Source organism: Barbatula barbatula (genome assembly GCF_947034865.1).
Source record: "Barbatula barbatula genome assembly, chromosome: 20".
Lineage (NCBI taxonomy): Eukaryota > Metazoa > Chordata > Actinopteri > Cypriniformes > Nemacheilidae > Barbatula > Barbatula barbatula.
The window spans coordinates 2,286,109-2,430,287 of record NC_136783.1 but is presented as its reverse complement, the minus strand read 5'-3'; the positions used below and the strand labels follow the sequence as shown (position 1 = coordinate 2,430,287).

General features: G+C 41.3%; 5 protein-coding genes across 8 annotated transcripts; 2 read left to right on the top strand and 3 right to left on the bottom strand.

Moving 5' to 3' along the window:
* Positions 1–27,402: 27,402 nt before the first annotated feature.
* Positions 27,403–32,129, top strand: igfbp6a (insulin-like growth factor binding protein 6a; the record flags this gene model as incomplete). Its single annotated transcript, XM_079483743.1, has 5 exons — positions 27,403–27,439; positions 30,040–30,339; positions 31,134–31,168; positions 31,452–31,571; positions 31,687–32,129. The coding sequence occupies 5 exons, from the start codon at positions 27,403–27,405 to the stop codon at positions 31,798–31,800; spliced, it is 606 nt and encodes a 201-aa protein (XP_079339869.1). The 3' UTR covers positions 31,801–32,129.
* Positions 32,130–36,791: 4,662 nt separating this feature from the next.
* LOC306909857 (uncharacterized protein) lies at positions 36,792–44,682 on the bottom strand. The gene is made up of 3 exons (XM_079483947.1): positions 44,267–44,682; positions 38,874–40,473; positions 36,792–37,010 (listed from the first exon to the last, which is right to left on the bottom strand). The coding sequence occupies exons 2-3, from the start codon at positions 39,526–39,528 to the stop codon at positions 36,997–36,999; spliced, it is 669 nt and encodes a 222-aa protein (XP_079340073.1). The 5' UTR covers positions 39,529–40,473; positions 44,267–44,682; the 3' UTR covers positions 36,792–36,996.
* Positions 44,683–47,668: 2,986 nt separating this feature from the next.
* Positions 47,669–102,605, top strand: serinc3 (serine incorporator 3). 3 transcript variants are annotated; one of them, XM_079482680.1, is made up of 11 exons: positions 47,874–48,207; positions 51,336–51,870; positions 61,322–61,482; positions 66,026–66,219; positions 66,814–66,893; positions 71,662–71,799; positions 71,875–72,044; positions 72,148–72,238; positions 86,856–87,060; positions 87,726–87,953; positions 101,718–102,605. In XM_079482680.1, the coding sequence occupies exons 3-11, from the start codon at positions 61,351–61,353 to the stop codon at positions 101,854–101,856; spliced, it is 1,377 nt and encodes a 458-aa protein (XP_079338806.1). In that variant the 5' UTR covers positions 47,874–48,207; positions 51,336–51,870; positions 61,322–61,350; the 3' UTR covers positions 101,857–102,605. The 3 variants fall into 3 exon arrangements, with proteins under 3 accessions (XP_079338807.1, XP_079338806.1, XP_079338805.1); XM_079482681.1 differs by lacking the exon at positions 61,322–61,482 and having other exon boundaries at positions 47,669–48,207; positions 101,718–102,121; XM_079482679.1 differs by lacking the exon at positions 61,322–61,482 and having other exon boundaries at positions 51,336–51,497; positions 101,718–102,230.
* A 2,863-nt stretch (positions 102,606–105,468) lies between these two features.
* On the bottom strand, positions 105,469–109,905 carry tp53rk (TP53 regulating kinase). Its single transcript, XM_079482816.1, has 2 exons — positions 109,526–109,905; positions 105,469–106,148 (listed from the first exon to the last, which is right to left on the bottom strand). The coding sequence occupies exons 1-2, from the start codon at positions 109,752–109,754 to the stop codon at positions 105,664–105,666; spliced, it is 714 nt and encodes a 237-aa protein (XP_079338942.1). The 5' UTR covers positions 109,755–109,905; the 3' UTR covers positions 105,469–105,663.
* A 4,252-nt stretch (positions 109,906–114,157) lies between these two features.
* On the bottom strand, positions 114,158–139,140 carry ube2v1 (ubiquitin-conjugating enzyme E2 variant 1). 2 transcript variants are annotated; one of them, XM_079482492.1, is made up of 5 exons: positions 139,096–139,140; positions 138,833–138,929; positions 127,647–127,795; positions 119,133–119,258; positions 114,158–115,599 (listed from the first exon to the last, which is right to left on the bottom strand). In XM_079482492.1, exons 2-5 carry the CDS (start codon positions 138,852–138,854, stop codon positions 115,453–115,455), a joined length of 444 nt encoding a protein of 147 aa, XP_079338618.1. In that variant the 5' UTR covers positions 138,855–138,929; positions 139,096–139,140; the 3' UTR covers positions 114,158–115,452. The 2 variants fall into 2 exon arrangements, with proteins under 2 accessions (XP_079338618.1, XP_079338617.1); XM_079482491.1 differs by having other exon boundaries at positions 138,833–139,140.
* Positions 139,141–144,179: the final 5,039 nt, after the last annotated feature.

Genomic DNA, 144,179 nt, shown 5'->3' with positions numbered 1-144,179 from the left:
GGATGTCATCAAGGTAACACCAACTGTAGAGACACATTCTTGTGTAAAAATAGAGACTGCAGAAGAGAAAACCCCCAAGATCATCATTATTTCCTCTGCCCAAGAAGTGTCTACACTTCTGGCTCACGAAGCTCATCAAGTAAACCATGAAGGAGTGGCTGAAACTTTGTTGAGAATGAGAAGAAAAGCTTGGGTTATAAAAGGCCGCAGACTAGCTAAGAAATCTGTAGACTACTGTGTGACCTGCAGAAAGGCAAGGTCAAAGCAGTGCCAACAGATCATGGGAGACCTTCCACCAGAGCGGTCTGAGCCAGCTGCTCCATTTGAGTTCACAACCCTGGATTTGTTTGGACCATATCTGGTAAAAGATGAGGTAAGAAGAGGGTGGGACTCAAAGTTTGGGGAGTTGTCTTCTGTTGTATGGCATCAAGAGCTATTCATACTGATATTGTCAGTGACCAGTCAACAGAAGGATTTCTGCTGGCGTACCAAAGATTTACAGCTTTAAGGGGACATCCCAGGAAACTGTGGTCAGAATCAGGATCAAATTTCATAGGGGCCAAGCCTGTTCTTGAAGATCTTCATAAGTTCCTAGAGCGACAAAACGAGGTAAAGTTAGAGATTGAAGCAGCCAAGAACGGCACAGAGTGGTCTTGGAAAATTCATCCTGCAGATTCCCCTCACAGAAATGGAGCAGCAGAGGCAGCTGTCCGTCTGGTGAAGTGAGCCCTCCAGAATCTAGACTGTAATGGAGTTATGCGATGGTCAGAATTTCAAACTTTTCTTTACACGGCAACTAATTTGGTCAATGAAAGACCTATCGATGCCAGGACACAAAGTCGAGAAGACTGCGTGGAATACGTAAGTCCAAACTCGCTTCTCCTGGGACGTACTGGAAACAGAGGGGATCAAGGAAGTTTTGAGTTTGAAGGGTATCCATACAAAAGTTCTGGAGAAGTTGGTGTCAGCTGGCAGGACCTAACCTGTTTGTAAGAAACAAGTGGCATACTAAAGAACGGAATGTTGCAGTGGGAGATGTGGTATGGGTGGCTGACCAGAATGCTCTAAGAGGTCAGTACAAGATGGCAAGAGTCGTTGATGTAAATGCAGACACGAAAGGAACCGTAAGAGATGTAATGGTCAGAGTATTCCCCAGCTATCCTGTCTCGATTGTTAGACCAAATCAAGCAGAAACAGCCAAAAATGTCAAACCAGACAAGATCCCTGTTACGATTCTTCATAGGGATGTGAGACGCTTGGTTGTTCTGATTCCAATTAAAGAACAGTAAACAGATTTCAGTCAAGAGGTGTGTGACCTCCTTGGGTCAGCTGACCACGAGCTCAAGTAGGAGGTGTTAAGTTAAAGTTAAAATGGAGGAAAATATATATACTCATCATTGTTAAATTAAAAAGATTTGAGATCAAAATGAGTGAAGCCTATTGGGTGTGAGCACAGTGCTACCTGGAACAACCAAGGAAGCTGATTGGGCATTGGAACTGCACATGGCACAAAGTACAAGGTGTGTGTTATTGCCAGCATGCTGAAAGATCGTTGTGAGGAGTGAATGTGCTTCTCCTACCCAAGGAGAAAGATTGGAAATCAGCATTGGGTCAATTGAGTTTGTCCAAAGACTGCTGGGAAAAGCCACAATGTGTTCATCAACTTAGTGATGCTACTGGTGGGACAAATACTTGTTGTGAACTGTATGTTTGAGAGGTGTTTTATGCTAGTAGTTTTAGCACCTAGCATGCTAACTGGACATGTGCTATGAAGTGTACTTGATTTTACATTGCTGTTAAGTCACTACATAAACAGCAAATATTTTAACAATGTTGTTTGTACTTTAAATATCTTTGAATACTGTGTGCAGTGAATCATATATTTATGTTTTCTGTATAGTTTTTTTAAGCTGTAAATTATGCAATTATTTTCAATATGTAGCAATAAACAATGAGGTATCACGCAAATCGTTGATTTTCTGAGTTCTAGGCCAGAACTGACAATTATAACATCTACAGAGACACCATCCATGCATCCATCATTGAAAAAGTTGTCTTCAACCAGCTGAACAAATTCTTTAACTCAAACGGATACTTTGACAATTTTCAATCTGGGTTCCACCCGCTTTAAAGCACAGAGACAGCACTCATTAAGATAATACGTAAACGATATTTGCTTAAATACTGATTCAGGCAAATTATCAGTGCTGGTTCTACTCGACCTCAGTGCTGCATATGACACTGTCGATCACAACATACTTCAAGACAGGCTGGAAAACTGTGTGGGGCTTTCTGGGATAGTCCTAAAATGGTTCAGGTCATACATAGAAGCGAGAGGTTATTTCCAACCTCTTACACCTCTTCTATTCAACCTGTACATGCTCCCAATGAGCCAAATAATGAGAAATAACCAAATTACTTACCGTAGCTATGCAGACGAGACACAGATATACTTAGACCTATCGCCTAATGATTACAGCCCCATTGAGTACCTGCTCAAATGCATTGATGAAATAAATAGTTGGATGTGCCAAAACTTTCTTTAGTTAAACAAAGACAAAACTGAAGTCATTGCGTTTGGAAATAAAGATGAAGTTCTCAAGGTGAACGCTTACCTTCACTCTAAAGGTCAAACAACTAAAAATCAAGTCAGGAATCTCAGAGTGTCTCTAGAGTCGAACTTAGCTTCAGTAGTCATATCAAAGCAATAACTAAATCATAATACTATCATCTGAAAAATGTTGCAAGAATTAGATTTGCTTTGTTTCCAGGCAAGACTTAGAGAAACTTGTGCATGCTTTCATCACCAGCAGGTTGGATTATTGTAATGGACTCCTAACTGGCCTCCCAAAAAAAAGACCATAAGACAGTTGCAGCTCATACAGAATGCTGCGGCAATGATTCTGAGCAGAACCAGAAAATATGAACATTTCACACCAGTCCTCAGGTCTTTAAACTGGCTACCTAGGAACATATAGGAACTGCCAGGAACTGGATTACTTCCCCTGTTGCAAGTCTTGTCTATGGTATATTGTGTACATGTTTTTCTCCTCACCTTCCCCGTGTTATGCTGTATTGTTCTTCTTACTACATTTCGTTACACTGTACTTGTATGTGTGTACTGACAATAAACTGAATCCAATCCAATAAAGGATAGATTTTAAAGTATTATTACTGGTATATAAGTCGTTCAATGGCCTAGGACCTCAATAAATTGCAGATATGCTCATTGAATATAAACCCAAAAGAACACTCAGGTCATTAGGATCGCATCAGTTGGAAATACCAAGGGTTCACTCTAAGCAAGGAGAGTCTGCATTTAGCTATTTTGCCAGCCGCAGCTGGAACCAGCTTCCGGAAGAGATCAGATGTGCTCCCACAGTAGTCACGTTCAAATCCAGACTCAAAACACATCTGTTAAACTTTTCATTTAATGAATGTGCACTGTGCCTCTGACCGTCCGACAGTTTGCACTGTACTTTATTTGATTTATTTTCTATTCTAAAACTGTGATTTATTTTTTTATTCTTAACTGTTTTTATATTTATTTTAATTTCAAATGGATATTTTAACTTCTATGTAAAGCACTTTGAATTACCATTGTGTATGAAATGGCGCTATATAAATGGCCTTGCCTTGTTTTTTTTAACAAGTTGACCATGTTAAACATGGGGAAAGGCAACCCGTTTAACAGTGTAAAGAAGTCAGAATGCATGACATAATGTAGCATGATACCCAATCTTTCATCATGTGGACTCATATTTATTTCAAACAACTCAAAAAGTATACAATAAGGTACATATTCAGGTGTATCACATCACATAAAATACTAGGCTATATATTTGAGTATTTACTATAGTAAATTGTGGTATATTACAGGCGTAGAATATTATTGTCATGATTCTCGAGTGGTGAGACAAGGACAGAGGACCCAGGTGCAGACAGCGGGTAAGGGGTTAACATATATTTAATAAATAATAAAACAAAGACCCACGTGGGGGTAACATAACAAAACAGGGATGGGTACAATCAGAAGACAGGACTAAGACTACCTACACTTAAACAAGACTAAAATAAACTTTATACATGAACATCAAAACTGGACTAGACTAGACTAGACTAACAAGACACGTGAACTCACCAAACAACCACAAAGAACCAGCACAAGACTATTAATAATTAACCATAGTGAATATTAAAGTATACCACAGTATTTATAAAGTGCATAAATTACTATATCTAAATAATACAGAATACTGTTACTTCAGTACATGTTTATAGAGTGTAAATATTACCATAATTGTCATGATTCTGCCACATCATGTCATGTTTCTCTTGGGCATTAAAGGGCATTAAATAACGGAGCAAATCAAGAGGGGAACAGGTGTAGGGCATTAATCAATTACGAGGTTACGAGAGGATGGGAACAGAGACGACTGGAGAGAGTGTATGGAAGGCCATAAGAACAATAATTGCCTCTCTCCACAAACATGAGGCCACTAAACCAAGAGAAACATGACATGATGTGGCAGTCTCATGACAATTATAGCAATATTCACACTCTATAAACATGTACTGAAGTAACAGTATTTTGTATTATTTAGCTATAGTAATTTATGCACTTTATAAACACTGTGGTATACTTTAATATTCACTATGGTTAATTAGAGAACCGGTACTGTATCTAGGAATTTTACTATACAGTTTAATATATTATTTAATATATAAAAATATAATAAATAATATTGGCTACTGTTTGTATGTGATATTTTAAAAATAAAATATAGTTTCAAAGAAGCTATAAACTTTTTATAGTAACTTGTAGTGTAGCTAACCACTTTTTCAGATGGGTAGCTAAGCTGTAACTACTTGTTCTTTATGAGTAGCTTGTAGCTTATCTAACAACAATTTCAAAGTAGCTTCCCCAACACTGGTTGTTCAAAGCATTGTAAAGGTGTGGCAAAAAAATGGTGACATCCTTGGAGATGGTCTGGTTTTGAACCTGAGGATTCAGACGTAATTATAGTTTAATTTTCACATTAGCATTAGGCATTTTGTTTGTTGTAAACTGTAAATGAACTGTCCATGTATAGTGCCTTTCTAGTCAGTCGCAATCTAAATTGTATCAAATGTGTACTGCTGCCATATTTAAGATAATCGATTGTGCACAGATTGTGACTCTTTGGTACAATATAGGTACATATGATTAAGGTGGATTTTCACACTTGTGCTTTAGTTCGGAACTGGACACGGTTCGCATGAAAAACCAGTAATGTGAACGCTGTCAAGAGAACTCGGTGCACACCGAGGCACCAAACCCAGGACTACCTGAAGGAGGTTGTCCGAGTTCGGTTCCACACGAACTGTGGCACGGACCTGGGAGCGCACTTGTTCGGGAAGTAAAGTGACTTGCCAGTGCCGGCCCGAGCCTCTTGGGGGCCCTAAGCAGAATTTGACCACGCGGAGTCACCATTTGATTGAAGATTATTGACACAAATGTCATGCTATACTGTTACATTATAAATTAATACAGTGAGGTTATGTATTAATACAAAATAAATAATCCAAAATCGATACTTAAATAAAACACTTTACTCTTAAACTTCTGAATACAAACTGTTATAAAACATGAAAAAAATTATTTGCAAATGCAAATGTGCATTAAATGTGCAATCTTTAAAATAAAACAAAAATAGACGAACATTAATATAATCGAAAATAGAATGTTACAAAAAAATAGATACTTATAATGAAATAATGAAAGCAGACATAAGAACAGCAAGCGGTTCAACAATGACAATTGTACAACAATGACCTAAAAATCGCATAACTGCAGCCTATAAATATGAGGATAGCCCTGCTACAACACTAGCCACCATATTAATAAAATTGAAGTCTATTTTCATCACAGAAGTATCCCCACCCAACATGGTATTGGTATATTTTCTAACGTTCACTTCAACACACACAGCAATGCTAGCTGGCATCACTTTCACTTAGAAGGTTAAGTTCCCCTTCGGCTGTTTTCTCCAACTTAAACTGATATATATAATCAATACGTGAACTACACCTAGATAAATGTATATTAATAATGCGAGACATTTCACTTTTGATGGTGGGGACGTTTACGTTAGCTCTGATGATGGCTTATATAAGATCATGAGTGCTACCTGAAGTGACGTGAGCAAAATTTGTGCTGCCGCTTATCTTGCTCATTTTTCTCCTTCTCTGTCCTTTTCTTCTTTCTCTTTTCGGCACCAGAGGATACATCCTTTTTTTTACATGGTTTATCATTTATTAAAGTGACGCGCACTTGCACACCGGGGCTAATTGTCAACGCACGCGAGATGCATGACTCAAACGCTAGCAGACACAGCAGCAGTTGTCGGCAAATCTGAATTTTCTTGTCTTGAATTATTCATTTATTTATTCATTCATATTCATTAATTCCTTCATTTGTATCACTTGTTTAAGTTATTTAATTGTAAAAATAAATAAATAAAGTAAACGATTGGGGCCCCCCTGGTGGTCAGGGGGCCCCAAGCAGCCGCTTAGTTCGCTTATGCCTCGGGCCGGCCCTGTGACTTGCGCATGTGTTTTAGCAGAGTACGTCATCATTACTTTCCAAAATAACCATGAGTGGCAGGGGAACTTTGTGGGACACTGAATAGGTGAAGTGCCTAATTCAGAAATGGGAAGAAGAAAACAAACAGGAACAGTTAAACAACACACACAAAAATGCTGAAGTTTTTGCATTGTTAAGTGCAAAATTAACGGAGTCTGGCTTTACCAGAACTATTGAGCAATGTCGCTTCAAAGTGAAAAAGCTTTGTTTTTGTCTCTTACCTTCAGGTATTGCTGACAGGCAGCTCGGTTAATGTCAAGTCAAGTCAGCTTTATTTATATAGCCCTTTCTACAATTTTCATTGTTACAAAGCAGCTGTACAAGAAAACATTGACTATAAGCAAAACATAAAAGGTCATGGAAGTCAAAACACAGGTCAAACATCAGACACACAACAAATTCCTATATGCAGTGCTAATTAAACAAGACCATGAATGTGAAAAATAAGTTAATGTGGTTTGACGAACTTGATGCAATTCTGGGCACAAAACCCACAAGCAACCCAACAACCCCTAAGTTGTTGAGTCCAATCGGACAAGCACACCAGTCTCCCAATACTATTCCGAGGAAGGCATCGATTACGATGATGATAGCAGCAGCAGGAACATCTCCTGTACATCGTCTGAACTGGAGCGATCAGATAAAGGTAGGAGTTGCTTGTAATATCGTTGTATTCCTTTTCTTAACATCAATGTTGTTTAATTTCATTTTATACATTACTATACTGTTTAGCAGCACTTAAAGATTAGCATGTATATGAAGCAATAGTACATTCTCATGTTCTAATGTACAAATATCCATAAATAGCTAAATAATGTAATATTATAAGATAATGTTAAGGCAATAAGTGCGTATGTGAAATATTAGTAGATTATTATATAATATTCCATATAATCTTCAATTATTAAGATATTTATATACATAAAAATTATAATATCTAATTAAATAAGATAATATTAATTGACAATGTACTTATGCTTCACATACACGTTTTTTTCTGTTGAGTGCTGCAAAAAGATGTAGTTACACAGTTTTGAAGCTTAACATGAGTTATGTTTTTGTTTTGCAGATGAGGTGAGTCAACAAAACAGAATTGACACAAAACAGCTTGCCAGTGTGAAACTGAAGCGGGACAGCACCTGGAGACTTCAATTCCCAGAGGATACAAAAGAAAGGGAAAGGCAGAGCCCATGCTGCAAGCTCAAGATGCCTTCATGGATCTTCAAAAAGTCAGTTTTCACGAATTCAGTCGGGCAGAACAGGCACGTGCCCAGCAAGAATGTGTAACAATGGCACAATTTAAAATGCACAACAGGGGGCAGATGACCGTCACTTATTGGCTCTGCAGGAACAATAGTCAGCTACCACCCAGATGTTTGTGACACTCGTGAACAACATTTTTAGGGAGCTGCGTCCAGGCCAACCCACTCCAGCCATGGGTGAGCTGCGGTCTCATCCAGAAACATCTGCAGCATGCTCCTACCAACCATATCCTCCAACACCATCTACCATGGGGCCTACAACAGGAGAGATGATGAACACTACCCCTCATCAACTAGGGCCCCTACATGTTTGAGCTTCACCATCCAGCCATAAGCCCCTAAATGCAAGAACTTTCTTCTGCTCCAGCTGCAGAAGAGTGTGCTGTGAACAAGTGAATGGAAATAACTTTCTCATAAGGTCAAAACAAAGCTGATTAAGTGTAAACTGTTCAGGAATTTCTGGAATTGTAGGAAAGTCTTTATATCAACACCTTCCATTCTTTTTGTGAACGTGGAAAAGAGTGTGCCACTCTGACCTCTCTGATAAAGAGAGGAATTTGCTAAGACACAAGCACCATGCACCCTCCCTGGCCAGCCAACATTTATGTCCCAGAACTTGAAGAATAATGGAATATGACCCCTTTCAGTTATAGTACTCTGCAGGGTTATCTAGCGGGCACACTGTGGAAATCCCCAGTTTTTCCTAAAGCCTTGTACAATGTCCCAAAACTTTCTCTCATTTGGTGTTTTATCCATTGTGGAAGCATATGGGTGGAAATAAAACTTGTGATCTCATATGTGATTTCACGAACAGTAGACAAGCCAATTCCAAACAAATGTGATATGGAACGATATTCAAGGTTTGTAGCAAGCCGCCACAGGCAAATCGCTACATGATGTTTTACAGTGATTGGTACTCTGAGTCTTGTGACCTGTCGACTGAAAGTCCCTAAGTATGTCACATAAATGATGTAATGTGTTGCTTCTCATCCTGAAGTCTGTAGCCATTCTGTGTCTGTCCAATGGGTGCTAATTTCCTCCGAACACAGAAGACCTTCTTTGAATCCACTCATTCCTAAAAGTAAAAACATACACCTTTATGACACATATTTATATATATATATATATATATATATACACTCACCTAAAGGATTATTAGGAACACCTGTTCAATTTCTCAATGCAATTATTTAATCAACCAATCACATGGCAGTTGCTTCAATGCATTTAGGGGTGTGGTCCTGGTCAAGGTCTCCTGAACGCCAAACTGAATGTCAGAATGGGAAAGAAAGGTGATTTAAGCAATTTTGAGTGTGGCATGGTTGTTGGTGCCAGACGGGCCGGTCTGAGTGTTTCCCAATCTGCTCAGTTACTGGGAGTTTCACACACAACCATTTCTAGGGTTTGCAAAGAATGGTGTGAAAAGGGAAAAACATCCAGTATAGGCAGTCCTGTGGGCGAAAATGCCTTTTTGATCGTTTAAATGCCACAGACTACCTGAGCATTGTTTCTGACCATGTCCATCCCTTTATGACCACCATGTACCCATCCTCTGATGGCTACTTCCAGCAGGATAATGCACCATGTCACAAAGCTCGAATAATTTCAAATTGGTTTCTTGAACATGACAATGAGTTCACTGTACAAAAATGGTCTCCACAGTCACCAGATCTCAACCCAATAGAGCATATTTGGGATGTGGTGGAAGATTCACTCAATAGGACTAGGTGTTATAAGCTCACTATTTCAGCACAGTTGAATGCCCAAACAAGCAGTAAAGAATATGAATAGAGGACAGGTGGTCCGAGGTTTCACTGGGTTCGTAGGGTAGGCTACCTGGCCTCTGTGTTTAGGGGATAAATGATTATAGAAATACATAGCATATTCATACTTACCTCTTCTTGCTATAATCAGAGCAAGGAATCCAATCCCACTTTCATCAAATCCATTATCTTGGGTGAAAGATGCCTTAAGCTGAATGGTTCCAATCAATGCGACAGATCATCAGTTGTGCAACTCAGCCTCATTAGGTGTTTCGGCCCTTTATCACAAGACCCTAAGTCCACTGCATGTTGATCAGACCTGGGTGTGTGTCGCATTGTTACAAGGTCATCTGGCAGCCCATGCTGTGTCCACAGACATTGGCTTCTTCCCGCAACACTGGCTAGTTCTTGATTATCCTCCACTGCATTTGGTGAACCCAGAGCAGTTGGCAGCTATCACTGCAATGCCCGGGGAGAAAGTGAGGGTAAGCTCAAGGGCACCTCAGTCGTTGCCTGCCGGCCCTGAGAATCGCACCGGCAACCTTCTGGTCACGAGTCCGACTCTCTAACCATTATAGAGTGTTCACACCAAATGTGGTAAATCACGTAATTCGCGTGTAGTTGGATGCTTGAACATTTTGAGTTTACTCGCATCATTCGCGCTTGAAATTCGCTTCATTACAGACACAAATTTGTGTCATGGGAGGGGCTTCTGCCGCTCACTCACGGCCTTACTAGAGCAAGCTCCTGATTGGTTAACGCGGCGCAAATTTTAGTTAATGGCCTCTTCCCAAGGTACAGTCAACTCAACCATGATGACTGTCCTACTGGTGCTGGATCACAGAACCATGTCCGGCCGCAGGTTGGTCCCTGCGATTACCAAGGGGAAAGTAAGTCTGTGGTTTAAATCAACTCACATTTACCAACCCCTGGCTATACTCAGCAGACCTGAATCTGGGGATAAATGCTTGGCCCGAGTTTTCTGCCCCTCCCTAATATAGGGTTGCCTTTTTTGCGAGTTAGCCTGGGCGGATGCCTTAGTTGGGGGATGGCATTTGCTGCCAATCTCTTGGTTTCTACTTCTGCAGCCAAGGACTTTAGTACTTGATTGTGGTGACATGTGTATCTCCCCTGTGTCAAGCTCTTCTTACAACCCACAATAATATGTTTAAGGTTTGCTGGAGCTGCACATTGGTGGCAGGCGGGATCCTGTCCACACCAAACATACAGATTTGTTGGGGAGGGCAGAACATCATATGTCTTATGATAAAACTGAGCCTGTTTGTTTCCATACACCACATGTACTGCCCTCGCAGCGCATATTCTTGTGCAAAGCTAGACAGCCAGTTAAAATTCAAAAGTCCTCCAATAAACATACAAGGGTTGACTTTTCTTGTATTTTACCGAAGTGTTGTTTCCAGATTTTTCCCTTTTTATTTGGTTATTGTAAAACTGAAACATTACAAAAAGAACAATCATACACAATGTTGTAAATTCAAATGCTCACGAAGCTTACAGCAGCACAGTACTGAGTAGAAAATACAGCTTACTATAACAGCTAAATAACAAAGTCAATCAGTAAATGGAGCTAGCTACAGTTGTATGCTAACTAGCGGAGCACATGAACTACTGATACAATTCCAAGTTGCGAACATTACATTTCTTAATAAAAGGCAAATCATATTACTCACAGACAAATAATTTTCAAGGCATCTCTCTTGCCTGTCTGAGCTCAACTGTAGAATTAGCTCTGACCAGTAGAGGGCAACGCAACACAAGAACTAATGCAAACAAATGAAATGCTTTGCCGAATCTCCTCCTATACCTGGTGACGGTGTTCCTTTCCTTGTAATTTTTCCTTTTCAGCATGTGGTTGGTTGATGCCAAACTAAGTCACCCTTTGCCATGTTAAACTTGTCCAACAATGTCCTTATCTCTGAGGGCTGCCTTTGCATCTCCTGTTGTCGGGTTCTATTTCCTCCCTGTCATGACTGTTGGAGCAGCATCTCTAACCCAGGGATCACAGGATTCTTTGAGTGTAGTCTACAAGCTTGTTTTTGTGCATTTATATTCCTCCACAAGGCTTGAAATGGGAAGCGAGAGAGTTCCATTCCCATACAGCCCTTTGTTTCTAAGGCATCTGGATAGACCAAGCCATTTCCTCACATGTGTGATCACCTATTTCCCCTTCAACCCTTCATGTCTATTCGACGCTGTTTACACAAGACCGTTTTCAACTAAAAACAGAGAACTATGCGTTTTGGCTGTTCATTTACATGAAAACAGCTTTTTGGGGGACTTAAACGGGTGTCAAAGCACCGGATTTTGTAAATAATGCCGTTATCGTCTCTGTGTAAACTCTGAGGTGGCGTTTTCCAAATACGATGACATACGCATGCGTAAAAAAACACATTCAGTCTGAAGGCATACGCGAGCATTCCCAAAACAATGATGGCGGCCTGCATGCTACTGTGTATGTTTGTAACATACTTAAACGCACCCTTAGAGCTTAGAGAACAATGTAGACAGATACTTAAATGTCATTCTTTAATCTTAAGCGCATATGTAAGGTGTGTTGTGGACAGACCATTGTTTTGTTGAGCGGCTGCTGCAGCAACAAGCTCACTACAGCAGCCAGGCATTTAGCGATCACCTTTCATCTTTACATTTTTCTAGTTGATGTTTGTCATTTTTCAGTGAGCATTTTAAGACAATCCTTCCATTATTTGAAATCACATGCTTCTCACCAATCTGACCTCTGACACTAATGGATTTTAAATGACTCAAAACTAAGACATTATTTAAATACTGGTTAAATTATAAAAAATCGCATTTTGGCATTCTAAAAGTGCAATTTGTGGTATAGAAGAAATTGTATTGAAGTATATTTACATACTCCCTTTTGGTCTCTAAGGAATTTCCCAAAACTGTTCATGCTTGAAAAACATCTGATCATTAAAAACTGCATGGTGATTATACAGGCCAGTAATGCAACATGACACGTAGAGCTCCAAAGAAAAACACCTTACTCTTAAGGTTTCCTTTCACTGACTTTGTTTGTTGACACGCTGCACATGAAATTCAAAATTCAATGCTGAGGTCACTCGCTCCATTGTTTAAAACAATAATTTTGTATGAACACTATGGAACACAAGATCGAAGGAAAATATTTGTAAGCCCACTAAAGGGTATAGCCTACTGGCAGATTCCTGCATCCTGAAGAATGGAGCATATGACCAGTGGAAGGACCAGTGTGCCGTGTATTGATTTCATTCAGTCAGAAAGTTGTTCTGCTTCCCCAAATAATTATTATGATTATTATTTGGTGTCAAAAACAATTAATTCTAGACACAATGAAGCAAATAGTTACCTTCCCTGAAAATATTGATGACTATATTTACTTTAATGAGCAAACTCCTTCTCTTAAAGGGTTGGTATTTTTTATTTTTGTTTTAAGATGCTCAACAATTAGGTGTTCATATTTAAAAAAATATATCTTTATATTTAACAAATTTTGATTTGATTTGATTTGATTCAATTTATTGTCATTACACACATACAAGTACAGTGCAACGAAATGTATTTTTAGAAGAAGATAAAGCATAACATGGGGAAGGTGGGGAGAAAAACATGTACACAATACACCAAAGACAAGACTTGCAACAGGGATAGGTAATCCAGTTCCGACAAGCAGCATCTGATTCTGCTGCCATGGTGGCGCCGCATGCAGACCCACTTGTCAGGCTGGCGGGTCAAAGCGACGAAGGCAATGGATCTGGGTGTGAGTGGTCGCCCTCGAGTGCGGCCTATGTTTGTGTGTGTGTGTAAGAGTCTGTGTGATAGTCTGTGGAGGTGTTTCAGTAGAATGGGGGAGGGACGCAAGAGCGTCTCTCCGTAGTGCTCCACTCAGGGTTGAATTCCAGCAGCAGCCTTGGCCAAGGCTGATACGGGGGAGTCGAAAGAGATAAGATTGATTGTTTGGTCTTGGGGCGAGCAACCGCATTCCATTTCCACGGCTACTCTCATTGTCCATTTGGTCTCCAAAAATATCAATTTTCCTTTGCAGAGTCGTGAGCTTCTCCGTGATAGAATCCATATTGCGGTTAATAGTCTAATTTCCAGAGCCGACCGCTCTTCCCACGACTTCCATCATAACGGGCAGCCTTGTGAGACTTTTCCTATATTCCACACAATACCTCCATTCTCAGAAAATCAGTTCGGAGTAATGGGCATCCTTAAGGTGCAGGCATGCCAAAAGGTGGGGGGCGTGCCGAAATGTCTTTCCAATTGGTCACAAAAGCTGCCTTTACCACATAAGCTTAGTGATGAAGTCCGCAAGTTTAGCCACTTTGTTGCAATCTCAGTTTGAAGCATAACATTGCAGTTATATGGAGAGTTTATTACCTTACGTGGGTTTTGCACTGCTGCACGGCGTAGATGAATCCAACTCTGTGATTACTGACTCTCCGGAGTGGAGTTATTAACAAAAAATTATTCCCCAGATCAGTGTCAGAACTTAATAAATAGAGATGTTTACATGAGATTCCCCAGATGATCCCTTTTAAACACAGCCTATGCTCTAGATCAGGGGTGTCAAATCCAAATTTATTAAGGGCCATGCTGAGGGTTAGTGATAAATTCAGGAGCCAGACATGCATTTTTAAATTTTTTCTTTTGTTTTATTAATCAATGAAGTGTACTAGTAACTGTACGAAACCTCATATTAATTCAAATAACGAAGTTTTAATTAATATTTTCAAGATGTCAATAGAATATGAAAACAGTCAACAAGTTCTCGGATATTGTATTATATTGCTTTCAACTGAAACAAACACATTCATGGGTTTATAATGATAATAAGCTTAAGAAATTATACATGACACTTTTTAATAGCACAAGGCTTGCATGCTCTTGCTATTTCCTCCGCAATTATGAAGCTTGCCTTCACAGCTCCCTCGCTCTGACTGTTCATGCGAGGGAACGTGTGTTGTTGCTGAAGTTTGTGTTTTAGTTCTTTTACTTTTCGCTGCAGCATATGCTTGTCCATGCTTCTATATTGGTCATGCTTCGTTTCGAAATGCCTCCTTAGATTATACTTTTTAAAAACTGCTAGTGACTCTTGACATGACACATTGGCTTGTTCTTGTACTCACAGTGTCATGATCCTGCCTCTCCTTGTCTTGGTTTTCGAGTCTTGTGGCAGGATCATGTCAGTCCCATGTGTTTTGTGTGGAGAAAGAGCATTGTTTTGGTTTGAGAAGCCATGCTCTCTCTCCGGTGTCACGTCCTTTAGCCCCGCCCCCTTGTTTCCCTGTTAGCAGTCCATTAGTGTTAGTCTTGTCTCCAGCCCTGATCCATCCTTCCCTTAGTGTTTCAGTCCCCTCACCTGCCTCGTGCAATCCTCCTGTTAGCTTTCCCTTAGTGTTTCATCCTTGTCACCTGTGGCCACTCTCCCTGTGTCATCAGTCCTTGTTAGTGTTTTCCCTTTATCAAGCCCCAGTTTTCCCTCTGTCCCTTGTCGGTTCATTGTCATTTTGTCATTATCGTACCTCCTCACGTCACCTTGTTGGATTATTCCTGTCTATGGATTATCGTGTTTGTTCCTGTTCTAAATTTGTGGATTTTGTTGATTTATTATTCAAAGGACTTTGTTTGTTTTGTTCCCCTTGTGGAATGTTTTAGTTTACATTTTTGTCTTGTTTTAGATCGTGTTCTCCCCATCGAGGGTCTTTTGTTTAAATAAAGTTTTTGTTATTTAACTCTGCTGCCTGCGTTTGGGTTCTGTCCACACACCGTGACACACAGAATAAATACTCTGTTTCCCATCTTTGTTGGAATTGTCGATATTCACTGTCAACTTTTGCCATTGTGCAAGCCACTTTTTTAGCTTATTTTGCATTGTATACAGTTATCATCACCTAGTAGTCATAGAATTAGTGTTGAGTAGAGCACGACAGCGCCCCCTGGCGTTTCAATGTTGTTCAGATTAAAAGAATAACCAGAATTTGTTGGAGGGCCTGATTAAAAGTCATGGCGGGCCGTATATGGCCTTGTAATTGACACATGTGCTCTAGATGATGATGATACTTTTATAAAAATGAACAACATTCTGTCACCCGCAGCAGCGCACACACACACACTTATCACTGAGAATCACACACTTAAGACAAAAGAAAGAGAAACAAAAGGTAAAATATTAAACAGACTATACATTTCTATAGTCAAGTCAGCTTTATTTATATAGCGCTTTTTACAATTTTCATTGTTACAAAGCAGCTGTACAAGAAAACATTGACTATAAGTAAAACAGAAAAGGTTATGGAAGTCAAAACACAGTTCAAATATCAGACACACAATAAATTACTATATGCAGAGTTAATTAAATAAGACTATCAAATTCTAGCAGCCCCCCCGGCCAGGCAAACAGTGCAAAACAGTATGCAAACTGTGGCGAGGAACCCAAAACTCCATTGGAGGAGAAAAAAAACCTCAGAGGGAGACCAGGCCTAACCAGGGGATTCCAGTTTCCCTCTGGCAAAAACTGCTGCCTCTGCACAAGCTCGACAGTGCTTGCACAACAAGGCAAATTAAAAACAAATTTAGATTTAAAATTATCATTAATAATCTAATAGCGACTGACTGTTTTGTAGAGTCGCCACGTCCTTCGTCCAGCATTTGTCAGGTCTGGGAATGGATTGCGCCCTGCCCGCTCCGGTAGCCTTGGACTTCGTCCTGCCCGCTCTGGTAACCTTTGAACAATGAGACAAGACTGGCTGAGAGTAGAGTACTGTTCTGCATTCTTTGATGCAACAAATGCATCAGTTGTTATTGGAAGTGTCCCTGGTTCCGGTTGATCTAACTAGTGCAGCCTAGATCTTTGAAATATATATATTAGGATAGTGTAGTGTATGCAAGATTAAAAAGATGCGTCTTTAGTATAGATTTAAACTGACAGAGTGTGTCTGCCTCCCGGACAGTGCAGGGAAGACTGTTCCAAAGTTTAGGCGCTAGATAGGAAAAGGATCTGCCGCCTGCACTTGATTTTGAAATTCTAGGTATTACCAACTGACCTGACACCTGAGAGCGTTGTGCACGTGATGGACTATAATACGTTAGAAGTTCTCTCAAGTAGTGAGGAGCTAAACCATGCAAGGCTTTATAGGTAATAAGCAAGATTTTAAAGTTTATGCGATGCTTTACAGGTAACCAGTGCAAGGTTGACAGAACCGGGCTAATATGCTCATACTTTTTTGTTCGCGTAAGAACTCGAGCTGCAGCATTTTGGACCAGTTGGAGTTTTTGTAATAGGCCTGCAGGGCAACCACCTAATAGTGCATTACAGTTATCTAGTCTTGATGTGATAAAGGCATGTATAAGCTTCTCTGCATCCGATGGTGACAGCATATGACGTAATTTAGATATATTTTTAAGATGGAAAAACGCAATTTTACAGGTGTTGGCGACCTGGTTCTTAAATGACAGAGTACTATCGAATATGAAGCCAAGATTCTTAGCTAAAGATGAGGGTTTTATGGAACATCCATCAATAGTTAAGCAGTATTCTTGGTTGTTACGTAGGGCGGTTTTCGGTCCGATAAGTAACACTTCAGTTTTGTCCGAGTTCAGTAATAAAAAATTGCTACTCATCCATTTTTTTATATCGACTATGCATTCCACTATTCCATGGAATTGCTGTGTTTCATGAGGCTTCGAGGAAATATAAAGTTGCGTATCATCAGCATAACAGTGAAAGCTTACTCCGTGTAGCTTTATTATATCTCCTAGAGGTAGCATGTATAATGCGAAGAGCATAGGCCCTAAGACTGAGCCCTGTGGTACACCGTACTGGACTTTCGATTTGCGTGATACCTCATTGTTTATTGCTACATATTGAAAACGGTCGCATAAATAAGATCCAAGCCATTCCAAAGCTATTTCCTTAATACCGAAATCATTTTCGAGTCTATGTAGGAGCATGCTGTGGTCAATGGTGTCGAATGCATCACTAAGATCTAGCAGCACCAATAAGGAGATACAACCTCGGTCGGACGCCATAAGCAGATCATTTGTAACTCTAATCAGAGCAGTCTCTGTACTGTGATGTGCTCTAAATCCAGACTGGAAATCTTCATTAATCTCATTCCTTTGGAGGAAGGAGCATATTTGAATTGAGACTACTTTTTCCAGAACTTTAGATAAGAAAGGTAGATTCGAAATAGGTCTGTAGTTAACTAGTTCTCCAGGGTCCAGATGGGTTTTTTTGACAAGGGGCCTTATAACAGCCACCTTATATGCTTTAGGCATATGTCCTAATGTCAGAGATGAGTTAATAATGCTAAGTAGAGGATCTATAATTTCTGGGAGCATCTCTTTCAGTAGATTTGTAGGTATAGGGTCTAACATGCATGAAGTTGATTTAGATGATCTAATGATTTTAGAGAGCTCATCGTGATCTATAGTAGAAAATAAAAGTAATTTCTCCTTAGAGGCGCTGTAGTTAGTCGTTTGTTCAGCGGGATTCACTTCTGGTTGCATAGTTATAATTTTTTCTCTAATATCTTGGATTTTATTTGTGAAATAGTTCATAAAATCATCACTGCTATGCTGGTATACAAAATCAGTCGCTGACGATTTATTTTTGGTTAATATAGCCACTGTATCAAATAAAAACCTAGGGTTATGCTGGTTTTCTTCTATAAGTGATGAAAGGTAGGCTGATCTAGACGTTTTTAGGGCTTTCGTTTTTAGGGCAGTACGAAATACCTCTAATTTAGTTTTCTTAAAGTTGCGCTCTATTTTTCGTGCCGCTTTCTTTAGAGCCTGAGTGAGTTCATTATTCCACGGTGTCGGTCTGTCATTTTTAATCTTCTTTAAGCGCAGAGGAGCAACTATGTCTAGCGTTTCCGAGAAGGTGGCATTAATATTTTCAATGGTAAAGTCAAGATCGTCAACGTTATTACTAATGCTAGAGATTTGAGACAATTCAGGCAAATTATCAAGAAACGCATCTTTTGTAGTTGAAGTTATTGTTCTACAATATTTGTAACTTGGAGTTTGATTTGCCACCATTGGGTAGTGAAGCAAGCATGATACCAGATAATGATCCGAAATGTCTTCGCTCTGCTGAAGGATATTTACGTCGCCCACGTTTATACCGTCAGACAATATTAAATCTAAAGTATGATTACGAAGATGAGTAGGTCCCGACACATGTTGACTAACGCCCATGGAGTTAAGAGTGTCTTTAAAAGCCATTCCTAAAGCATCTGTATCATTATCTACATGAATGTTAAGGTCACCAACAACAAGGACTCTGTCTGCAGACAGTACTAGTTCTGATAAGAACCCACCAAATTCTTTAATAAAATCTGTGTGGTGCCCTGGAGGCCTATATACAATAGCCAGAATAAATTTTAAAGATGTTTTGTCCTTAGTATTAGGTATTGATGCATCAAGTACCATGACTTCAAAAGAATTATATTTAGGATTAGACTTCTGAGAAATGCTAAAAGAGTTACGGTAAAGTGCAGCAACACCTCCCCCTCTGCCTTTTAGGCGAGGCTCGTGTTTATAATAATAATCTTGGGGGACAGACTCATTTAAAGCAATATAATCATCTGGCTTCAGCCATGTTTCTGTCAGACAGAGCATGTCTATTTTATGATCTGTTATCATATCGTTAATAAAAAGTGCTTTATTAGAGAGAGATCTAATATTTAGCAATCCAAGTCGAAACAGTTGATTATCTGTATTATGTTCATGTTTAGTTAGTTTAACGTTAATTAAATTACCTTTGACTGGTTTACACATTATTTTATGTTTGCTAATGATGTTTGGGAGAAAGTATTATCGCATGTTGTGTATTTAGTGTGTTCTGCAACGTGAGACGGCAAGCAGACCGTTGGTTAAGCCATTCTGTCTGCTCCCTGACCTGGGCCCCAGTGAGTCAAGTTTTAGCATTAAGACTATGTGCCATATTTCTAGACAGAAGAAAAACTCCAGCCCAGGAGGGGTGGAGACCATCACTTTTCAACAGGTCAGGTCTGCCCTCAAAACTCTTCCAGTTATTTATAAAAACAATATCATTTTGCAGGCACCACTTAGACAACCAGCCATTTAGATATGATAATCTGCTATGTATCTCATCACCACGATAAGCGGGGAGGGGGCCAGAGAATATTACAGTGTCTGACATCGTGCTTGCGAGCTCACACACCTCTTTAATATTATCTTTTGTGATCTCCGATTGACGGAGTCGAACATCATTTGTGCCGACGTGAATAACAATCTTACTGAATTTACGATTAGCCTTAGCCAGCACATTTAAATTTGACTTGATGTCAGGCGCTCTGGCTCCCGGTAAACATTTGACTATGGTGGCTGGTGCCTCTATGTTAACATTCCGAACAATAGAATCACCAATAACTAGGGCACTTTCAGCAGGTTTCTCAGTCGGTGCGTCACTGAGCGGGGCAAACCTGTTCGAGACTGTAGTCGGAACGGTTGAGTGATGTTTTGACCTGCGACTACACCGTCTCACAGTCACAAAGCTTCCCAGCTGCGGGGGTTGTTCAACCGGAACCGAACTGTGCACGGTAATATTGCTCGCATCCAAAGTGTTTTCTAAGCTCCTTACATTCTTACTATCCTCAGATAAAGATTGGATGCGAGACTCTAATTCTGAGATCCTCTCTGTCAGCCTAGCTATTTCTCTGCATTTATCGCATGTAAAGCCCTCGCCGCTGACAGAGAAGGCTAAGCTAAACATTTGACATGAGGTGCAAGTGACAATAATAAGAGAAGAAGCCATAACTCACCGGGTTTGAAGAGTAATTCCAACTTACCAAGGCTGGTCGGTGATTCTTAGTATATACGCTTAAGAGAGAAACCGTTAGCACACAAGAAAACTAGAAGGCGAGATGATATTTAGCAGTGTAAACAGAAAGCCCGCTAGCACGCTTGTGCTATGCTAACGGCGCTGAGTGTTTTGGTTTAAGATCTTCAAGTAAATAACCAGGAGATGGTCATTGAGATATCAGGATAAGTTTAGCAACAGCAGTGATAAGTAACAATGTATGCTATGAATAAAATACACTAATATGAAAGAAAGTACAAGTGCAGTGATACAACAAACCGATTCCGCTGCAGTGAGGTGAAACTCCGTGAGTTTAAACCAGGGGGCAGCACTGAGCACTATATGCAATATTAATTAAGTAAAACTTTAACATTTTAATTCTAAAGCAGCCCCCTGGCCAGGCAAACAGTGCAAAACTGTATGCAAACGGGGGCAAAGAACCCAAAACTCCAATGGAGAAAAATAAGACCTCAGGAGAACCCAAGGCCCAACCAGGGGATTCCAGTTCCCCTCTGGAAAAAGCTGCAGCCTCTGCACAAGCTCGACAGTACTTGCACAACAAGGCTAAATAAAAATACATAAAGGTAAATTATAGATTTAAGATTATCCTTCATAATTTAATAGCAGTTTAAATTTAGCAGTGAAGACGTGTCAAGTCGTTCATTTCAGCTCTTGTCAGGTCCCCGCTTCCCATTCTCTGCTCTACCATCAGGTCTGGGCATGACCCTGCCCACTGTGGTAACCTGTGGTACATCAGTTGTTATTGGAAGTGTTCCTGATTCCGGTTGATCTAACTAATGACCGGACTCCTGAGAGCGTAGTGCACGGGAAGGACTGTAATACAAGAAGAGAAGTACACTCAAGTAGTGAGGAGCTAAACCATAGTGTATTACAGTAATCTAGTGTTGATGACATGAATGCATGTATTACTTCTCTGCATCTGATAGTGACAGCATATGACGTAGTCTAGATATATTCCTAAAATGGAAAAACGCAAGGTGTTGGCAACATTTGTCAAATGACGGATTACTATAGAATAAAATGACAAGATTCTTTGCTGACGATGAGGGTTTTAGGGAACATCCGTCAATAGTTTAGCGGTATTCTTTGTTGTTAAGTATGGCGGTTTTCGGCTCATTAAGTAACACTTCTGTTTTGTCCGAGTTCAGTAATAAAAAGTTGTTACTCATCTGCTTTTTTATATAGACAATGCCTTCTATTATTCAATGGAACTGCTGTGTTTCATGAGGCTTCGAGGAAATATAAAGTTGCGTATCATCAGCATCACATTGAAAACTAACTCTGTGTCACTTTATTATATCTTCTAGAGGTAGCATGTATAATGCGAAGAGCAGAGGCCCTAAGACTGAGCCCTGTGGTACAACGTACTTCCGTGACACCTCATTGGTTATTGCTACAAATTTAAAACGGTATAAATATATATTTATATATATATATTTATATATAAATATAAATAAGACTTAAACCTTTTCAAAGCTATTCCCTTAATGCCTACATAATTTTCGAGTCTATGTAGGAGTGTGCTATGGTCAATGGTGTTAAATGCATCACTAAGGTCTAGCAGCACCAATTATGAGATAAAACCTTGGTCAGACGCCAAAAGCTGATCAAAGCAGTCTCTGTTTTGTGATGTGCTCTAAATCCAGACTGGAAATCTTCATTGATGTCAGTGCTTTGAAGGAAGGAACATAATTGAGTTAAGACCACTTTTTCCAGAACTTTATAAGGTGATGATTAGATATGAAAGGTAGATTTGATATAGGTCTGTAGTTAACTAGTTCTCCAGGGTCAAGATGGTTTTTTTTGACAAGGGGCCTTATAACAGCCACCTTATCTCTGACACCAGGACATGTGCCTAAAGCATATGAGTTAATAATGCTAAGGAGAGGATCTATAATTTCTGGGAGCATATCTTTCAGTAGATTTGTAGGAATATGGTCTAGCATGCATGTTGATGATTTAATGATTTAATTTGTCTTTATCGTCCTTTTCCCTTCTATTTCTTTCTTTTTTTTTTTTTTTTACATAACATAGTCCTTAGAGTATCTAGCAGGCATTTTGATGTTTGACCTGGTTCTTGTGTGTCTTAGAACTGGGACTGTGGGTGGTACAGTAGCTTCTTTGTTTGTTATTTGTTGTGCGGTGCTCTCTGAAAAGTCTTCTGTTGTCCTCCAGTAGTCATCATTTACAGTGGGGTGGTCTGCTGGTAAGGTGACTTTGAGCTGTTCAGGCACGGGACGAATGTCTTTTCTGTTGCGACGGTATTTCTTGCCTTTCACTAGCAGAATGTAGGAACGGTCACTGCATGAGCAGATCAATGAAGATGCCAAGCACCCATGTACAGGTTGGGTTATTGGGGTGAAGAAGGACCCGCACTGTCTGGACTTGAATTATGCTAGGCATGTCACATGCTGTAGTGTCATAGCGTTGCTTCACTGCTGCTCGCTTGGCTATTTTTCTTGTGACAACTTCCCGTACCACTGTAGGATGCAGAAGGGCCTCTCCAGTAGGCAATGTGGTGCGAGTTCTCCTTGACATGAGCCTTTGGATTAGAGAGCTATCGAGTCCTTCTGTTGGGGTGTTTCTCCATGCCAGAACTACTGCCCCAAGGTGGACTTTTTTATCAGTGTCTTCGCTATTTTTACAGCTGACTCAGCTTTACCATTGCTTTGGCTGTGATAAGGTGATGATGTGACATGGGTAAAGTCCCATTCCTCTGCAAATTCTTGAAAGTCCATGCCACTTAATGGCGGTGCATTGTCTGTGAAAACCTCAAGGGGAATGCCATGTCTGCTGAACTGTTTTTTGCAGCACTCAATGACTGTGGATGAGGTGTAATCTGGCATTCTGTCTATCTCCCAGTAGTCAGAATAGTAATCCACCATGATTAGGAACACAGAGTCGTTTGCATTGAATAGATCCATTCCTACTTTAGACCATGGAAGGTGAGGTATTTTGTGTGGAATCAATGTTTCTTTTTGCTGTTTCACATGGATAGTGTTGCATGTGGCACAATTACTGACAAAGTTTTTGACTTCATCTGTAATGCCCGGCCAGAAAACTGCCTCACGAGCCTTTCTCAGGCTAGCCTCAATTCCAGAGTGTCCTGTGTGGATTTTTTCTAAAAAAACAGGTCGCAGAGCTTCAGGAATGAGAATCCTCTGTCCTTTGAATATTAGGCCACTGTCACTGGCTAGTTCCTCCTTGAAAGTCCAGAATGGTCGCAATAAACTGTTAACAGCACTTTTGTGGTTGGGCCACCCTGTTTTAATGCAGGCATGTAGTTTTTGTAGTTTTTGTCTTTGGCTGAGTGTGTTTTGATGGTTTCCAGTGTCTTTGTGGAGATATTAGTGTCGCTGGAATGGCTAACTTGTTCAAAGTCATGCGAGGTAAGACCCATTGCATATACTGAGGCTGGTGTCTGCATTTGTGAGTGTGTCATGCTCATTTGAGGCGCTCTAGAGAGGAAGTCTGCGACGTGCAAATCCTTTCCTGGTTTGTACTGCAGGTGTATCTGATATCTCTGTAGCCTCAGTAGCATCCTCTGTAACCGCTTGGGTGCTGTCAGCAAGGTTTTTTTGAAGATTGCTTCAAGTGGCCTGTGATCACTATGTACAGTAATGTGCTCCCTTCCATGCAGATACTGGTCGAATTTATCACACGCAAAGACAATGGCAAGGCATTCTTTCACAATCTGAGCATATTGTTGTTCTGTTGGGGTCAGTGTCCTGGACGCAAATGCTACAGGTTGTCCATTCTGTAGGAGGGCTGCCCCTAAGCCTTTCTCGCTGGCATCACATTGTAGTGTGACCTCCTCTTTAATGTCATAGTATTTCAGTACAGGGTAGTGAGTGACTAAATCTTTGATGTTCTCCAGAGCAGTATCATGCTTTTGTAGCCACGTCCAGACAACGTCCTTGTCTGTCAGCTGTCTGAGAGGTTCACATATGTCTGATAGACGGGGCAGGAACTTTGACAAGTAGTTTACAAACCCCAAAAGCCTTTGGAGGGATTTTAGGTCGGTCGGTGTTTGCATGTTCTGGATTGCGGTTATTTTCTGCGGGTCTGGGCGTAAACCTTCATTTGTGAGGAGGTGACCCATGTACGTCACACTAGGGAGTTTCAGCCGCAGTTTCTCTCTGTTCAGTTTCAAATTGACTTCCCTAGCTCTCTGTAGTAGGGCTGAGATGTTCTTGTCATGATCTGCCATTGCGTCTTTTGTAGTGTTGCCACACCCATAGACAAGAATGTCATCTGCAATCACACTGACTCCTCTGAGGCCCTGCAATGCTTCATGCTGTCTCCTTTGGTATTCTTCCGCTGCCGGTTTTATTCCAAACGGCATCCGAAGCCACCTGTATCTTCCTTCAGGCGTCCAAAACGTGGTGAGGTAGCTGCTGGCCTCATCTAGCTTTACTTGCCAATAGCCATCCTTAGCGTCAAGAACTGTGAATATTTTTGCATTGGTTATTTCTGGAAGGATTTCTTCAATTGTGGGAATATGGAAGTGTGATCTGAGCAAAGCTTTGTTCAATGGGGTAGGATCGATGCATATGCGCAGCTTGTCATTCTTTTCAATAACCACCATGTTTCTTATCCACGGAGTCGGTTCCGTAACTTTAGCGATGACGCCTTTTTGTTCCATTTCCTGAATGGCTTTGATAATTTTTTATTTGATAGGAATGGGAATCCGTCTCGGTAGCTGCTGCACGGGCTGGACAGTGGGGTCAATCTCAAGGTGTAGCTCCCCTGGGAGGCATCCTAATCCATCAAAGACATCATCATATATGGAGATGATTTTATCCGTTGTGTTGGATGCGCCTGGAACCTCTTTTGTGTCAATATTGTGTATTACGTGGTTGGTGTTTATTTGAAGTAAATTGAGCTTCTGGCAGGTTTCCGCTGAAAGCAGTGGCATATGTGATGTCTCCATTACCTGAAATGTGAGGATGAACTTGTGCCCTTCATGGTCTGTTTTGAGGTCACATTCACCCTTAGGCTTGATTAGCGTGCCATCATACAGCTTGAGTGTGGCTTTGCTGGGCATTAAAACTGGATTGCCATCTTGCAGTAAGCGTTGGAGGTCACGAAAGCCGATTACATTGACTGTGGAGCCTGTGTCAAGCTGGCACTTCAGGGTATACTGGGAATCGTCATTGAATGATTTTACATTATGTGGGTCAGCTTCAGATGTATAAACCATTTACTTTGGTTGGCTTGCAAACAGTTTACATGTGAGATGTACCACATGGCATCTGCTTGTTCGTCAGATTGGGTGTCCTCCTCTACTAAGTTCAGCTGTGGTTTGTGTTGTCGCTGTTTGCAAACGCGTGCAAAATGATTTCGCTTGCCACATGTTTTACAGGTTACACCATAAGCGGGGCATTTGGCTTTAGCATGCAGTGTTCCACAGTAATGGCATGAGTTGTTATGTTGCCTTTTTTTGTGATCCTCAGATGCGTTTGTCTGTTTGTACCCCTGCCTGCCGCGTTCAGAGTAGTTTTCTCGGGAAGTGAAGTTGATGACATCATCCCGCTCCGCTCCGCTTATTTTCTGTATTTGCATTTGCGCCTGTTCACTCGCGCGACACATGTCTATAGCCGTGTTTAATGTGAGCTTTGGTTCGCGTAACATCCGTGCTTGTGCACTTGAATCCTTTGTGCCCATGACCAGCCGGTCACGGATCAGCTCTTCTCTTAATTCACCAAATTCACATGTATCTGCTAACTTCCTTAGCTTTGCAATGAACTGTTCTGCTGTCTCACACTGAGTTTGTTTACAGTCATTAAACAAACCTTTCGTAGATCACGTTCTTGCATGGCTCAAAATGTGACTGTAATGCATCTAGTATTTTCGTCGGATCCTCCCTGTCCGCCGACGGCATGTGTAGATGCCGTTGAAGTTGATGGCACTCTTTTCCCATCACTGTCAGTAGCGTAGCAACTAGCATTTTTTTGTCTTTTGTGTCCAGGCCCGTGGCAATCTCGTAATTGTCCCATTGTGCACGGAAAAATGCCCAGTTGCTGTAGGTATCACCTTTCATGTCCATGGATTCTGGAACCGGGATGCTGTATGCCATGGCTGCTGCTGATCTGACTTGACTGACCGAGCAACTTAGTTAACAAATACGTTGTCCGTCAGTATGTCTAAGTTACTATTTACTTGCTTATTTAGCTGTCTTTGTTGGTTCTGACTTCTGACACCATGTTTCATGTTCCTTAATGAGTCTCATGATGGGTCAAACACTAGCTTTTATTTAGATTGCTTCACATATCCAGCCTTATACAATTCTGTCTATTTTCTCGTTCTCTCGCCTTGTCCATCCCCCCATCCTATGATAGCTCACTGTTGCCCTCTATTGGCTGACCTATATTGTAACAAATTCATCACTGCTATGTTGATATCCAGATTCAGTCAATCAGTCGCTGACGGTACATTTTTTTTGTTGATTTAGCCACTGTGTTAAAAAGCCATCTTTTAGATGGCTATTTAATAAGAATCTCCTTTCTAGTGCATATCTATTTATTGAGACAACATGGGAACACATAACTTATATTCAGCCTTCAAGTAATTAGCTGTTTATCAACTGATTAGTTTACTAAAGCACTGGTTTATAGAGAACACGCCATGTTTATAGTGTATCTAGAGGACTACATTTACATTTAGTAATTAAGCAGACACTTTTGTCCAAAGCGACTTACAGATGAGGTAAACAATGGAAGCAATTAGAACAACATAAAGACAACAAAAAGCATAAATGCAATAAAAAACTGGTCTCATATAGCCTAAAACAGTATACAGAGCTAAGTATTATTATTATTATTTTTTGAAAGAGTAGAAAAGAGATAGAAGTTAGAACAGACCAGTCAGGTGTCGATGGAAGAGATGTGTTTTCAGACGATTCTTAAAGATGGTGTGACGATTCTCCCCTAGTGCAATCAGCATCGCCATGGGGACGGAGGAGATTAGTGCGGCACACCTGCCGCTCATTATCAGCTGCGGCTCATCAGAGCCGCTATAAAACGGGGAAATGCAGAAGCCACGGTGAGCAAGCGCCACTCAGACGCTAACCCCTAATGTCTGCTGGTTTTTGTCTTTTAAATATTCTCAAGGAACGGACTTATTCTTAATATTCAGATATTGAGTTTACAAAACGTTTTGTTATTGAGTATACTTTTTTAATAACTACGTAAAATAAATGTATTTACATTCAATTAATTTAGATTTAATTTACATTCAATTGACACCCTCTTAGGGTGGAGGGCAGAGAAGGGAGAGAGTTCATCCTGACAGCCTGGTGGCAGAAGCTGTTCTTCAGTCTTGTGGTTCGGGCCCGAAAGCTACAAAATCTCCTACCTGATGGCAGAAGACTTGCACCCTTCAAATATCTTTAGAGTCTTTAGTTTCATCACATTTATAAAAGACAGATACAGCTATACGATTATTTCCGATTATTAAACAAACGACGTGTGTGGGGGGAGGGGAAGGCGGAACTAAAGCCTGTGCGCAACCATTGCCAAGAAAAAACAGACATCAGTTTCACTTACCGCGTGTGGTTCATGTTCTGCATCTTTTAGTGCTATGACTGCCACTCCATCAGTTTCAAAGGATCTTCAAATCCAGCGTTATATCCACCATTTATATAACATTCCTCACCCAAATGCAGCGAACAAACAACACAGCTGAACATCGGTAACATAGTGCTCTCTCTCTCCCCTCCCTGCACACAAGTGAAAGTGAATTGTGCGCATGCTCCTGCTCCCGCTCTCCATGGTTGATGCGTGGGCGTGGCGCGTGTCTTTCCGGGAGAATTGTTCAATAAGGGACTAAGAAAAATTGTTACGAAACAGATTTTCATGTATGAAAAAAACATTCCGAAACCTGTACGAACACTGGGGGAGTGTATCGAGCACAGAAATACTACGCCATATGTCCAACTGGGTTTTTTAAAAGTTGACCATGTCAAGCATGAGAAGACAACACGTTTAACATTGTAAATCCAACAATCCACCAAATCCATCGCTTATCCTATCTTCATTTAATCAGTTACTAGCATGCACTCTAGCAGTAGAAATAATAAAGACAGTACTGTTCTCCAAATAGACAACCTTTTGACAAGCAACATATACTCACATAAATGCAAGAAAATAAAAAGAAATACGTATGCAAACATCGTATTAATACCATAAACGAAAAAGATGATTGTATTAATCTTTAAAAAAGATTATTAATAGTAAAAAGCTGTCTATTATCTAAAATGAATTAACGTATTTAATAGTGTGGCATTGGCGATTTCAATTCCGAAAGAATATTCTGTGTATACAGTATGCCATGTAGTTTTTATTTCATGATTTTAACAATCCTAACCACTTATATTAATTTTAATTAATTTTAATAATGTATTACATGTTAATGTATTTACTCTACTAAAATTATACTGATTAGTAATGTTGTGATGTGTGGAGGAAGAATTATTTTTTAAGAAGAAGGTAGAAGTAATAGGGATTAACACTGATTGATCCTAGGTCACTCCACTATGTGTAGTTGACCCACCGGGGGCCACATGCCTGAAGCTGGTTGCCAACAACAACAAAAAATCTTCCTTGTGTGGAGATAATGACTGACAAAGCACATTCATTGCATGTTTCTCTGGATGTCAGTTAAATATTTAGCAATGTTTTGAGTGAAGGGGAAAGAACTAAATTTTTCCTAATTTCACTTATAAACACCTGTGACTAGCGTTCATTTTTCCAACTTGAGGCGATTAATTATGAAATCACTGTGAAAGGGAAATCATTGCAAATGACAGACAGCCTAAAGTCATTAAGCCATCAGCCATTACCTAATGAAAAAGGATTGTGTGCTTTTGTGTAAGGAGGCAAAGATTTTAACACAACTGGACTTTTTTTCTTTCGTTTTTGAGCTGCACTGTGCAAAAGTTGTAGGGGAGATTGTAGGAAATTGAGAAAGACAGCAAGAACTTCAAAGTTTACAGTAAGCATACTTAAATAGGTATAGTCCCTTAGCTTGAACAATGACAGCTGACTGAATTAACCGAAAGTGTGATGAGTGCTGTAAAATGTCACATTAAAAAACTGAATAACTATTGTTTGCTTTCACATTGGGGGTTCAAACTTTGGTCAACTATAAAATTGTACGGTTCTAAAACCCACCAATATACTTAAAAAAAGTTGTCATGACCAAATATACAGATAATGATACAGTCAAACATAAAGAAACTCCGCCTCTTTTCCAACCCCAAGCATCTGTTGCTCTCTTAGCCACCCAACCCTACTCTTTAAAAGCAGCCTATGCTGCATGTTCAGGCAATTTGAACCGAATTATGATCCTTAGATAAGTCACATTGGCTGATACTCCCTTCATAATTTTGTTTTCAATGTTAGAGAGAAGCATCAAATAAATAAAAACTACAAACTAAAAGTAAAAGAACCTATGAGATTCAGTGGACAAAGATGTTTTTTCTGCATGATTTACTAATGATTTTTTTTCCAGTTCAGCTTTGCTTATTCAGCACCAACTACTTTGTGTTGGGCTTAGGGAATGGGTGCAAGGAATCGTGTAATGGGTCCTCAGGCAGCCTCAAAAGTCATACAGCTGAACGTTTAACAGGGGAGGTGAGCACATCCATTCTGGCATTAGATGAACCCTGTGGGGTTTATACTCTGCCTTGTGCCCAGGGTCTTCGCTGTATCCCTGCCTTTGGAGAGCAAGGCCCTCTTCAGGCGCTGCTTCGGGGAAGAGGGCTTTGCAAGAACATCAAAAGTACTATTACAGACGTACCTTCACCTACAGGTAAGATGCTGGTGTTAGTGAAGACTTTTAAAATATTTGATCTTGAGTAAATGCTGTGAACGCTGTATGGTAGAAAAACATGTTATGAGTTTTCATTTGAGGGAATAGCTGGCAACTTTAGTATGTCAGGAACTGTTTATGTGAAGAATGTGGAAAAATAAGTTGAAACTCAGATAATTGAATTATACAAATGGTGAAACACAAACAAAGTTTGGGATCACTCACTCACTCATTCTTTATTTATATTTTCTCTGCATTTTAGAATAAACGTGAACTCATCAAAACCATGGAAATACGCAGTTGTAAGGGTGGAAATTATGTTGTGACTAAAAGCATTAAAAATAAATAAACTCTACGTTATATTTTAGCACCTTCAAGGTAGAATTTGCAAAATCGTTCTCTTGGCATTTTGTAAGCCAGTTTATTGATGTCTCAACCTAGGTCACATTTTAAACAGCATTAAACTAACTTCCATCTATGCTGGACCCTTATTGGCTGCTATTTATTCATTATTTTGTCCAAGTCATCAATTTAAAAAATATTTATTTAATAAAGATGTAGTTTTCTAGAAAGAATAGGCACAGTTAAATTTTTGTCCACACACATTTCAAACATTGAAAAACCTTCAGATTAAAATATTTTAAGAGTATGAGAAACAATTTTGTCAAGTGATCCCAAACTTTTGAGTGTTTCTGTATTTTCACTTCTTTCTTGTTTAAATATAGACATACAGTATTGCTTAACAGCTATAGATCAATAACATTACATACTAAGAATATTTAATTATGTTTTAGATTACAGACCATCGACTGCTGATAACACTGAAAAGGTAATGTTTATGACTAATGTACTGCATCTCTTTACTTTTTGATATTATACACACTGTTAAAAAAACTCAGATTTTTATGTATTTTCTTTATGAAAAAGTCTGCAAATTTAAACAAAAAACTGTTTTTTACTGGATTTTTTACAGTGCTACATAAAATGTTGAAGATTTGTTGCTGTCTAAATTTAAGTTTAATCAAAGTGACTGTAATTTTTTACAGTGTACATAAATAAAAATGTGCAATCACCATGGCATTTCTCTTGGTCATGCATTGCTTATTCGACAGGGTCCTTGTCGTAAATTGTTAAATACAGTGCTCCAAGGTATTGAGCTGACAGTCATTCATTCAATCCAGGACATCTACATTCCTAACTGTGACAGACATGGGTTCTTCCAGAAAAAACAGGTGTGTATCTGTGGAATTAATAAATTGTGATACAGTTAAAGGATTTAAAGAAGACAAGCTCATTTAACATCTTATATTATATTTTAAAATGTTCTCTGATTGACTCTTCAAATAGTGTCTCTCATCACGGGGAATGCAAAGAGGCCACTGCTGGTGTGTTGATGAGAAGGGAGCAAAAATAAAATCTCGTAAAAAAGAAGACGGTACTGTCTCCTGTACCAGTACCTGAGATTTGTGAAACAGCACTGGACAACTCATGGTAATAAGGATCTTAATGAGAGCTGAAAGTACACAGGCATAATGATAATAGATTATTTACAATTGTTGTTACAAGTAAATTTGTGGTCCATTCTGATGCAAATGATTTTGTTTCCTAGTATGCTAAAACAGAAACCGTTAAAGTATTTTCAATTAAAAACATTTATTTTCTTCATGAAATTGCTTATGTAAAATATTGTTTTTCAGAATAATGCAAACTCACTGCAATCTTTGCATGGTCATTGTATATATCTACATCAAATTGAAACAATTGTACATTAAATTAAAACAAAAGCTGGTATAAAATGAAGAGTTTATTTGTAAAAACTGATAAAGGATAATTTAGTTAAAAATCATGTTTTTTTACAGCTTTATCGTGTTTTTATTGTGTATCATTATGTTAGGTAGCTGCTTTTATAGTTATTACCTAATACAAAAATGCCATTTGATTAATATTAATTGGAATGCAAAACATCACATTATTTGAAAATTTTTAAAAACATTTATCTTTTAGGCAAACTAATTTTAAGTAGTTATTGTGTGGAGTAGGTGTCATTTGTTTTTTAATCCACATGTATAATCTAGGAATGAAACAAATATACAACCATAAAATATACTGTTAAATCTACATACTGTTTATATATGCAGATACAACTTTCAACTTTACACACTGTACAACTACATACTGTACATACATAACCTTTCAAACTGAACAACCTGTATCCAAAAAGATAACAGGCACATGTGTGATCAATCAACAAAACAAAGAAACACACTGTAAATTCCATTACAAGAACAAAACCAAGGACTCAACAAAAGAAATGAATGAAGCTGCTTAAAGGGAATTACCGTAAAGTGTCTCATTGACCTGCATATAAGACTTCACATTAGACCTTAGTTGAGTCCGAAAGCTTAAGCAGCTGACTTGTTGCCTTGCTGTTTCATGAGACAATGACTTCGGAGACAGCGCATGAAAGCAGCTCAGAGAAGTACGTTCGGACAGCCAGAGGCACTGTAACGGAATTCTGTTTGAAATATAAACAGAAGGCACCTTTGTAATAACTAATCGAATATTTTAAAACTACAATAGTAATTTTCTATAGAAATTCAATTAAATTTGTAAAAAGAAAAAATATAACTTTATTTACACAGAAACCGTGCTTTATTGTCAATAAACAGAGTTTGAATTTTGAATTCAGTACACACAGTACTGTCTATGTTCCCAGAGATATAAGGTACAGTAATCACATGTTATGAAGGTACAGTAATCACTGTTTTCACATTAGATTGACACATTAAACTGTGACTAAGGGAATATTAAGTCATTACAACAAAATGCCAAGTACATCCCATCAAATAATTATGTATGTTCCTACAGAATAATGCAAAAAAGACAAAGAATGTCGACAAGCTTTTAAGAAAAAAATAATTAAGTTGAAATATAAAACACCCACAATGTCATGATCCTGCCTCACCTTGTCATGATTTTCTAGTCTTGTGGCAGGGTTATGACAGAACCACGTGTTTTGTGTGAAAACGTATGATCATTGTTTGTTTATGATGGTCAAGCTTTCTCCGGTCTCATTATTGATCCCGCCCCTCGTTTCCTCATTTAGCTTCCCGCCAGTGTTTCATTACCCACACCTGCCTATTGTTAATTGTCTCTTGTTAGTTCCCCTATTTAATGCCCTCGTGTTTGATGTCCTGTGATGTTGCGTTTTGCATTGTAAACTGGGCAATTCATCTTGTGCTTGCCTTGCCTCGCCTCCCACCCTCAAAGTGTACATTGAGCGTCACGAGGCTGAATCCTCCTCTACCGCGCTCCGTACCCTCTCGGAAACTTGGGAATGTTGTCCTTGTGGGTCTTGCTTGGGCCCCATTTGAGTCCCTGGGGAAGGCCGCTCTACCTCATCTGACAATAAAGACAGCTCTCCTATAGGCGCTCGCCTCTATTAAGAGGATAGGGGATCTACATGCACTCTCTGTGTCCAACGTGTGCCTACAGTTTGGGCCGGGTGACTCCCACATGGTGCTGAGACCCTGGCCTGGCTGCGTTCCCAAAGTTCCCACCACTCCCTTTCGGGACCAGGTGGTGAACTTGCAGGCGCTCCCCATTGGGGAGAAAGGACAAAACCCTTCCGTGTTGTGTCCAGTACAAGCTTATACAAGGTCCCTGCGCTTTTAATTGGACTGACCTGCCTAGGCGAGTCACAAATGAGCGTCCTCCTGTGACCACAACAAGAGCTTCTTATTACCGGCCGTACAGGCGGTGGCCTTACTACTCTAGACGGGGGGACGCTACGGAGACCACATCTGCCAAAAGGAGATAATATGTGGAAAGTAATCTTAAAAAAAGATACAAAGATTCAAAAATTACAAGGTGTCCAAATTCACATAACTCACAGACCCTGGCGACACACTTCCATGGCATCAAAACAATACAAACAATCTAGCGGAGCGACGCTGACCGGCCTGGGCGTGTCGGACCTAAGTGCCAGTGCACTTGTAACCTTCCAGTGGAGAGGTAGGGGGCCCAGAGCTTGAGAAAGGTGGGCCCGTGCCATCGACCGTAACGGCCACTGGGAAGCGTTATTTCCTCACTTAGAAAACGCGCCACGGAGACCACTTCCTACCGCAGGGAGGAGTTTTAATGGAGACACCCACATGGTCTCGCCAGAAAGGGGAGAACTCATGGGAGAAATGTGCGAACTGTAAGGGAGTGCCGCAAGAGGTGGAAGTCCACCTAGGAGAGGTCATGGGCTACCAACATGCCCTGTGGGGGGGTTACTACATGTGGAGCACTAGGTCCGGTTAGAGCTATCTGCTAGATGCTCAGGTAACACTCGGCATAAGGGGGCAGGGCTGCTCTGCCCAGCCCGCCACGAAGAAGTGCTTAGTGATAGATGGAATGCCTATTCTTCACCCAATTGGAGGGGTAAGGCCTTTTCCCAGGTGTACGCTGTCAGTCTCACCTGTTGGTACCCTGCAAGACTCGGCCTGACATCGGTTTTACACGGAGAATCCTGCTGACTCCACAGGAGGAGGCGTCGGGCGAGTTGTGAGTGAATGCCACCCTGGCGGTTGATAAACGCCACGCCAGTCAAGCTTTCCAACCGGACCAGCACGTGCTTGTCCTTCACGAGAGGTTGCAACCTCTTCAGTGCCAGTAGCACTGTTAACTACTCTAGGCAATTGATGTGCCAATGCAGGCCGGGGGCCCGTCCACTGACCTGAGGGGAGCGAATGTGGCTTCCACAACCTTTGTGAAGACTCGTGGACACCGAGACAGACCAAAGGGGAGGACCTGTACGCATTGTGAATACATCCTTCTGATTGATAAGGTTCACCCTCCATATCATCTGTCTGCAAACTCTCCTCTATGCGGTCACTGGAATCCAGGCACATGTTATGAAGTATACAACAGGCTGTGACTGCGGAAGAAATGTTCTACACATCTTTCATGTACAGAAATTTGAGTCTCCTGAATTTAGTTTTTTTAATAGACCAAATGCATGCTCTATTACAACGCGAGCTGAATTCAGTTTCTTATTAAACCGCCTCTGCCTGACAGTCAAGTGGCTGTTGTCCATATGGCTTCAAAAGCTGAAGCAAAAGAGGGTATGCTGAGTCACCAATTATATGCATGCCCTCCGGAACCAGGGAATGTGGATCATCCTCCAGAAGGCGTCTTACCTCTGACAAACGAAATGCTCTTGAATCACCTGGATTGGGTCACCCACACTGACATGACAGCACCGCCGCTGACTGTCACATAATCCTGTAAGTATAGCAGAATAGAGTTTCCTATTGATGTAGGCCACAGGATTCTCAGTGTGGTTTTAGAATTGGAATGTGGCATCCATCGACTGCACAGACAGTGTTTGGAAATCCACCTGTTTCAAAACCTAACTCTGGGATACATGCAGGGCTTGTCCTCTGGGCCAGGACTTGTAATGTGACAAATTAATTCTTAAAAGGGAACAGAACTCAGTGAGACGTTTTGAAACGGTGGATTTGGTTAAGTTAAACTTGTCTGCCACTCCTATACGGGACTGTTTGGTTGGAAAGAGTCCATAGAGGGGAAAGTATACAGTTTTTCAGCAGCACATTGGTCTGCTGTGTATTCATGTAAAAAGGGCAAAGTTTATTTATAATATACTGTATTAGGAAGAGAAAAATATGAATCATATCATATCATAAAGTTTCAGGCTTAAGCCAGAAGTGTAATTACATACATTTTACTACATTTTTGTATTTTCTCTTTTTTATGTACAATTCTAAGCATTTCATAACGATATTGTAGCTCTATGGCTCTAAATACTTTTAGTTTGCTTGGGGAAGAATCCCTGAAAATGGGCAAGCGAAACAATTTATTAGAATATCGTGAAAAAGTTCAATATATAATGTGCTTTATTGGCCAGCAAAGCCGCCTGACCTGAACCCCATAGAGAATGTATGGTTTATTGTCAAGAGGAAGATGAGAGACACCAGACCCAACAATGCAGATGACCTGAAGGCCGCTAACAGAGCAACCTGGGCTTTCATTCCACCTGAGCAGTGCAGACTGATTGCCTCCATGCCACGCCATATTGATGCAGCAATTCATGGAAAAGGAGGTCCAACAGAGTATTGAGTGCATAGAAATGAACATAATTTACAGAAGCCTGACATTTCTGTTTAAAGTATAATTTTTTTATTGATCTTAAGTAATATAAAAGCTTTCTGAGACACTGAATTTTGGGTTTTCATTATCTGTAAGCCATAACCATAAAAATACCAAGTAATAAAAGCTTGAAATATTTTTGTCTATGTGTAATGAATCTATATAATATGTTGGTTTTACTTTCTGAAATGAGTGACAACAAATATTGACCTTTTTCACGATATTCTACTTAACTGAGATATATATTTGTATTATACACATACATACTGTAGATATTGTATTACACTTGTGGCAGGTGGAGAGATGACACATACACAAATAGTAAATTTTCCTGCCCCGGAGGGGAGTTTTTATTCAACTGTGTCAGTGTGCGGTGCGCGGTGTCAAGTCCAGAGTGTGTGTGGAGAAATTCCTCCAGTCCTCCGTTCTCTCCGTGCCCAAGTGCGTGTCCGTCCACCGTGAATGTGTTTCCTCTGTGCGTGGTCTCGAGTATGCTGGCGATCGTCAAAAGTCTGAGCCTGTGAGACAGCAGACAAACACATTAGTTCTGACTTGTATGGGAGTGGTAGCTCACCGTGTCTTCTGTCTCGCTGGCTTTTATGCCCATTCGATTGGTGCCTTGACAATCGGCAGCTGTGTCTCGTCTGTTTCCCTGGCGACGCTGATTGCGCAAGGGGTGACTCGCCACATCCCCCCCCCAGGCGTCGACGTGGGAAGTAAAGACCTTCCAGAGACCTTCGACCTGGGTGGGTGTGGGGTTAGGACTGTACCTGACCGGGATGTCCAACCTGACCAGAGTCTCGACAGACCATCAGCATTGCCGTGGGAGACACCAGCCCTGTGTGCCACGGTGAAGTGGAAGTCCTGGAGCGCCAGGAACCAACGTGTCACGTGGGCGTTGGTGTCCTTGGCCCTTGCCATCCACTGCAAGGGGGCATGATCCGTGACGAGGGTGAAGTAGTCCGAGCAGGTAGTACCTGAGCTCCAGGACTGCCCACTTTATGGCTAGGGCCTCCTTCTCCACTGTTGCATACCTGGACTCGGCGGGGGTGAGTCTTCTGCTGATATACACAATGGGATGTTCCTCCCCCTCCCGAGTCTGGGACAACACCATACTTACTCCCGTATCTGAGGCGTCGGTCTGGAGTGTAAAGGGGCAACCATAGTCGGGGGCGTACAACACTGGGGATGATGTCAGGGCTGTCTTCAATGCCTGGAATGCCCTCTCCGTCTCCTGGGTCCAGACAACCTTCCCTGGCTGATCCCTTTCTGGTCAGGTCGGTCAGGGGACTGGCTATCGAGGAGAAGTTAGGGATGAAGCATCTATAATATCCCGCCAGTCCCATGAAAGCTCGTACCTGGGCTTTGGTCCGTGGCGGGGGGGCATCCCTCACTGCCTCCACCTTCCTACTCTGGGGCTGGATTAGTCCTCGTCCAACGCGGTTTCCCAGGTACTGAGCTTCGTCGAGCCCTAGGTGGCATTTCCGAGGGTTGGCTGTAAGTCCCGACTTCCGTAGGTCGATCAGCACCCTCGGCAACCAATCAAGGTGGTCCTACCAGCTCTCCGAGTGGATGACTAGGTCGTCAATATAGGCCGCCGCGTAGGCCTGATGACCAGACCGTCCGTCTGAGGGTGGTAGACGGATGTGCGCAGCTGTTTCACCTGGAGCAGGTGGCAGAGGTCGGCCATCAGCCGGGAAATGAACGGAGTTCCCTGGTCAGTCAGAATCTCAGAGGGGATTCCCAATCGGCTGAAGAGGAGGAAGAGCTCTTTGGCAATTGCCTTGGATGTGGCCTTCCTCAGGGGAACTGCTTCTGGGTACCGGGTGGCATAATCGACAATCACCAGGTTATGTTTATGCCCCCGGGCAGACTTATGCAGCGGTCTTACCAGATCCATCCCTATACGCTCGAAGGGCACCTCGATGATAGGCAGGCAGGGGGATCAGAGGGCTGGGGGGGGGGCGTTTCGGCGAGGTCTTCTGGCACGTGGGGCAACTCTGGCAGAATCTCTGAACTTCCCTCTCAAGACCCGGCCAATGGAATCTGTCCCGAATCCTTTGTGTCGTGTTGGCTGCCCCAAGGTGTCCCGCCATAGGATGAGCGTGGGCCAGCTCCAGAATGGTGTCAGTTTTTCCCTTCGGAACCACTAGCAGTTGTTTTTCTTCCCCCCGCCTCTGACCGACACAGTATAACAGACCATTTTTAATGATGAAATGAGGAATTGGGTGTGGTCCTGGAATCCTAACCTCGTCCTCGACGATGCGTACCTGATCCCAACAGTTTCGCAATCACATCTTCCCGTTGTTATCTTCCAAAAGATCCTCCCCTGGTGATCTGTTGAAAAAGGTCATAAAAGAGGTTAGAATTTTGACACTCACTCTCTGGTTTGCTTCCTGTGGCCATCCAGGCCTGACGTGGTGTCTGGTTCCTCTGAGGGGGGTGTCTCCGGGGGCGGCCCCCTCGGCCGGTTGGCAGTAGAGAGGTTGCCAGGAGGTGATCAAACCCTGGCCAGTCGCGACCCAGCAACACGGCCACAAGTAGATCCTCCACAATGCCTACATCCAGTGGCCATGACCCCTGGGTGGTGGCCACGGTGACACGGCTGGCGGGGACTTCCCGGGTGTCCCCGTGGATGCATGTAATCGGGATTGTGAATTTCCCCCCCTCACAGGGGGCCACTACGCTAGGCTGGACCAGGGTGATAGCACTACCGGAATCCAAGGTCGCTGTAACCGGCCTTCCGTTTACCTTGGTCACCCGCTGGGGGGCTCCAGGGTGTACTTGTCGATGTACAGTACAACCGGCCATCCAGGCTCGGGGAGCCACCGGTCCTGGATCCGTGGGCATAGGTTCGTCCACGGGTGAGGGGGCCACCGGTCTGTTACCTGGTCGGGAGGTGCCCTCCGGTGTTCGCCAGGCCTGGCTCACCCTCCGGGGCGTCAGCACCACTCTCTCTCCCGCATCACAGGCTGCAGATGCCTCTGCCAGCTCTGCTGACTCGACCAATTCCTTTATCGTTGTGGGACCCCTCATGCTGACCGCGGTGCGGTATCGTCGCGGCAGGGCCCGTAAGAGGCGGTCTACCACCACCTTTTCTGTCACTTGGGAGGCAGTGGGTCCGTCCGAGAGAAGCCACAGGTGTCCCAGGCGTGAAAGTTGTGCTGCCTGGGCTCGTACCGGAGTGTTCTCATCATATGTCCACTTAAAAAAAGTTGCGCGGCACTGACAGCTGACAACCCCATTCTGGCAAGGATATCAGCTTTCAGTGCATCATGGTCCTCTGCTGCAGCCGTGGGGAGAGTAAAATAGGCCCGTTGGGCTTCTCCCATCAGAAAGGGGGAAAGGATTTTTACCCACTCTGACTTGTCCCACCCCTCCCTAACGGCAATGACCTCGAAGGTGTGGAGGTATGCCTCCACGTCATCCTGGTCCGTTATCTTTGTAAGGAGGTGGTGGGCCGCCGATCGAGCTTCCGGCAAAGGAATCCGGGCCGCGATCACCTCTCGCATCTGATCCATGGCAACGTCAGCACGGTTTTGCCTCTGTGTCATCAGCTCATTCAGTTGTTGCTGGCGGACTGTAATTTCCGCGAGCCCGCGGATGATCTCTTCCATCCTGGTATGCCGCTGGTCGAGAGAGAGATAGAGAGAGAGAGAGAGAGGGACTGAAAGAAAAGGAAAAAAAACCTTGTTGGTAAGGTCCTGTGTATGCGTCAATCTCTATAATATGCCCACATTCTCCACCAAATGTAGCAGGTGGAGAGATGACACATACACAAATAGTAAGTTTTCCTGCCCCGGAGGGGAGTTTTTATTCAAATGTGTCAGTGTGCGGTGCACGGTGTCATGTCCAGAGTGTCTGTGGAGAAATTCCTCCAGTCCTCCGTTCTCTCCGTGCCCAAGTGTGTGTCCGTCCACCGTGAATGTGTTTCCTCTGTGCGTGGTCTCAAGTATGCTGGCGATCGTCAAAAGTCTGAGCCTGTGAGACAGAAGACAAACACATTAGTTCTGACTTGTATGGGAGTGGTAGCTCACCGTGTCTTCTGTCTCGCTGGCTTTTATGCCCATTCGTTTGGTGCCTTATCGATCGGCAGCTGTGTCTCGTCTGTTTCCCTGGCCACGCTGATTGCGCAAGGGGTGACTCGCCACACACTGTATAACGTTATAATGCAACTGTATAATGTTGCTTGCTTTCCTTCTGGAAAGTCTGAAATTACTTCGAAAGTCACAAGGACAGTCTAAATTGACAAATTCTAGAGACGTTCCTAGCAAAAAGACAAACATTTGTTATGGCGTCTGTCCATCAAAAGCAACTTGCTTTTTACTCAATTTTCGATTTCATAATGTAATCCGTGAAACCATTCTTTTATTAATGTAAAGAGTGGTTTATGTAGGTTCGCCTGAACATTAACTATTGCCTTTTGTTTTTAACCAGTTACAAGTTGCAACATTTACCACTGTATACCAGACAGATTTGTATATTACTAAATAAGGGCTTTAAAGGAATATGAACTGTTCTCACTGATTGTCCTCATCTTCATGTAACAATAGCGGTATTTCAATTTCGTCTGTCTCACGTTTGCAGGCAACAAAACTGCGATTCAGGCCGTGTTCGACTTGAAAAATCATTTTGACCCATTCCCTGCAACCGCCCACTCTCGTGTTCTTTTCAGGCGAGGTAAGGTGCATCTCAAACAAGCCTAATAATGAGAACCCAGAAATGTTCGCTTTCGAGTCCGCCCCTTCTCGTTGACCGCCGTCTGTAGCCGTGGTTCAAGTCAAATACACATAAGGCTGGTTCTACTTGATGTGATGCCAGGATCCGACAGGCGGATGACATCAAAGTAACGCGAGAACGATTTGAAAAAACTTGTTTGAGATGCGCCTTGCCTCGCCTGAAATGTAGGCGAGAGTAGGCGGCTGCAGTAAGGGGAGGAGTAAAAAAAGACCTTTGAAGTCAGACACTTCCTGAATCTCGCTGTTTTGTCGCCTGCAAAATCACGTTCGCGTTTTTTATCGCAGACGAAGTGCATGTATTCGAAATACCACTGTTTTTACATGAAGATGGTGACAATAATAATCACAGAATGTACTGTCAAATAATGTCCAAATAAACAGCTTACACAACAACATGTAAGACATTTTCAAGGATTGTATAAACAAATGGTAAATGAAGTAAATAGCAAGTTCCCCTAACGTTCCCCTATGGTTCCCATTTGGTTTTTTCGTTGGGAACCATAGGGCAACGTTCATAGAACGTTCCCTGTAGGTTAGTTTTTCCCTAACCAAAAGCTAACGTTACCGAAACGTTCCCTGCAGGATTTAGTTTTTTCTGACCAACAGCGAACGTTACCGGAACGTTCCCTGCAGGTTCGTTTTTTCTAGCCAACAGCGAACATTACCGGAACGTTCCCTGCAGGTTAGTTTTTTCTGACCAACAGCGAACGTTACCGGAACGTTCCCTGCAGGTTAGTTTTTTCTGACCAACAGCGAACGTTACCGGAACGTTCCCTTCAGGTTATTTTTTGAGGGTAACAATACAACCAAAAACGTTCTGTACAGGTTCCCTCTAGGTTATTAACTAATGAAAATTAGCAAACAATCGCAAAAAAGTTCTTGCTAACTCTCTTTCAGATTCCAATTACCATATTGCACACTTCGATTTAAAATCATATTTTTATATTCATAATTTATTGAGAAGTATCCTTATATAAATGCATATATTTTCTTAGAAAAACGAAAGAAAAAAATTCAAGTTACATCTTGCTCGAGTGCGGTGCCCGCGAACTCTGCATGCGGGCAGCCTATAGGCAGGTCTGTGGCCACCGCACGCACACAGAGCGACTGCCTTCTGAGAGGAGCCGGCCGGTCCCGTCAGTTTCCTGAGGTAAAATACTTTTTTAACTTAATCAGCATATAAAAAAGACACCTGTAGTGAGCTTGTAAATTGATTGTAAATGACATTTGAAACTACGAGAAAGGTAAGATAGTCTAAGTTGTAAAACTGAGGCCATGTACGTGTGCCACATAGCTGAATATTCCATTCTAATTGAAATCACTGACCGTTTTCCTGAGGTAATTATTTGTACTTAACCGGTCGAATTTTAAGCTTAACGTATAAACTTAAATGTAAATAACGTTATGCTTAAAAATCGAAAAATATAGTTTACCTAATGCAGCAAGAATAAGATCGGTTTCACCACTTCAAATTAATCTACTGCCGCTTTCACATGAAACCCACAGAACATTATCATAAAATGGACTCCCTATACCTACATTTCATGTACATATAACAGTAAGCTATAGCACATGAGTACCGTCTTTCCTTCTTTTTATGGGCTACAGTCACCGGTTCTTTCAGTTAACGTCACGTTGTGCTACTGGGGCAAATTCGCACGGAGTAAGATAAAACAATTCGTTTGATTTTTTTTAAATCAGTGTTTCCCCCTGGTCCTGCAGTGCCCCTTCTTTCTTGTTAGTGGGTTTCAATATTCTTCCAATTGCTGGAGCACATATAAATGTAAATGTACATACTCATAAATCATATAAATCTGTGAATTTATTCGATTAAAATAATTATTCTTTTTTCCAGAGTCAATTGGCATCTGATTGTATAGTAAGTAAAAAACATAGCAGTTAATCTGCATATCTTGTTTGCCATGTTCCTCATATTTTATGTCATGCAATTTAGTCATGTTTGCTCTTTTTTTGAGTGTCAACAGCAGCTACCTCTACCCCAAAAGCTCTTTTGGGAGCGCTTTCACAGTATATGTTTTTAAATACTTTTTATAAGATGGATCAATGGGTTTAGAAAAGATTTGTAATTTTTGTTAGTAAAACACATTGTACTGCATGTACTTTCATTTGTATAGAACTCTTCATATAATTGCCAAATAATTGTATTGTTTTCCATGTTGTACTGTGGCTTTGAGCAGGAAAAGCCTCTGCTAAATGCCTTGACTGTAAATGAATTGCAGGCATATTAACGATCAACATCAGTCACTGGAGATAAAAGCAATTAATAACTATTTCACATAATAATGATTAATTTCAACAACAGTGTTTAAGATCTGTCTCACTCATTTCCGTTTTCTTTTGTTTTCAGATGATGCTGAAGTGAAGATATTGCTTCTGTATTTTAAATAATTGTAGCTTTTATATTTGTAGCCTCATTCTACATTTAATAAATAGTCATTATGATATATGTATAAAATTAAATATTACCAGTTTAACGTCTTAAAGTTTTGATTTTCTTTCTATTTGTTTTATTTATATTTTGGTTACATTTTTTGTAGTTGTGTATATATATATATATATATATATATATATATATATATCTCATGCTACATTTAATATATAGCAATTATATTATGATTTGAAAATTAAATTTTGCCAATTAGTTTTACGTGTTAAAGGTATTATTATTTTCTTTCTCTTTGTATGTTGTTTAAGGTTGTTTATGCAGTTTAATTTAACAAATTTTGATTTATTTAACCCAGTTTTTGTTCTCTGAGCAACAAACAATCTATAACACGTGATTTTAGACTCATTTCGATAACGTTATCCTAACGTTACGATAACGTTAGCGCAACGTTAGGGGAACGTTAGCGCAACGTTAGTACAAAGGTAGGGGAACGTTCCTCTAACCTACAGGGAACGTTCTATTAACGTCAAGAAAACTTTCCTGGAAAACCAACAGGGAACGTTAGAATATCTGTTCTGGGAACGTTAGCGCGTGGTTCTGGGAACCAAAAATTGTTTGCTGGGAATACCTCAGAATCTACGAGAGCCGGGTTGTCGCCACCACCTCGTGGAATGGGTGGACTCACCAGCGTCTCGTTGTCGGCGGTGAGCCTCGACCCTATGAGTCCACGAGCGATGTTCCTGCGAGTCCTCAAAACACGCGCCGGCAGGTCCACACAGTGCGCGCAATCAGACTCGCAGAGTGCATCCTCCGCATGAGCAGATTTTGCTCATCTCAAACAAGCCTAGAGTTACGTCCGCCTTGCTCTGATGTCATGCGACGGCGAGGCGGCGGTGTCGGATTGAGCAGTCGAGCGCAGTTGCTCTCCTCCGAATGCGCTATTCAAAAGCATGAGGGGAAACGAGGTCAGGGTATATTCTGGCAAACAGTTTCCCGATCAAGTTTCGCAATCGGCAAAGCAGCTGTAGCACACGCCGTTTTCCAACACACGATGGGTTATTCGCAAATCAAAACGTACCTGGCCGCCTCCACAGCGCTGTACTATGGATTCGAATAGAAAGCGAGAAGATTAAGACGTAAGAGGCGGGGCAACTGTTTGAAAATTTCAAAATAATGTATAAATGAAAAATGCTAAAGTGGCATGTTAATAAACTGGTGGTATATGAGGATGGCATATGGCGTTACGTTCTTATTTCACATTTGAATACTTTGACTTATTTATAAAATCTGTAAAAACTGAACAGCACAATTTCAATGTAGACCTTTTTTATTATTGTAATGTAAATTAATATATATTTTAATGACTACCACATGCTGAACAACGATGATGGATTTTATGTATAATGTTATCATGTTTGTAATTGTGTTTAATTGCGTTAGTTTGCTGTATTTTTTGTTATTATGGTTAAAATCAAAACGATCCAACTGCAGTGAGAATAACATTTATTGTTAGGCAAAATACAAAAGCATAAATTTTCATGATCCCTCTCTCTCTCTCTCTCTCTCTCTCTCTCTCTCTCTCTCTCTCTCTCTCTCTCTCTCTCTCTCTCTCTCTCTGTGTCTGAGAAGTGTCTGGGTCTTAATACAAGGGAAGAAATTCTGAAGTTGCTACAATACAGCTTTGACTTGCATGGTATGGAAAAATACTATGGACGTGAAATGGTGGCAGAAACCTGCATGTTATTAAATATTATAAACATTTGTTATGACCAGTGAAAAATATTCTCGGTGGGGCTGTGCCATACTTTTTTGTTTCCGTAACCATCGCAATAAAATTTAACACAAACTGCAGGACAGCAGTGCTCAGTGAAATAGTCAGTAATTATTTAATGCCAATATTAAAAAGTTGAGGCATTCGTACACAAAAACATAAACATCATGATGCACAAACACAAGCCTTTTATTTGCATTTAAACTGAACTTGTAAACAATTGACTATTTCTACATATAAGTAACATCTTTTGGAAAGGCTGTTGGTGCCATTGGTAGTAAATAGGCAACACAATATGCATGCTGTCAGAACAGAGTGGAAAGCAAAATAAAGCATTAGCATGGGTGCACCCAGCTAGCCAAGCCTTCCTGGTGTACCAGCTACGGGAGAAGCCGCGCATATAGTGCTTCCCTTTTTCGCTAGCCTGCTGTTTGATTGAGAGGTCAGGTTGATCTGGGCCCAGCTCTTTCACCCGAACTTTCTCCGACAAAGTTCTCCTCTCAAACGGATCTTGGAGGAGAGATTTCACCGAGTTAGGGTTGGGTCTTGGAGGAGTAACGTCCGCGCTCGCCATTGTCGTTTAGTAAAAATGGCGCCCCTAGAGCCCAGTCCTTATTTTATCAGGGCTTGGGGCGATAAAATGATCGCCCTTCTTGGATTCTATTTAAGAACGCTGATTGGCTAAATTTTATGTCATACATTCATATCTTAAATTAGCAATTGGCTTAACTGCTACATAGACCCGCCTCCTTGGGGCGCTTTCTCTATCGCCCCAGAGCTGATGAAGCGGTCAGACAGGCAGAGGAAAGGTTGCAAATATGATTTTGTATCATATTTTACATGTATTACTGGGTGCATTCCATATTTAAAACACACAAATATTGACATACTGATGTTTTTCTCATTATTATTACTATTTTTGTTTTAATTGTTTTAATTGTTTTTTTTGTGGCTTAAGGGGGGCGGCGCCCTAGCGCCCTCTATTGGCCGGCCGCCACTGGTTATGACCTCTGTCTCTCAAAAGCAACTTGCTTTTTACTTCATTTACCATTTGAAAATGTCTTACATGTTGTTGTGTACGCTGTTTATTTGGACATTATTTGACAGTACATTCTGTGATTATTATTGTAACCATCTTCATGTAAAAACAGTGGTATTTCGATTACATCCACTTCGTCTGCGATAAAAAACGCGAACGCGATCTCCTCCATTGTTCACGTTTGAATTGACAAAACAGCGAGATTCAGAAAGTAGGCTTGTTTGAGATGCGCCTCGCCTCGCCTGAAATGTAGGTGAGAGTAGGCGGCTGCATTATGGGGAGGGTCAAAAAAGACCTTTGAAGTCGGACACTTCGTGAATCTCGCTGTTTTGTCGCTTGCAAACGTGAACAATGGAGGAGATCGCGTTCGCGTTTTTTATCGCAGACGAAGTGGATGTAATCGAAATACCACTGTTTTTACATGAAGATGGTTACAATAATAATCACTGAATGTACTGTCAAATAATGTACAAATAAACAGCTTACACAAAAACATGTAAGACATTTTCAAGGATTGTATAAGCAAATGGTAAATGAAGTAAATAGCAAGTTGCTTTTGAGAGACAGAGTTCATAACAAATGTTTGTCATATTTAATAACAAGCAGGTTTCTGCCACCATTTCACGTCCATAGTATTTTTCCATACCATGCAAGTCAAAGCTGTATTGTAGCAAATATATTCTTCAGAATTTCTTCCCTTGTTTTAAGACCCTGACACTTGATGAAACCGCACAAAGATGAGGCATAATGACTAAACAGTCCATTTAGATATGTATGCGTGCATGTATATTTTTAATGGATTGATTTATTAATTCACACAAACATACAATAGAATAAAGAGAAAATTACAACAAGGAAGAATTCTAATGAAGAGAAATTTAAAATAAACGCACGTCCTAATTCTTAATTTCACTAGGCGTGTTTTGTTTTTGTTTAGTTTGCATGTAAATATAAATTAACAGATGCGTAATCTAATTCTTAGAATGAAGAGAAAATGTATCGTTGACATTCTCAGCCAATGAGCTTGAAGCTGTGTCGTCAGTCAGTCGTTTCCCATCATGCTTTTGAATAGCGCAGTCGGAGGAGAGCAACTGCGCTCGACTGCTCAATCCGACACAGCCGCCTCGCCGTCGCGAGAGTTTTTTAGCACACGTCAGCATGACATCAGAGCAAGGCGGACGTAACTCGGACACTTTTCTAACCGGCATGCAGCTCGCGGTGATCACCGGTGATCGGTTCTGCGCAGATTTTGCTTATCTCAAACAAGCCTATTGTCCGACTTCAAAGGTATTTTTTGACCCCTCCCCTTACTGCAGCCGCATACTCGCGCCTGCATTTCAGGCGAGGCAAAGCGCATCTCAAACAAGCCTTATGTGACTCCCTCATCCTCCGTCCAGAAACGGGCGGGGTCTCTGACATCACACTGGCTCTATGCGAGGTTCAATTTGATGCGGGTCAGGTTGGATGTTCAACAGGTTGCAGCGAGCCCAACTTGTCCAACAAGCGACAAATTAGCATACATACAGACAGATATTTTTTTCAGGAACAATACTCTTAAAAGGACATTTAATGTTTGTAGTTGGGTTGAGAATTAGTTTGACATCACAGAAATATGAGATTTGTATATACTATTGAACCGTTTTCGAGTCCACCCCATTACCTCGAAATGTTAAGAGTTTAAATCCGGATCGAACTCAAGGCTTTGGAGCAATTAGGTCTAGTAATTGTGTAGATGATGGGAGCGCTGCTAACTATTTGGGTAAGTCTTTAAATGTTTTTATACATGTACATTTCTGTTTCAATTGAAATAAATGTATTCTAAACCTCCACACCACACAGTTTAAACAGGGTTATTATATATAATATGTGTTTTCTTATCGTGGGGAACTATTATTTATTTTAGTAAAGCGTTTTTATCACAAGCGTCACGTTACAGCTTGAGCTTATACATAATAGAGCATTATTGCTCGCAGCAGAACATAGGAACGGTACGCTTTTTTTGTACGTTTTGTAAAACAAAACCATGCGTTTGTAATAACAACAATTTAATAAAATAAAACAATCGAAGAAAACTGTGGTTAAAAGAATAACTTTTTATAAGCTAAGATGGTTCATTTTTCAAAAGAAATGCTTCGGCTAATATAGAACGTTATATATTGTATATATATATATATATATATATATATATAGATAGATCAATAGGCAAATAATGTATAACTATATTATATAGGCTATTAATAAATGCTATTTACATTTACATGTGTATATTGTAAAAAGAAGGTGAAATACTATAAGTCATGATAACTTCATGATGTGTTTTACATTACTGTAACTACTCTGAGCAATTTCAACTTTTTTGTAACAAAGCAACTAGTTAAGATTTAAAATAGTAAATAAAAATGCCTTGTACAGTTTCAGTTTGATAATTTTTTAATCTTTTTTTATTACAGTGTATTCTGAATATTTACATCATCAAACACTGGTGTCTTCCAATGTTTACCATCATTATTCACTTGTCTTCCTAACAAGACAACAGCATTAACTTGTTTACAACAGAAGATTTGCCTTACATGTCACATTAGCTGCTTTAGTTCTTAGTGATTAATTCATTAACAGACCACCTGCTGTCGTTGAGTGGTAAGCAGTTTTGCGGTTTGCATCATTAATATAAATTCAGCTTTTTTGTTTTGTGTGAACACAAAATGATTGAAACACATTTACATATATTTTCTCGATTTTGCTTTTCAAAAACACTGCTTGTGAATAAAAGGTCAGATAAGTTGTCACTTTGGAATTATAAGGTTCTATCTGCATTCTGAGCAGTTTTGAGATGTTGAGCTTCAAAATGTTTGTATTCCATATAGCAAAACATTTTATGAGGAACAAGTCTCTTTCATACATAAAAAAGACTGAGAACCTAAATGTATTCTAAATGCACAATACAAAAATGATAAGGTTCCCTTTTGAGAGTCCTGCTGATACAGTTGGTAATCCTTCCCTCTTAAAACCTTCCTAATGCCTTACTGAATCATGCCCTCATCATGTTTCCTGCCTGGCGATGGCGCAGCTCAACACACCGTCGAGGTGAGAGTGCTGAGGGCTGGCTATGTTTATACTCGGCATTGCACGGTGCCGTGACGCAATGTCGAGTTGCCGAACACCGTCAAGCAGAGGGTGAGAGCGGCTGTCAGAAAGACCCAAGGGGAACGAAGGCTCTTGTGAACATGTAGGCACCAGGCTCCCGAAGGGGCCCAGCAGATGTTGGGACGGGGCAGGAACCATCCCAGTCCGACCCGGCAGCGATGAAATGGCTGGGGTCGGGCCCAATCTCGTTCTCCTTGGGTTCGTCTCATCAGGAACGCTTATGCTTCCGCGGCGGCTGCTGATGAGACGGTGGACCTTTCCTTGACGTCTTCCTCCGGGGGGGCGCCTGAGTAGGGGGTGGCCGGATCCGGGGACAACAACGAAGGGGGCCGGGGCTGTTTAGGAACAGACCCCGAACGGGACCTCGACAGCCAGAAGGTGGCCCACGGCGGGGCCCGAACAGCCCACCCTGCGAGATGGGAGCATCGAGAAAGCGGACCTTCTCAGCGTCCCGCATCTGGGCAAGGTTGAGCCAGAGGTGCCTCTCCTGGACCATAATTGTGGACATCGTTTGACCCAGGGCCTGCGCCGCCACCTTAGTCGCCTAGGGATGCATTACCATTGGGTCGGTCTTCCCTCGTGTAACTCTTTCACTGATGGACCTGCAGGACGGCCATGGTGTGAAGAGCGGGGGCAGCCTGGTCCGCGGCATTGCAAGCTCCCGACACCCGGGATGCCGAAAACCCCCTAGCCACGGACGGGAGTCTAGATCGGCCCCCCCAGGAGGCTGCCGTCTGCGGCACAAGTGCACCGTGACGGCACGCGCCACCCGGGGTATGTCGACGTAGCCCCTGGCTGCTCCCCCAGCGAGGGAAGAGAAGGCGACAGAGTCAGTTTGATGGAAAATGCGCCGAAAAGGGGCGTTCCCGGTCTTACCGAGCTCCTCATGCACCTCGGGGACAAAAGGCACCGGCGCTGGGCGTGGCTTGGAATCGCCGTGAGAACAGTGAGACATGCTGCGCTGTAGAAATTTGCTCTTTTAGAGAGAAAAAAACACCTCCGGAACTGCTGAGATGCCAGGTGAAGTCATTATGAGAGACCATGTTGAGAAATCAGCTCTTTTAGAAGGATTGTCATCAGATGCGAAGGCTCCGAAGAACAAAAGGTGAATGCAGCAAGTCTCCTGGATTTCCGGGGGCGGAGTCTGGCATGCAAATTTCATTGGCCTTTTCAAAATTGTCAGAAGATGATAGGTTCTCAAGTCAAACCCCATCTGTCGGTTCGACACAACGTTGAGAGACCGACAGAAAGGGAACTCAGTTTTGACAAAAAGTCAGCTGGAACCTTCTAATTCCCAGGTGCTACAGTATAAAGTATCAGTATAACGTAATAATAGCCTACCAATTATTTATTTATTGACAAATTATGTATATATGTATACATATTTAATTATGTACATTAGGTATACGAATCGCACTTCACTCTTGTGAAAAATAAGCATAAAAAGTCACTATCAAAATAACATCCTCCAATCATAAAATTAGCGTAATGTTAAATCTTTAGGTCACTTTATTATTTTTTACATTTTTATACATAAAATCTATACTGTATGTAAAAATATGAGAATAAGTTGTACTCAGCAATATGGAAACTTTTTAAATAAATATAAAAACAATTAATATAAAATTACATTTAAAAATGACCATAAACTTATAACTGATCATATATAGATTGCCTTCTTTATAACTCTGCAACATTTATGTGGTAAAATGGCTGACTTGTCTTTTTTTGTGTTTTTTTAAGGTTCCTTGCCTTTGCAGCAGCGCAGCATGTCATTGGTGCAGATGCTCCCTGCAGATCAAGAACACTATTGTAACCCGAATTATTTATGCCTTCCTCTTGCTGTTTGGCACCATCATTGCCTGTGTCATGTTGTCACCGGGGGTTGAGCAGCAACTTGAAAAAGTACATTCTTAGGACTGGTAGCATCATAATCTACAGTTCTGCTCATAATTTTACAATACCCCTTGTAGAATCTGCAAAACTGGCCTTAGCCCACTAAAACAATCAGGGGGAAAATTTGAACAGAATTTCACACAACAGATGGTTACATGTTCAAAGTTTACAGACACTTCTAGTTTAATGTATTGTGCTGCCTTCTAAAGCACGTTTGCCCCTTTTTTCTTTGGCTTGTGTGTGAGGCTTTCAGTTGTCTTCAGAGCTGTTGGAATAGGGAAAAATATGCAGAAGATGCTGTAAAAGCAAAGATGGTGAAGAACCTGAAGCATTTAAAAAAAACTGTGGGTCAGGATAAAAGAGATTTATGAACATCAGCAAGGTAAGGATAATAAATTTTTTTTGAAGAATCGATTTTTAAAATTAGTTAATCAAATCGAATTGCTAGGAGATTCAATCGCGATTAATATATGAATTATTGTTTTAATGGGGTGGGAGAAAAAGTGATTCATATATTAATCGTGATTCAATCTCCTAGCGATTCGATTAAAATTAGCAATTTGTGGAAGTGAATGTCTTTTATCATGTAGCTCCAATGAGTAGCATTTAATTACTATTATAAAACGTTCAATTCTGGTCCTTAATTCTAATTGTCAGAGCCGAGTTCTAAGCCGGTATAAAATACCACAATTTATAACTGCTGACCGTATTACACAGCCTTAGTATCAGCCCTGTTGCTGCATCTTATTTGCTGTGTTTTATTTTATGAAACCATGCTACACACATGGAATAACCTTCCTGGGGCTTATTGAATGTGTTCAGGACTGAGAACCTAAATTTACAATATACTAGAACAATTTGCAATAATACCAAAACGCGCAGGAAGAAAATATTTGCTAAAGTTAAAGTATGTTAACGTCCCTGTGTGTTGTTAAACGGAAATCGATTATGAATTAAACAAAATCAGCAGTCTCCCAGTGAGTAAGCCAGTGGTAACGGTAGCAAGGAACCAAAACTACACTACAGATGAACAGTATATGCATGTAGGAGTGGAGAAAAAAACCTTGGGAGAAGCCAGACTCAGCCGGGAGGAGGCACCTCACCCCTACTTGCTCCCCAGGCGCTGCAGTGATAGCTGCCCACTGCTCTGGGTGTACGTGTGTTCACGACTTGCTGTGCGTGTGTTCACTACTCTCTGGATGGGTTAAATGCAGAGGTCACATTTCAGAAATGGTTCACCATAACTGACAAATAGGTCACTTTCACAAACTGACAGTGTGTCTGCCTCCCGGAAAGTGCGGGGAAGACTGTTACAAAGTTTAGGCGCTAGGTAGGAAAAGGATCTGCCTAACCCCACTTAATTTTGAAATTCTAGGTATTACCAACTGACCGGATGCCTGAGAGCGTAGTGCATGTGAAGGACTGTAATACAAGAGAAGTTCACTCAAGTAGTGAGGAGCTAAACCATGTAGGGCTTTATAGGCAATTAGCAAGCTTTTAAAGTTAATGCGATATTGCATTCTAAGAATACAAAAAGATTAAAAACACCCAAAGTATTCAAGTTTGAGGCGTTATCATGACATTTTTGGTTCAAAGTGAATACCAGGTGATCAAGGGCTTAGTGCGTTCCATTTAAACCTCATTCAAGAGGTCCAATACTAGTGGGCACAGGGGCGACGCCAGGAATTTTTTGAAAAAAAAAATCAAATTGGGCCCCCTTGGTGCACTGTTGGCACAACATCTCTAGGACCTAACTGTCCAATCAAAAGCTTTAAATAACTCTAATCAAAGGCTTGCAACTATCTTGCTTCTTGTAGTTCAATACTAGTACTAGCTAAATATTTACTGATGGTGATATGTAAATGCAAGTCTGCATACAGTATGCAGTTCACAATTTGATGCAAGATTAAAAGCCACCATAAAAATGTCCATTCTCATATATTTTTATTGTAAAACTATTGACAGATTAAAAAAAGAAAAAAACTAAATATATATTAACTTTTTAATCAAAATAAATTAACATCATCATCTCAAAACAATGAAAACAGCTGATTTTTTTACTTAACTGCACATATATGCCAACAACAAAATAAAGTTGACGTGTAAAACGGAATTTCCACATAAGGGTTATTATAGTGCTACAAAACAGTTCAAGTGATCACTAAATCAATAGGTTTTTTAGGTTTGGAATACGGTCATAACAAAACTAACAGTACCAGTGACATCAAATTAAAAGGTAAATTAACATGGTACAAATAAGAACAATGGAAATATATACCAATAAATGACACTAACACTACAGAACATTGACCCAAATTACCTATAGTTCTGTATTATCATCACTTGATTACATACATTAGATATGATAGATTTGTGTGTGTGTGTGTGTGCGTGTGTGCAAGCGTCTGAAATAAATTGCCCTTCATGATGGGAATAATAAGGTCTGTATCTATAGATGTTATTTAACGGCCAAAATTCAGTCTAAATGAACGCATCAAACTGGATTATTTTAATTATTTAATTATTTAATTATTTTTCTTTATGTCCTAATGGTCAATATGTGTTTGATTTCTGTCATTGATGATTATTCCACTTTCTTTTTTGTTATGGTAAAAAGAGCAACAGAGACCCCAAACAGACTCCCTGGAATGATGTTAAGTCATTAACACAATGTTACTCACCTTCTTCACTGGGACAGGGAGGGGTGCAGTGGGAGACTGGGGTGCTGCTGACTCATCTGTTGTTAAGTCTGCTAAAATGGCCATGGACAATTATTTAATATGAATAGCTTGCTAAATGTTTCCCTGCACTGATTAAATGTTGATGAAATGTAGGCTGACACTAGCCTGCAGGTAGCTAGCTTATTTCACAATGGACAACAGGTTAATACCACTCAGACTGAATGCTACCCACCTTTCTTGGTGAAAAACTGGGTTACAGATTGACACCCTTTCTTTTGTCTTTACTCTCTCAATTTTCTTTATCTTTTTTGAAAATCAGATTTTTTTTACTGCGCAACATAGTGGTCTCTGTTTCTGACGCGTCGCGACTTTCTGCAACTAAACACCGTCACTGATGACGAGTGTGCTAAGGCAGGACCGAACCATTTCATGCAGATACAGGGGGGTGCTCGGTCAATATGGATGTTTACTTTTTCGTCAATTGGGGATATTTAACTTTTAATGCCAAAATAAGTAAAATAAAAGACATCATTAATTTTATTATTATTTGAAATATACTAAATGATGATGATTTATATAGTGTATAATATAATAAAACAATTAATAATTTTTTACCTATTTGTTGGGACCCCTGTCAGTCAGGGGCCCTTGTTATTGTCCTAACTTTTCCCCCCTATACGGCGCCCATGAGTGGGCACTTGTGAAACAAAAGCAATCACATTTGAGGCAAAGAGACTATGAAAAGTTGGCGAGGGAACAAAATAGAGAGAAACAAAAGACTTAACATAACCGTGGCCATGACTAAACAAACATTGAGTTACATACAACAACGCTAGACAAAGGAGAATGAAATATGAGGGCTACTTATACACACAGGGAGTGGAAATGAATCAATGAATAGCTATGGCAACAGATGAGGTGGTTGTGGTCTGTGATTAAAGTCTGATAGAAACAGGAAAACACAGACAGGATTGTTATACCCAGTGGAATCACGTAACAGTGCACAGCAGGCAAATATGTTTACAATAACTCAAATTTAAGAAATGTTTTATCCTTAGTATTAGGTGTTGAAGTCAAGTACCATGACTTCAAAATAATTTTATTTAAAATTAGACTTCTGGGAAATGCTAAAAGTGTTATTGTAAAGTGAAGCGACACCTCCCCCTCTGCATCATAGACCAGGCAAATTTTTATTATAATAATCTTAGGGGAACGACTCGTTTCAATTAATATAATCATCTGGTTTTATCCACTGTTCTAAACAGAGCATGTCTATTGTTATCAAGTCGTTAACAAAAAGTGCTTTATTAGAGAGAAATCTAATATTCAATTCTGTGCTTGTACAGGTTTCTGAAAGTTTTTTTCCGAAGTTTTTGAAGAATCGTTACGTAACAACTTTTCTTAATCCCTTATTTAGACCGTTCTCCTGGAAAAGCATGCGCCATGCATCAACAAAGGAGAGCAGGAGAAGGATCATGCGTACAAGTCACTTTCACTATAGAGAGTGCAGGAGATAGAACTACGTTCGCTAAGTTCAGCTGTGTTTGTCTGTTCACTGCATTAGGGCGTGCTGCATTATGAATGTTACATAAGCGGTGGTTCCCTTTCTGTCAGTCTTTAGTTGTGTTCGACAGAATGGGGTTTAAATTGAGAACCTATCATCCTGACTGACTTGTAAAGGCCAATGGAAATTGGAGAATGAAATTTCATTGGCGGTATTCGTTTAAGGCAGTTATCAAAACTCGCTCGATGCCTTCTCCTGTGGAGTCAGCAGGTTACGAAGTCTCTGTTAGCCACACATATCCCGGCGACCTGAACCAGACAGCCGATGCGCTCTTTCGTCAGTCGACAGTCCGTGTAGAGTGGCGGCACAGTCCAGCTCATATGGGTGCAGTTTGGGCAGGCACAGGTGGACCTGTTCGCCTCTCTGGACACCACCCATTTCGCGCTAGGTAATCCCTGACCGAGATCCCCTGTGGCAACGAATGCCCTAGAGCACAGCTGGCTGCGGGACAAGCGGAAGTATGCCTTCCCCCAGTGAGCCTCATTGCACATGTCCTGTGCAAGGTCAGGTTAGAGGAGCATCAAGTGTTACTAGTTTCGCTGTACTGGCCCAACCGGACTTGGTTCTCAGAGCTAATGCTCTTCATGACAACTCCCCTTTCTTTCGCAGGGGAAGGGCAAGTTGTAGTATCCAAGACCAGACCTCTGGAACCTCCATGTCTAGCTCCTGGACGGGGAGATCCTGAGTGGCCTACCCCTGCCAGGGGTTGACACCATCACTCGACTAGGGCCCCTGCCAGGCGGCGGCTGTGCGCCCTTTTAGTGGCGCCTCTTCTCGTCCTGGTGCTCATTTAGGGGAGAAGACCGGCGGAGTTGCTCAAACGGGGTCTCTTCCTGCAAAAGAGACTCGAGAGCATTCTCTCCCCTTCTACGCTAAAAGTGTATGTAGCCGCTATGGCCTTCAATTAATATAATCATCTGGTTTTATCCACTGTTCTAAACAGAGCATGTCTATTGTTATCAAGTCGTTAACAAAAAGTGCTTTATTAGAGAGAAATCTAATATTCAATTCTGTGCTTGTACAGGTTTCTGAAAGTTTTTTTCCGAAGTTTTTGAAGAATCGTTACGTAACAACTTTTCTTAATCCCTTATTTAGACCGTTCTCCTGGAAAAGCATGCAGGACCCCATGCATCAACAAAGGAGAGCAGGAGAAGGATCATGCGTACAAGTCACTTTCACTATAGAGAGTTTACTTTCACTAAAAGTGTATGTAGCCGCTATGGCCTCTCATAACAAACCAGTCGGTGGGAAGTCTCTAGGGCAACACGACCTGATCATTAGGTTCCTTGGGGCGTGAGAAAGTTGAATCCGCCTCGTCCGTGCTCCGTACCCTCTTGGGTTAGGTCCCTCAATGTGGTCCTGGCAGGCCTCCAGAGGCCCCCTTTTGAGCCCCTGGGAGACGCCGCTATTTCTCAGCTCCTGGTGGCGCTCGCCTCCATCAAGAGGATAGGGGACCTACAAGCATTCTCAGTGTCCATGGATTGCCTAGTGTTCAGGCCCAGACACTCTCACATTATCCTGAGTGCCGTGGCGTTTTAATAGGAACCCCATTCTGTCGACACAATGTCGCGAGACCGACAGAAAGGGAACGTTGCCTGATGGAGGTCTTAAATGTCTTAAAGGCGGTAGTTTAAAGCTATGAACGTTTACCTTGAACAGACGCTTACTAATACTGAACGCGTTCTTGCAAGCAATTACAAAGTCAATGCCATTTAGGGTTGGCCTGAATTTGGTTATAGGCCTACTCTCAGGGACTGCTATAAAACAAAGCAAGCAGTAATTATTATTAGTGTTAAGGCTGTAAGTTGACTTTTTTGCACATAGCACTGGTGTTAGAGAGGTTCAAAGTTTGGTGGCACAGGCCAAACAGTAGTAGTACAAGTATAAATCATCTGTTATTTGTTAAAAAACATATGCCTGTGCAGTTCATCATGAATAGGCAGTTAACTGACAAAAGACATTAATGTTACATTCAGATGGATAAATTAGGGTCATTTCATTTTTAGACTACCTAAATTTGTTAAAATTCTGTGTTCCCTTTCTGTTGGTCTCTCAATGTTGTGTCGAACCTACAGATGGGGTTTGATCTTAAATCAACTCTGATTGTACTTTTTAAAAGGCGCCCATTCATTCACCTTTTGTTCTTCGGAACCTACGAAGCATCATCTTTATGCTAAGCAGTTTATTGCTCTGTACTAACCTACTGGACCATATAACGAGCCATCTGCAGTGACGCCTTCCGAGCCTTGCGCCTCTACTTGAACCGCACACAGAGCTTCGGTAGCTCTGAGCAGCTCTTTGTCTGTTTTGGAGCAAGCCACAGGGAGAGCTGTCCCCGAACAGAGATTGGTGCATGCCATCACTTTTCTCCCCTGCCCACTGGCAGTGCGAACACACTGGATCAGGGAGTATATATATATATATATATACATTTATAATCTCAATATATTTCATCCATAATGGTTTACTTTAAAGGCGTCCTGAATTGGCCATTTTATCTACTTATGTCTACTTATGAAGTTTGTGTGTTTTTTTGCAATGGAAGCAATTGGAACAACATAAGGACAACAAAAAGCATAAGTGCAATCAAACAACAGGTAAGGTGAGCATGATGGGGCCTGGACGGTCCGTGGCCTTGACTGCGACAGGTTAACGTTCATGGGAATCCCCATATCACCATTGCTGCAGCCGCCATGGAATGGGAAGCAGATGGTGTTGTGGCAGCATCTAAAAAGGAACATGAATGGGCATGCCATCTTCCCTTTCATACCCATATGTACGAGGCGGGGACTGGTGTGCTGTCCCATTCGCCAAATTAATTGGCCTTTTAAAAGTACAATCAGAGATTATAGTTTCTCAAGTCAAACCCCATTCTGTCAACACAACGTCGAGAGACCAACAGAAAGGGAACTCTGGGTTTACAAAAGAAAATCTGCACCCGACCGAATGGCCGTGGTAATAAGGGAGTCCCGGTGCGTGTAACGTCGCATTATCCCCGTCTCCGATGGGCGTCGCCAGACAGTCCCACAGCGGATCCGCGCCACGGCGTGCAGAGGATGTGATTTCGGCCGCAACATTGGGTGGCGATTTCCTGCAGAGGCTGAGGACTTCCTGCAGAGGACTGGAGGACTTCGCTCCCGTGCTTCGGCTCGAGGTTATCACCCTTCTGTCGGCAGTCATGCCGCTCAGGTTGATGCATATGAGACAACTTCAGCATTGGCTTCAGAGTCGGGTCCCCTGGAGAGCGTGGCACACCGGCACAGGGCGTGTTCCCATCACGTCTATCTGCCGACGCACGCTAACTCCTCGGACAGACATGTCCCACTCCAGGCTGGAGTCCCAGATAGCTGCCCTAATGACGTCAACCGTCAGGTTCATGGCAGATGTCGCAACTCGCCCTACGCTTCCTCTGGAGTCAGCAGTGGCTGTTGTATTCATATCCCGGATGACCTCGATAAGACAGCCGATGTGTATTCTCTTGGCATGTCGCTCCGCGGAAGTTGCTGACTCCATCCCCGCGGTCCACCTCATTGGGAGCAGTGCAGCACTGTACACCTCCCATTGCCCGCTTGGGTACTCCCTAACCGAAACCTTCTTGGCACGGATGCCTTTGCGCACAGCTGTTTGCGGGACAAGCGGGAGTACATCTTCCCTCACAGTGAGCCTCTCCACACTGGTACTGTGCGGAGCCAGGGTAGAGAAGCTTCAAAGTCTGCTAGTTGCGCCCGATTGGCCCAACCAGACTTGGCTCTCGGAGCACACACTCTGATGGCCACTCCCCCCTGGCGAGAAGGGCACGGTCTGGCACCCGAGACCAGACCTCTGGGACCCCCTGTCTTGACCCTGGACAGGACAAGAAGATCCGAAGTGACCTTTCTCCCGCTCTTGTGAGCATGGTCCCTCGGGCAAGAGCACCACCACTAGGTGACTGTTGCTATAAGTGCCACCTCTTCTCGCCCTTGGCAGCAGGAGCCGATCAGCAGATTCCTAAGGGGCGCACAGGGGGTTCATCCCCCTGTCATTATCCGTACCCTCCTGGGACCTTAAGATTGTCCTGGTGGGCCTGCGTAAGGCTCCGTTGGAGCCCCTGGAGAACCCCATCTTTCTCTTATGATGAAGACGCTCCGTGAGGAGGGTAGGGGATCAGCACCCTTTCTGAAACGGGCCCCAGTTCTCTACAAAAAAACTGGTCTCATATAGCCTTCCTGTCACAAAAATCAGAGGGGAGACCACAGATGATTATAGAAATGAGGATTTAATGGGAAAACACACAGGGTGAAAACACAGTCAATGATCAACAAGCAAATAATCTGCTGCATAAGAAAACATATTGACTATAAGCAAAAGATATAAGGTTATAAAAACAGTCAAAAAAAGTCAAAACAGAACAGGTGAAAACACAGAAGACAGACACAGACACACAGATTCAGTCACACCCACCCACAAAACACTCCATACACACAACACGCACAGGAGCCATCACCTAGAACCACACACCTGAGATAAGGAAAGGGGAAACACAGGCCAAATATCAGACAAACGTCTCGGTTACGTATGTAACCTCCGTTCCCTCCATCAGGGAACTGGTTATTACAAAAAATGGTCCAAAATGCGGCAGCTCGAGTTCTTACACTTACAAAAAAGTATGAGCATATTAGCCCGGTTCTGTCAACCTTGCACTGGTTACCTATTAAGCATCGCATTAACTTTAAAATCTTGCCTATTGCCTATAAAGCCCTTCATGGTTTAGCTACTCATTACTTGAGTGAACTTCTCACGTATTACAGTCCTTCACGTGCACTACGGTCTCAGGTGTCAGGTCAGTTGGTAATACCTAGAATTTAAAAATAAAGTGCAGGCGGCAGATCCTTTTCCTATTTAGCGCCTAAACTTTGGGAACAGTCTTCCCGCACTGTCAGGCTGGCAGACACACTGTCAGTTTAAATCTAGACGAAAGACGCATCTTTTTAATCTTGCATACACTACACTATCATAATATATATTCTGAAGATTTAGGCTGCACTAGTTAGATCAACAGGAACCAGGAACACTTCCAATAACAACTGATGCATTTGTTGCATCAAAGAGTGCAGAAAAGTACTCTACTCTCAGCCAGTCTTGTCTCATTGTTCCAAGGTTACTAGAGCGGGCAGGACTCAGTCCAAGGTTACAAGTGCGGGCAGGGCGCAATCCATACCCAGACCTGACAAATGCTGTTTTTTATTTTGCCTTGTTGTGCAAGCACTGTCGAGATTGTGCAGAGGCTGCAGCTTTTGCCAGAGGGGAACTGGAATCCCCTGGTCAGGCTTGTTTTTTTTTCTCCTCCAATGGAGTTTTGGGTTGCTCGCCACCGTTTGCATACTGTTTGCCTGGCCGGGGGGGCTGCTAGAATTTTATAGTCTTATTTAATTAACACTGCATATAGGAATTTATAGTCTGTCTGATATTTGACCTGTGTTTTGACCTGCATAACCTTTTATATTTTGCTTATAGTCAATGTTTTCTTGTACAGCTGCTTTGTAACAATGAAAATTGTAAAAAGCGCCATTACATGAATAAAGCTGAGTTGAAATGACTTAACCCCATAGAAAAACCCTGAAGTATTGTGAAGAGGAAGATGCGATATGCCAAACCCAACAATGCAGAAGAGCTGAAGGCCACTATCAGAGCAACCTGGGCTCTCATAACACCTGAGAAGTGCCACAGACTGATCGAGTCCATGCCACGCCGCATTGCTGCAGTAATTCAGGCAAAAGGAGCCCTATCTAAGCATTGCGTGTTGTACATGCTCATAGTTCTTATATCGAAAAAGTTGTCCAGCTCATGGAGATCTATACATGTACTTGGTTTCATATGTTTATTAACTAAATATTTCTACATCGTTTCCAGAGGGCGCTATAGAGCCCCTTTGACATGCCCGGGTCCCAGCCTCCAACATGGATGCCAACTTTCACATATCATTTTAATTGCATGTTTTAAAGGTCCAGTTTGTAATTTTCTGGATGATCTATTCATAGAAATGCAATACAATATAGCTATACCTATGTATAAAGAGCTTACACAATTAAGCGTTATGTGTTTATTACATTAAAATTCAATCTATTTCGATCTATTTCGATCTACATACACCGCCGGTCCTCTTTCATGCAATTCGCCATGTTCTGTCAGCCGTCATAGTAAAACTATTATTTTCAACAGCCCATTCAAAAGGTTGCAACCCAAACCCGTTCTCTTAACGCTGCAGCAAGATAAACATCTTACCTACCTGGATACCTGCCTTAAATTTTTGAATAATCAAGAAGATCTTAATTAGACAAATAAGATGTGTTTAAATAGGGCTGAAGGTAAACTGTGCGGAGCTGTGGCACTCCAGGAATTAAATGTTACACCCTTTTAGTAGGAAGCAATTGTAACGTATAACTGTTTAATTGTCAATTCTACAAGTGGTATTTCGATTCATGAGCAGAACTGTAAGAATAACCATACAATAGATGTGTATACACCACTTTGTAAAACAAAAAAACGCTAATCCAACACTGGTCCAGAATAATTTCCTGTTTCTGCTTTTTAACATTACACAAATGTGTGAACAAAATACAACTTTCAAAACGTTGATAATTAAATAAAAACATTAAAGTCATATTTTTGACATTCAATTGTGTATATAAGATTTAAAATAAAAACCGGAAGTGCTATTGGAACAGTGTTTACGTCTCGGGTTACTTGGCTGTAACCCTGTTCCCTGAAAAAGCGGGCGCAAGATGCTGCGGTTCAAATGCTATGGGAGAACAGTCTTTGTTCGACAGGTTGTGAAGCACGTGTGTCAAACACGCCAAAATTGTTTGGCTTTAAATAACCTCGGCAGGTGACGTGGCTAATTACACCAGCACCTGCAGATTATATATACAAGGGTTCATGTTCCAAATTTGTCTGAAAGGACGTCTGTCATGCATACAGTGTGGCATTGAGGGCATCTTGTTCCCGCTTTTTCAGGGAACAGGGTTACAGCCAAGTAACCTGAGGCTTTCCCTATCAAGAGCTACTCTTGATGCTGCGTTTCAAACACTATGGGAACGAGAATACCAATGCCTCCACACTGGATCTGTCTGGATCTGTCTACAAATGTGTGCGGACAGGACCTGCCCACCGCATCACACACTTGCTGCAAGGGGACACCTCTTGCTAAGGCCATAGAAGAGTAAACCCCCTTGTTGAATGAGCTCTGACACCTAGAGTTGAAGCTTGACCGCGGGGAGGATGCAGAATAGCTTTGACCATCCCAAAAATTAAACAGGACGGCTGCAAATCTCTGATATGGTGGCCACATAAACCCTGAGAGTACCGGGGCTCGTCCCTGAGGACAGTTTCTCTTGCTGAAACTCCAACACAGATACAATTTGGCAGTGAATTGGGTCTGCATGGTGTACCATATACCATCTGATACCGCTCCATCTTAGGGCATAGCTCCTTCTAGTAGAGGGAGCTCTAGCACTTAGAATAGTCTATACTACTTCGGGTGGTATCCTTCAGGGGCCAGGCATGGAGATTCCAAAACTCTGGACGGGGGTGACTTTTCGCCGCGTGTGCTTGAGACGGGAGATCCCTCCTGACTGGGATAGCCCATGGCGTGTCGTCGAGGAGGGATACTAGGTCCGAAACCCCCCATTCTTCTTGGGAAATAGAAGTTACCGGCTGTAGTAGCTAGACATTCTGTCTGATAGGGGAACACATTCTATGGCCCCTTTGTCCAGCAAAGATTGTAATTCTTGTGTCAACAGATGTGCTCGCTCAGGTTGCACAGAAGTGGAGACCATGCCGTTGAGATACAGTTGGCTACAGTCCTTTCAAACCCATGGAGAGATACCAGGCAGTAGTTTCCTCACTACCAGCTTCTCTGAAAGGGGTGTCAATATTGATATCTCGTCTAGTTGGGAGGATGGCAGACATTCGGCATCCTGATTCATGGCAGGAGACGACCGAATATTTAGTTTTTTTAGACCACTAATCCTGGTAGCGGCGGAGATTGCAAAGCGGCCCTGTGAGGGTGCCGGAGAGGAGCCTTACGCACCCCTCCACAGAGGGGCACACCTCCACAGTCCCAGGAATACAAATATCACGGGACTGGGGAACTGGTCCGGAGTGGGTAGCTGACACTCCAGACGTTTGAGCATGGCGGGGAAATATCTTACGAACGCCTCCTCATGGCGCTTTTGGCCCATGAGGTTAAGCCACAGGTGTCTCTCCGTGGTGACCAAAGCAGCAATAGAACGGCCGATGGCATGGGCCGTCTGCTTGGTCGCACGGAGAGACAAATATGTGGCCCGGTATAGTTCAGAAAACGCTCACTCATAAATTACCCCGCCTGTGCTAACATCATCCAGCAGGTCAGCCTGGTACGCCTGCAAAACCGCCATGGTGATTAGGGCAGCATCAGCCTGAACCGCTGCCTGAAAAATCTTCCCCACGAGCGGGGCTTATGCCACGAATGGGACAACTCGCTGTGCAGATCTTCAAAGAAAGGGAGAACCCGACGTTGGGGATCCTCTGCCACTCGACAGATATCTGTCGTCAAGCATTAAGCCCGTAGGGGCCCTGCGGCCAGTCGAGCTTGAGACGGTCGACAGCATTTGTCACTGCCCAGAGAAGTTCGTCAAGCCTGTTACCTTCAAAAGAGAAACGCAACTGAGGACAGGGCAGAGGCGACTCGGCTCTTTTTAAAGAAAGACAGCCGAGCACAGAGAACCCGGACACTGAGGGCATCACAGAGTTCGCACTCTCCCTCAAGCTCCAGGGCAGCATGGTCAGCCCCCAAAAGCACTCAAAGCAGAATTCATGTTTTTCCAGTTCGGATAGAAACCTCTCACAAAGAGGCACACATCGCTCTGAACTAGACATTACTTATTTTAACTCTTTAGTCAAACTCTTAGTAAAACTCTAAAGTTAAATTCTTTAGTTATACTCTTTGGTTACACTCTTTAGTTAAACTCTTTAGTTAAACTATTAGGTAAACTCTTTTAGGAATATATATATATATATTGCACAAACGCAAAGACACACATGCACACAGAAAGCGGTCATTGAAGACAAAGAAACCTGAAGACATGTTCACGACACACGTATTAATAACCTGCAGGTGATGGTGTAATTAGCCAAGTCACCTGCTGACGATATTTAAAGCCATAAAAATTTTGCGTGTTTATACACGTTTTTCACAACCAGTCGAACAAAGACTGCTCTCCTATAGCGTATGAAACGCAGCATTGAGAGTAGCTTTTCATAGGGAATATCGTGTTAAATGGTCCATACTGAAAAAGCTAAGAAATGATTTTAACATTTTAAAACATCTTTGCATTTTATATTTATTTTCACACTTAAGTGTATCAACCAGAATGTGCAACAACCAGAAAAATATATAAAAAAATGTATCTCCCACCATTTCCTTTAACTTTGTGGCATATACTCAAAGTGATGCCACAGCCTGCAATCATGGCTAATAAAAAGTGTATCACTGTGTCCTAACCAAACGTGATGCCACGACAAGCGATAAAAGCTTTTCCATGTTAATCAGTGGTTTTGTCCTAACCTGACAGCTTTGCCCACACAACATGTCATCTCATTCGATGTAAGTTCTGCACCTCATGAATATTTATCATCCAACATGGACGATGACAGGCTATATTCATTTGATTACATATGTTTAGATTCTGAAATGATAGTTTCCAGTCAGGCATCACTGAAGTCATGAGAACAGGACGCATTTCTCTGCATGTGCACTCTTCAGCTGCTGGCCAAGATGGTGCGTAAATAGAGAAAAACAGTTTCAATTTGCACCGTTTTGTGATTGATTGTCGTGTCCTGTCTCTTTTTTGCCTTCAGTATGGATAAACAAAATGCTTATCGCAGGAATCTCATTGCATCGCGTTTGGTTAGGTCAGTGTAATGCAGAAAAGAAAAGCAAGAGCTTTTCTTTTTTTAATGAGCTTTATTTTTATCATTTTAAAGCTGTATTGTACAAAATTGGATTGTGTGATATTATTATTATTATTATCATTTCCGGTCAGTGCATTCACATGCTTATGAATGGAAGTCAATGGAACGGAAAGTGTAGTGTGACCGTAACTTTGCCAGTCTGTCACAGTCGAATGTGAATGAATATAACTAAATGGAAAAGTGTTCTAGTAGGGCTGCAAATTCATAAGTCTGAATTAAATTGAAATAGTTCCATAGTTTTAGGTTTTAAAGCAAAAATAACTTTATTCTTTAACTTATAATATAATTTTTTTACTTCTCAGATACCTGGCTTTTGTAATGGAGGACGAGGGTCCAGTATCCCCAGAATGAAGGCTATTTTCCAGTGTGAGATTTTCATAGGTTATAAGGCTGTGTATCGGGTTTGTTGTGGCATGAGTTTGTTCTTCTTCACTTTCTCGCTGCTCATGATCAACGTGAAAAACAACCAAGATTTCAGAGCTGCAATCCACAATGGGTAAGACAAATATTAAAGCGAATATTTATTTTTAAAAAACTTACAATTTCCACTTAAATTATTTATTTGTAAAGTGCACAATTCTTTTTCAACTTTTGGTAGCACTTCAGTATAGGTGCAATTCTCACTATTAACTTGTTGTTATAAGCATGCCTATTAATTGCATATTGGCTGCATGACCGTACTCTAATTTGTCCCTAATCCTACCCAATACCTAAACCTAATAAATACCTTACTAACTATTAATAAGCAACAAATTAAAAGTTAATTGGGTAAAAAAGTCAAAGTAATAGCGAGAATTGCCCCCTATACTGAAGTGTGACACAACATTTTAGAATTTTTTTATCTCAATCAACAAATGACTGGCCACTTTATTAGGCACATAATAAAATGCTTGATATATTAGGATGGACACCCTTGGTCATTAATTCTTCTGAGATGCTGCAATGTGATAATTCAGTTTTTATATAAAAGCAGCTGATCAAGTGTCCTTAAAAAGAACCAGTTGACCTCCAATTATTTAATTTACACTTACTACAGTGTTTTTTTCCCTTACAAATATTTTAACTCTTCTCATCTCAATCTTTTTATCAGTTTCTGGAGTTTCAAAATTGGAGCCATGGTTGCAGTAACTGTTGGTGCCTTCTACATTCCAGAGGAGCCTTTCACCCGAAGTAAGAATTTTATAAATCTGACAGTTTCTGCTTTTAATTTTGATCGGACGAGACACATTGCAAAACAGCCAACATGCATATTGTTCAATGAACAGGCAAATTCATGAAACTGTAAACTGAAAAAAAAAATGTACTAACTTCCACCTGCAGAGTAAATGTTAGCATCGAGACTTTAGATTTGAAAAGATTTTAGTCAAAATCACTCGTCTCAAGTAAAGCTTCATAGCACCATAAACAAATGTGCACATCAGTAGACAAAATGTATTAAGGCACGGAGGCCAAATAAATCATAAATAACTTACAATTTCATTTAAAAGTTTTGTTTTACAACCACATTCTTCTTCTTTTTAAGTTTAATTGCACGAGAGTGCAGGTGAACAACCCCAAAATGGTGGAAAAAACAAAGGTCCTCCATTTAGAAAGATGATATAGGCCTATTGGTCAGTTTTACTGTCACTCAAAATTGATCGCTCTCATTGATTTACTGTAGCTACTGTCAGCAGTATCCTAATTGAAAGCATGTAAGCATGCGTTCGACTTCTTGCCGCTTTCTTTAGAGCCTGAGTTTGTTCATTATACCACGGTGTCGGGCTGTCATTTTTAATCTTCTTTAAGCGCAGAGGATTAACTGTGTCTAACGTTTCCGAGAAGGTGCCGTTAAAAAATTATGTATACACCTATGTATAAATGTATAGGATAATTTAATGTAAGTCGCTTTGGTTAAAAGCGTCTGCCAAATGTAAATGTAAGAATGTAAGATTTAGATTTGAGACAATTCAGGGCAATATTATCAAGAAATACACCTTTGGTAGTTGAAGTCATTGTTCTACCATATTTGTAACCAGGAGTGTAATTGGCACCCATAGGGTAGTGAAGGAAGCATAATACCAGATTATGATCCGAAATGTCTTTGCTGAAATTCGAAACAAAAAAGAGAACATATGGAACAAATTATACATGTCGCCAACTGGCAAGCACCCCAAGAAATATATTAAAATAGTAATTATTATATTCTGAGAGGCGTAACAGCAACATCCCCTACGCAGTTCAATATCAAGATAACTAACAAGCTCCCCCCTTCTCGACTTGCAATGAAATATACAGTAAATCTGACTCAGCGGTTTAAGATAGTGTAAAGCAGTCCGATTGTCATATACCTTTTGTAAGAACCATAAGTGTGAGAGTTCCCCCTCACCAATCATGTCCACAGAACAAATGCTCTGTCTATTAAAGCAAAGCAGGACAGCAACATGTCGACGAGGTCGTAGCAAAAAAGCTTTCCTGTAGCTCATTGGTAAGAGCATTGCGTTAACAATGCAAGGTTGTGGGTTCGATCCCAGGGGATTGCAGATACTTATGTATAAATGTATAGAATAACGCAATGTAAGTCGCTTTGGATAAAAGCATCTGCCAAATGCATAAATGTAAATGTAAGAAAACAAATAATTAAGGCAAACCGGTCAGGAAGGCCTGCGCCTCTTGCAGGTTCTGGAACGAGTACTTCCTGGAACAAGAGTTTCTTTCTCCTAGACAGACGGCTATGGAGCGATTTTAGTCTCATTAATTATTCATGCGTAAAACAAGATACACACATGCGTAAACAGTTTCGCATGCATAAAACCTAATTTACGTGCACATAGTATATATTTACATTTACGAAAAGCAATTCACGTGCGTAAAACAAAACTATTTTCTCACAAATTACGTTTCGCAAACATACAACTGCGCACATAACTTTCGAAAAGTAAAAATGTACGCGTTTGTCTTGTTTTACGAATGTGCAAATCGTCACACACGTGTGAATCGCCTTGGACATGTGTGTGTGTTTTTTGAGACTCTCCTGGCGACGCAACTCCTTTCACTTGGGTTGTCGTACTCTTTAGCCAATCAGATTCAAGCTTACCATTCAACCAATCACAACCCACTGAGGGCGCCGGACTCAAGGAAAATGGCTCTGCGCAACTTTAGAGCAGTTTGGCTCAAATAGAACGGAAATGATGCATCACCCTCACCGCACGTTAATCACATTACGATCTTTTCCACGCTTGCGCAGCTTTGTGGGTACAATTTATTATATTTTTTACTGTTAAATAAAATACAATACTCAATTTACTTCGCTGCTGTCCACCTGGTCTCATTTCACTATGCGTTCTGTCAAGTCAGTTTGAAATACTGTAATGTTTCCCCTGACTTTGTAGTTCTTTCTTCATGTAAATTAATATAGTCTAGTTAGACATACGTGTTATGTTCCTTATTGGCTTCTGTAAACGCCATTGAAGGGATTATTTTACTAATGGATAGATATATTAGCCTATATAGACCTATACTAATAAATGACTACATTAAAAGTTAACTAGTATTATCAGATTTTAATTAAAAAAAACGACACAAACCGTCTTTGACAATACTACTGACCGCAGATAGAAACACGGTAAGGTAAATAGACATGCCATACAGCAATGAATCGCAAAATGGGAGGAAACTGAAGATTTGCAGTGGATTAAAAATATTCATTCAAAATCATCTATGTTCATGTAACAACTCTATTATTTTGGATTGGCAACCACATAAACACATCGTAATGGTAACGTAAGCAACATTTAAAAACATAAAAACAGACAAGCCTACTAAACAAAATATGTGCCGCCTGCACCAAAGCTGCGCAGAGCCGTTTTCCTTGAGTCCTGTAATTGGTTGAATGGTAAGCTTGAATCTGATTGGCTGAAGAGTACGACAACCCAAGTGGAAGGGGTTGCGTCGCCAGGAGAGTCTCAAAAAACACACACACACGTCCAAGGCGATTCACACGTGTGTGACGATTTGCACATTCGTAAAACAAGACATTTTAACTTTTCAAAAGTTATGTGCGCAGTTGTATGTTTGCGAAACGTAATTTGTGAGAAAATTGTTTTGTTTTGCGCACGTGAATTGCTTTTCGTAAATTTAAATATATACTATGTGCACGTAAATAAGGTTTTATGCATGAATAATTAATGAGACTAAAATCGCTCCATAGACGGCCTTCCGAGGCTGAAGAGATTCACATTCCCTGCCAAAGCGACTTACATTGCATGATACCATACATCTAAGTATGTGTAATCCCTGGGATCGAACCCATGACCTTGGTATTTTTATCACCATGCTCTACAGGAAATATAATATTTATATGAAGAATAGAATACTTTTCAATAAGTTAAATTTAAAGAGTAATAACCAAAGAAGGTCAAAATATAAATTTGTGGTCACATGTAGGAAGTGTACAAAACATTTGTTACAGGCATATATATATTTGACATATAAGAGCATATTTCATATATGTGGAAGGTTTTCAAAGTCATCCATCAAAATGTCTTCTTCTAAAATAATCACTACCTGAAGCCTTCAAATGCAGAGCGTGTTGAGACACTTTATTGTCTCTCTCCAACAGGTGATCAGGTTTATCACAATCACAGTTCTGCAAAAAAGGAAAATCAATAATCTGAAAATTTTTAATATTGTGTATAAAGTTTGAGACAACAATAAATAGTATAATGAACCATAAAACAAAATATAGGTGTCCTTCAATAATTCACAGTCTTTCAGCATTTGATTGAATTACATTTAAGAAAAAAATTTACGTTTGTTCTGATCTTAGAATCTGATTGGCCGAGCTGCATTTCTAAAGAGTTTACTGCAGTCTAGAGCAATTTTTGAATTGTTGTCTCACTAATGTTAAACTTCCGTTATCCATGCCTGAACGAGAGGGTTGTCATTCTGGCAAATAATGCAGGCCTGTTGTAAGCTCCACAGAAACCGGCAGCGCAGAGGAGACAGCAAAACAAAACGAAAAATGCAGCGTTGGTCAACAGAGTTTACAACACGCCTGTGTCATTTGCCGAATGACAACCCTCTCGTTCATTCGCGGCTGACGGATTACGGAAATCTGACATTATCATAAATTAAATTCTATGGATATTTCTCTTAAACAAAGATATGGATTTGCCTCAAAAGGCTTTTATTAACCTCACAGAGCCACGTGGAGCCGTTTTTTGATCAATGAATGCACTTTTTGGATCTTCAAAATCTCATCCATAATAATTCACTCCTGTTCTAAAGCTTCTAAAAAGGCCAAGGGTACGTGATATTACAACTCAGACTGCATTATTCTGGGTTATTAAAATGGTACGATGTATTATAATTGTTCATAATATGTGTTGTCATAATTGTTCATAATGTGACAATGTTGTTGTAAAGAATTATAACCAATGGGATTAACAATGAATTGATAAGTGATATAATGTATCAAATGAAGTTACAAAGTTTCTTTAAAAGAAAATTATAATATCTTTAATGAGGATTCGTTTTGCTGGAAATCTGATATATATAATTAATCCGAATAATTTTTTTGTACCGTGTTACACATATCAAAATGCCCTATACACATATTTTCCTACCAATTTCTTACAGACATATCTCCACCAAGTACAAAAGAAAACAGAAGGGGACAAAAGGATAAATCATTGGTTAAGAGGATGACTCAAGTTTTTTATAATACTATTTGCCCTGCGAGTTTCCATAAGGACTGACAAAGCAGGAGTAGAAAGACCAATTATTTTTGACGAGATTTCAGTGATATTAAAGAGCTCAATATATAATCAATATACTTATAAGTCTTTTGTAGTATTGTTGTGGCCTTCTTTTAAATAAAAGCTGTTCGGATCCCAAATGTTTTTTCACCAATATCAATTATAATTCTGCATTTTGTTTAATGTACTTCTTCTTTTCGAAGCATGGTTTATTGTTGGAACTTGCGGGGCTTTTTGCTTTATCCTTATCCAGTTGGTTCTTCTTATTGACTTCGCCCACTCATGGAATGAGTCCTGGGTTCATAAAATGGAAAAAGAAAATACAAAATATTGGTACATAGGTAGGTAAAACTATAATTATAATAATATAATACAAATATTTATAATTACATTAAACTTTTTGTTTTTTATCCTAGCCTTGTTATCAGTCACGGTCCTCAACTATGCACTGTCCTTTACGGCTGCAGCTCTCTTCTATTGCATCTACACTCAGTCAGAGGGATGTGTTCTCAATAAGTTTTTCATTACCTTTAATTTGTTATTTTGTGTCATGGCTTCTGCTCTGTCTGTACTGCCCAAAGTTCAGGTATTTCTCATAGCTGCATAGATATTACAGTTTTTTTACATACTAAAATATTTGTTAGTTTCAGTTCACGAAAATGCTAATTTATTTTTGTTTAATTTTGTAGGAGCACCAGCCTAGGTCTGGTCTGCTTCAATCATCCATCATGACATTGTATTCCATGTACCTTACCTGGTCAGCCATGACCAATGAGCCTGGTAAGAAGCTTCACTGGAATTTTTTTCAAACATATAGTATAGCATATTAAAGCAATGTCAAGGAGTCATAATATAAGCAAAAAATATCTTTTGATAACACATTCTTATAGTATGTTCTTATCATTTAAAACAGGCGCTTGATGGATCTGTAGTATAGCTATATCATTACAGTGTTTAAGTGTTCTAGTTTTAAACATTTTAGCTAATGCAATAATGCAATGTAAGTTGCTTTGGATAAAAGCGTCTGCCAAATCCATAAAATGTCAATAAACTTTCAACCCAATCTCACGGCAGTTTGTGGCATAGACACAAAATTTGGAATCTATTAATGCGTTTTCGTGTGAGCACAACCTTTTTAATTACAATCAGGACGACTGTCCATCCACATATTTACATTCCAAATATTTACAAGTTTTGTGGAACGGACAGATGGGGTTTGACTTGAGAACCTATCCTCTTCTGACTAGTTTTTGAAAAGGCCAATGAAATTGGCGAATTCAATTTGAATGCTGGACTCCGCCTCGGATATCCGGGTATAAAATGGAGATGGCGTGCTGCATTCATTAGCCTTTTGTTCTTTTCAGCCTTTGCATCTGTTGACAAGACCTTGTAAAATAGGATGAATTCCCATCAGATTGTGTTGTTATATATATTTATACATATGAAAGATACCGTGTTTTAAAATACATTAGATTGAAAGTCGTAATGAGTGAAACAAAAAAAGTCTGACACGAAAAAAGGGGGAAATTCACCCTCCTGGTGGCGCAGGATTTTATTACAAATTGGGATTTGTAACTAAGGGGGGCTTAGTTACAAATCTCAATTTGTAATAAATTCTGAGTTTCACACATGATTCATGTTACCACCATTGACAATTTAATTATCATCAATAAAGCTTCTTGGCAATGCATCGGCGACAATGTTCCCTTTCTGTCGGTCTCTTGACGTTGTGTCGACAGAATGGGGTTTGACTTGAGAAACTATCGTCTACTTGAACAGGCCAAGAAAATTGGCGAAGGAAATTTATACCCGGATATCCGGGTATAAAAGGGAGCCGGCATGCTGCATTCATTCACCTTTTGTTCTTCGGAGCCTTCGCATCGATGCTGACGACTTTGTGGTTCTACTACTGTTGCTGGTCTTACGACATGGTGCAGCGGACTGTCCCTTCTCCTGTGACTTCCCCTGGGCGTCTCGGCAACTTCCAAAGCTTCTCTCTAAAAGAGCTAATTTCTTCAGCGTGCCATGTCCCGCTGTGCTCGTGGGTGCAACGCACTCATCGAGGAGAGGGGACAGACACAATGTCTGCCTCAAGTGTCTGGGACTCCAGCACGCTGAGGCAGCGTTTGTGGATTCGTCATGCCCGCACAGCCACTACCTCGAATGCTTCCCGTCCCGCGGCAGCAGTGGCATCAGCCCTGCCGTCCGCCTCGGCGAGCAACGAGGGTGATAGGGGGATTACCGTGAGCCTCAATCCGTCAGCACTTGGCTCGCGGACCGTTCACGCCCCGCCTCGCTCGTCTGACCGTCCCGGAAAAGGCGGTACGCCGCCTTGCTCCTCAGTCACGCACTCGGACACGGGTCGTGACGACGATGAGATGTCGCTTGCAGCATCGGAGGGCGACCTCTTGGCATCCGACCCCGACGACTCCTTGGAGCTCCCTCCTCCGGGGGGTCGAGCTCAGGAGGAAGCGAACCCTCAGTGGCCACCAGCACCCTCAGTCAGACGGTGCGGTGTGCCACGGTATCGCCAGGCAGGCATCTCGGCAGAGCCGCTCTCCTCCCCGGGGTCTCCCCCACGGCAAGGGAGCCGTACTGCAATGAAGCAGATCGAACCTCTGGTCCCCCTGTCTCGGTCCCTGGGAGCCTGGCTGGCTCTTCCCAGACCAGCACGGTGGCTAGAGAGGACGATCCGTCTCGGCTATGCGATTCAGTTCGTCAAGCGCCCACCCAAGTTTCGGGGCATCCTCTTCACTTCAGTGGGATGGGTCGATGCTTCGGGCAGAGGTCGCTACCCTTCTGGCGAAGGGGGCGATCGAGCTCGTCCCTCTGGCCGAGATGTACTCCGGGTTTTACAGCCCGTATTTCATTGTCCCCAAGGGACAGCACGACCTAATCATTAGGTTTCTGAGGGGCGCGAGAAGGTTGAATCCACCTCGACCGCGCTCCGTACCCTCTTGGGACCTTAATGTGGTCCTGGCGGGCCTCCAGAGGCCCCCCTTCGAGCCCCTCGGAAGGCCTAGTGCTCCACACGTAGTAACCCCCCCCACAGGGCGGTTCCGTCTGATGTCTTCTCATGAATGGCTCTCACACGATGGCCCATGACCTCTCCCAGGTGTACTTTCACCTGCTCGCGACACCCTCTCGTGTCCGCATGTCTCCCACGTGCTCTCCCCGTGTGTGGATCTCCACTAAGCTCCTCCCTGCGGTAGGAAGTGGTCTCCGTAGCACGTTCCCTCAGGGGGGAATGGCGCTTCCCAGTGGGCCTTACGGTGCTGGGCGGCTTCTCGTTGTTAAGAGAACTAGGCCTCCGTCCGTGACGGCCAGTGGAAGGGGCTCCCATCTTTTTAAGAAAGCTCTGGACTCCTTCCCTTCTACTGGAAGGTTACAATTCACGCTAGCGCTCACGTCTGACACGCCCAGGCCAGTCAGCGTCGCTTCGCGGGAGATTGTGACACGGCACAGCGTTGTGGTGTTTTCCGAGGAACCCCATTCAGTCGACACAACGTCGAGAGACCGACAGAAAGGGAACGTCTCGGTTACGTATGTAACCTCCGTTCCCTGATGGAGGGAACGAGACGTTGTGTCCTTCATGCAACAATGCTGGCCGCCCGCTGCAGCAGTCGGGGCACGATCCTCAGGCTCCTCAGCACAAAAGGTGAATGAATGCAGCACGCCGGCTCCCTTTTATACCCGGATATCCGGGGCGGGGACCGGCATGCAAATTTCATTTGCCAATTTTCATTGGCCTGTTCAAGTCAGTCAGAGATGATAGGTTCTCAAGTCAAACCCCATTCTGTCGACACAACGTCTCTTTCCCTCCATCAGGGAATGGAGATTACATACGTAACCGAGACGTTTTCAACACCCTTCTTGTAGCGCAAGTCAAAATCATACTCCTGTAAGATCAGTGCCCATCTCCTTACTCGTTGGTTTGAGTTTGATATACAAGACAGAAATATTAGAGTGTTATGATCTGTGTGTAAAACTATTTGATTACCGGAACTGCTATAGTCCTGAGGATACTTGGTTAACTTTTTAGAAAAGTAACTAATAGGGTGCTCCATGCCAGCATCATCAGCTTCCAACAGCACCGCACCACAAGCACTTGCATCAACTTGCAAAGCGAATGGTACAGCTAAATTTGGAGCAGACAGGACTGTTGCATTGCATAACAAATCTTTAGAAGAGTGAAAGCAGATTCACACTTCTCATCCCACATGCATTTTCGATCTGTGTTAAGAAGGTCAGTAAGAGGTGCAACCACTGTGGTTAAGTTCTTACAGAACCCTCTATAATATCTGACTATTCCTAAAAACCATCGTAATTCACTTTTAAGTAGTAGGTGAGGAAGTAACTACTTGTAAGTCGCTTTGGATAAAAGCGTCTGCCAAATGAATAAATGTAAATGTAAGTGAGCAATAACTTAGACTTTTGCACTCACTTGCTTAACCTGTCCCTACCAACTTTCCAAGATAAGTTACCATGGCTTTGCCGAATTCATACTTCAGTTAACTACTCCACGACTAAATTAAGAGTACATAAGTGCTCTTCCCACGACATTTAATAAACCATCATCCAAATAGACTTCACAATTCGACACGTCAGACAGTGCAATGTGCATTAATTGTTTGAAAGTGGCCGGTGCATACCGTATTCCAGGGCATTACTGTATACTGCATAAATGCATCAGGTTTAGATTAGATTAGATTCAACTTTATTGTCATTACACATATACAAGTACAGTGTAACGAAATGTAGTTTAGGTCTAACCAGAAGTGCAGTTAGCAAGTGCAGGATATACAGTTAGAATAAATACAGAATGCAATAGTGAGAATATAATAAAAACATGGACTATAAAAATATTTTGCAGTAGGAATGTTCTATGAAAATATGACAGTAGGTATGTACTATGAACAATATATACAGATGACTATATACTATGAACATTAATGTACAGGTGGATATGAACAGATAATAATTTAGACTAAAATAGTGCAAGTGACTTAGTTATGCATAAATTATTGACATTGGCTATTAAAGTTGCAGTGCAATAGGTGAGTTAATGCAGTTGTTGAAGTTGCAGTTATTAAAGTTACGGTGCAGTATATGAGTTAATGCAGTTATTAAAGTTACGGTGCAGTATATGAGTTAATGCAGTTAATAGGTTGCAGTCCAGAAGATGAGTTAATGCAGTTAATAAGGTTACAGAGCAGTTGATTAGTTAATGCAGTTATTGAAGTTATAGTGCAATTGATGAGTAGATGCAGTTAATAGAGTTACCGTGCAGTTGGTTAGTTAATGCAGTTATTGAAGTTACAGTGCAATAGATGAGTAGATGCAGTTAATAGAATTACAGTGCAGTAGATAGGTTAATGCAGTTATGGAAGTGGTCCATTAGTGCAAATGAGCATTCAGTTAAATATTCCTGGTGTGCAAGTGAGCAGTATAGAGTGCAAATGATGCTGTGTGTGTGTAAACAGTCCGGTAGAGCAGATACATGAAGTACTGGTGTGTACAGTTCAGTCATGCATGCAGCCCTGTAGAGCAATGTAAACAATGTTGTAGCAGCATTGGAGTTAAGGGTATGAGAGGTACTGGAATCAGTGGGGGGCAGAGTTCAATAATGAAACAGCTCTGGGAAAAAAGCTGTTTCTTAGTCTGCTGGTTCTTGTCCGGAAGCACCGGAAGCGCCTACCAGAAGGCAGGAGAGTAAACAGCCTATGAGCGGGGTGAGAGGAGTCCTTGAGAATGCTGCGAGCTCGACGCAGACAGCGTTTCTTCTGGATGTCCTCAATGGCAGAAAGTGTAGTCCCTGTGATGCTCTGGGCTGTTTTCACCACCCGCTGCAGTGCCTTGCGCTCAGCAACAGAACAGTTCCCGTACCAGACTGTGACACAGTTGGTCAGGATGCTCTCTATCGTGCAGCGATAGAAGTTCACCAGGATAGTTGAAGACAGTTGGTTCTTCTTCAGTGTCCTCAGAAAGAAGAGACGCTGGTGAGCCTTCTTGACCAGGCATGAGGTGTTGGTGGTCCAGGACAGGTCCTCCGAAATGTGAGTCCCCAGGAACTTAAAACTGGAAACACGTTCAACAGCCATTCCATTAATGTGGATGGGGTCGTGTGTGTCTCCTTTCGCCTTCCTGAAGTCCACGATGATCTCCTTTGTCTTGGAGGTGTTAAGGAGCAGGTTGTTGTCTGTGCACCATGTGGCCAGGTGCCGGACCACCTCCCTGTATGCAGTCTCATCGTTGTTGCTGATGAGACCAATCACCGTTGTATCGTCTGCAAACTTGATGAAGGAGTTAGATCCGTTCACAGGCCTGCAGTCGAGTGTGAAAAGGGAGTAGAGAAAGGGGCTCAGTACGCAGCCCTGTGGTACACCAGTGTTGAGGGTGGTGGTGGTGGAGCAGATGGGGCCTAACCTAACAAGCTGAGGCCTGTTTGTCAGGAAATCCATAATCCAATTGCAGGTAGGGTTGTTGATGCCTAGGTTTCCAAGTTTGATGATTAGCTTGAAAGGGATGACGGTATTGAAAGCAGAGCTGAAGTCTACAAACAGCATACGTGCATAAGTGTCCTTATTGTCCAGATGTGTGAGCACGGAGTGCAGCGCCATGGACACTGCATCATCTGTGCTCCTATTGTTTCGATAGGCAAATTGGTATGGGTCCAGTGTGGGTGGTAGAGAGTCCTTTAGGTGTGCCAGGACCAACCGCTCAAAGCACTTCATGACAATTGGTGTGAGTGCTACCGGGCGGTAGTCGTTCAGGCACGTCGGGTTTAAATTTTTGGGGATGGGCACAATGGAGGTGGATTTAAAACATGCTGGAACCACTGCTTGGGCGAGGGACAGGTTGAAGATGTCCGTGAAGACCCCAGCGAGCTGCTCTGAACATGCCCGGAGTACGCGACCAGGGATGCCATCTGGGCCAGCAGCCTTGCGCGCGTTGATCCGACTTAGTGCATTGTGAACATCAGTGGAATTTAGTATGATGTTTGGGTGGTCAGCAGAGGGTGTGAGCTTGGTAGCTGTTTCCTTGTTGTCTCTCTCAAAGCGAGCATAAAAGTCATTAAGCTCGTTCAGGAAGACGGCATCTGTGGCTAAGGGGGTGGAATGGTTGGGTTTGTAATCACTGATGGCCTGGGTGCCCTGCCACATGCGTCGAGGGTCAGAATTGGAAAAATGCTCCTCTAGCTTCTACTTGTAGCAGTGCTTGGCCTTTTTGATGCCCCTCTTCAGATTTGCCCTAGAAGTACTATAGGCCTGTGCATCTTCCGATCGGAAGGCAGTGTTACGTGCTTTCAACAGGAGGCGCACTTCCTTGTTCATCCATGGCTTCTGATTAGGGTACGTGGTGATCTGCTTCTGGGTTGTGACACTATCAGTGGTGGAATTTATGTAGTCTAATACAGAAGAGGTGTAGCTGTTGATGTCCGTGTGAGAGCCACTGGTGGCCTGAGAAGCAAACAGACTCCAGTCTGTGTGTAGAAACCTTTCCTGGAGTGTAAAGTCTGCCCCCGCAGGCCACACCTTGATGGTCTTTACTGATGGCTTCACACGATTGATGAGATTGATGTATTTGGGGGTGAGGAACAAAGAAAGGTGATCAGATTGACCCAGGTGGGGGAGGGGTGTCGCGGCGTAAGCTTTAGCCATGTTTGTGTAGACATGGTCCAAAGTTTTGTTTCCTCTTGTGTGGCAGGAAACATGCTGATGAAATTTAGGGAGCACTGTCTTTAAGTTTGAGTGATTAAAATCTCCCGCAACAATAAATGCAGCCTCCGGGTGAGCAGTCTGTTGTTTACTGATGGCTGCATGAAGTTCTTTCATAGCAAGCTTGGCATCAGCATCCGGTGGAATATAAGCTGCCGTTATAATGGTGGAAGTGAATTCCCGTGGCAGATAAAACGGTCTACATTTAACCATGAGAAACTCAAGGTTAGCCGAGCATTGTCTCCCGACAATAACAGAGTTCGTGCACCAAGTTTTGCTGATGTAGATGCACAATCCACCTCCTCTTGTCTTACCGGATTCCTCTGCCGTTCTATCCGCCCGGTTTGTGTTGTAGCCCGCTAACTCAATGGCGTTGTCCGGTATACCGCTGTGTAGCCATGTTTCCGTGAAGATTATGACATTGCAGTTCAAAAGTCTTTTACTGTTGATGATGCAGAGTCTAATCTCGTCCATTTTGTTCACTAATGATCGAACATTAGCAAGGAAAATACTGGGTGAAGAGAGCCGGTGTGGTGTTAGCTTTAGCCTAGCTCTTAGCCCTCCGCGCTTCCCCCGCCTTTGTTTACGATCTCGACGCCGCCTACGAGCACTTCCGCCCGGCCGTGTGAGGTGCGTAGCATCGGATGTTCTGACGATCTCAGGGACAAGTTGAATGTTGCTGATGCAACTTCCGGACATGCGTAAACTGATATCCAAAAGCTCCTGCCGGGTGTACGATGTAAATGCACAACTGTTCTGGACGAACAGACCAGAGATGAGCAAGAAATACACTATATAAAAGCTAAAACTGGAGAGACGCTGAGCCTCGCGATGTTCACGCGCCGCCATCTTGGTCTTAGGTGAAACAAAGGAGTCAATAGCACCTCCCAATATCCTTTGAGAAGATCGAACTTTGTTACAAAGCATGAACATATCGATGCAATCCTCGATTCTGGGAAGTGGAAAGGAGTCAGTTTTAGTTACACTATTTACTTTGCGGAAATCAGTACAGAACAAAAGGGAACCATCAGATTTGGGCACAAGAAGGCAAGGCGAACTCCAGGGGCGGTGACTAGCTACAGCAAAACCATTATGCACCAAATACTCAACTTTATTCTCATTATTTGACATTTATACGGATTAACCGGGTAAGCATAAATAGGGTCCAGACATGAGAAAAATATCACATTTGTGTAATTAAGGGAAATATACATGCGTTACGAATATGATAAAAAAATAATGCATATTGAAAGACAACATACCTTTAGCTTCGGTGAATTAAAATGCACAAACCAGAAGCATGTATGCAACAAATGGTAAAGAGATGACTTTTTGTTTTCATGTGCATGTTTAAGAAAAACACTATTTTTGACTCTATCAAATGTATCTTCCGAAATCTATCTGAAACAGAATGAAACGATGTCATTACAAATGCAGTTGGACCATTCAAATAAAATAAATGATAACAGAATTTACAGTTCCCTTTCTGTCGGTCTCTCGACGTTGTGTCGAACCGACAGATGGGGTTCGCCCCTGAGAACCTATCATCTTCTGACTATTTTGAAAAGGCCAATGAAATTGGCGAATTAAATTTGCATGCCGGGCTCCGCCCCCGGATATAAAAGGGGAGCCGGCTTGCTCATTCATTCACCTTTTGTTCTTCGGAGCCTTCGCATCTGATGACATTCTTCGAATTGCCGAATTCTACGGCGCGGTGCAGCGGAGATTCCCCTGGGCGTCCTGCCAGTTCCAGAGGTGTTTTTCTAAAAGAGCAATTTCCTCAGCATGGCATTGCCCGCTGATCTCTTGGGTGCAGTACACTCATCGAGGACGGGGACGGACACGGTGGTTGCCGCAGGTGTTCGGGGGTCCGACCACTATGGCAGCCTCCTGGATTCGTCCTGCCCGCACTGCAGGCGGATGGCTATTCAGACGTTGCATCACAGTGGCCATGTTCTGTCAAGATCAAGCCACCACCTCGTTTGCTTCCCGTTCTGTGACCGCAGCGGCTACGGCCCTGCCGTCAGCGGCGGCAAGCAGCGAGGGTGATGTGGGGACTATCGTGAGCGTTAATCCGTCAGCCGGCTGGGTACTTCGCACATTGGGTCCGGGCGCGACTCCAAACCGTGCCCGGCTTAAGTGCCAAGTTTTACCGAGCTGCATAAGGAGTTCAGTAAGACCTGGAGCGCCCCCTTCGGCGCGCTTCCGTCTAGCTGACTCTATCGCCCTCTCTTCCCTCGGGGCGGGGAGGCAGCTAGGGACTATGTCAATGCACCCTGGGTGGAGCATGCAGTCGCGGGTATCCACAGACGGCGGCCACCTGGGGAGCTTGACCTAGACTCACCGTCCAGGGCATGTAAGGTCTCGACATCTCTGGTGTTGAGGCTGGCAGTGCCGTGGGCCAAGCTGCCACCGATCTTACGCCATGGCCTTCCTGCAGGCCAGGGCGCTAAAGAGAGCCCCACGGGGTAAGACCGACCCAAGTAGTGCCGCCGCCGACTGGCCCTCCGGGGACCACGGTGGCAGCGCAGGCTGGTTCGGACGATGTCCACATCAGTGGCCCGGAAAGACGCCTCGGACTCAATCTTGCGCAGGTGGGCGATGTCGAGAAAGGCCACTTTCCCGACTCCCCTCTCGCAAGGTCGGCTGATTGGTGGCGCTATCAAGGACTGCTCCAGCAGCCTTTTGACAGTGTAGAAACAGACCGGCCTGCTGTGACCCGGCCGCCTTTCGGCTGTCGAGGTCTCGCACGTGGTCTGCCCCCCAACAGCCCCGGCCTTCTCCAGCGTCGACTCCGGTTCTGGTGGCCCCCCGGAGGAATACGTCGAGAGAAGGACCACCTAGAGAGATTGAACCATCGTGCCCGACCCAGCCTTGGTCGCTGGGTGGTCGGACTGGGGCGGTCCCTGCCAACACCTTCTGGGCCCCTCCGGGGGGCTAGTGCCCGCCTTCTCACAAGGAGAGGTCTCTCTCTGGGTCCCACTTGCAGCCGCTCTCACCCTCTGAAAGATGGTGTTCTGCAACTCGACGTTGCGTCGTGGCGGCACGCAATGGCGAGCATAAAGCAGCCCTCAGCACTCTCACTTCGACGGTGCGTCGAGCTGCGCCATCGCCTGGCAGGTGATTTAGCGGAGCTGTTCCCCCCGGGTGGGACCAGCACTGCTAGTCATTGAACCAACCCCCACGGGTTGATGAAGCAGATCGTAGCCCCCCTGTGAGGTCCCTGGGTGCTTGGTTAGCATTTCAAACCATCACAGTGGCTGGGAGTGTGGTCCGTCTCGGCATTCGATCCAGTTCGCCAGACCTCCGCCGGACTTCGGGCATCCTCTTACCTCAGCAGAGGCAGGGATGTTCCCGTGCTCCAGGCCGGGGCTGCCACCCCTCTGGCGAAGGCAATCAAACCGTCCCCTCGGCCGAGATGTCCAGTGGCTTCTACAGCCGCACTTCATCATCCCCAAAACCAGGGGTCGCTGCATACCTTGAGCAGCACCTTGCAAGGGTGCCGTTCAGGAGGCGCAGAAGCGCGTCCTGGTGTCTGTCAGACGCCAGGAGTGGTTCATGACAACTGACCGCATACTCTCATGTCTAGTCTCCCTCGGCACTGTCGAGGGGCTGGCATGTCAGTAACGGGTCAGCCGGGAAAAAGAGCAGCTCTCCCTGGCGCAGAGCTCCCCTTTTCCTGGTAGAGAACTCAACACTGTCTCCATGACGGCGTGCTCACTCTCGAGCACGCACAGTCAGTGCTGAGCTGCTTGAACTTTCAGGGAGCAGCCAGCGGTCCCCTGAAATTAGTTTCAGAGTCTCCTGAGCATGGTGTCCTCGGGGGTGGCCTGCCCCCCTCGGGTTGACGCACATGGGACTACAGAGATGACTACAGAGATGAGTTCCCTGGAGAGCGTGGCGCACTGACAGTAGGCGTATCGTCATTACGCCTGCTGCCGTCGCATCCTGACCCCGGGCAGGTCTTGAGGCCGGTCGTGGTAACAACAGACACCTCCCTGGCATATCACTGCCCTCAAGCTGCTAGATGTCCTGCTTGCAATGATGAGGCTCCGGCCTCTCGTGCAGAGCCAGCATACTGGCCCGGACAGCACGACCGGCGTTGCGTACTAAACCTCAGGGTGGCATTCGCTCGCTGCAGTCATCGCAACTCGCCCAAACGCCTCCTCCCGTGGAGACAGCAGGTGGCAAAGCCCCTGCATGTCACACGCCCACCGGGTGTCCTGAACCAGACAGCCAAGCGCTCTCTCGTCAGTTGACACCTCGTGGGAAGTGACGACTCCAACCCTGGTGGAGACAGCAGGTGGAAAAGCCCCTGCATGTCACTCGCCCACTGGGTGTCCTGAACCAGACAGCCAAGAGCTCTCTCGTCAGTTGACACCTCGTAGGAAGTGACGACTCCACTTCCTCGTTCTGCGAGGGGGGTTGGCTCTCCTGCTGGGGCTCGAGTCCATCCAGAGGGTGAGGCACCTGCAAGCATTCCCTGTCCACCGGTTGCCAAAATTCAGGCCCGGTGACTCTCACGTGATCCTGAGACCCCGGCCGACTAACGTGCCCAAAGTTCCGCCGCCCCCCTTTGGGAACTAGGTGGTGAACTTGCAGACGCTCCCACACCGGGAGAAAGACCCAACCTGTACGTGGGGTGTCCAGTAAGCGCATTGCGCCTCTACTCGAACCACACGGAGGGCTTCAAGGCCCTGAGCAGCTCTTGTCTGTTATGGAGGTCAGCAACGGGAGTGCTGTCTCCGAGGAGAGTTGTCGCGCCCATCTGTCGGTTCGACACAACGTCGACAGAAAGGGAACGTCTCGGTTACGTATGTTACCTCTGTTCCCTGATGGAGGGAACGAGACGTTGTGTCCCTCATGCCACAACACTAGCCGTCCGCTGCAGCGATCGTGAGATGCTCTCAGGCTCCTCAGCACAAAAGGTGAATGAATTCATTGGCCTTTTCAAAATAGTCAGAAGATGATAGGTTCTCAGGGGCGAACCCCATCTGTCGGTTCGACACAACGTCTCGTTCCCTCCAACAGGGAACAGAGGTTACATACGTAACCGAGACGTTCCCTATCAAAAGCTAATCTCAATGCTGCGTTTCAAACGCTATGGGAGAACGTCTTTGTTCGACCGGTTGTAAAGCACGTGTCTCAAACACTCCAAAAGTAATTTTGGCTTTAAATTTAAGACGGAGGCCGTTTCTCCTGTGCACTCGCCGCGACGTCTTTGCGTCCACTTATGAAGCGTGCCCTGACACTTCTTCGGATAGGGCGGAGGACGAGGCATCCCTTGTTTCTGCGGGCATGGAGAGCTCCACCTCGGGGCGTTCCTCTCGCGATGCAAAAGCGTTAGATGAGCTTCTCGGGGCGGTGACGAACTCTTAAGCTCGACTGGCCACAGGAAAAGGCGACCCATAAGCTCTTGGGTGGCCAAGTGGATGAGCCCAAATGTCGGGCCCTCCCTTTTTTTGAGGATCTCCAAGCCTCACTCCTCTTGTGTTTTCGTGACGTCAACCTCGATTTATTCGACTGTTGTTGGCGCGAGACCACGGGGGTACACGATGGTGCCCAGTGTGGAAAAGACACTGGCCATCTATCTCTCCCCTGGGACATCATCGTCTATGAAAAAGCCCTCTCTCCCCACCAAGCCTTGCAGGATTACATCTGCAATGGTGGGGAAGGCTTTTCAGGCAGCCGGTCAGACTGGTGCTGCACTGCACACCATGGCGGTTTTGCAGGCATACCAGGCTGATTTGCTGCACGACGTGAGCACTGACAGGGTGATTGATGAAACGGCGTTCGCAGAACTACTCCGGGCCACAGATGTGTCCCTCCGTGCAACCAAGCAGACGGCCCGTGCCGTCGGCCATTCTATGGCTGCTTTTCATGACCATGCTGAGACACCTGTGGCTGAACCTCACAGGCATCAAGGACCGCGACCGTGTGTTACTCCTTGATGCCCCGATCTTTTTGGGGATGCGGTTAACACCGTTGTCACCAGGTTACGGGAGGTGAAGCGCCACAAGGCTTTCGTGAGCTATCTCCCCATCATGCCCAAGCGTCTGGAGTGTTGGCCACCCACTCCAGACTAGTTCCCGAGTCCCGACCAGACACACAGTCTCGGTGGATCCGGTCTACCGGAGACATGAAGTCATCCAACAGAGTGTGGCGTATCGCGCCCTCCTCAAAAGGGCAGGGGAGCGTCCCACCGTGGCCCTTAGGCCACCTCAGGTGTCTCCCCCCAGGGAGGGGTGCTTAATATTCCAAAAGAAATAAGAATGTTCGGTCATCTCCTGCCACGATTCAGGATGCCGAATGTCTGGCATCCTCCCAACTAGACGAGGTGTCAACATTGATACCTCTAGAATTACAAGCTCTGCTGTACAAAGGGGTTATAAAACGTGTTCCCCTATCAGACAGAATTTCTTGCTACTTCAGCCGGTATTTTCTAGTTCCCAAGATGGATGGGGGGTTGAGTCCAATTCTAGATCTTCGCAGATTGAACCGCTACCTAAAGACACACAAGTTTAAAATGTTGACAATCAAGATGATTGTGTCTCAAATTCAGTGTTACGACTGGTTTGTGACGAACGATCTCAAAGACGCATACTCTCACATGAAGATCTTGCCACAACACAGAAAATTCCTGAGGTTCGCTTTCGGAGAAGGAACGATTACACCTACTGTGTCCAGTACGTGCTCTTCAGAATAACATCCACCGCACTAGCCGTAAATCCGAGCAGCTTGGCCTATGAGGCCCGCGGTCAAGCTCACCTCTAGATGTCAGAGCTCATTCAACAAGAGGTGTCCCCTTACATCAAGTGTGTGATGTGGCGGGCTGGTCCTCTCCGCACACATTTGTCAGATTTTATGGTCTGGATGTCCACGCTACTCCAGGCTCACATGTCCTGGAGTCTACATCCCAGAGTAATGTCTGATGCCTCCTCTTGGCTTGTGCACACATACCACACAACCTTGGGGGGTCCAGACACCTCCAGTGTGGCATGTTGGTATTCTCGTTCCCAAAGCGTTTGAAACGCAGCATCGAGAGTAGCTTTTGATAGGGAACGTCTCGGGTTACTTGGCTGTAACCCTGTTCCCTTAAAAAGCGGGAACGAGATGCTGCGCCTCAATGCCGCACTGTAGGTGTGCCGGACGTCCTTTCAGACAAAATTGGAACCTGAAGACGCGTTCGCACCATACGTATTTATAACCTGCAGGTGTTGGTGTAATTAGCCAAATCACCTCCCGAGGTTATTTAAAGCCAAAATAATTTTTGGCGTGTTTGACACACGTGCTTCACAACCGGTCGAACAAAGACGTTCTCCCATAGTGTTTGAAACGCAGCAACTTCGTTCCCGCTTTTTCAGGGAACAGGGTTACAGCCAAGTAACCCGAGACGAACACTAAGCTAATAGGTGTCACATTCATACTTTTTTAATGTATTAAAACCACCAAACATTGACATCTGAACAGTATGGTACTGTAAACCCTTCATGGTAAGGTTGACATTTGCATAGAATTGCTCAGCAATAAACTCAATGTGAAACCTTAAATTAAATAAAGAAAAACCAAAAACATGTTTTTCCATTATTTTAAAGGTCTTAAATAAGCTATTATAAAGCTCTCAAGTTCTTTCACAAGTTTTATGTCAATTTGATTGTTGCTTATTCATCATCTCCTAGAACCCACTTGCAACCCAAGCCTGTTCAGGATCTTCGAGCAGATTACTACCTCTGTTACTGTTACTTCAGCAGAGATTGAGAAACAGACTGCTGTTATCATTGTAGACACAGAGGAAACTGTGCAGTCAGCCCCTTACTTGCAGTGGTGGGATTCTCAAAGCATCATCGGACTGGCCATTTTTATTCTCTGCATTTTATATTCCAGGTATGATACACAAAGAGTACAGTTAACATTCTAGATTGCCTCAATATACTAATGGATTTAGGGATAGTCAGAGATTCAGAGGGAGAGTTAGAAATTGCAACATTTATGACTATCAAAGCAGTCAAAATGGATCGTGTGCACCTGAAGCATCATGTACAGTAATTGCAATAAGACAAATAGTTACCAACTGCAAATACCCTAGATTCAACCAAAGTTCATTTACATTGTGCTTGTTTTACAATGTTGCATTGTTTTGCGTTGCTTTACATGGATAAAAGGAATATCAAAACAAGGGGGAAATTATTAAATGTATAATATACTGTACAGACAGAGAATAATAAGATACATGTTATCATTGCCAAAATGTAACATTTTCCTAAAACTACAATACATTTTTAATATGATAGACGGCAGTACATTAAACCAGGAATGTGCATGACATACCAGCATACAAAGAAACTGTCCTTAAATGGGGCATAATAATATAAGGACTTACATGCAAACAGAATCTGCAATACCATTAAATGAATTTCAGTAAGTACAATCCAACTGCCCTTTGGTTGTGAATGGCAAGCTGTCTACAGACGTCATGATCTAAGGACAAAAGTGTATCAATCGCTTCCAAATAACACAACTTTAAAATTTTGTTGTCTTTTTCTTGGCAGTATACGCTCTTCCAACACCAGTCAAGTTAATAAACTAACTCTAGCTACTAAAGACACCACTACACTAGATGAAAACTACACACAGAGTCCTGAGACGGCAGTGGTCATGACAAAAAAACATGCAGAGGACAATGAAAGGGAAACTGTTCAATACAGCTATGCCTTCTTTCACTTCATGCTGTTCCTGGCATCCCTCTATATCATGATGACTCTAACAAACTGGTACAGGTCAGTGGCTTCAACTCTAACATACTGTATATTTGCAAACGATTCCTAAAGCTCTGGAAATTTCAGCAAAGTTTTTAACATGGTGATGATAAAGTATTTATATTTTTCTTCCTAATGACGTTATAGTGTTTAAATGCTGAAACACCAGGCATTTGTTTGAAAATGCTGGCTGCAGGGACTGATGCTTTGGTTGATACGATACGGAATAAATGTTGAAGTGCTATAGTATCTAATCTTAGCAAGTACATTGTTTAATCAACAAATACTTATATGGTGGTAGTACAAAAGGAGAAATCAGAGACAGAAATATTAACTCCAATAACTGATTAAAATTATTTTCAATTAATGTCAACAGACATATGGTTGTAAAAATATTTTAAATATTTTATAGTTTATACAGTGCTTATTAAGGAGCTATACAAAAATAGCATAAGAATGCTCAAGTGCTCTGAACTAGCACACACAGAAAGACAACTTAAGACATCAAGACCTGACAAACACTAACAGACACAGCACAGTGGCCGGGGCATGGCCGGCTGACGAGAAAAAGGTTAAAAAGCTTTTATTGCAATTCGTTTTTCATTTTCATTCATTTTTAGAACTCTTAATACAGGCGCATCTCATAAAATTAGAATAGCATGGACAAGTTCTTTCTCTTTCTTATATTCTAGATTTATTACACACAGAGTGAAATATTTTAAGTTTTTTTATTCTGATGGCTATGATTTACAGCTCAAAAAGATTCAAAATCCAGTTTCTCAAAAAAATTGTCATCTTAAGGAAATGGGCTAACAGCTATCCCATTCCTCGAACCAAGCCACTCCTGAACCAGAAAAAATGTTAGAAGTGTCTCACCCGGGCTAAAGAGAAAAAGAACTAGACCAAACTTGCTTAGTGGTCTAAAGTTCTTGTAGTTCGTTATAGAAATAGAGACGTTTGGATGCCGAGAAACAACTTGTTTATTAGCTCACCAGGGGAGCAACTTAACAGCACGTGCCTCCAGTATACAAAATGTGTATTACCACCAGGGGGCACTCCAGAACCACATATGAACATAGCTTTCTAATACACAGCCTATATGCAACTAGATTGCATATCATCATTTATCTACATCCCCTTTCTTTAGATTTGTACTTCCCTTTAAATTAAAAACTCTTTAATTTCACAAACATCTTCGTAACATCTATAAATTGTAAAACTTAGATTATAACTGAAAATGACAACGAATATATCAGAATAACTTTCAATAACATGTTCTTATGTTACATTAGTTAAACAGAGTATTTAGGATTAGGCTTTGATACTCGACCATATCTACTACGGTATGGCAACTGTCTATCTGTTGGTTCCGCTGGAACGCTTTCCTCTGAATGTACAACAGCTTTAGACACATTGTCACTGTCTGTATGTACAACAGCTTTAGACACACTGTCACTGTTGAGTTGTGACAGCAAATCCTCCAGGTCAGCTTATGTGCAGTGTGGAAAGGGTTCTTTTACAGGGAGTAGATGTCTACGATTTCTCCTGTACTCTTTGCCGTCGGACTCCACAACATACGATCTGGGCTCGGTGAGAGTTCTCTTAACAACTCCGATCTTGTTGTGTCCTTTTGTTGTCTGCATCCTTACTACTTGTGATTCATGTAGCGGAGAGAGTGGCTTGCTCCTTTTATCATAGAACCTTTTGTGCATTTGTCTCTTTTTTGAGAGTTGTACTGTGATTTTCACTGTATCCTTCGACCTGGGCTTCAGCATCTGCTTGCTGATTGGCATAGTGGTACGTGTTACCCTGGACATCAGTCTCTGTGCAGGTGAACCCAGTATCTTATCCCGAGGAATGTTGCGGATGTTCAACAGATTCAAATGCAAATCTGTCCCATCCCTCTTAGTGGTTTCGAGCAGGCGCTTCGCACTACGAACGGCTCGTTCTGCGAGGCCGTTCGCCTGGGGATATTCAGGACTACTAGTGATGTGACAAAAGTCCCATGAGCTTGCAAAGTCTCTGAAAATCTGGCTTGTGTACTGAGTGCCATTATCGGTGAAGAGCTTTTGGGGAATTCCATGCACAAAGAAGTGCCTCTTCAGTTTGTTGATGACAGTTTGTGAAGACATGTTCCTTAGTGAATTAATTTCAAACCATCCAGAGTAAGAATCTACCAGCACTAGGTACTGTTGGCTGTTCTAGTCAAATATGTCAGTGGCAACAACAGACCAAGGCAGTTCTGGGATCTCGTGTAGGTGCAATGGCTCCTTTTGTTGATGAGGCCTCAAAGCATTGCATATGCTGCAGGACTGCACAAAATTGTCGATGTCGTGTGTCATAGTCAGCCAGAAAACGGCATCGCGTGCTCTGCGTTTGGTCGCTTCAGCTCCTGCATGACCTTTGTGCAAGATTTGTAGATATTCGCTCTGTAGGCTGTGAGGAACTACAACTCTTGTTCCCTTTGTGATGATTCCATCCTCAATACTGAGCTCATCCCTGAAAGGAAAATAATGTTTGAGTTGCACTGGAACACTCTGAATTTTCTTCGGCCAGCCATGCTTGATGGTGTTGCACAGACTTTGCAGAGAGCTGTCTTTGTCAGTGTGTTCTCTGAGCTCTTGTAGTCGGTTGACTGAAATGACTTGGACAGCCATCACCTTGAATTCCTCCTTGTCTATAAGATCTTCCATTGTCACCTTTCTCGGAGCACGTGACAGTGTGTCAGCCAAATAGAGCTGCTTACCTTTTTTGTAAGTAAGAGTCAGATTGAACTTTTGCAGCTTCAGTACCATCCGCTGGAGTCGTACTGGAGCAGAATGTAGGGGTTTGTTCAGAATCGTGACAAGGGGTTGATGGTCTGTTTCCACCAAGACCGGTTTCCCGTAGATGTAGTCGTAGAACTTCTGACAGGCAAAAACCACCGCCAGTAGCTCTTTTTCAATCTGAGCATACCTCATTTCCTTTTCGGTGAGAGTGCGTGAGGCATAGCTAATAGGCTGGTCGTTCTGTAGACACGCTGCGCCCAATCCATATTGAGAAGCATCACACGTGATGGTCACAGGTTTATCTACATCAAAGTACCTCAGGACTGGTGGAAATGTGATGCAATTTTTTAGTGTGTCAAATGCCTCCTGTTGTTGCAGTGACCAGCACCAAGCTACATCCTTGTGGAGCAGCTGTCGTAGTGGTGCTGCCAGTTCACTGAAATTTGGAATGAATTTCCCGAGGTAGTTAGCCATGCCCAAGAAACGTTGTAAGGCAGCTTTGTCACTTGGCGGTGCCATCTCTGTAATGGCCTGTATTTTGGCTGGGTCTGGTTTCAATCCATGTTCTGTGAACAGGTGGCCCACGTAGCTGACTTCTCTAAGCCTGAACTTACACTTTTGTGGGTTAAGTTTCAGATTCACTTGCCGTGCTCTGTTTAAAACCTTCCTTAAGTTCTCATCGTGCTCCTTCTCCCCTTTTCCTCCAACGATGATGTCGTCTACAATTATGGCACATGGAAAGCCTGTGAAAATCTGTTCCATTGCCCGTTGGAACACCTCAGATGCCGAATTAATGCCAAAAGGCATGCGTAAAAAACGATATCTGCCAATGGGTGTTGCGAAAGCGGTGCACATGGAAGAGTTGTGGTCTAGCTTAATTTGCCAAAATGAGCTTTTAGCGTCAAGCACTGAGAAGACGATTGCGTTGGACATTTGTGAAGCTACTTCTTCCACTGTGCGCATAGGATGGTGAGGGCGCATAAGGGCTTGATTCAAGTCTCTTGGATCGATGCATATACGGATCTTGTCAGTGTTTTTCTTATGTGTGGCGACCATTGAGGATACCCACTGTGTGGGCTCTGAAACAGGTGTTATGACTCCCATTTTTGTCATGTTTTTCAACTCTGCTTCTACTTTGCCCCGCATTGCCACAGGTATTCGGCGAGGGGGCCGGACTACTGGAGTGATGTCTGGGTTGATCTTCATTGAGTATTTCACAGGTAAGGTGCCTAGCTCGTCATCAAACAAGTCAGCATACTCTGTGAATATTTCTTGTGACAGGTTTTGATTCTTGTTGAGATCGATTTCATATAGTTCTTCTTTGATAGATATCAAGTTCAGTTTTAAACAGTCTGGCTGGCCCAGCAATGATTTAACATTTTTGTCAACAACATGAAATTGCAACAGGTATGATTTTTGTTTGCTATTTAAGCATTGCAGCATTACAGTTCCTTGTGTTCGAATCACAGTGCCTCCGTAAGCCACCAATGTTGCCTTTGACTTTTCGTGAATTTTCTCATTTTTTCTTACTGCTTGGTATGTTTCGGATGAAATGACATTGCACTTGGCTCCTGTGTCAATTTTAAGCTCAAGGGGCTTGCCATTTACTGTCAGGCTGCAATGTATCTCCTGCTTGTTAGCCATACGATGACTGACTGCATCTACTTCACTGGCACCAAGACATAACCCGTCGATGTGAAATGACTCCTCGCTGCTGTCTGTGTTTTCATCAGTGATCTGATAAATGGATTTGGAATAGTCTTTTGATGCAGATCTGCACTGGGACTTGAAATGATTAAACTTTTTACAACGGTGACATTGTTGTCCGAAAGCTTTGCATTGATCACGCTTTGCTGGATGATTTTCACCACAGTTTTTACAGTTAACAATGTTCTTTGTCCCGCTCGCGTATTTTTGTTGCGGTAGCTGCGGGTGCACAACGGCTTTTCTCTCTTTCGCGTGAAAACGGACTGCATCAACGCTCGTGTGCCCGCTACGCGGTGCAGCTAGCACCTTCGTGTGCTGTTCTGTTAATTCGCTGATTTGGCATATTTTGATCGCTTTCACAAGAGTTAGATCACTTTCTCTGAGCAGCACTCTTCTTACGCTATCATTGTCTATGCCGCACACCAGTCTATCTCTGATTAATTCGTCTGTGAGCGCACCAAACTGGCATGTTTTTGCTTTGTTTCTTAGTGTACTCACGTAAGCCTCGATGGTTTCCTCTGGTTTTTGATTTCTGGTATTAAACGAGTGTCTTTCCATGGTCATGTTTGTCTCCGGATTGCATACTTCTCTGAATTTTCGCTTTAAACATTATGGATTCTCTCTCGACTCCGCTGGTGTGATTATATCTTGTCCATTAGCAGCCAGTATTGCTGGAGCATATGTGAATGAACGCTCTCTTTCGATCGCATCTGATCCCGCAAGATTGAGGAGAATGTAGGCTTTAGTTTTATCTGGCTTTTCGCTGTGGGCTGCTGCGATGAATATGTCAAATTCCAGTTCGAATCTTCGCCAGTTTTCTGCTATGTTTCCGTCGAAAATCAGCGGGTCTGGTCGGCGAAATCCTTCGGCCATTATGTCCTTTTTATATTCCTTCCTGCTTTTGTAGTTTCACTTCTGACACCATGTAGTTCGTTATAGAAATAGAGACGTTTGGATGCCGAGAAACAACTTGTTTATTAGCTCACCAGGGGAGCAACTTAACAGCACGTGCCTCCAGTATACAAAATGTGTATTACCACCAGGGGGCACTCCAGAACCACATATGAACATAGCTTTCTAATACACAGCCTATATGCAATAGATTGCATATCATCATTTATCTACAGTTCTCTTTTCAGATGAATGTAAATTTTGCATTTAATTTGCAAATCAAGGTGCCAGAGTCTGGAGGAAAAGTGTAGAAGCACAGAACCCAAGTTGCTTGAAGTCCAGTGTAAAGTTTACATAGTCTCAGATGATTTGTGATGCCTTGTCATCTGCTGGTGTTAGTCTACTGTGCTTTATCAATTCCAAAGTCAATGCAGACATCTACTAGGAGATTTTAGAGTACTTTATGCTTCTGTTTGCTGACAAGAATGTTGGAGAGGCAGATTTCCTTTTGCAGCAGGTCTTAGCACTTGTTCACAGTGCCAAAACTATTTCTAACTGGTTTGCTGCCCATTAATTTTCTGTTCTTGATTGGCCAGCCAACTTGTCTGACCTGAACACCATGGATAATCTATGGTGTATTGTCAAGAGGTAGATTAGAAACATCCAATCAAACAATACAGACGAGCTGAAGGCCGCTATCAAAGCAACCTGGGCTCCAATAACGCCTCAGCAGTGCCACAGACTGATCGCCTCCATGCCACGTAATTTGCGTATAAGGAGCCCCATCCAAGTTTTGAGTGCATCATTTAATATTCTTTTGAGATCTTTCTTTTTTTTAGAAACTTGATTTTTCATTATTTTGAGCTATGAAATCGTAGCCATCAGAAAAAAAAACCTATTGAAATATTTCACTTTGTGTGTAATGACTTTAGAAATAAGAAAGTAAGCTTTTTGGAATTAATTTACAATCGAAAAAGATCTTGAAACAAAAAAAGAGCATATCCTTCAAGGTTTAGTTAAAGGGGAGGTAACACACACAGTTTCTGCCAATCTTTACATTAATCTTAAATACTCCGCCCCGGATATTCGGTTATAAAAGTAACGCGTGGTGCTGCATTCATTCTCCTTTTGGTCTTCGGAGCCTTCGCATCTCTTGCTGACATATGCTACAATTATTGCTCGATTACTACAACGTTGTGCAGCAGATTGTCCCCTTGTCAGTGAGTTCCCCTGGCCATCTCGGCAGTCAACTAGAAGTGTTAAAAAGAGCAAATTTCTCCAGCACGGCATGTCCCGCTGTGCTCGTGGGTGCAAGGCACTCATCGAGGAGGGGGACGGACACAATGTCTGCCTCAAAGTGTCTGGGCCTCCGGCACGCTGAGGTGGCGTTCGTGGACCCGTTATGCCTGCAGCGGGCAGTTGGCGATCCAGACCTTGCTGTCACGGGTGGCTGTGTTCTTTAGGTAATCTTCCTGTTCCTTGACAGCAGTGGCGTTTGCCCTGCTATCCACTACAGTGAGCATTGGGGGTGATATGATGATAACCGTGTGCCTCAATCCGTCAGCCACTGGCTCACTGTTCTTTCGCAGGGGAAGACCACATTGTGGCATCCAAGACCAGACCTCAGGAACCTCCATGTCTGGCTCTTAGACGGGACGAGGAGATCCTGAGTTGCCTACCCCCGGCGGTGATTGAGACCATCACTCAAGCTAGGGCCCCTGCCACAAGGCTGCTAAAAGCCTTTAAGTGGCACCACATCTCGCCCTGGTGCTCTTCTCGAGGAGAAGACCCGCGTAGTTGCCCGATCGGGAGCATGTTGTTCTTCCTGCAAGAGAGACTTGAAAGCAATCCATCCCCTTCCACAATGAAAGTGTATGTAGCCGTCATTGCCGCTGTAGGGTCTGGTCTGACCAAAGGTTACTATTTTTGTGTATGAAATTCCTTTCCCGGGAGGGGCTTCCGGGTGACCGCTGGCGCTATTAGCTGCCGCTACTCAGGGAGGGAATTTTTAAAACTGTATTGCTTCAAAATCTTCCTGCACTTATGAATGCATGGATACATCTATGAACTGCTTAAAATCATTATAAGGAGTCTGACCTGTGTATCCACACTGTTTCCGCGAGATTGTACGCTGGTTGATCTACCTGTGTAGGCTATTGACTGCCGGTTACTGACTGTTCTCTGTGGTACAGTTGGCACGCAGTTCAACTATGAAGATTACTGAACTACTGGTGTGGATGAACTACATCTGGATCGTCCTTTCTGCATTATACCTCTCGGTGGCATGAACGATGCTCCAGTATTCGGCGGCGGAACTTATCCAGCTCCGTTTGCGTCCTTTTAATCTTCTGTCAACTCCACATCTTCCCTTGGATATTGTGTACATACCACGTCAGAAATCTATACATCGCGGGTCTCGGCGGAGTTATGACATTGATGAGTCGTGTCAAATACGATCCTTTTGGTCATCTAAACCACGCTCGCCGGGGAGGCTTACACGGACTGTTGATCACAGTGTATTAACCAACCCGGCCAGATCGGTTGGCAACGATCCTGGTAAAAACAATTTCTTCTTTGGATTACTTAATATACGATCACTTTCCACTGAAGGACCCCTGGTGTACGATCTACTGACCGACGGTGAGTTTGATTTTTTATGTTTAACTGAGACATGGCAGAAAACAGATGACTTTTTCCATCTAAACCAGTCTGTTCCCCCAGGATATAGTTATGTCTGCAAATCTCGTGCTACGGGAAGGGGAGGGGGGCTAGCAATACTTTATAAAGAGAAATTTAAGGTATCTCAGTTAACTGTGTCTACATATTCTTCTTTTGAATCAGTGGCCTTAAAAATTAATGGTGTGATTCCTACCATCCTTTTAACTATCTAACGCCCTCCCAAAATCAATAATACCTTTTTTACTGAACTATCTGAACTCTTGACTCATCTATGTTCCATATCTTCAAATGTTATTCTTCTGGGAGATTTTAACATTCATGTAGATAACGTCAGTAATGTATTTACAGGTGAATTTTTATCATGTTTGGATTGCTTTGGTATACAACAATTTAACACATTGCCCACTAATTCTAAGGGGCATACTCTTGATCTTGTTTGCTGCTCTGGTTTAACACCTTTGAATTGTACTGTTTCTGATTTATCCATATCAGATCACTTTCCGGTGTCATTTTGTGCCAAATTGGCCATTTTTAAGGTAAACCTGTGTCGCTCGATTACATTTCGGAATATTAAGAACATTGATCTGCCTACTTTTGCTGATGAACTTGCCATCTTTTCCAGTAAACCTGATTTCTCTACTGTTGATGAACTGGTAAAATATTATGATGATGGACTAAACATGATTTTAAATGAATTTGCACCTATGAAAACACGAACTGTTTCATTTATACATTCGGCTCCTTGGTTTACACCTGAACTGCGTGAACTTAAAACTATAGGCTGTAGGTTAGAGCGGCTGTACCACAGGTCTGGCCTTTCTGTTCATAAAGAGATGTACACTAAACATATTCTAAATTACAAAAAAGCTCTGACTAGAGCTAAATCTGATTACTACTCCAACACAATTGGAGTTAGCAATGGGAACTCCAGGTCTCTCTTTTTGGTGGTAAACAATATTCTGAAACCACCTGATTCTTTGCCATCTGATATGTATTCCACTGACTTATGTGATCGCCTTTTGACTTTTTTTACATCTAATTACTTACTGGTATTATCAACAATGCCTCCTGTCAGCCTATCACTCACGCACCTCCCCACACTGTTTTTTTCTATCTTTACACTACCAACTACTTCAGAGATTGTGGGTTTGATGGGTAAACTTAAAGCTTCAACTTGTCAATTAGATCCTCTGCCAACTCCTTTAGTGAAAGCTTGTTTACCAGCCCTTTTGCCGTTGATTACAAAAATTGTTCATGCCTCACTTGCTTATGGTTTTGTATCTCCATCTCTTAAATCTGCTATTATCACACCCATACTTAAGAAGCCAGGGGGTGATCCATTTAATTTTGACAATTTCCGTCCAATTTCAAATTTACTATTTATCTCTAAGGTAGTGGAAAAAAGCATTGCAATTCAAATTCATGAGCATCTCTCCAATAATAACTTGTATGAACAATTCCAATCTGGTTTTCGTCCCCACCACAGCACTGAGACTGCCCTTATCAGAATAACTAATGATCTACTGATGGCAGCTTACTCTGGGTTTTTAACCATACTTGTCCATCTCGACTTGAGCGCTGCCTTTGATACTGTCTCACATCAGATACTCCTTGACAGGTTAATCTCAACTGGTATTACTGGCACTGCTCTGTCTTGGTTTAGGTCATGTCTATCTGGACGCAGTCAGCGCATTCAATTAAAAGGTTTTAGTTCAAGAATATCGACAGTCACCACTGGTGTTCCCCAAGGTTCTGTTTTGGGCCCGCTTCTTTTCATTATCTATGTGCTCCCTCTTGGTAATATTCTAAGGAAATATGGTATCCATTTTCACTGTTATGCGGATGATACCCAACTTTACCTGTCTGCCAAACCCACCAGATCTTTTCCTCCGCCATCTTTGTCAAGCTGTTTGGCTGAAATTAAAGTTTGTCTATCAGCGAACTTCTTGAAGTTAAATGGCAATAAAACTGAGGCTCTGATTATTGGCACAAAATCTGCTGTGTCTAAATCAAACTGCTTTTCTTTATACATTTACAAATTTTGAATTTTTTTCCTTTTCTGAGGTCAAAAGTTTGGGTGTCATCATGGATGGCACACTATCCTTCAAAGCACACATTAATAATATCACACGAATTGCATATTTCCATTTGCGCAATATCAACCGCCTACGTCCCTTTCTCTCAAATAGTCATACTGCAGTTCTTATCCACGCACTAGTCACCTCACGTATAGACTACTGTAATGCTTTTCTCACAGGAATTTCCTCTAAATTGCTGTATAAGCTCCAGTTGGTTCAGAATTCTGCAGCTCGTGTTCTCTCTAGAACACCCTATACTGACCACATTTCTCCAGTTCTCCAGCAGTTGCACTGGCTTCGAGTAAAGTATAGAGTTGAATTTAAAATCTTGCTACTCACTTATAAGGCACTTCATAATCTTGCACCAAAATACCTTACTCACCTTCTCCATGTTTACACTCCTTCTCGTGCACTCAGATCTTCTTCTTCAATTTCTCTTGTTGTACCTCGGATCCGACTTACCACCATCAGTGCTAGGTCCTTTAGTTATGCTGCCCCCCGCCTATGAAACTCTCTTTCTCTGAATGTTCGCAATAGTGAGTGCTTGCTTACTTTTCAAACGCGTCTAAAAACATATCTTTTTAAACAGGCTTTTGTATAACATGTTTTACTGAGACTTATCTGCACTGTACATGTATATGCTGTTGGTTTGTAGTTTGTTTTGTTTTATGTGATCTGTATATTGCTTGTGAGGCAACCCTTGGGTGTTTTGAAAGGCGCCATGAAATAAAATGCATTATTATTATTATTATTACTATTTGGGATTGTGGAAACTGTTCCATTCATGGGCGTAGGTTTGGTCTCAGCTTTGGTGGGGACACCCCCCCCGGAAATATTTTATTGTAAGTTACCGGTGCTTTTATGGCGATTTCCTTTTTTATTTCAGACTGTTGGCAATACAGAATATCACAATAGAGAAGTGAATCTACTTCATCTCATTATTTTGTATCCTGACCCCGTCATATAATATAATAACCTTTTTCTATTGTAAACACTATTTACCCTCCAGTACCTCTAACAAATACTCACACTCATGTTAATACATGGGAATGTGAAATGCTGAACAACCATACGATTTATTATCAAGCAAACATAATTTACTATGTACGTAAGTAGCCTATTTATACTTCATTAATTTTGTAGACTATCCTATGGCTAGCAAGTTTAAACTACCAGATAGTGTTTTTTGGATATTATCATTCAAATAATGATTCATTATATTTGAATAACCAACAGTGCTAACTTTTGCCTTTTTAACAATGTGTCTAGCGATGCAATGACAGTCCTTCATTAAACTGTGGGTGGTTTCCCTTTTATTTCTCTGCATGTAGGGTAGGTTACACTCACAAATACATAAACAGAATGTAGAAATGAAAAATGAACGCAAAGATCCAAATTGCAGTTCAAAGGAGCTTGCTAAATATTGGTGGGGACAAATTTGTCATCTCAAAATATTTATTGGGACTAGTACCTAGCGTCCACCCTAAACCTACGCCCATGGTTCCATTGCAGTGAAACGGATTTGGCGCAACTTTCTCTATCTGCAAAATTTGTTCAATGTTCGAGGGCACTGGCTCAGGGCATCTCTCTGACAGACATATGCAAAGCTGCGGATTGGGCTACTCCCAATATCTTCGCGAGGATTGACAGCCTCCGTGTGGAACCGGTGTCAGCCTGAGTCTTGCATGGTACCACCAGGTGAGACCGGTGGCCGGTGGTGTGTACGCCTGCGAAAGCGCCTCCCCCCCTTTAGGGTGGTCAGTGCACTATTCAGCCTCCCTTCTTCTCCCGCATTTGGGTGAAGAATAGGCATTCCCTCCATCACTACGTACTCCTTGGGGTGGATTAGGCGGAGCAACCCTGCCCCCTTAGGCCGGGGTGTTACCTGAGCATCTAGCTTGCTCTAACTAAACCTAGTGCTCCACACGAACTAACCCCAACAGGGCAGTTCAGTCTGATACCTGTATATCCTCATGATCTGGCTCCCATGCTGGAAGCCATGGCGTTTTCGTAGTAACCCCATTCTGCCGACACAACGTCAAGAGACTGACAGAAAGGGAATGTCTCGGTTACATGTGTTACCTCCGTTCCCTGATGGAGGGAAAAAGACGTTGTGTTCTTCATGCCACAACACTGGCCACTCGCTGCAGCAGTAGAGACACGATTCTCAGCAAAAAAGGTGAATGAATGCAGCATGCCGTCTTCCTTTTATAAACAGATATCCATGGCGGAGTCTGGCATGTAAATTTAATTAGCCAATTTCATTGGCCTTTTCAAGTCAGTCAGAGACGATAGGTTCTCAAGTCAAACCCCATTCTGTCGACACAACGTCTCGTTCCCTCCACCAGGGAACGGAGTTTACATACGTAATCGAGATGATTCACTATATGTGGTTTGTGTGGTTTACGTAATGCACGTACATGCCGATTGCCAACAATACACAGACATATGACTTAATTGGACTTAGTTCAAAGTTCATGTCCGGCATTTTATAGCGCTGGGACTGCTCCATCTATCAGTTTTAAAAGATCTTCAAATCCAGTTTTTTAATCCATCGTTTATATACAGTAAAATTCCTTACCGAAATGCAACTAACAAACACAGCTGAACAACAAAGTGCATTGATGGGCGTGCTCTTTTTGGTTGACCCGTGGGTTTGCTCTTTTTCTTGCCCTTACTGGTTGATGTGTGGGCGTGCATTTCCAGTAGAATTATCAAATAAGGGACTAAGTTGTTACACAAGGGAATTTCATGCCTTCCGAAACCTATACAAACCCTGGGGGGGGGGGGGTTCGAACACAAAATTACTACCTGATATGTCCAACTCGGTTTTTGACAATTTGACCATAAGCATGAGAAGCCAGCATGTTTAACATTTTAAAGAAGTCAGAATGCATGAAACACTGTTCCACCACCACTTTAACCACAGATCTAATTTCTCATTTCTTTAACCCATTAAAAAAAACTTGGGGCGATGGAACCAGAAGTGCTAAAATGCTTACTCGCTTCTGAGTTTTGCATACAAAAAATGTCATGTCTGCAGCTCCATATTGGCAACCAGTGCAGTGTTGACAGAACTTGGCTTATATGATCACTCTTTCTTTTTTAAGCGATAGTTCACCCAAAAATGTAAAAAAAATTACCAATAACTCACCCTCAGATTGTCCCAACCCTGTATACATTTCTTTGTGAAATTTTCAGTTCAGGGGCACCATTGACTACCATTGTAGAAACAATTATTGTATAAATGTTTTCACTGTTGAACACAAAAGAAGACTACCATTGTCATTTTTTTCTACTATTTAGTCAATGGTGCCCCAGAACTGAAATTAAAAAAAAATTCTTCAGCAGAACAAAATAATTTTACAGATTTGGGACAATATGAGGGTGACTTTTAATTATCCCATAAACATGATAAACACATTTTCAAAACGAAACATTCTGGATCTGGAATCCCCTAAATCGATTCTTAATGTGTGTGCTTCAGATGTGAATATTTTCTGTAATTCGCTTCTTGTCCTGAACATGTTAATATTTTTCGCATTACAAACAGTTTTAAAAGTTTTTACAGTAATATGTATTTTGCAGTTCCCTAATTCTGTGTATATCTATTTTATATTTTCTACATTTTAATTAACCCTGTTTTTTCCTTTTTCACCCAGGCCTGATGCTGACTACAATATGGTAACAAGCAAGTGGCCAGTGGTTTGGGTAAAAATCTCATCCAGCTGGGTCTGTCTCACGTTATACACCTGGTCTCTATTTGCTCCTATGATACTCACCAACAGAGACTTCACCTAGTTATTGTTTTCCACATCTCTGCAGTGTAATTACTTTATCCTTAAACTTGTAATGAACTAATGTCTTAGTAAAAAACAATTTAGGAACCACTTTGCCTATTACCCTCAGCATTTGGTATGCAATAATGAATTGAATGTAGTTAATTATCTTTGTTCCTGTGAAACACAAATTGCCTGTGATTGTATAAAGGGTAAACATACCTAAGCTCACATACCCATTAAGCACACATCCATCTTTGAGCTTCGATATAAATCTTAAACAATTGATGTGTTTGTTAATACTCCTTTAATTTTAAATAACTCAGACTCTTACACACTAAGAGATGGGTGTCCATGTGTTTATACTGTCTGGTGCTCCTCCTGAAAACTTTGACCAAAAAATTGCTTTTAAAATGTGCAGTTTTTAGACATTCAAACATTGAGGGTAAGAATTTCATTTTTTTAACTTTTGCATAATATCACCTAAAATAATTACATTCAAAGAATTGTTTTAGCAACATGGAGCTGAAGCTACAGAGCTCTCTAGCTGTATAAGATTGTGTACTACACTATTATATTACTTTACAGGTGTTACTTTACAATCCAGAATATTATACATTTACAGGTTATTGTTAGCCTGTGGTTTCACACTGCTGTCATTATACTTTCAAAATTTTACATTATTTAAAGGTGAGCTTAAACGGTGCACTACTTTGAAAATCTGCTTCGCTGTCTGGCCTCAAGTCAAAATAAAGTTGCATCTCCACTGTCAGGCCTGTAGCACGGCAGCGCTGCTCTAAAACCACACCCTAAACATGCCTCTATGGACCAAATGTCACGCAAAGCGGAAAAAGGATAAAGTTTAGTCAGACATGAGAGAAGTTGGATTGCAATCACATCATTACAAAACGAACGTAACAGAGGAGAAATAGGCTGCTGTTTGTTTTTTTATTTTTAGTCTTTGCTTGGTAGAGAGAGGAGTGTGTTTATGAAAAAAGTATTAAGAGCGCGATCCACAATGAAAAGCTCTCTGCATAAATAAGTTCATGCAGCAACAACACTTGTAAGATATATATATATATATATATCTACAACATAAATAATTTGAAATAGGGTTTTGGTGTACATTTGCTTTGTGACCTAAACTCAGTTGTTTAATACAATTGCTGTTACATTAGATACATCAAATCAATAAGCAATCGTTGTTAACTGGCCCTGGCGCGCACTACCAAGCCCACTTCTGGCTCTATGGAAAGGCAGCTATTGAATATAGAGATATTTTAGTCTCACTAATTATTCACACATAAAACATGATCTACATGCCAGTTTCAAATCCATGAAACCTAATTCATTTGCATAAATTTTATGTAGGCGTATACATTCACAAAAAAAACATTCACATGCGTAAAAAGAAATTATATTCTCATAAAATACGTTTCACAAACGCTAAATACAATTCACACACGAACAACTGTGCACAAATATTTCGAAAGTTTAAAATGTACAATTTTATCATGGAATGTATTTTTTTTTTTTAAATGCATGTGAAACAGGCTACGCAAGTGTTTAGTACATCGTACAGGTTCTATGAAATCACTTTATAAATAGTCATTTTTGTGATTTACTGTGCTCTCCTTACTAATGTAAAGAACATTCTGTTAAAATATGAAAATTATTTTAGTGGTCTGCCTTTTTAGTAATTGACTCTGGCCGCATTTACACTGCATGTATAAAGTGACCCAATTCCGATGTTTTTCCTCCAATGTGGCACAGATCGGATATGACATAAACAGATAATGACATAAACAGTATAAACATACACTGACCTTTGTGTTTATATTTGTAAGAGGCCTATTATGTGCAGTCAAACACAGTTTGTGTTCACAAAAAACACGATAAAAAACTTTCTCAGACTTAAAACAAAGAGTATAAAAGTTGTGATGTTATAATTAACTCATGTAATTTGTAGGTAAATTATTTTTTAAATGTGAAATGCCCTGAAAAATGCTCTGATTTAATATCCTGTGCCTTTTATACAGTTGCAAAAATACCAACTCATTTTTACTTCGTTTAAATTTGTTTTGTGGCAAAGGGGGCATCATAATGGAATTATGCTTAGGGCACCAAAATGGCTAGCAGCGCCACTGGATTTATAACAGTAAAACATTAACAACGGGCATGATGACAAGGCATTAACGTTATAAAACACGATGGAAATATGAACTTACTTTAAAGACACGCACACAACTTTATAATCGATACAGTGCAACAGTTTAAACGTGCGTCCATCCGCATCACAAACCGCTTAACTGCAGAGGGCGGGAGCACTATCCCTGTAAAAACAATTACAGGGATAGTTCGCCCCAAAATGAAAATTCTTTCATGAGTTACTCACTCTCTAGTTTTTCCAAATCTGAGTGAATGTCTTTGTTTGTTTGAACACAGAGAAAGTTATTTGGAAGAATGCTTGTAACCAAACAGTTCTTGGACCCCATTGACTACCATAGTAGAACAAATGACAATGGTAGTAAAAGTGCCCCAAAAACTGTTTGCTGTCCTACATTCTTTCAAATATCATCTTTTGTGTTCAACAGAACATCACAAGTTATAAAGTAATTTTTCCTACTATGGTAGTCAAAAAACGGTGGGTCCAAAAACTGTTAGGTTCTAAGCATTCCTACAAATATATTTCTCTGTGTTTAAAAGAACAAACAAATCTTTACAGATTTGGTACAACTTGAAGGTGAGCTAATGATCACAGAATTTTTATTTTTGGGTGAACTGCCCCTTTAAGGGGAACACCTAAATCACACTATATTAGATCTCAATGAATGAAATATCCATGTTAAAACTCTTCACTTACATACTTTGCATAATGTTGTGAGAAGAAAATAATGTGAAAATGGTCAATGGAAGGCAAAATCATAAGCTCATTCATGGCAGAAATTACAGTAAAATCACTGTAAAAAATAAACAAAATACTGTCTGATGCAACTTATTTGAACTTCTTCACAGTTACTTATAATGTTAATCAGTAATGTGCATGGCCCCACGAGCCCGTATGAACTCCCAACTATGTCGGGCGTATGGTGTCCTGTGGGAACTCCTCCAAGACTAGGATCAGAGCATAAGTGAGCTACTGGACTGTCTATGGTGCTACTTGACTGCTTCAGATACATGAGATCGCAGAGGTTCTCAACCAGATTAAGGTCTGAGGAACATAAGGGCCAGTCAATGGCATCAATGCCTTCGTTGTCCAAAGACTTTCCGAGTGAGGAAAAAGCCGGGCATTATCATGTACCAGGAGGACTCTGTAAAGCACCAGCATTCCTTACCAGATTGATTGGTATTCCTGAAGGTTAACTGATTTGGTGTTAACCTGTGATGATTAAGTGTTCCCTTAATGTTTTTGAGCAGTGCATTTTAAACACCCTTCAGGTTTACATTTTAATATTCATGTAATTGAGAACTGACATTGACTTTATATAAGTTAGTGCTGAAATAGATAGACTAATAAAACTTTTAATTGTAGAGCACACTGTAGTCATAATTTTCTATGTATGCTTTTCAAGTACAATATATTAAAAACATGCAAAGATTTCTACTACAGCATTGAAAAACAAACTTTAAAGCAGGAGTATATAACTTTTATTAAAAACTTCATACAACTGATTATATTATGGAACAAAAGAAATGGTGCAAAGAACACATCTATGTTGAAAAAAACATTAATTTACTACTATGATGACGTTCATATCTTCCAACATCAATCTGCATTTTATACTTTCGATTCCAGATGACTTTATTCAGCAAAACATTAGGTGCACTGTTATCCAACCATAGACCTCTTCCGACCCCTCAATCGTACCTCATCCAGTTTCTTGATGACAGCAGGGGCCTTTTTAGTAGAAGCAGTGTAACTTTTTAATAGTCTCTCAAATAAAGTATCTGTGTTGGGATGAGTGCTAAGAAAAGCTTTCTCTAACACATACAAGTCAACTCCTTTATCTTCTGTCAATGCAGATATGTAACTCAATCCAAAGTCAATCAAAACCAGGTTGATGTTTTTGTGCTCGGCTTTAGTGAGCAGAAGCATGTTGGATGTTGTGAGGTCACCATGTATAACATCTTCGTCGTGCATCTGAGCTAGGATTTCACCAATCTTGTCAGCTAGAGTTTGGAGATGCTCTGGGCCTTGTGCTGCGGCTTGAGCTGATACAATGTAATCCCTTACTGATACTGAGTGAACAATATCTTCCAGGAATATGCAATGGTTGTTGTAGTCAACAAAATACACAACAGGTGCGTTGATACCTGGGACAGAAGAAATTAGCAAAATAAATTCAAAACATGAATTGTTTTCTCCCATTGCTGCACTTCATAATACATTCAACTACTGGAGTCATTTGGATTACTTTAATTAGGAGATTGCACCACGAATATTTTATTATTTTTATGTTACAGCTCAGTCTTGGAAAAACTGTAATTAAAATTTTTGCTAGATTTTAAAAAAATATATAGTGACACTATCATAATCTTAAATACTTTGTTTATTGTACCATACCCTGAGATGAGACTTCAAGCTTTAACAGGGGTGCCAGGTAAGACATTAAGTGGTGAATAATTTTTTTTAATTACTATTCATTATTTAAGGTTTGCATTTGTGTTTGGCTGAAGAATGGAAGTCATACATTAGCCATCCCAACATGAACTTTCATTTCAGGTAAACTGTTTCTTTAACATGAATGATTTTACCACAAGTCTTCTAATATAGTTGTTCCTCTTTTATTTCAACTAAGTGATAAAACAATTTATTTGAGTGTTTAACATGGTGTATACAGGCTCATTGACAGAAAGAATTTAGGTTCTGCAGAGTATGTTGACCAGGGCCATACGGAATCTGAAACGTTCTCCGCAGATCTGTGGGCTCGGATTCCATGCGGCCCTGATGATGACCAAGGCTGCCTTTCCCGATAATGTTGTCTTTACCTTAACTACAAGTATACCTTTTCTAGGTGTGTTCCCCAAAATATGGGTATTAGAAGGTTGCATAAATAACTATTTACCAGGTGCTGTTTAAGGGCGGAATCAAATATTCAATGCGGGACTGCTTACTGCATTATGTGAGATAGCAGTGTTCTTTATAAAAAAAAGCACTTAGAAACAGTAAAAAAAAAAGTGTGCAATTTGGATTGTTTTTATCAAATGAGTACTTATAATCAAACCCTGGAAATTTTTTATTTATTTATTTTTGAAAAGTATTTAATTTTGAAAAAAGTATGCTAACCTGCAACCCAAATGTATCATGCCTAGGGCTGGACTGATAAACAATATTATATCAAATCGCTATAAAATCACATCGATATCAATGATAAGCTATTGACATTTTAACTCGATATGGATTAATTTTACTGCAAATAATACGGCATAAATAAACTGACATGATATGTACTTTGTATATGATGTGCTAAGAAAACTCAACATGAGTAGGAAAACATTTGTTTGTTTATAGTTTAACGAAAGTTTATCTTTAGGCGAGCTGAGGAGAAACTTGCGTCGAAACGTGCGATGATGCTCGTCACGTTAGCTTTTTTATACAACTTTATAACTGTAAAACGTATAAAGCGTATCCCACATTGTATAAAGTCAGGCGGGTCTGCGCAAACTGTGCGCCCTCTTTATACAGCACGAGCTCCACAGTTATAAAGTCAGGCCAGTCTGTACAGAGGGAGCTTACATGCCGCTTATACTTGTTCATATTTGATCACAAAGTGATTTGCAGGACAGAGCAGCGGGAGTCACTTGACGAAAAGGAAACATTTGTTGGAATCATGATACCGGCTCACCATTGTGATGCCCGTCCATCGCCGATGACTGACATTTACATTTAGTCATTTAGCAGACGCTTTTATCCAAAGCGACTTACAAAGAGTTCGGGGAGGAATAAGCAATATGTCATACTAAGAGCAATAGTATAAATAGGTGCTGATTCAAAGTTACTAGTTTCAACAAAAGCTAGACCACTACCTGTTGAGAGAAGAAGGTTAGTGTACGACATATGTCTGTCAAGTGTTCGCCGAAGAGGTGTGTTTTAAGTAGTTTTTTGAAGGTTGTGAGAGATGTGGTTGACCGGACCGTATTGGGAAGAATGTTCCACCTGGAAGGAGTTGTGAAGGAGAATGAGCGAGAAAGGGATTAAGTGCCCTCATGAGAAGGCATTACAAGGCGCCGCTCGTTTGCTGAACGCAGGGTGATTGATGGGGTGTAGGAGTGTAGTAGGGTGTGAAAGTATGCCGGCGCAGATCCAGTGATAGTCCTGTGTGCAGTTTTGAGAAACGACAGACTTTATGCATATCTGTCAATTAAACCGCACAAACCAGAAGTTATAACACCCAACAAATGGAGCGGCTCTTCAAAGAATATAAATCAGATATTATATTTAATCGTCATGTGCACATTTTAGGAGAAATACGGTCCATTAGGGCAGGGCTCCAGACTGTGACCAAATGGTTGCCTTATGATACTAGTATTCGAGATGCATTTTTTTAAAAGAACTTATGTGCAACATGCAAATTTGGAATTAAGCTAAGAAGCCACGCCCATTGCAACCATTTACAACAACCCAGTCTATGGGATGTTCTTTTAGAGCCTCTTCTAATGTGGTAGCCTGTTTGCATGTTTCTACGATATCCTCGCTCGGAGCTACGACTAGCGATGCACCGATACCGATACCAGTATCGGGCCCGATACCAAGCTCAAAAAAATACCGGTACTTGTACTCGATCCTTAAAAAGTGGTATCGGTGCATTCCTAGCTCCGACCCATTAAATTTCGGCACAATGTTAAGTCAATGTGATTTTTCAGAGGTCATTTGACCCCCCATCGCACACCCCACACTTGATTGCTTATAAAAGTCATAGCACACCATTCCTCAATTGAGCCCTCATTATTATTATTATACGAAGTATGAGGCAATAATAATAGTGACCTTTTTTCAAAAGCATCACTGACAAGACGCTTAATTTATATCAATCCAAACATGGAATGGGATCAATTGCAATGCCAATAAAAGAGCCAATTGTTAATCGTTAAAGTCACGTTGTCACTGCTTAAGCTCCGGTTGCCATAGAAACATGATGTGCACATGAGGCTGCTGCTGACTGAGTCCTGACTGCGCTCGCTCGTGGGGGTTTTCACCTAATTTTACCAGTTGAAACTCACGTTACAAAACACAAACGGTGCTGAATTTTAATCGACTCGTGTTTTATAAAAAATATTAATAGACCCGGCTACCGAAGTAATAGGATTTGGACCCAATCCTAACCAGTTTAAATAGACATCTACATGGAGCCCAGCATTATGGATGATAATTCTGAAGGTGGCACTGACTATGCAATATCATGCTTTTAACAAAAAGCTTTAAGATAATTCCTAAATATGTACATCCGAGATACGAGTATAGAGGAAAACAACGTACATTTATTTATTCATTGTAAGACTGACAGGAATTGCCCAATTAAATCGATTTATTTGAATGACAGGTTTTAACATTTCGTTCAAAATATTACATCTTCATATCCCTTAGGAAAATAATCATGGTTTAACAATTTACTGTGGTTGGAGTATATGGAATAGCCAGTAAATAAAAGTAAGTAGGTCTACTACGTAGTTGTTTGCAGCATCACACTTACCTGCTCTCCTGCATCGAAGTATCGATCGCACTTCTTGCGCGGTTCGGCGGCGCGTCAATTTCTCGTCTACTGAAGGGTGGCGATATAATTTTGGGAATCTCTCTTTAATAATGACGGACCGTCCTAAAAACCTACTACGATACACGCGAGCTTCAGCGCCCTGTTTAATCATTTGTGCCTCGGCTAAATACGACGGGCCCTGTTTTCGTAGAACGTCTGGCTCCGCCATGTTTCGAGCACACTTCTTCCGGGAGTTCCTATCTTCAATTATTCGGATCAAAGCCACCCGTTCTTTCAAACCTGTCTGTCCTATTCCTGTTTTGTACCGTGGATTATTTCGTAAGAATAAATCAAAATTGCGGATAAACCTTAGAACATGGATGCGTTCGCGCGAGCCCTTCTAATTCTTTTAGGTGAAAGTTGGCATCCTGCGACTTGGTGCGTTGCTGCCATCTTCTGCCCCGGAGTATGGATTTTATTAGCACTAACTATTACCCAGCAAACACAAAGTTTTTACAACGTTTATCAAGGTTGCATTTTGGTTACAATTACGTAATGTTGCAGTGGGCCTACAACGTTTTAAAATAATTATTAAAGTGGTTAAAAAACGGAATTATCATGAATCCAAACCAGACCAAACTGGAACTTTTGTTTTAGTTGTTAAAAAAAGTAATCTCGTTGCAAGACGTTCAAAAAACCTTTTTTAATTTCCAATCTAAGATTTTATGCATTAAATAAAAAAAACAAATATAAATACCTTGAACATAAACACCAGTCTTAACAAAAATATTGACGACTAACTTGGTAAAACTACTCTAAACCGATTTCTGCAACTGGCCTACTTAAAATGATTTATGACCAGGAACAAACATTCAGTGAATTTAAGTCTTTAAGGACTAAAATGTTGTTTTTGATATGTAAAACATTTTTAGGCTTTTAAAGACGCGGAAACCCTGTATAACTAGTAGTACATTTAACTTTAATTAAATTTAGGATTAGATGAAATATACCAAGATTAGATTTCTACTACATTTACACTTACTGTATATTTAATAGTTCAATACACTGAAAATAAATTTATAGGGATAGTTCACCCAAAAATGAAAATTCTGTTCAGTCATTTACTCACCCTCAGGTTGTTCCAAATCTTTTGAGTTGTTCTGCTAAACACAAAGGAAGATATTTAGAAGAATGTCAGTATTCAAACAGATCTCATCCCCCATGTACTGTCATAGGGAAAATAAATACTATGGGGGTCAATGGGGGATGAGATCTGTTTGGTTACTGGCATTCTTGTAAATATCTTCATTTGTGTTTAGCAGAACAAATACATTTATAAAGATTTGGAACAACCTGAGGGTAAGTGAAAGATGAAAGAAATTTAGTTTTTGGGTGAACTACCACTTTAACGTATTAGTGTTTTTAAAATACTTTTTTAAAGTGCACTAAAGTACTTGTGAAGGATAAATACACTTAAATAAATAATGTATAACTTTGACACCTATATTTAGCTCAAATATTTTCATCTATAGATACTCGCTGGTATTGGAGTATGTTTTTTATTAAGTATACCTTATTTTTACCCAGATTTGTATAATCATTCTTTCTGCACTACTGGGCCCGTATCCCTAAAGATTCTGAGAACCCTCTCAGAGAGCTCCTAACTGAACCTAAAAATTCCTTGCCAGGAGTTTTAGCTTAGAAGTGATTCCAGAACATTTTCAGTGAACTTTGAGCAAGGAATGGATGGAAAATCCTATCTTAGTGAAGAGGTGTGGTTGACCCCGTTGCTAGGTATGAGTCATCATTTCAAAAGCCGTGATTGGTTGATCCTACAAGTTTGATGAAAAAGTTTTGGTGATAATGAGCAAAGGATGTACCCTCAAATCAATAAACATAATTATACACTCTAATCTTATGCAGACTGTAATTGTAAATAATATTTCACATTCAAGAAAATATCTGGAAAATGAATAGTAAGCTGTAGGGGTTATAGCCTAACATTATAATCTAAAATATGTGAAAACTTAAGCTCATTACACCCTGTTCAAATAATGATTCGTGTCTTATTTGCTCAGATTAATATCCTAGCTGGCATATTTTGTACTTTCACTCCCATATGGACCCCATTGAAAACAAGATGGCCTATCTCAAGGGGCTGTCCTTAATGAAGCAGAAATGCAGGCCCTTGAAATGCAGCAAAGGTAGGACACAGGGTTATTCATATCAACAGTGTTTATTCATTGCAGAAGCCATTTCATGTGTTATCCATAATCATTGTATTAAATTAATTTAATCAAAACAATAATTAAACTAGGCCTATGTATTTCTGTAGCATGGAGCCATCACAAGAACCGGGCCCATCAAGTTTGCCGACAAGATTGCCGCCTGAACCATCTGCAGCTGCTACTCAGGATAGCCTGGCGGATCAAACACCATTCCCATCCGCAGCCCCTGCTCCGTCAGCATCCCTGCAGGAGAGAAGATTGCAACTCACAATTTATGTGTTTGAACAACAAAAACAAAGTCCTTTCCCTTCAGGAGGAGTACTACCGCCTTAAAATTGAACACCTAAAAAATAAACCATTTAGAGATTGTGTTCTGTGTCTTGCATTTAACAATTGCAGGTGATGTGCAGTAAAACTGTGGTAGTTCTTAATACTCAAGTTCTCAAATGACATGGGGCTACAGCTTTCCTGAAATGTAAATTTGTGAAGTTTGCCCTGTAAGGCAGTCCACTCTGGGCTAGGTTCCCCTGTGGAATGTGAATATATTCTTCACCACCAGCCTCATCGTTGTCTTCATCCTTATCCTCATCGCCATCCTCCAGAGGTTCTGCAATCTGTCTAACCTTGCAAATATTGTGTAATATTGCACAGGCTATGATGACTTTGCTGACTTTTTCAGGCCTCAGCCGCACCTCTCCGTGGAGAACATGAAAGCGCCTCTTAAGCTGGCCTATGCCATGCTCCACCACCGCTCTTGTTGTCTTGTGGGCCCTACAATAGAATACAGACCTTTAATTATTTATTGGAAATATTGCACTACTTGGATGCTCTAACATATTGCTTGCATTTTATTTCCATGATTTTTGTATTGTTTTGCTACCTGTTATAGTTTAGTTGGGGCCCTTGGCGTGGCTGGAGGTAAGGTGTAAGGAGCCATGGTTTGCATGGGTAGCCACTGTCCCCTAACAAGTGGCAATTAGCTGGCACATAGCGTCTCTCAAAAAGCTGTCTGATGCCACTCTCGGAGAGCACTCTCGCATCATGTGTGGAGCCTGGCCATTTAGCCACAATGTCCAAAATCTTACAGGCCGCATTGAACACTATTTGCACATTGATGCTGTGGAAATTCTTCCTGTTAACAAAGACAGCCTCGTCCTCTGATGGCGCAATTATTCTCACATGTGTTCCATCAATTACACCCACAACACCAGGGAATCCTGCAATGTCCATAAATGCCCTTTTATGTGTGTGTAAAGTGCGGGCATCCAGCGGGAATGAAACAAATTGTGTCACAATATTAGGTTGTGACAAAGCTGTCAGTGTTTGGGTGATGACTCTGCTGACGGAGGATTGGGACAGACCCAAGTCATCACTGCTGCATTGTTGCATTTTCCCTGTTGCCAAATACCTCAGGGTTGTGATTACTTTCTTCTCCGGTGTAATAGCATTGTGGCGTTGAGTTGGTGAAGTAATTGCATCTCTAAGGAGATCCACCACAAACATGATTCCTGCACGATCCAATCTGTAGCGTCTCAATAATTTCCTGTCATCCAGTGTTTGCAGGACATCTCTCCTGCCTCCTCTGTTGGCCATTTTGTGCAGCAGCTTAGGGGAACTCCTAAGCCACTAAAAGTCCTCTTCCCTGCTCTTAGCAGATCTCGCCTTAGGAGCCCTTTTAAGCGCTAGGAATCTTGAGGAATAGCTTTTATATTAACTGGGATTTTCGTGTCACTTTTAGGGGAAATTCTAAGAAAACGTCATGACTCTTGAGAATTTTCTTAGAATTTGGCCGCTAGGAGCCACTTTTTGCACAAAAACTCTTTAGGGATACGGGCCCTGGACCCTAACTTCTGCCTCTTACCATGACTGTAAAGAAAAAACCTCTCCCTATAAATAGATGTGTGTGTCAAAACCATCTTTTATATAGTTTAATAAGGATACAGCAGATGGTATTATGGTTTAGAAATTGACCATGGTAGTTTAAGCATAATTTATTCCTAGATATACCATATTTTTTGTTAAACATAGTATAACTCGTGGTTTTGGTGATGAAAATATTTAGATCAACTATTAAGATCTAAATATATTTACATACATTTATACTATTGGCATTAAATAACATTAACAATAATGAATACATATATTTTCATTGTAACCTTATTGTAAAGTGCTTCCAATGTAGCACTTTAACAATAATGAATAAATATATTTTCATTGTAACCTTATTGTAATGTTATTTAATGCCAATACAACTTTTCTTGTTAGTTTACTGAATATTGTTCATTGTTAGCTAATTGCAGTGGTTTCCGAAATGGCCCGTGTAACCTTAAGCATGTTTACTTTGATAAAACAAGGTTTGTGACCTTTTTAGGCTATATTTAAAAGGGATAGATCACCAAAAATTTGTATTTAAAGTGAGTTTATTTAAAATTGAAAGCAGTGAAATTCTGTTATAAAATGTTTTAACAATCACAGAACGAAACAGTAATTCCTGGCTATTACGCACCACAATCGTAGGCTAGTAGTCTATGACGCTGCCACGGACCAAGGTGGAAGAACACAAAGAATAGCTAAATTTATGGTTGAGACCTTGAGATAGAGGGTATTCTGTCACAATTATGATCAATATGCTTGTTCTTTGCGCTCTTACATTATAATTTAATTATAATTTTTAGTTGTTTCCCAGGACAAGGGGTCTAGGATGTGGCCTACACTCTTAGGTCAGTTTCCTATATCTATTGTTAACAATTACAATCTCGTCAAAGTGTTCCACTGTGTCTATACCTGACACGATCCAACAATAGAATGCTTTAGAACCCATTAGATTTTTACATTTTGTCCACACTGTTTGCACCTTAACAATCCTATTAAAACAAAGCCATGTGTCTTGTCCAGTAGTGTTAATCAGTTATTAATCAGGCCATTTGTTGACATTAGTTTTTACCCATACACATTTTTCCAATTAAGTTTTGTTTTTATTATACATGTTTCTGTAGGTTTGTCCATGCATTAATTGAAAAAACAGACATTTTGGGCTTGAGCTTTTACAGATTTAGTTTTGTGCATGTGCACATCCACATTTTCAGGCCTTGTGTAGGATCTTCATCATAAGGTTAGTTAAAACATTTTGTAAAAAAAATTAACTGCAACTGTACCAGTAACTGATGATAAGATGATACCCTAACAGATAAGATATTAGGTTCTATAGTCATCATTAAATGCTCAAGATAAATTTGTATCCTTTCTAATATCTTTAAAACTGTAATAACAAATTAAAGACAAAATGAACATTTAGCATCTTATTCCCACTACAGCATCTCAATGATAGCACAAAGACATTTTCAAGAAGACCTAGTCTTGAATGATGGTTGCTTTTACTTTTGAAAAACAAGGCACGCAAAGTACACTCAATATGATCATTTATGTTATTTTTACAATTTGCATGTATAACAAATAAACACTTAAAAAAAGATTAGGAAGATGTACAGTATTCTGCTGTGCACAGCACTAACTACACCCATCGTTTCTGTCCAATATGAGCTCCCTAGCCAGACTGCTAACTCGTTGCTGTAGCATAGGGGGAGCGGTCAGGAACAGAGAGAAGTACAGGCAGAGAAAATACTGGCGTGAGTCCAGTAAAAAAGGAGGAATGCTCAGCCTTGAATGTGTAAATGTGTTTGAATGAAGGTAAAGAAGCGCTCAGTTGCTGTAGATTTGTCCCTCAGGGGGCTGTGGTAGCTTCATGTTTTCTTTGCACATCATGAGCCGTCTAAGCTCCTGCAGGACAACACGAATGCTGTAGGAATTCTGCCACTTGGCCAGTGAGGACACAGCTCTCATGTCAACCTGATTAAACCGAAAAAGTTGAGATTAGACATTAGAAAATACATTAGCTAATTGCAGTGGTTTCCGAAATGGCTCATGTGTAACTTTAAGCATGTTTATTTTGATAAAACAAGGTTTGTGACCTTTTTAGGCTATATTTAAAAGGGATAGATCACCCAAAAAAGAACATTTAAATTTAAAGGGACTGTTAAACTTAAATTGAAAGCAGTGAAATTCTGTCATAAAATGTTTTGACAAACACAGTACGAAACAGTAATTCCTGGCTATAACGCACCACAATCGTAGGCTAGTAGTCTATGACGCTGCCACGGACCAAGGCGGTGGGCAACACAAAGAATAGCTAAACTTATGGTTGAGAACTTGAGACCGAGGGTATTCTGTCACAATTATTATCAATACCCTTGTTCTTTGCGCTCTTATCTTACATCATTTTATTATAATTTTAAGTTTGATTTGATTCAATTTATTGTCATTACACACATACAAGTACAGTGCAATGAAATGTATTGCAACGAAATGTATTTTTTCCCAGGACATGGGGTCTAGGATGTGGCCTATACTACTAGGTCGGTTTCACATTTAGTTTGATTGCCTGGTCCGAAGCCTAGTTCGATTGATCCCCCCTCCCCCTGCACACACTTGACTTCGCTCATCATTATTTTTGGGTCCGAAGCGCGGCTCGTTTGTGTCATCAGCCTGCAGCTGTTTACCCTGTCGCTTGTAACGATGGCGGGAGAAGGCGTCAAAATGCATAACATTGCTTGCGTCACTGTTAGTTTGGTTTCCAACGCTTCAGTACATAGCGGTACTTTCGCCTGTGAATGTACTGCAAATGCTCTTAAGGATGCTGAAGGCAAACAGATATGAGAGCTTGGAGCTCGTCAGTCACGCTCGTCAGAAAAGTGAGTGAAACACACATCACACATTTTTACCAAAGAATACTTCATTAATATCGGTTCACTTCCGCGATTTGGTAAGATTGCGTTCATATCAGCAGCGAAGCGTCCTTGAGTTCACATGAACCGCACCCCAGACTTCCCTTTTTAAGTGGACTCGGGTACAGTTTGCAGGTGCGCACCCGAACCCAAAAGTGCTAGTGTGAAACCGCCCTTAGAACAGATTGAACCTTAAGAGTGAGAAAAAGAACTTTTAAGTTCAAATACGAGTTTATAAATTCAACTTGGAACCTTTTTGATTATTACAAGTTCTGTAAGTAACCCATTTGTCATTTAAGAACCTCTATTGTGGCAAAAGGGTTCAAAATAGAATCTGGCCTCTTACCAAGGTTAATTTTTTAACCTTTTCAATATGGACTTGGATGATATGGACTAGATTTTCTGCTGATTTGTTATAATTCTTATTAATATTATGTAATTTTAGATTTAGATCTTAAAGTTATTGTTATTTTATTCATTTCCATTTTTCTTTCCCTTAGGTGTCAGTGAAGCCTACATTAGCTGATTTTTTGTATTTCAGTTACATATTGCACATTTTCAATTTTTTGTGCCCTCTGGAAATCTTGCATGTACGCAATAAATATTTAATGGAGAATCATTTCAGTGTCCGTGTTATGAAATGGTCTTATAGTATAATAAAAAAAATAATAGTAATAAATATAAAACTGAAATGGTGACTAGAAAGGGATTCCAAAATGAACTCCTAGTAACTTTGTCCAAGCACCTATTGTATTATTGCTCTTTGTAAGTCGCTTTGGATAAAAGGGTCTTCTAAATGACTAAATGTAAATGTAACTCTGCTGGTTCTTTAATGCACCTTCAAAAATGAAACTAAGGTTCCCCCAATGTTTCAATCTCCAGGAACCTCAAAAGGTATTTTTTTAGTGTTGATGATGGCAAATAGTTTTTTTCCATCAGTCATTTTTATGCTTGTGTACTATATAATGGTAGTTTAGTTGTGAGGTTCAGTTATGAGCGTGACTCCAAAAAGTAGCCAATACTACTACCTATTTAAAGTACATTTTAGAGCCCCTACTTCTTTACTTTTAATTGAGTAAACAAGTTTATTCAGTACTTCAGCTTTTACCAGAGCACTTTTAAACATGAGTATCTGTACTTCTACTTAAGTAAAGAATGTGAGTATTTTGCCATCTCTGGCGCATTTGTACAGTTTTTTCAAGACGACCGTTAGAACGCTACACTTACATTTTTCCATGGTGGCGAGGCACTGGTTATCAATTGACACACAGCAGAGCCACAACAGCTACTGTATGTCTGATGTATTGCTTTCACATACTTATTTTTTTATTTAAAATATTCACAGACTTGTTACTAGCTTTTCTGTAGCTAAGTGGTTAAGCTCAAGCTGTGGGTTGGATCCCAGGGGATTGCACATACTTTGAAAACAAAAGATGTATAGTATAATGCTTTTGGATAAAAGCGTCTGCCATAAATGAAAATGTTACTTTGTTGTGAAATATCTGATATGCCGATCAAATATGTGGTTTGTTGTTTAAACACTTTTCTAATGATTGCGTTAGTTGAGCTATATGCGGGGTGGGCCATGTTTGTTTGTTCCTCGGTTCAGAAAATCGATCTGTTGGATTTACAACACGTGAATTCATCCCTCAGATTACGATTAAGTGGCTGATGAGCTAAAATAATAGAGTGAGCTTTACAGTATCTTACACTGCATGTAAATATGTGTATCTGATGTAAATAAAACATCTGTCAAATTATATTTGATGGATTATTATTGCCGCTTCCATTGACATCAGTGTGTATTTTACAAACTCTTAATGAATCTTCTGCTTGTACGCACGTGTATTTAAATGTCTGAAGCCTAAATGTGAAATTGTAAAAATCAAATATGTGACCATTTTGGTCGCAGTCCAGAGCCCCACTATCATCAATTACTCACACCCGAATTGTTGAAAACCTGTTTTGTGGAACACAAGAGAAGATCATTTAAGTAATGTGGAAAAACCAAACAGTCCTGGGACACCTTTGACTACAACAGTGGTATTTTTTGGTACTTCATCTGACTTAATCAATAGCACCCTGAAACTGTTTGGTCACTTTCTTCTAAATATCTTTCATGTTCAACAGAACAAAACAAAGTTAAATTGATGAACATGATCATACAACCTATCAGCACAGATACATTTCTGATATATAGCAGTCCCTTGACAGTTTTTGCAGCATTTTTTCGCCTTACTTTCTTGCTGGAATTTATCCCAGTTAGGGGGGGGGGGGGGGAGTACTACGGTGTCAGGCTCGGACAACATGCAAAATATTCTTATATCACATTACATGTCAATGTTGCAAGTAAATGACAGAACTTAAATTTTGGGTCCTATCCTTTAACACAGTGTTTCCCAATTTTAGTCCTCGCTGGAGAGACACACAGCTTAAATTTATGCCCCAGGCAGATGTACACCATATTAGAAGCCAAAGAAAATATAAACCCTAAGACACATTAGTGTATTTACAATGTAAATGTTCATGCAGTCAAGGAAGAAGAAATTTACAATGAAAATAAAATGCATGAATTCAGTTTTACCCAAGAACACTTACCACGCCGTTTGAGTTATGAACTCCATTCAAGTTTATCTTTGTCACAAAACGTACAAACGGGGGTGTTTCCGGGTATCTTGGTCCACATTCCACTCTAAGGCTGTACATCCTGTTCTCATAGATTGTCTGCATAAATGAAACAAAAATACATATTCACAAGATGGCCCATTACAAGAAACAGTTGCATCAAAAAAACTTTAATAAAGAGTTAGTATACCCTTCAATATTAACTCTATAGGGATTCACCGAATGTTTGGCAACCGAAATTATTTCACCGAAAATAGCTAAAAAGCATATTCTGTGTTCGGCTAAATAAGTAAAATATGGCTGAATAATTTTTTTCTGTCTGAGGTCTAGCAACCAGTGCCTGGAGAGGGACGTGCACACTTTATTAATGCAACAAACATGGCCACAGTGTGTGGAAGCATTTTAAAGTGTCACAACACAGGACTTGCAGCGTGGGAGTTAATATTTTAAACTGAAGCGTGCGTCTTTAGCGGTCTGTAAAACTTTGGTATACTTCAGAAAGCAGTCTGAAGCACCACCCTACCGACATTTGACATTGTACAGTGGTGCACCACTCAATTTGTTCGTTTTTTTGGCTAATGTTGAATGAAATTTTTAATGAACTATTTTGTAGTAGGCGTACGAGTACATTACAGCTTGGCCATTGAAGAGAAAGAGCAAAAAATAAAATTTATTATCCCATTTTGCGCAATTTTAAGTTACATTGTACTTTACAGAAAAGCTAAACAAGTCAAGTCAGCTTTATTTATATAACGCTGTTTACAATTTTCATTGTTACAAAGCAGCTGTACAAGAAAACATTGAATAGAAGCAAAACATATAAGGTTATGCAAGTAAAAACACAAGTCAAATATCAGACAGACTATAAATTCCTATATGCAGTGTTAATGAAATAAAACTATAAAATTCTAATTAAGAGTCTAATTAAGATCGCTGGGAGCCACAGCATGGAGGCAGAAGAGCCACATGTGGCTCAGGAGACACGGGTTGCCGACCCCTAGGCTAGTTAATATTTATTATAGAACCCAAAGGTACAAGCTTAATGTGTGCAGTAGGGTTGCAATGTGTACCACTGCTTCAAAATACATGTGATGCCTCTCTATTTTTGAAACGGTAGTATCATAGTAAACAATAACATTTATTTCTTTAGCAGACACTTTTAACCAAAGCGACTTACAAAGAATTCAGGGAGCAATAAGCGATATGTTAAAGAGCAATAGTACGATAGGCGCTAATGCATAATTTCAACAAAAGCTAGACCACTACCTGTTGAGAGAAGAAAGAGGGTAGTGTACTTTTTTTCATTTGTCTCAAGTATTCACAGAAGAGATGGGCTTTAAGTAGTAAAAGTAGAAAGTAAAAGAGAAGTAAATGTTGCATAAGCGCATTAATATTAATTTGAACACTTACATCTGCCATTTTGCGTTGTTTATCTCCTAAATGAATGTGTGTTTTGAATGACTTGGACAAGATAATGATCAAATTAGATTTTGAACGAGTTGGTTAAATGATTCACTAACCGGTCGTCTTAGTTCTGCATTTAAAGCAAGCCCAAGATTTCCCTTTTAAAGACTGCTGTATCAATGAAATTTGTCCCACATTTTAATTAGTTCCCAAGAGAAAAATGTTCTAGTGCACTTTAGTATTTAGTACAGTAAAATACTAAAACTCATAGATACTAGTGTTTTTGAGTCTTACCATAGTAAATATTTAAGTATACTACAGTATTTGCTACAATTTATCCAATTGCTACAGTTAATACAACAAAATATTCTAGTGCAAAGTAGAATACAGTTTACTATAGTAAATACAAAATGTTTTATCTAAATCTGTGTTTTTTTTATTATGAACATGGCACAGCATTGTGATACTACTTGTTATCCAGATACTTCAGCTGGTATAGTATTGTAAGACATGTTTACGGTACCATGACAACCCTATTGCAGTTAGAGGTTGCCATAATAGCCAGAGCAAACGCAAAAAAATTAACAACCCTTGCACCAGTGCTGAATCTGGATGTCACCAAAGTTTATTTACAGAAAACGTGCCATTCGGCAGCCATGTTTGCAACGGCTCTGGGCAGTTAAGAGCAAGTCCACAGTCCTATTGGTCACACTTTACAATAGGGACCAATTCTCTCTATTTACTAACTATTAACTAAGACTTTTGCGTCTATAAACCCCAAAGTACTGCTTATAAGGTAGTTTCAGGTTTAGGTATTGGGAAGGATTAAGGGATGTATAATAAGGCATTAATATATGATTTATGCATACGCAAGTAAACTATGGATTACCTGAGGGATCTGTTCTGGGACCTGTGCTGTTCTCCATATACATGCTGCCACTCGGAAACATTATTAAAAAAACATTGAATTAGCTTCCATTGCTATGCAGATGATACTCAGCTATATATCTCATCAAGACCAGATGATTCCTCCCAGCTATCCAAATTGGCAGAGTGCATTGAAGATATAAAACATTGGATGACCTGTAATTTCCTTCTTTTAAATTCTAATAAAACAGAAATATTACTTATCGGACCAAAGACACGTAAACCGAATATTTCTGATTATAAACTGCAAGTTGAAAGATGTACTGTTACTCCAACAAATACTGTAAAAGATTTAGGTTTTATATTAGACAGCAACCTGTCATTTCGAAATCACATCTCAAATGTCACAAAAACAGCCTTTTTCCACCTTAGAAATGTTGCCAAATTACGAAATATTCTATGTGTTGCTGACGCGGAGAAGCTTATTCATGCATTTATGACCTCAAGACTTGACTACTGTAATGCACTACTTAGTGGTTGTCCTGCATCATCTATAAACAAACTATAGTTAGTTCAGAATGCAGCTGCCAGAGTTCTAACCAGGACCAGAAAATACGATCACATAACCCCAATTTTATCAAACCCTTCACTGGCTACCCATTAAGTATCGTATTGACTTTAAAGTTCTTTTAATCACTTATAAAGCCTTAAAGGGTTTAGCCCCTACCTACCTAACAGAGCTTCTATCACATTACAACCCATCACGCTCTCTAAGATCTCAAAACTCAGGACTTTTGATAATACCTAGAATAACTAAATCCACCAAAGGCGGGGGTCGAGCTGTCTCATACGTAGCACCTAAACTCTGGAATAGCCTTCCTGATACTATTCGAGGGTCGGACACACTCGCCCAATTTAAACCTAGATTAAAGACATCTTTTAAGCCAAGCATTCACTTAATGCAAAATAAACCACAGGGAGACTGCTGACATTAGATATTATTTACTAGGTGCTTTTATAACAAGTTAAACTATTCATGTACTGTATTTGACCTTTTTTGTGTATTTCTTATTTTCCCCTGTAAAGCGGCTTTGGAAAAATGCAAATTGTGAAAAACACTATATAAATAAAATTGAATTGAATAATAATATACAACCAATATGCATGTTAATTAACAAGTACTAAATGGTGAATTTCTGTACCTTAATATAAAGTTTAACGCAGTTATTTTTTAAATCGCTGCCAGCAATCACAATTAAACAGCATATGTCCTATTAATAATTCAACCTGACATGAACTGTACCCTAATTCGGGCTTGCTAAACTTAAATTGCGCTTAAAAATCACCTTTTTCGAGATCACTTCATCTACTGTTCATGCACACACAGTATGGCAAGCGCCTCACAAGAGCCCTGTCCCAGAGAATAATCAGTCGATACTGATTGACGAATGGCTCATTTCATCTGGAAGGCTGGACTTATAATAAATGAATTTCTCATGATTAAATTATGTTTTTATCAACTCACGTATAGGTTGTTATTAATAGATCATAGGTCAAAGAGCATACGGGTCACATGACCATAAAACAATGCGGATGCAGTATGTCCGAAAGTATTCATTCTACTCCCACTCATACTATTTAGAATATACTATTTTAACAGCCGATAGGGTAAATACTTATTCAAATTCAGAACGTGCTGTCACTGTATGCGATTTCGGACGCAGCCATTGTATTGGCAGTGGCCCATCTTGTTCATTTTAATATCGCGCACCCCATGATCTGCATCCATTATTCATTATTTAACCTATTGGATGCCCTTTCTCCTGGACAATTTTCCTTCTTGACCAACAGTTACAGGATTAGTCCTGTCATTACATTACATTTTCATTAATTTGGTATACCGTTCTATCGAAAGCCAATTTAACATTTTGTCAACACGCTTAACAGTGCCTATAGCTTGTATTTTACCAGGCCATGTTACTAGGAGGATTAAAGAATTAAATTTACAGACATAAAAACAGACAGTATTGTTTAGTATGTTTATAGAAAGTTGTGATGGATGCTGCAGCTCGTGTAGACCTGCGATACAAGAGCAACCAGCTCTCGATTCTTCCCTTATTAGTTGTAAGGGTCCAGAAATGTTTGCGAATTCGGGGTTTTGTCATGTACAAATTTCGACCGACTTTCCCACTGTGCAACAACTCATGTGCTTTTATAGTTGCGCATTGAAGAGTAAATACAAAATAATTGAATATTTCTTCATATGATATATCAGGTACCTCCATTCTCCCACTGTGTAATACCTTGCCGGTCTGAAAAATATTCACCAGACCCATTTTAATAGTCTTTAGAGCATGCTCCCGCGACATCACTTCCATTGTTTTCCAACAGCCGGACAACAAAACTGAAGTTTCAAAACACAAAAAGGAAATACGCCACATAGTTTACTATAAGGTGGATAAATGGCAAGTTTTCTGTGATTATAATGTAAGATAACCTGTATGGTTTGTACAGTACAGAAATTATGCTGATAGATGTATCCCCACAGGGCTAATAAATCAGACGTGTGTGTAAACAGTCCTTTAAAAGTTTACGGAGGATGAGAATATCAGTCATGGACACTCAACAGGCTGTGTCACATAACCAGCTTCAGATGCAGAACAATTCATTGACAATTGTATATCATTACTCTTTTCCACTTATGCAATATTTTATGAATTAGGTCAAGGATAGTTGTGGCCTTAAAAAGCCAGACTTAACTCAAAGGTTTCAAGTTCAATTGCCAGGCTAGCAGGATTCCAAGGCACTTTATTGAGAAAGTTTGGGTAAGTGTTTATTCCAGAGTACAAGATAGCAGTCTAATAGTGATAATACATTTGTCAAAACTTTTAAGCACCTTCTCAAACTGTTCTGAAGCATGCTTTCCGTTTATGTTTGTCAGCTGCCACTACTATTATTCAAATGGTCATAATCTAAGTTAAAAATATATATATTTAAATCCCTCATATTACACAGCCTTCTGCAAATAACTGCGTTTTTAGTTATATTTAGCTTTTAGCCTTTTCCTGACAGGAAAGTAGGTCGAATGTGTTAAAACAGCCGCAAAAGACCGATATTGATACCATCAGAGTTTATCTAGCTATACAATGCGGACAACTGTAATAATTTAGCCTCTGGGCTCGTCACCAGGTTTTCATGCCTGGGCATACAGTGGGGCAAAAAGGTATTTAGTCAGCCACCAATACTGCAAGTTCTCCCACTTAAAAAGATTAGGCCTGTAATTTTCATCATAGGTACACTTCAACTATGAGAGACAGAATGAGAAAGAAAATCCAGAAATCACATTGACTGATTTTTAAAGAATTTATTTGCAAATTATGGTGGAAAACAAGTATTTGGTCAATAACAAAAGTTCATCTCAATAGTTTGTTATATACCCTTTGTTGGCAATGACAGAGGTCAAACGTTTTCTGTAAGTCTTCACAAGGTTTTTAAACACTGTTGCTGGTAGTTTGGCCCATTCCTCCATGCAGATCTCCTCTAGAGCGGTGATGTTTTGGGGCTGTCAACTCCCTCCAAAGATTTTCTATAGGGTTGAGATATGGAGACTGGCTAGGACACTCCAGGACCTTGAAATGCTTCTTACGAAGCCACTCCTTCATTGCCCGGGCAGCGTGTTTGGGACCATTGTCATGCTGAAAGACCCAGCCACGCTTCATCTTCAATGCCCTTGCTAATGGAAGGAAGTTTTTACTCAATCTCACAATACATGGCCCCATTCATTCTTTCCTTTACACGGATCAGTCGTCCTGGTCCCTTTGCAGATAAACAGCCCCAAAGCATGATGATTTCCCCCCCATGCTTCACAGTAGGTATGGTGTTCTTTGGATGCAACTCAGACTTCTTTCTCCTCCAAACACAAAAAGTTGAGTTTACACCAAAAAGTTATATTTTGGTTTAATCTGACCATATGACATTCTCCCAATCCTCTTCTGGATCATCCAAATGCTCTCTAGCAAACTTCAGACGGGCCCGGATATGAACTGGCTTAAGCAGGGGAACACGTCTGGCACTTCAGGATTTGATTCCCTGGCAGCGTAGTGTGTTACTGATGGTAGCCTTTGTTACTTGGTCCCAGCTCTGAATTAAATTTCTCTCAGCCACTCACTCATCTTTTCCTCATCCATCCATCCCTTCGGGTTAACTTTGATGACGACGCCGGCTGTAAAGTTTTCATTTGGCAAGGTCTTCCTCTTGAAAATAACCATGGGTGGAAGTTTCTGGCCATTAGCCTGGCAGGCGAGATCTACAGTGAAGGATGACTTCTCATTCCCTGTGGTGCGTATAGACACCGTACTGGTCCCCGTTTTCTTCACAGTGCGGTTCACAGTTTTTTCAAAGGTGAGTGGAACCTTGTCCATGTTGGTGATGTGCTCTGGCCGGATCTTCTTTTCAGTGTTCTTCTTTTTGCAGTATGGGAGGAAATGACCAGCTTTTCTTGGTAATCTTTTGGCAGTTGCTGCGAGACGGTAGTTCGTCTGCAGATGGAGAGATTACGTCTTTTCATAAAACGAAAGCAGCAAGAAGGACCGCCTCGAAATTCATCGATGTTCATGTCCCGTGCTAGCGCTGTTGCCTTTATTCGAATAGTGACTGTAGAGATGCTTCTACTTGCTGCTCTCTGTTCAACAACCCACTGTTCGAGTTTGTCCTCTAACTGTGGCCATCTCGCTTTGTTCCCTCTGAAACTCTTTAGTATTTTTTACTTGGCGCAGGACATCTTCTTGCTTCCTCCAGTACTATTGATTCATTAATGTTGAATTCTCTCGCTGCTGCTCTATTCCCATATTCTACTGTGTGACTGACAGCCTTGAGCTTGAACTCTGCGTCGTACGAGTGTCTCTTGAAAGGTGCCATTTTTGGGTCTTTATACACACACAAGTGTTGTGGGACTGTGAGTAAGCACAGTACAGGTGTTTACTGACTACGGTAGCCGTAATGCTGCAAGCGGCTTTGTCGTTTACAAGTCGTACTGAAACATTATTTTATTATTATTAAATATTTTTTATTGTTTTTTCATACTGAAACATTTTGACAGAGCGCCTTGAGCACCGTGTACAACCAGTATGGATCAACCAATTAACCAATTGATCCATTTATAAGGCACTCCGGATTATAAGGCACACTGTCGTTTTTTGAGAAAATAAAAGGCTTTTAAGTGCGCCTTATAGTGCGGAAAATACGGTAATTGCTCCCACAGTTGATTTCTTCACACCAAGCTGCTTACCTATTGCAGATACAGTCTTCCCAGCCTGGTGCATGTCTACAATTTTGATTCACAGCTCTTTGGTCTTGGCCATAGTGGAGTTTGGAGTCTGACTGTTAACGAGCTCAAACAGGTGCCATTAATACAGGTAACAAGTGGAGGACAGAGGAGCCTCTTAAAAAAGTTACAGGTCTGTGAGAGCCAGAAATCTTGCCTTTTGTAGGTGACCAAATACTTATTTTCCACCATAATTTGCAAATACATTTTTAAAATCAGAAAATTAGATTTTTTTGGATTTCTTTTTCTCATTCTGTCTCTCATTGTTGAAGTGTACCTATGATGAAAAGTACAGGCCTCTATCATCTTTTTAAGTGGGAGAACTTGCACAATTGGTGGCTGACTAAACTTTTTTGCCCCACTGTACATATAGCCTAAACTATGTGTTTGAAGGCTCGCTAACAATGGAGTTCCAAAATGTTACTCACATTCTCAAGTAGCATCATATTTAATAAATGAAATATGCATGGCTGGATTAAGAATGAAGGATAAAAGGAATTTAGAAAAAACACAGAGTACCCCGATAATTCATTTTATAATTTGTGGTCATTTAATTCTCAAAATTCTCTGGACCTGCGAGTCGGTTACGCTGTCAAGCATATTGCGAGTAGCTTGGCTGTTTTGCTGCACTGTTTTGTTTCCATTATTTAGCTGTCTGCATCTGAAGCCCAAAAACATCTTACAGAACCGTGATTAACTGATGAGATTGATTGATGAGACACCATTTGATTAAACTGTGACTAACCTTGAAAAACCAACAAGCATGGATTTGACTGTCTCTATGACAACAGCATCACCACCATTGTGCCACCAAGTTGGCGGTATAAAACTGCCCTACAACCCAGTATTATTGTTAGATTTCAGAATAATAATAGGCTTATTGGGCTACTGACCCTTGGGGGTCCGATGATCATTCCTCTCCAGTGTGTGAGTGTCATGTCCTCATCATCTTCAAGACCCCAGCTCACGGTCCCATCACCAACACCCTTCTGACCCTCTTCAAGCTCTTCCAGTAGCCTGAAGTTACGAGGGACTTTCACGCCTGAGAAAACACAATAAAATCTGCAACTATAACAACATTTATAAGACTGATCTGAATCCTGGGTACACTGCATGCACATCAGGGGAAGGTAGGGCTGAACCAGACTTTTTTACTAAGAGCAAAATAGCACCTCACTGAAAGGGCACACTTTAAATCGACCTGCAACACAAATATGAACATTTCCCCATTTCAACTGTATTATTGACAGATCATTTGATAATTAATAGATTTTGGATAGATTTGCAGTCCAAATGCTTGTGGACTGCAGCATATTCTGAATAACTAGTTACATACTAAGCTGCTCATAAAATTATTTCAAAACAAAGTAATACACATCTTACTAGGGCTGTGCCCGTGTACACCGCAATGGTAATGGAACAATTAACCGTGGTGGTGCAGTTGTTGAGAAATATATATTTATATAAATAATATATACAGTAAATAATATTTATATTATATTTGCTTGTAGCAACCACATGATGAGTGGAAGAGAAATAAAGTCCTTATTTAAATACTTGAAATCGAAATATGAAATAATAGAGGATGAAATCGCTCAATGTTTAATGCGCAAATACATCAGTAAGCATGTTTACTTGCACAAAATAAACCGATATCTATAAAAAAATGCAGCTTAAAAAGAAATCAGTTTAGAAGTGTTTACATGCATAGTAATAATCCGGCTATGCAGAAAACCGCGATTACACAAAGTTTGAGATTTGCCGGGTTTCTCGCGTGCAGTGGCGTGATCATCGATAGAATGTTTAATAATTAAAAATGCAGCTGGAAAACGGTCACAAGCTGTATTTTTTAATCTCTTATGTTCTTTTTGACGTTTCTACATCAACTGCATGATTCGAGAGCAGACTTATATACGTTATTTTACTATTACTTTAAGGGATGCACCGAAATGAAAATTCTTGGCCGAAACCGAAAACGAGCAAACCAAGGCCGAAAACCGAAATAAATTATGCGAACTATTAGTACCATGGAATTTATAGCTATTACCTTGTACTAACTTTACTAAAATCAAGGCATTGCAATTGCATAAATTAATATTAAAGTTTCAAAGAATAAATCCATTACAAATTATGCAAATATTTATTTAGCACATTGCAACAATGCACAGTATAAAATAAAATTCAAACTTAAATGTTTAACTTGACCCTACTCATTAAATAATAATGTACAGCACTTCTGGGGACTTCAGACAGATTATAGGTCATAGCCATAAATGCAATGGTACTAATAATTGGCATAATTTATTTCTGTTTCTCGATTTTCGGCCTTGGTTTCCACTTTTTCGGTTTCGGCTAAAAGTTTTCATTTCGGTGCATCCCTACACATAATTGTTGACATTTTTGCAGATTTATTAAAAAAGGAAAACCTGAAATATCACATGGTCCTAAGTATTCAGACTCTTTGCTCAGTATTTAGTAGAAGCACCCTTTGATCAAATACAGCCATGAGTCTTTTTGGGAAAGATGCAACAAGTTTGTCACACCTGGATTTGGGGATCCTTTGCCATTCCTCCTCGTAAATCCTCTCCAGTTCTGTCAGGATGGATGGTAAACGTTGGTGAACAGCCATTTTCAGGTCTCTCCAGAGATGCTTAATTGGGTTTAACTCAGGGCGCTGGCTGGGCCATTCAAGAACAGTCACAGAATTGTTGTGAAGCCACTACTTCGTTATTTTAGCTGTGTGCTTAGGGTCATTGTCTTGTTGGAAGGTGAACCTTCGGCCCAGTCTGAGGTCTTGAGCACTCTAGAGAAAGTTTTTATCCAGGATATCCCTGTACTTGGCCGCATTCATCTTTCCCTCGATTGCAACCAGTCGTCCTGCCCCTGCAGCTGAAAAACACCCCCACAGCATGATGCTGCCACCACCATGCTTCACTGTTGGGACTGTATTGGACAGGTGATGAGCAGTGCCTGGTTCTACACACAACACTTAGAATTAAGGCCAAAAAGTTCCATCTGGTCTCATCAGACCAGAGAATCTTATTTCTCACCATCTTGGCCATGCAGGCTTTCACGTGTCTTGCACTTAGGAGAGGCTTCCGTCGGGCCACTCTGCCATAAAGCCCTGACTGGTAGAGGGCTGCAGTGATGGTTGACTTTCTACAACTTTCTCCCATCTCCCGACTGCATCTCTAGAGCTCAGCCACAGTGATCTTTGAGTTCTTCTTTACCTCTCTCACAAAGGCTCTTCTCCCCTGATAGCTCAGTTTGGCCGGACGGCCAGCTCTAGGAAGGGTTCTGGTCGTGGAATGATCTGCCTGCTGCTACAAGATCAGCGGACTCTGTTGCCATCTTTAAAAACGACTGGAAACGCATCTCTTCCGTCTACATGTGGCTGATTGATTTTAACCTCTAATTCTTCTTAAAAAAAAGAAAATTGTACTAACCTATCTATTCTTAGCTTTGTATACTGTGCAAGGCTTTAATGGACTAGTATTGATGCACTTATGCATTTTGTTGTTATAATTGCTTCCAATGTTTCCTCATCTGTAAGTCGCCCTGGATAAGCTTCTGCTAAATGACTAAATGTAAATGGTTGTCCCAAACGTCTTCCATTTAAGGATTATGGAGGCCACTGTGCTCTTAGGAACCTTAACTGCAGCAGAAATGTTTTTGTAACCTTGGCCAGATCTGTGCCTTGCCACAATTCTGTCTCTGAGTTCTTAAGGCAGTTCCTTTGACCTCATGATTCTCATTTGCTCTGACATGCACTGTGAGCTGTAAGGTCTTATATAGGTTTGTGGATTTCCTAATCAAGTCCAATCAGTATAATTCAAAAACAGCTGGACTCAAATGAAGGTGTAGAACCCTCTCAAGGTTGATCAGAAGAAATGGACAGCACCTGAGTTAAATATACGAGTGTCACAGCAAAGGGTCTGAATACTTAGGACTGTGTGATATTTCAGTTTTTCCTTTTTTTAATAAATCTGCAAAAATGTCAACAATTTTGTGTTTTTCTGTCATTATTGGGTGCTGTGTGTACATTAATGAGAAAAAAATTAACAAATGATTTTAGCAAATGGCTGCAATATAACAGAGTGAAAAAGTGGATCTGAATACTTTCGTACCCAATGTAAACGTGCTTATTGAAACGGCACACTTCAGCATATGAAACATTTAAATAAACATCAGTTAATAATGAAAACTTAAATTATATTAGAAATATTATATTGAATATTAATTTTAAAAGCTCTTGTTGCAGTCTCGTATCAACCCTTACAGTTCTTAACAATTCCATTTGAAACTAACCGTTAAAACGTACCGTGGCTTTCCTGTTCTGATTGCCATAAAAACTTATCTTTTTTCCCTACTCATTGATGTAAAAATTACGTGTTAACATTAGTGCAGCTGTACACATTTTAATCTGGACAAATGAGCATTCAGAAGATGTGCACAGGAGCGCAAATGAATCTATGTCTCTCCGCAATTGCAGCAAAACCTGTGCGCTCCAAGCAAGCGGGTCATAGCCCGTTTTGATTTTATGTATCTGCAGAACCCACAGAATAACCTGGGTTTTACTATGCAGGCTGTGCTGGAATGTACCAACGGAAACGTATGCTAATAATTTTTGTGTTAATGTAAAATCTTTTAAATAAAACCCACAACTGAAAGGCTACAAATAGCAACTGTCATTTTTATTACAATTATATTTGTCACCGTGACGTGCACTACTGCCGGTGGCCACTACAGCGTTCCGCCTTTTTCGTTCCGTCAAATTTTTAACATTTAGAAAATTAATTTTTTACATTCGTGAATCCATTCAGAATCATCCACGTCCGCATCGCGATGCATCTAAGAATCAAAATTTTCCTGCACCCCTTAAGCGCATCAATAAAGGATCACAGGACAAAGTGTGAGCGCTTTGCATTCATGATCGAGCCTTCTGCTTTTCTTTACATAATATGCTTTAATATATGGTGTATATAGTACAGCTGCACGATATGAGGAAAAGCTGCGATGTGCGATAACATTGGTTAATGTTGCGATGACGATAATATGACTTGAGATAAATATTCAAATGTGAATGTTAGCTATAATGTTCCCATGACTTATTGCTTTAACAGGTTCTTTGCGAACATTGCTTAACATTGAATAGCCTATTCCCACTGAATAAAGTATATAGTATACTACAGTATTTTTATGTAGACAAAAATATTACTTCGGGATGCACCAGGGCTCCAGACAAAAAAAAATCAATTAAGGAGCCCTAGGCTACTATGGAGAAAAAACCAGGTGCCAAATAGTTTTTTAAGAGCCACATAACATGAACATGAAATTACTTTTAGTTACCCTGTTGTTTAAGTTTGTTGTTTACTTTGAACCAATAGAAAAATTGTGCATGTCAAGACCATATTAATATATTATATATACTATATGACAGAGTAAACATTTTATTGCTATGTTGATTTTAGTTTGTAATAATTACATTTTTCCGCATGTTCACAACAATGTAAAGATAACTTCAAATAAAACTTAAGATCATTTGCATATTGTTTGTTCTCGCTTTGAACAGATTTTAAATGATCCAGTGGTGTCTCAAGTAATAGACGGATAAATTACATTCCCTGAAATTCTCCGTGGCTCATTTCGTTTTAAACATCTCAAATATCACATTGTTCGTCCTCAGACTAAATCGGTCACAGCCAAACAGCGCATCATAGTAATGGGCTTGTGTTTGTATATTTGTCAATAACGCGCTGAAGTTTCTTGCGGAGATCTGCGGGCGCTTATTACACGCTGCCTTATCGGGCGCTGGTGCGGGAACCAGCATGAACGCGCCAACCATGTCTTCAGTGCCAAATGTTTATTACATGCGCTTAGGGCATGATTTGAATGAGGTCTATATTGTTGTAGTTTTTAGTTACTGTTTTATATTTTATCTGTATTACACTATATACACTCCGCCAAATGTACAAAACTGTATTTCAATTTTGATCGTGAATCGATAGAATGTCAAATCATGTGCAGAGTTTATTCAACTTCATCAAAGAAGTATTTCCACAGAGATCTGATAAGTGCATAGGCTTATTCATAGACATCCAACCACTCTTTTAATTCTCCCGCAAATTAGTAGCGTCTTCCTGATGCCTGCAAAATATTGACAATACCCCAGAAACAACGTAACCAACAGTGAAGGAGACCCATCGGATTTTCGCGTGTAAGGATGTCTTTTCTCAGCAACCACAATCGCAAACAAACAATGTAGTGGATAAACGCGGCTAAAGCAACTCATAAGAGAACACAGACCGGCTGGGGATCGCTAAACTTTTGTTTATCGAGTTGAGATCCTCATTGGCGCTCCCACAGTGAGAGTATTGGGGTGTGGTTGCTAGATTGCAGAAATGAATTCACACACTGGCAGAAAACGTATACTTTTTTAGGGGATCTGAACTCCTGTTATCTGGCGACCGCAAACATGAACGCGCGAACAGCAGAGGCTCGCACAAAAATCTGTACCTGTAAAATATTTATCTTAATATTTATATAGTCTTCTACAAAGTCTAAAAATTGTTTTTAAGTAAGTTTGTATATTTTAACTTCATTTTAGTCTCATAATTTTTGTAAACGATATTGCATGCTGATGTAGTCTTAGTTGTCGTTAAATGGCCTTTTCCTCTCGTCATTGTCTTGTCTTCGTCCTGGGAAAATAGCCATTAACGAATATAACGTGTTGATAAAATTAACACTACTCCAAAGGAATAACATCTGTGTAAACTCCAATCAGGATTTAGAGCACATCACAGTATAGACTGCTCTGATCAGAGTAATAAATGATTTGCTTTTGGCATCTGATCAAGGCTTCATCTTGTTACTTGTGCTATTAGATCTTAGTGCTACTTTTGACAATTAACCACAGCATACATTTACATAGACTTGAAAATGATGTTGGCATTAGTGGAATAGCATTAAAAGGATTTTGTTCATACCTGTTGAATTTCAACTTTTCAATTTGTAGCAATAAATAATAGGGATGCTCCGATCCACCTTTTTTGCTTCCGATACAGATTCCGATACCTGAGATTCAGTATCGGCCGATACCGAGTACCGATCCGATACTAAGGTAAAAATTTTAAAGTGCACAATTACTTAATAAACTATGTGCATTGCTGTGCAAGACATCAGGCTCGACTTAACATAAATTTCCTGACCCCGTAAAACAAAATAACAAACTAATGATTCACAAATTTAGTAAATAGTTTATTAAACCAGCACCGGTGCAAAACAAATGAAAAATAAAACAAAAGTGTTCACTATCTTTGGACAAAAGACATTCAAAATTAAAGTGCAAATTAAGCAGCTGAATATAACAACAGCTTCACTAGCTTGATAAACGGGTATAAATAAATGGAAACAAAATCTCTTAATAATTTTTAAGAAAGTGCAAAAATAATTAAAAAATCAATTCGCAAAAAAAAAGCTGCTGAAATTGAGCAAAAAAGTAATAGCTTTACTGCTTTAGATATTCAAAGTAACATGAATCAGATCTTTTTAATGCTTTAGTCACTAAAGCAAAGTCCACTTAACTAAACTAAAGTTTAGTGAAAATAAAATTTAACATCCAACACAGAAACAGATGAATAAAACGCTAGCTTTCCTAGCTTAGTAAAACTGCACATGTTTGTTGCATTTAACGTGGCATTTTGTGGCATCAAAATTCTCATCCAACCAGTGTGCGGTTAAACTTAAAAGCGACACGGGGGACACGTCGCAGCTCCAGATATCTCTTGTAAAACTCACCGCATTGACATCTTTAATTTTTTCAGATATGTGTTTGCAGACTTTTCGGTACAGTTCAAGGTAGAGGTAAATATTTACGCTTCGGCGTGTCGTACTGCGGCTCCAGGTGGTTTATAAGGAGTCTGAAGCCATTATTCGCAACGACGGACAGCGGTTGCCCATCCATAACAATGAAAGCGGTGGAACTTATTGGCGTAGCTGTTGTAAAATAACTCCAAATGACAGATATTTTGGCTCGCTCCATGCTGTTTGCTGCTATATGTTCACTTGTTCACGTGCACTACGTACAGAGCACGTTGCTAGCGTATGATGTCGCACGTTGCTAGCGTATGATGTCACACGTTGCTAGCGTATGATGTCGCACGTTGCGCAATGCGCAGCCGCCCACGAGAGAGTTTAAGCGCCGGTGTCTCCATGAACTTTTACATCGTCTAGCACAAATTTTATGTCAGATCGGGTATCGGTGACAAATTGCACCGATACCCGATCTAGAATTTTATTACGTATCGATGCCGATACCCGATACGAATATCGGATCGGAGCATCCCTAATAAATAATGAGGTAAACCATATTGCCAACACCTGCAAATGTGCTACATTACAGAGCCTTTAAAATCATTTCAAACTTTAAAACTGCATTTAGAAGCGGACATTGCCATTCTTTAATATCAGTTTTAGTCTGAGTGCTTAGAACGTTTTCATTCATGCTTGATCTAGATAATAGTATTTTTTCATTTAGAATAATTTACGAATGTAAATTACTCTATTATGTCTTATTTTCATAGCCAATTCATGTGTCATTCATTATACATGCATGAAGTTCAAAACCCCAAAAAAGACAGCCCTAGTGCTAATAATACATTAAGCAGTGTAGGCATTAAGCAGCCATACAGTTTTGCACGTGATTTAGACCAGTGTTTTGCAAACATTTTACAACTTTTCAGACCCTGTTTTCAAAAAGCGACTAGCGACAAATCTTGCTACTTTCTGAATAAACCTTGCAGACTAAGCGAAACATTCTGCTTTACTTCTACTGCTCTGTGAGAGCAAGTTTTTTCTTTACAAGCGCAGCACTGCCTCTTCTCTGTTCAGTGAGTGAAAAGGAGAAGCAGAACACTCAGTTCAGATGCACTGACACGAGAATGAGATATGCATGTAAAAACCGTACTTCCAAGAACTAATCACCTATTGACCTTGTTTGAGCATTTGTGATTTAAAGCAGGATGACTGAATGGACGCATTAACATGAACACAGAAGAAATCTAGCTGTTCAACAAAAGTGACTGCCGGTGTGTAGTTTTAAGTTCACTCACTATTACATAGTTTTTGTTGTCTGCCAACAGAAACAGAAAAACAAGTTATTAAGAACCTATGCATTGTGCATTTGGGTGTATTGTTTTAATATAATACTGTATATGACAGCTCAGAGAGTAGAGATATGAAGCGGACCTAAAGCACTTAGCCGTTTACACAAGACTGTTTTCAAGTGAAAGCGCAAAACAATTTAAAAGCACAATAGTTTGTTAACGCTTTTTTAGAAAAAATTTTTTTGTAGATTTAGATTTTCTACACCAGTGCTATAACCACCAGCGGAGCCAACATTTTATCTACAGCAAAATCTTAACACTCATTCACGGTGATGAAGGATTTTTAAACAGCGCTTTTGGATCAGACCCAGGAGGACGAGTAGATGGTGGTACAACTTTGTCGAAGGCGTTGTTGACGAGCTTCAATGGAAGAACCTTTCGAATGTCCAAACTTTTCGCCATCTTGTTTGTTTGTATATGTGCGCACGCTTCCCTTCTAGGGATGTTCATATCAATCGTTTAACCGTTAACCGATAGTAAAACCCTATGACCGATTACTATTATCAGTAAGGGCTGGGCAGAATATTCCGTTCCAAGATTTTTCTATTCCGTGTATTCCGCGGAATGTAAATAAGTAGGCGTGTTTAACTCGGCGCTCTGTAAATTGGGCGCTACTCTGAAAAAAAATAATGAATTAATCCACCCGTAACAAATGAACCTATCAAACATTCTTTTGATCTTCTTTCAGTCTGTAATTTAGTGATCCGCTCCAGTCCGGCAATTCTTCTCTCACCCGCAGTGCTCTTGCAGGGATCTGCTCCAGCATAGAAAAAAGCTCATTCTCAACACGTATTGCAGAAATCAGGTTTTTTTGTAAAGCTGTTAATAGCTTTAATAAAATTTAACTTCAGACAAGCTAAGTTGAAACTTGCATTGAAATGCGCGATGATGCTCGCCGCGTGAGCGCTTTGATGTGACATCAAGTTTTGGGAGACGCGTGAGGAGTAAACAGAGAATAACCAAACCTGAAGACAGAGAGCAACACACGAATATTGCTCATCTAATAGAGAGTGAAAACAATAAACACCTACAGTACAGACACCATGAACACCAGAGTCAAATACTGTAATCTCATTGTTTGTGCATATTAAAACTTCATTATTATACATGCTGTCTATCTTCCTACTGTATACATATGATATAAATATGAATAAATAATATATCTGATTGTCAGAACTTAATTTGATATCTTCAGTACATTTTCATTACTTGTCTACATTTTAACTATGGTGAGCATTTAAATACACTGTAATAAATAAATTAGTTAAATCAATCTAAGAACAATTCGGTGTAAAATATAGCATTATAATGCGAGATTTCATGAATATGTCGACTGTAAAGTAATTTACTCATTCCGTGAAATAGATTTTTGACCATTCCGTCCACCTCTACTATCGGTTAAACTGTTTAATTTCTTTTAATAGAGAATTTTTTTTATTTTTGGTATGACAATGCAGATAATAAATAATAGATTTTCATGTTTTTTGCATGACAACGAAAGATGTGCTAATACTTGTTGTCTATCGTGTCTTTGCATTGACTTAACATGTAAATCACTCTCTCTTAATGCATCATTCGCGCTTAGCAGTGTGGAAATATTTCAAAATCAATGATGACGACCCACGCATGGCAATCTGCATGCTTATGTCCTTGGTTTTGCCCTTTGGAGGTTAAAAGTCTGAATAAAAGTCTGATAAACTTGAACATCCAGATTAAAACACCTTTGTTTTATATTACTTATAATTACTATAAATTGTAGTTTTCTAGCAGGAATAACTCCTAGACTATAAACACTATAGTATACTTCTATTTACTCAACTAATATTTTATATCAAATAATATATCAAAAACGCCATTGTATCTGCAAAACGAGGAATTTAACTGCAGTTTACAATTGTAAATAATATAATATTATACTACAGTATGTGGAAAAATATCTAATTATTGTAGAGTAAAAGAATGGAAAACACAGAAATCGAGAAAAAATTTAAATGAAAAAAAGGAACCTGAGAAAACTAAATTATATGGCCCAAACTTACCCAGCTGTAACATTAATGTCCTTTGTCCGTAACCAGCCCATTTCTGTGACAATCTACACATTAATATTTTAATGTTTAATATATCCGAGATTTTATATTGTGCTACAACTGTTTGGCCTATGCAACAAAACTTTGAACCTTTGTAGCACCAGTGCTAACGTTACGTGCAAAACTAAGTTGAAGTACAGCCCTGGGCAAAGTAAACGTTACTGAAAATACCAGCCTCTGCAATAACCCAGTGAGACGCTTAGCATTTTTATTCACAGTAGCCTTAAAATCGTTTATTTGTGATTATTTTTGCGCATTATATGCCTACACCATCCAACCCGTTTAACATAGTAATAGACAGCGTTTTCAGGTACAACATTATCAAATTGCATCAACCTAACGCAACCTCACTGTGTGCATACCAATCCCATTGTAAACTCTAACTGGAACGAGCCTGTGATGCCCAAACATGCTCAAAATGTAGCTTCCCTAGCTTTACGACACAGTCTGTTTATTGTGTCTCTATAATGACTTTGCATTTGTTAAACTACATGTCTAACAAACTAGGTAGATACACTGCACGGAAATGTTTTTTCTTTCATCCATGTAACTTAAGCATAGTAACATTTGAGTAGTTGTTTTATATATGTATATATATATATATATATTAGGCGTAAGGTTTTGTTAAACATAAAGGAAACAAAACCTCCACCGCTTTTACAGGCTAATGCTGTGCGAACCCACCGCAAGGAATAACGAGCCAATAAAAGACCGACGGGAATATCACAATTATTATAGGATATACTTCAAATACGTTAAAATGTATTCGACAGCGCATTGAACGCGAAAGTAGAATAAATAACTACAAAATACATTTTGACAATTTACCTGATCCGGCGGCGGCCGCCATCTTGGTACTCAAGCAGCGAGGACGCGCACGATCCGGTAGCCAATAAAGAATGGGTTGTGGCTAGAAGGGATACATCTACAGCCGGAAGTGATGCAAAATTTAAATAAATTATATTAGCTAACGCCTACACCAACCCTAAACATAACCTTAAAATAAGAATAAAAACAATAATAGCAATTATCTGTGATCAGCGTTACAAAAATTATGCGGTAAAAAGGGTATGGACGTGATGTCAGTTTACCATGAAAACACCACGTGAGCACGCCGGAGCGCGCCCCTTGTGGGTGGCAGAACACTCAGCAAAATGACTGCTTTACAATATCAGGAAATGCAATTCCTCGCAACATTTAAGTGTCCAGGAACACTTCATTCGAGGATTGGATTTTAAAGGTAAAAGTGCCAGACCACAGATTGAAAAATATACAAGATAGGTCCCAATAATGCAAGGAAAAACTATATGCAAAAAAGATCTCCCAAACCCGAATAATTCTAACAAAATATTCCGATTGTACTGACACGCTTGACACTCAGTTGACAGGAGCAAATTAATGAGGGTGTTGGGCTATAATATCATGGAAGAGATGCTAATACAACAGATGACACCCCGCTAGGCAGAGGGACAGACAGAGACATAGAATATGATGGAAAGACCCGACTGATGTTTCGGATTTTTTAGCAATAGAAAAGACCATCCTCGACAACTGTGCTCACATTTGTACAGATTTGACACAAGCAATTAATACAAAACACAGTTAGGGTAACAACTGAATGTGGTAGTGTCACTTCGTTCTTGCCTAAACCAAAAACAGGAACTTCTGCATTCTGCAGAATGTCAGTGAGAGACCTAAACAGAGAGAAGGCCTCAGTACTGCAGATTTGCCAGATGACCCTTGCCTAATTCATGGAATCTCTTGGCACAATTCAATTCAATTCAATTTGATTTATATAGCGCTTTTCACAATTTGCATTATTCCAAAGCAGCTTTACAGGGGAAAAACGAAAAACCCCCCAAAAAAGGGTAAAACACAGAACATGAATAGTTTAACTAGTAAATAATATCTAATGTCAGTATCTCCTTGTGGTTTATTTAGCATATTTTGCATTAAGTGAATGCTTGGCTGAAAAGATGCATCTTTAATCTAGATTTAAATTGGGCGAGTGTTTCTGATCCTCAAATAATATCAGGAAGGCTATTCCAGAGTTTAGGTGCAACGTATGAGAAAGCTCGACCCCCTTTGGTGTATTTAGTTATTCTAGGTATTATCAAAAGTCCTGCATTTTGAGATCTTAGAGAGTGTGATGGGTTGTAGTGTGATAGAAGCTCTGTTAGGTAGGTAGGGGCTAAACCCTTTCAGGCTTTATAGGTGATTAAAAGAACTTTAAAGTCAATACGATACTTAATGGGTAGCCAGTGAAGGGTTGATAAAATTGGGGTTATGTGATCGTATTTTCTGGACCTGGTTAGAACTCTGGCAGCTGCATTCTGAACTAACTGTAGTTTGTTTATTGATGATGCAGGACAAACACTAAGTAGCGCATTACAGTTTAATTTAATGCACTGGAGCAAGTAAAAAAGGCAAATATTTTGGTTGAATTAAAACATTTAAGTGTCAAACTTAACTTAATAGTATTAATAATTAGTTTAACTTAAAATTGTGTATACTTTTAACTTAAAAATCTGTGTTTATTTGTTTATAACAATATTTGTTTCACGGCAATTGAGTTATGGTTTCCATATTTAAACAAGTTCCAAAATCGTCACGGTTATGTATATTACCTCTGTCCCCTGATGGAGGGAACGAGACGTTGTGTCGAACCAACAGATGGGGTTCGCCCTTGAGAACCTATCATCTTCTGACTATTTTGAAAAGGCCAATGAAATTGGCGAATGAAATTTGCATGCCGGGCTCCGTCCCCGGATATCCGGGTATTAAAGGGGAGCCGGCGTGCTCATTCATTCACCTTTTGTGCTGAGGAGCCTGAGAGCATCTTGTGACTGCTTCAGCGGACGGCTATTGTTGTGGCATGAAGGACCATAGACCGCGGAACTGGGGGGGCCGGGGGACCACGGCCCGGGCAACTTTTGTACTAGCCAAACAATACTAGTCACCACACAGCTTCACTCACTCTCACCAACTCCTTCCGCTAAAAAAACTCACACTGACTGCTGCATTTTGATTTGAAATTAGTGTGCATTGTTTTTCAACTACGACATTATGTTGACGTAGTTACTAGGTCTGTCATGTGAGAGCATCGTCGCAAGCTAACGGTGGGCACCTGTTTAACCGCTGGCGGCATTACCAGGCTGCGACAATGAAGGGACAGAAGTCAATATCCGATTTTTTACAAATTAACTGGCAAAACAAAATGAGCAAACTACTCCAGCTTCCACTGTGGCCTCAACAACAGACCCGGAGCGTCCATCTCCACCACGGACTCCGACGAGCCCTGGCTATCTGCTCCCCTCCGGCTTCAAGCCAAGCTACCGACAGCCACTGCACAAGTGACTGCTGCGAGGGGATCTCACAATACCCAATCAACCTCAAGACCCTGCTGTGCTTATGAAGACCAAAAAGGTACAGGGGACTGGGTCTTCACAACGAGCAAGATCATTTCAATATCAGTGGTTCAGAGACTTTAACTGGCTGACATTGTGTGAAACAAGCGGGACACTTTACTTGTTTTGTTGTTGGGTGTTGACTTGTGATGATAATGACTATGATGTTGATTAAGATTCAAGGCAGCAAGATGAGTTGTGGTTGTGGACTGGACTGGACTGGATGTACTTTATGTGTTTGCTATAGATTCATCTGTGCGTTTATGTGTAAATAGGCTTGGCGTGTTGTGTGCGAAATTGTAACCTTCCAGTAGGTAGGCAGGGGTCCCAGAGCTTTAGCAAAGATGGGTAGCCCCTGCCCTCGGCCATCTCAGACGGCTCCATTGGCGAGAGCCGTCCAGTACCGTAGGACCCCTGGGTAAGCGCTATTCCCTCAATGAGGAGGTGCGCTACGGAGACCCCTTCCCACCCTCGGGGGGAATACAGTGGAAACATCAACATGGTCTTACTGCTAGGGAAGAACCCATGGGAGGTATGTGCGGGATGCCGCAAGGTGGATGTCCACCTGGTCAAGGTCAGGGGTTCCAGGAGGGGAACCAACTCATGACGGAATCTCAGACGGAACCACCCTGTTGGGGGGTTACTACGTCTGGAGCACTGAGGTCAGTTAGAGCCTTTCTTGGGGACGATGAAGATCTCGGCCGAGGGGACGGGTGTGGTGGAAATTTTCCATAAAGTGGGTTTCTTCATTCTAATCTCTTTAAAAATTGATTCAAGACTGTCTATCTTGTTTTTATTAAATTCCTTAGAAATGTTTTGCTACGTGGCTGTCACGGTGTATGGACAGAACCCAAACGCAGGCAGCAGAGTTAAATAACAAAAACTTTATTTAAACAAAAGACCCTCGATGGGGAGAACATGATCTAAAACAAGACAAAACTGTAAACTAAAACTTTCCACAAGGGGAACAAAACAAACAAAGTCCTTTGAATAATAAATCAACAAAATCCACAAACTTAGAACAGGAACAAACACGATAATCCATAGACAGGAATAATCCAACAAGGTGACGTGAGGAGGTACGATAATGACAAAATGACAATGAACCGACAAGGGACAGAGGGAAACTGGGGCTTGATAAAGGGAAACACTAACAAGGACTGATGACACAGAGAGAGTGGCGGCAGGTGACATGGATGAAACACTAAGGGAAAGCTAACAGGAGGATTGCATGAGGCAGGTGAGGGGACTGAAACACTAAGGGAAGGATGGATCAGGGCTGGAGACAAGACTAACACTAATGGACCGCTAACCGGGGAAACAAGGGGGCGGGGCTAAAGGACGTGACACCGGAGAGAGAGCATGGCTTCTCAAACCAAAACAATGCTCTTTCTCCACACAAAACACATGGGACTGACATGATCCTGCCACAAGACTCGAAAACCACGACAAGGAGAGGCAGGATCATGACAGAGCGCCCGCCTTAAAGAACTCCTCCAGGAGTTCTTCAAGATCACACTAAACATGACAAGACTGACAGACAGGAGGACAGACACCACAAACACAGAACAGAACAGAACACACTAGGGGCAGGGCTGACATGACTAGAAAGGGATTGGGGTTGGACAATAAAATAAACATCAATGGGAAGAGGGGAGGCGGAATTGGTGGGAAAAACTTGGGAACATAACTGGGTGGGGACTTAGGAGGGACAGGAACCTGCTTCCTAGAGCTGGGCGGAGGGGTGGGGTAGGAAGGTCTGGGCATGGAAGGGATAACTCTCTTGGAGTGGGAGGAACTAGAAGGGGTAGAACATGACAGGACGGCCGTAGTTGGGAACGGCTGGGGCAAGGCTGACTGGGTTGTAGGTTGGAGTGCCGGCTGAGACGGACTGGGTGCAGGAGGGACCACCGGACTTGGGACCACCGGACTTGGGACCACCGGACTTGGGACCACCGGACTTGGGACCACCGGACTTGGGACCACCGGACTTGGGACCACCGGACTTGACGGGACCACCGGACTTGACGGGACCACCGGACTTGACGCCTGGGCAGGGCTGGATACCGGGTGCTGGGCAGGACAGGATGGTGCCACTCTCCTCTGCTTCTTCCTCTTCGACCGGCTCACAGGACGTGTGGCCGGCTGCAGAGTAGCGGTGGGGGACCCCACTATCTCCGTGCTGGAAGAGTCGGACGGAGAGTCCCACGACTCCCGCCGTCCACGCCTACCACGGAGGCTAGCTGGTGGTGGAGCAGAGGCTGGTGGCGCGGCGGTTGTCAACACCCCGAGCTTCAGGGCAAGACCCTCAGGGATGGGGCCCAACGGAGAAGCAAAACATGGAGCTGTTGAGACCCTGGGCTCCGGTCGGCTCATGACAAACCTGAGCACACCCTCGAAGTCCAGCGGTCTCAGCCTCCTCGTCTCCGCTGGAGATAGGGGAACCCTGAGGCCGTGGATGAATGCTGCGGTCACCTCCTCCTCTCCAAGGACCACCTCTCCTGCAGCTTCCAGAAACCTAGAAAACGCTGCAGAGGGGACGAGGCTGGCAGGACCTTGCAGCAAACACTGCTGCCTGCTGGGTTCTTCTTGGTCGGTTCATTCTGTCACGGTGTGTGGACAGAACCCAAACGCAGGCAGCAGAGTTAAATAACAAAAACTTTATTTAAACAAAAGACCCTCGATGGGGAGAACATGATCTAAAACAAGACAAAAGTGTAAACTAAAACTTCCCACATGGGGAACAAAACAAACAAAGTCCTTTGAAT

Coding starts and splice junctions, on each gene's coding strand:
- serinc3 (XM_079482679.1), top strand. CDS start 48,181: ATGATGGGAGCGCTGCTAACTATTTGG. Junction 66,894..71,661: donor AGAGGAGCCTTTCACCCGAA/GTAAGAATTTTA, acceptor TTCTTTTCGAAG/CATGGTTTATTGTTGGAACT. Junction 71,800..71,874: donor TACAAAATATTGGTACATAG/GTAGGTAAAACT, acceptor TTTTTATCCTAG/CCTTGTTATCAGTCACGGTC.
- LOC306909857 (XM_079483947.1), bottom strand. CDS start 39,528: ATGAGGGGTCCCACAACGATAAAGGAATTGGTCGAGTCAGCAGAGCTG.
- tp53rk (XM_079482816.1), bottom strand. CDS start 109,754: ATGGCGGAGCCAGACGTTCTACGAAAACAGGGCCCGTCGTATTTAGCC. Junction 106,149..109,525: donor ACTTCGATGCAGGAGAGCAG/GTAAGTGTGATG, acceptor CTTCTGTCCCAG/GTATCAACGCACCTGTTGTG.
- ube2v1 (XM_079482491.1), bottom strand. CDS start 138,854: ATGGCGGCCGCCGCCGGATCAG. Junction 127,796..138,832: donor GGCGGCCGCCGCCGGATCAG/GTAAATTGTCAA, acceptor GTGTTTTCTCAG/GCGTGAAAGTCCCTCGTAAC. Junction 115,600..119,132: donor TTCATAACTCAAACGGCGTG/GTAAGTGTTCTT, acceptor CGGTTTAATCAG/GTTGACATGAGAGCTGTGTC.